Here is a 144179-nt window from a genome sequence, read left to right on the forward strand (position 1 = left end):
CCTGCAAAGACCGAGGGTTAGAATATGGCTGACTTCTCAGCATCAAAAGGCATCAAACTACCGTGTGAGTGGTGAAGTTGCAGAACGTGAAGGATTGCTGATTTATAGAAACCCACTAATAGAGAAAATGGTCTTCAAAAGCCATGGCAATGTAGAGACATTTTCAGACAAGTAAGAACAGATTTCACCATCAGTCTACCCATGCTGAAGAAAATTCGGGGAAGTATTCTTCAGAAAGAAGAGTGTAGTTAGTGCAGAAAATTTCATATTGAATGCTGCCTCAGAATCCATTTTTAATTACAAGTTTAACTTTCCATGCCCAAAGCAGGCTCAGCCACCCTTGACAGAGCCTTGAGTCCCACGTTTCACCAGAATGGCTCCAGCTGGTGCTCTGAGAAAGTAAACCTACTGGTGTCTCTCGGGTCCAGCAGGCCAGGCTCCCTGCTTTCAGCCTCCTTCCTTTAAATGGACCACACAGACAAACTTAAAGTGGCGTGTCAGCCTCAGCATGATCTCCAGGAAGCAGTCTGGCTGCTTTCAGCCCACCAATTACTTTCCTCTCCTCCCTTGCCTGAGGGGCTGGAGAGACGGTCTGTTAAGAGGTCCTGCTGCTTTTCCAGAGGATCTGAGTTTAGGTCTCGGCACCCACATTGCGCAGCTTGAAACCACTGGTAACTGCAGGTCCAGGGGATCTGGTGCTCTCTTCTGTCCTCTGTGAGCACACGTGTGCACGCACACACGTACACACAAACACATACATTAATTTGAAAAAAAAAATTTCTTAAAATCTACCCCTGTGAAAGTTGTTTGGAGAACACCGTGTGTTCAGGAAAGGTATTGGTCCATGGAGCTTCTCTCTTTCTCTCTGTCTGTCTGTCTGTCTGTCTGTCTCTCTCTCTTCTTCCTTCTTTTATTTCTCTCCTCTACCCCTGACACCTGGGTTTGTGTGTAGCCTCTAGGAATGCCATATATTCCCCAGTCCCCAGCATCTATATGTACTAAAACGGAAATTCTCATAGGTCCCCTGCACTCTGACCCCTATAGTGAGATCTCTTTCTCCCAGGAGGTCTGCATAGGTACTGACCTCTAAGACTCTGGTGAAGTCCTTGTGGCTGGCTTAGTTGTTAATTCTGCAAAGCTTAGGAAGGAGCAGAAGGAAATTTTTCTTCAATTTACCTGTTTAAGCAGAAAATTGTTAATAGTTTAAGTTAATACTTTAATAAAAACCCAGTTTCTTTTGAAGCCAAGTCTCTTAAATTGCCGAATGGTCTCAAACTCACTATATAGCCTAAGACGACCTTGAACTTGTGATCCTCCTGCCTCTGTCTCCAGAGTGCTACCATGCCTGGTTTATGAGATGCTGGGGACTGTCCTTGTGCACGGTGGGCAAGCACTCTTGAGACACGACCCCAGCTGTGCTTTAGGACATTGGCAAAGGAGTTGGCCATAGAGTAGGTTCACCGTCTAGGAAGTAGGTGTCCAGGTTTACTTCTGGCAGTGATGGTGGATTCTCTCTGTGGAGTGGCTCACCAGGACTAAGCTCATTTGTGCCTGTCTTCAGGTGAGAGTTCATAGCAACTAGGTGTGCAGGGGCTTATGAGGCTGTCATTTTATATCCTGGCAAAGGAAAAGGATCAGACAGGTGGAGATTCAGAAAAAAAAATCCCATGGATGGCGGCAGGCATACTGTCGGTCTCACTCTCTGATAGTTTCAGCCGGTGAGGCAGGAGACTTAGGCTCAGTGTAAAGCGGAGCTTCCCAGCACAAGAGAAACTTTCAGAGAGACTCAACTCTTCCCAGAATGTTGTAGAGAAGCAGAAATAGACGCCAGTTGTTACCTGTCAGGACCATGCTTTAACCTGAAACGTGTCTGACTGGCATCACCCCAACTCCACGGTGCTTGTTATTTTCATAAACATTATTTCACTACATGCTAGTACTTACACCATGAAGGAAAATAATTTTTATTTTGTGGATAGTAAACTTAGTAAAATAAGAGTTGATAATGGGCTGGAGAGATGGTTCAGAGGTTAAGAGTACATGCTGCTCTTGAAGAGGATCAGAGTTCGCTTCCCAACACCCACAATGATTATGGCACTCACTGAGCCATGGAGTCCACTCCATGAGTCTGATGTCAGTTAGGTTATTTCACTGGATATGTTATTGGCTTGGAATTTTTTTTGCCTCGTATTTTATTCTGTTGCATCTCTTTACTGTGTTACAATTATATTGAAATTAAAATAGTTTTTCTGAGAATAGATGACAAATATCTTACTGCTCAAGATAAATAAAAACTTCTAACCTATTTCATTGTTGGCTGTGGTTTTTATTTTTTCAATTTGTTTTACATCTGTCTGTCTGTCTGTCCATCCATCTATCATCTGTCATCTATCTATCTATGTGCTCAAGGCACTCATGTGGAGCTCAGAGGACAACTTGTAGAACTTGATTCTTATCTTCTACCGTGGAGGATTGAACTCGGTCGGTCCTCAGGCTTGGTGATTATCATTACCCCATGTATTTTGTCTATTTTATACCATCCACACTACAGTGAATCAAATCTTATCACTCAGTATCTTCCATTAACATGGGGGAAATTGAATAACTTCATGTGACTAGTTAATTTTTTAATACAATATACCAGGTAGGGAATGGACTTCTTTAATAAATAAGGTGTTATGTATGATTTCCCCGGTGTTAGGGATCAAAGCCAGGACTTCAAACACGTTAGGCAAGTGCTCTACTACTGAGCTACAACACCAGACCTTTGTAATCAAGAAAAACACACAAGTTCTATCTTTTCTTGGCTTTAGGAAAGTCCAATCTCCTCAGCAAACTTGAAACACCAGTGACACGCCCATGTGGATGGGGGAAATCTCACCAGACCCCACCCCCAGGGGAAGAGCTACAGGCAGGTAATGGCTGCCAGGAGAGGGAGAACCCATTCCTTAGGGATGAACTCCTTAATAGGTCATCCAGCTCCAGTGGTCAGCCCTAAACACACGTGCATCTGAGCAGCACTGAACGGGCACAGTAGGGTGTGTGTGTGTGTGTGTGTGTGTGTGTGTGTGTGTGTGTGTGTAAAATAAAACAATGTTTAAAGAAGAAGAAGGCAATGGGAGGGTTTGGAGAGGGAAGGAAAGGGAGGTGGAAATGATGTAAATACACCATTCACGGATGGAATTCTAAAAAAATTTTAGATTAAATATTTCCTCCAAATTAAAAAAAATTCCCATCTGTTTTCTGTTTTTATTACACATATATAGAATGTTTCTCTATGACAAGGTCTTCCTTACATACATTTAGATGCCGTTGAAAGTTGTGTTTTTCTTATAAATGTGTGAAAAGGGAGGAAGTACAACACATAGTGATGGATTTGCCTGTGCCCAGAGATAAGAAATGAGCATGCACCTACAGCACACTTCCATCAGAGCAGTGGACTGTGTCTAGACTCCCATGTGATTTCTAAATTACAAATCTCTTGACTTGTAACTACAGAGAGCAGATCAGGGCCAGCGGTAACCTTGACCGTGTGCAGATTCGCAAATTCAACTTCTTAAACGTGAAAAGGTCCTCCGTGTTATGAAAGTGACTGAACTGAAAGAGTGTGAGGTTGGCGGACTTTGCAGGTCTGCTGAAGTCTGTAGAAGCCCTTTGAAAGGATGCTTATGACACAAAAGACTGAGCCACCTTTGACAGTCTCCAGACTATTGAGTTCAGGCTGACATCTCAGATAGCAAGAGCCAAAAGGCAGGTGTGTTTCGTGAGGGCCTGAGTGGAATTTTAAAAAAGAGAGAGACAATACAGGCTCAGAAGAGAAATGGCAAATGGGAAACTCCAGTGACCTCTAAGACACTTGGAGCAGTGCGTGGAATGCCATTAAGTCCCTGTGTGTGCTTGAAATAGAAAAACAACCCACAAAGCTAGATGATAGTAATACAAAAAGGAGTGCATTTCCATGACAAAGACTAGCTCGGTCACAGGAGAGCACATCTTAATGTGTTTCATTCTGAGCTGGATGTGTGCTGACACAAAGATCACAAAGACACAGTCCAGCTTCCCTGGAGCGAAGATGACCGTTGTCATCTGCAGATACACAATGTGCACCACTTCTCTTAAGGTGCACGGTGATGGAAGGAAGGCCTCGTAAGAGTCGAAGGTGCACAGATAAAGGAGAGGTGGCAACAGGTTATGTTAAAGCAGATGCCCAGAAAATTGGAAACTACAAAAGGAACCTTCTATCCTACCCATGTGCCTTAAGATAAGACAAGGAGGGACTGGAGAGATGGCTCAGAGGTTAAGAGCACTGACTGTTCTTCCAGAGGTCCTGAGTTCAATTCCCAGCACCCACATGGTGGCTCACAACCATTTGTAATGGGATCTGGTGCCCTCTTCTGGCATGCAGGAATACATGCAAACAGAACACTGTAAACATAGTAAATAAAGATGTCTTTAAAAAAAGAATTAAAAAAAGATAAGACGGGAGAATGGGTGGATGGGGGTTCTAGTATTTTCTGCTTGCTGTCGTGTGTCATTATGGTATCTCTGACAATTAACCTCTGTAATTGTAGTACATGGAGACAACAACTGAAAAGTTAAGTACAGAGACGATGGCCAAAGATGACTGACTCAAAGCAAGAGAAGGGAGAGATTTGAGGAGAGTGTTTAGAAGTTGGTGCTCGTAAGAGGTGCATGCTGAGAAGAAAGGGTCATGATTCAGATGGGAACAAAGAGAGTACCTCAGACAGGAAATAGAAGAGAGAGTGCATTATGGGGGCGGCTTGTGATGGGTGGGAGCTATTTAGCTGTTTAATACAGTACTATTGAATGTGACAGCAGGAAGCTTCCAGCAAAGTGGCATCTGATGCCTTCCTGGTAGTCCTCTCCAGCTTGAGTGGGTCACGCAACCTCTCTTCTGTTTGCCATTGATCTACTCTGAAGTATTTAACCGTTCCTCTGCCTCCACCTGCAGCCTAGTCACTGACCGCAATCTTTCTGTGTAGATTTGTTTGTTCATGCCTTTGAGACAGCCTTACTACATACTCCGGCTGGCTTCCAGTTCATGGTGATCTTCTGTCTCAGTCTTTGGAGTACTGGGGTTACAAGTGTGCACCACCAAGCTTGGCTTTTGCGTGAATCTTAGTAATATATTACACTTGTACTCGGGAAGTGGCGGCAGACAGCTCTCTGAGGCTTCTTTGCAAGCCAGTCTATGTTAATCAGCAAGTCCCAGGTCCCAGTGAGAGACTCTGGCTCCAAAAACATGGTAGATAGCATCAGTAGAAGAATGATGCCTGAGGTTGACTGTTGGCTTCTAAACACACACACACACACACACACACACACACACACACACACACACACACACACACTACATTTTTATGATATGACTTTTTTTAAAAAATGATTTATTTATTTATGTTATATGTATGAGTGTTTACCTGCATAAATAGCTATATGCCATGTGTATGCAGTACCTGCGGATGTCAGAAGAGGGCATTGGATCACCTGGAATTGGATGGTTATGAGTTGTCATGTGGGTACTGGAAATTGAATCCAGATCCTATGGAAGAGCAGCTAGTGCTCTTAACTGCTGAGCCATCTCTTCAACCTCAAATAAATACATCTTTAAAAAGGAAAAATGCTACAGCACAGAGCTGCTCATCTCCATTGACTCCAAGTGCCACTTGAGATTTCCTGTGGGTTGCTAGTGAAATCTAAACACTGTTCTAGTTGTCTCTCATGCAAACCTCCTAACAGTTGTTCCAGGAAGACATGACTTTGTGTGAAGATGAACAACAGTAAAAATGAGTATTGGGACCTTATACAGTTATAAAATAGTTGAAGGGGCTGGAGAGTTAACTCCGTGAGTAAAGTCATTTCTGTACAAACACAAAAAGCTGAGTTCAAACCCTCAGAATCCAACTAAAGATGGGGTGTGACAGTATTTGTCTTTACACCTAGCGCTTGGCAGAAGATTAGAGAAGAAGCAGGTGGCTCCCTGGAGATCACTGGCCAACTGGCCTAGCTATGCTGAAATAGCGAGTCTCAGCTTCAGTGAGAGACCCTGTCTTAAAAATAAGGTGGAGAGCAATTGAGGAAGACATCCAAAGTGGACCTCTAGCCCTGCACATGTGTGTGCCTATAGACAGACAGACAGACACACACACATGCACACACACACACACACACACACACACACACACACACACACACAAAATAAGTGAATAAATAAATAGTTAGAGAATGAGACACTGGTAGATGAAGAACACACATGAATAAATTCCTCATGTTGCCAATGGAATTATGGACAAAAACACCAATAATATTATCTTCCCAAAACAAGAGCTCAAAGCAGAGATTAAAAACTCAAGGAAGAAGACAACCAAATGGTATTAAAATGAGAGCAGACTTAATACCAACATGTAAATGTAATTCCTGCCCTTCATCAAGGAAAATTCTCTTTGCAAAAAAATGGAGATCATTACAGAAAACTACAAACAATCAAAATGCAGAGTTCTGCAGCCCAGTCCCAATGGATCCATCTACAAAATAACTCTGGCATCTAAGGCTCAGGGAGCATTGTGAGAGAGGGAAGAAGAAAGATTGTAAGAGCCAGAGGATCCCTGAGTTTGATGTGAGGCTGTGTCTTCTAGTAGCATCAGAAGTTGTACCCATAAAGTCTCACCTTACATAACTGCCTAAACGTGAGCTGACCAAGGACAAGAACAATGGATATGACAAAGTGGATGGGGACGAGACCACAAAGCCTCAGCCTTGTGTAAAGAACCACAGCAACTAAGGACTCCTGACAGTGGGAGGAAAAGTCTTCCCTTGGGAAAAAAGAGCACACCAAACAGTCATCCTTGAAAACACACATATGAGCAACATATAGACTGGGCAGGTTGTATTTAGTAATATAGATGTATATACATATCTATATACATGAAGCAACAATTAATAAAAAGGAGGCTATGAATGGGAAAGAGAGTAAGGAGGAGTGTATGAGAGGGTTTGCAGGGAGAAATGTTGTGGGATATTTGTACACTGTGTGAAGATACATTGCTGTGATTGGTGTAATAAAAGGCTGATCAGCCAATAGCTAGGGTGGAGGTATAGGTGGGATTTCCTGGGGTGAGAGAAAGGGAGAAGGAGGAGGAATCTAGATGTGTGAGGGAGATACCAGGAGACATGGAGAGGAAACAGAAGGTGCAAGATGAAAGAGAGGTAACACTGTGTGATAGAATGCGGATTAATGTAAATAGGTTAATTTAAGTTATAAGAGCTAGTTAAGAACAAGCCTAAGCTAAAGGCCAAGCTTTTATAATTAATAAGAAGTGTCCTTGTCGTTATTTGGGAGCTGGCTGGTGGGACAGAAAAAGACTCATTACAGAGAAATAATGCAATTATATTATAATCTCAAAAATAAAAAATAAGGACAGCGCCTGATGCTGGGGAGAGAGTAAAGGAGAAAAAAGTGAAACTATTACAGGCATAAGGACCAAACTGGAAGCAGCAGAAAGAACAAAACTAAAAACACTGGTTTATATTAATTTACCAAAGTCCTAACCACCACCATTTCCTGTTTGGAAGTAAGGTTGTTGTAGAGGTAAATAATAATGGTAGCATGAGGTCAGAGTAGTGTGACCCCCTCATGGCATGTCAAGTGTGCTTGAAACAAGAATGTCATACAGAGGCAAGTGTACTCACAGGAAGAGCTCAATATAAACAAAAAGACAGAGACTAAGGGGATGTGTCTATTTGCCAAGGAATATCAAAGATCACCAGCAGACCATCAGAAGCTAGGAGAGAGATTAACAAATTATCTATACAGTCTCCAGGAGGGCCAGCCCTGCTGACACTTTGACCTTGAACCTGTAGCTATGGGAACTCTCAGCCATCTATTTGGTTGTGGCAGTCCTAGGAAATGAGTATACACACTAAGGGACAAACAGAGCAGGATTTAGGAAAATGAACAAAATGAAGCGGAAATATATTTTCTATGCCACTACTTACAAAAAATCAATTTAAGAAAAGAGATAATTGGTGTGCTGGGAAACACTTCCATTTTAAGTTTCCAATTTGTTGCCATTAATTAATTCTAAACATTTCCGCTCATTTTTCAAGATGATTTTATTTTTATTTCCAGTCATCTGTATATGTATGTTGGTCTGTGAAGGTGCCCTAGGAGGCCAGAAGAGAGCATTGGGTCTCCCGAAGCCGCAGTTATAGGTTGTAATCCTCTGGCCCAACATGGATGCTGGGAACTAAAGTCTTCCACAACAGCAACAAATGCTCTTAGCTACTCGTTTTTAAATCAGTCATAAATGCTTGTCCAGTTTTATTGTTTCCTATTACTTTACAGAGTTCTGAAAATTTATCCCAAATCTTCATAAAGTTAATCAGCATAAAAGCTGGGAGGGGATAAACTAATCCCTTGTAACCATCATAAATGGAAATCTACAAATCTGATGGAGAACAATAAGGGTGGCTAAGGTGGCTGGATAAAAAAAATTAATGTATCAAAATTAATGGCATCCCTATATTCATTAATGACTGAATGAGGAACTTTGCAGTACAATAGTTTTAACCCTTTGAAGAATCCTGTGACCTAAAATGGATGGTCCTTAAGTTCTCCTAATTCTAGTTTTTGGTTCAGTTTTTTGTTATGGGATATTTTGATCTCACTCTGATACTCCCAAGACTGCCAATAAAGTTTACTTTGAATCAGAGGATGGAGCTATCTACTAGCTAACCAAAACTAGCCATAGAGGTTTTGGAGAACCAAGGACATACAGAGAGACAGGAAGTAGTAGGGAGGAGTTTAGAAAGATTCTCTGGCCTTTTGGATTGAGGAAGGAGAGAGAGAGGAGGTCACTGGTCACTTCTCCATCACGTCTTTGATCATTCAGGTTCTCACCCCGACATCTGACTCCTGAGTTTTTATTGATAAAGAATAATTAGATAAATGCTTCAGTTTTCTGAGTATTTTCCTGTATTACTAGTTTTCCAGCATCCAAAAATTTATATCCCATTCATTCTTCCTGCCTCTGAGGGTGGAATGGACTCCATTCTCAACTAATCAAGCACTCAGGTTTAAGGATGATATGGAATAAATTAACGTAGGGATGTCCCCTCAATCCACCACCTTCTAGTTGGAAGTTTTCAAAATTGATTTCTAAAAAGAAGGGAGGGGTGAGGATGGTTCCTCAAAGTATTTGTCTCTACACATCAACTTTCATTTGAGACAAAATGACTCTTTGAACAGCCACGGTCTGTGTAGCTCATGGCTTAGCCGACTGGTTCTTCTGACGTGGTTTGCTCTCTTATAGATGACGTGTAAATTTTCACATCCTTCCAGTTTTCCCGCTTCCTGATTGAAGAGGATATTTAAAGATGTGGCAGTGTATTCTGACCATCAAGGCAGTCCTAGGGAGCCACCTTGGCTTTTGAGATAGTCCCACTGCTTAGAACTCTGTGTAGGATAGGCAGGCCAGCCAGAGGATCCCTTAAGTGCACACTGTCTTGCTTGGCTTTTTTACATGGGCTCCAGCAATCAAGCTCAGGTCTTCATCCTCGCACAGCAAGATTTACTGACTGAGCCATCTTTTCAGACCCTTCCCTGACTTTTCAAAGGAGCATTAGTGCATCTACCTGTTAAGTGAGGCTGTTGTTGGGATCATGTCCTCAGCCCATAAGGCTTTGGGTTGGTTTGGCTTTACCCTTTATTGAGAGAACCATTTGGTACGGGTGTGGCTCTGTAATGGTGAGCCAGTTTTCCACATATTTGCTTGTGTTGTTTAATTTGCCACAATGAGTTGAATGACATCGTACCAGTTCATTATACCTCCATCAATATGAAGTCCATTTGCCCAGCTAACACCCAGATGTGTCTGTTTAGATAATTGCAGGACATTTACAACTGAGTGCATCATAGACACTCAGTCACAACAGGATTCAAAAGAGGATTATCCTCTTTTCGAAGTGGAACTCTGCTCCGATACATTCTAATTTAGTTAATATTACCCATAGTAAACTTGAAATTTCTCCATATCCCCTATTTCTTACATAGTAGATACCTTTAAAATGTTTTTTAATTTTATTTTATGTGTATGGATATTTGCTTGCATGTATGCCTGTACATTACATGTGTGCCTAGTGCCTAAAGAGGCCAGAAGAAGGAATTAGATCCCCTGGAACTGCAGTTACAGGTGGCTGTGAGCCACCACGTGTGTGCTTGAAATAGAAGTCTAGTCCTCTGTAAGAACAGCCAGGGCTCTTAACCACTGAGTCATTGCTCCAGCCCCTAGACACCTGTTTTTCATTATTTGCTCCTTAGGATCTTCGGTTTGCATCCTTGGTCCTCTCTAGATGAACATTGCTCCATTTGGACCCCTCATCATCTCTCACATGAATGATGAGAATGTGCTAAGAGCTCTAGCTGTTTTCAGTTAAATCCTAGACAAGCCCATTCTCCACAAAGCTCCCTGTGTGATCTATTTAAGATGCAAATGAGACCAGGCCACCCCCTGCTGAAAACTATTTTAAATGACATTCCATCATCTACCATATAAAGTTCAAGTTCCTTAATATAACGTGTAGGATCCACATTATCCGGCTCCTACCAGGTCTTCCAGGCTAAACTCTGCAGGCTTTGATTGTCTGCTTTGAAATTCGTGTTCCTTCCACCTTCCAGTATTTGTCATGGTTCTTTCCAGCATCCTTTACCCGTTTTCTTTGTAAATTGAATGGTTCTGGAGGCTCCACATGTAACATCTTCTTCAGGACATTTCCCCAACTCTCTCTGCAAGCCAGAATTCTAGATATATTCAAGGAAAATTATATGAAATTTATTTTTAAATAGATGTAAAGAATGTTTAGTATCTTATGGAGTCTTCCAAATTCTGAATAAATCAGATTATGGATCACATAGTCTGGAGAAACACACACACACACACACACACACACGTTGTGGGATATTTGTACACTATGTGAAGATGTATTGCTGTTATTGGTTTAATAAATGGCTGAACGGCCAATAGCTAGGCAAGAGGTACAGGCAGGATTTCTGGGGAGAGAAAGGAAGAGGAGGAGGAATAGAGGGGCAGGAGAAGCCAGGAGACACAGAAAGGAAAACAGGAGGTGTAAGATGGAAGAGAGGTAACACCATGTGATAGAACGTAAATTAATATAAGTGGGTTAATTTAAGATATAAGAGCTAGTTAGGAACAAGCCTAAGCTATATTTTGTAATATTTCATAATTAATACAAAGTCTCTATGTCGTTATTTGGGAGCTGGCTGGCAGAACAGAGAAAGACTCATTTTACACACACACACACACACACACACACACACACACACACTTTTTTTCTTTTTGAGACAGAGTCTCTCTATGAATCTCTTACTGGCCCAGAACTCACTATGTAGACCAGGTTGGCCTCATTCTCACACAGCTCTGGCTGCCTCTGTCTCCTGAGTGCTGGCATTAAAAGTGTGTACCGCTACACTGGCCACTGAATTTCAATTATTTGGATTTCTAACATACATACATACATACATACATATATAAACACACACACACACACACACACATATATATCCCATTCATCTTTAAGATTTATTTTATTTATTTTTATAAATTTATTTCTTTCATTATTTTGTGATAGTGTCCTGATATATGATTAATTTTACTTGTTCTAGAACGTCATATACATTATGTCATGCTGCATACTCTCTCTGGTGCTTGTTTTCATTGGATCAGTGTGGTTTTGATTCATTATGTTTCTGTTAGTTTTGCATTCTTACTGGTGGATGAGAAGCATTCTATTGTGCCAACACACTGTGATTTGCTTATCCATTCACCAGTTAATGGACTTTTGGGTTCTTTACTATTATGAATAAACCTAGGATATGGTAGATAACTTTTGCATACACACAGAATTTTTTAACTTGAGTATTGACCTAGCAGTGGAGTTGTCAGATCACATGGTAAGTATATCTTCTTTTAAAGATATTCTATTACATGTATTTATTCCCTGTGTGTGCTTGTGTCCACTTGTGTGAGTGTGCCATGGCACACACGTGAATGCCAGGACAGACAACTTGTGGGAATCAGTTCTGTCTCCCACCGTGTGAGTAATGGGGACTGCAGTCACATCATCAGGTGTGGCAGTAAGTGCCTTTACCCACTGAGCCGTCTTGATGGCCTGGTAAGTACATAGGAAACTGAATATTTCCCAAGGTGCTAGCCTCTTCAAAGGTGGTGTGTTCTCAAACTCCAGCCAATTTCCCACACATGTAGTGGTATCATTTGGTAATATTAGTTTAGATAGCTTGATTAAAAATGTAGAATGAGCCAGCCAGGGTGTTGCCTACTTTTAATACAGGCCTTGAGAGGCCATGGAAAGCAGAGCCTTGTAAGATCAAGACCAGTCTAGTCTATATAGTGAGGTCCAGGCTAGCCAGGGCTACATTATGAGACTCTGTTTCAAAAGTAGACTAAAAAAAATAAAAAAAAAAAAACATAGAATACCCCTTTATCTATCATTTTACAAAAGTCTTCTTTTGTAAAGATTTTTCAAATCTTTTGACTATTTTGAATATAATAATCTTAAGGAGGATTCTAAGGGCCCCAGGTGTATTCTCTCTAGCTCCTTTTGTGACAGGATTGCTTATCTTTTTCTTGTGCCTTTTTGCTTAATGACATGAAAAACTCAGAAAAGCCTGAAGGCGTATTGGCTGGATAGACTTAGCTTCCTTCCTTCAAAATGAAGACCTCTGGAACTGAGAATGCAACAGGAGTGTCCTAAATAATTTTTGTCAATTTGACAGAAACCAGAGTCACCCAGGGAAGTGAGTCTCTATTGAAGAACTGGCCTCATCAGACTGGCCTGTGGACAAGTCTGATGGACATTTCTTTAAATTAAGGATTAATATGGGAGGGCTCAACCCACTGTGGGTGGTACCACACCTGAGCGGGGGGGGGGGGGGGTCTTGAATGGTGTAAGAAAGCAGACTGAGCAAACCAGTGACTAGCACTCCCCCATAGCCTCTGCTTCCATTTTTGCCTCCAGGTTCCTGCTTGAGTACCTGAGCCGAATTCCTCCCTCAACAATGGATTACAATGTGGAAGTATAAGCCAAATAAATCGTGTCCTCTCTGGGTTGTTTCTGATCAGTGTTTTTTCAGAGCAATAGAAAGACAAGTCAAGGCGTGAAACAAAAGACTTGGGAAGACCTTCACGAGTAATGAGATAGGCAGCTTCAATCTCACTTCCTCTTTGGTGTTCCTGGAACCATGTGTTCTGACCCAGGAAGTATAAACACCACGTGAACAGATTGACGACCTCACTGAGTACGGCTTCTACCAACCCTCCAAGTTTTCGAGAGGCCATTCTACCATTTGCGAAGACCACTAAATCAGAAATATGGGGTAACTGGTACACCTAGCCGAGTCTGTGGGCAGCAGTCCACTGATGTCCCCAGAACAATGTTAGTGTCTTGTTAGAAGCAATGCTGCATGGAATCTCACAGTGGTGAACGAGATGCCCATTAAATCATGTGGTGTTGCTGACAGATGGTGTTGAAGCAAGGAAAGAGTGAGGGAAATAAATGTTTATTCCAGCCAGGGAAAGTCACTTACCACCCCACCAAGCAAGGAGCCCAAGGCAATCAACTCCCTGCTGGCTGGACCGGCTGATTTCCCCAATGTGTATGGCAACTTATCAAAGTGTGAGTGATGGACCTTGTGTTGGCATTCTGAAAACTCAGCTGTGGCAACGGGCAGGAGATGAAGTCTTTGTAGCTGAACCAGTGCCTAGCCTCCTGCATGCCTGTCACCATGTTTGCTGGTGAGGACAAGCATTAGGGAACCTTGGGCAGTGAAGCTGCCTGGGATCTTGAAGCCAGTGATTTCGCCTACCTGAGTCCTAATCATCTTCAGCACAGTTGGGATGTTTTGATGTACTTCCAATGTTGGATTTGTCGTGGTCCAATTCTGAGGGTTGTGTTCACACTTGTCATTAATCTCTCATGTTTCCTACTTAATGTCTCTGATGCGCAAGCCAAGCCATTAGTCAGTTCCCATGAATCACCACAGACATGCATTGCAGGACTGTTCAGAATATTGGTAAGCCAGGCTTGAGAGTTTTTCTGCCATAAGAAATATTCTGGAGGACCATTGGTTTGTGGTAGAAAGACATGGCTGTGTGGTGTGAGATAGCACATGGGACAGTGAGTCCAATAGACAGCAACTTAGTTGGGTCTTTTATGTTCTCTTGGGAGTTTCTTTATACATACCTCAACTTGCCATGGAGCACGTACTATGAAGACGAGCCAGCCTGTGACTTGATAAATCACACATACACCTGACACATTATGAGCAGGTCAGACTTTATGATCACCAAGTATCTCTTGGTCAGGCATTCAATCTCCAACCCAGTAGCTCGGTTCTCAGAATTATTGGTCTTTTTTTTTTTTTTTTTTTTTTTTTTTTTTTTTTGAGACTGAGTTTCACTGTGTAGCCCTGGCCATCCTGGAACTCATTCTGTAGAACAGGCTGGCCTTGAACAAACAAAGACCCGCCTGCCTCTGCCTCCCAAGTGCTGGGATCAAAGGTGTGCTCCACCACTGCCCACCTAGAATTATTGGTCTTTGAAGGCACTTCCTAACCCATCAGAAACTGTGGCTTGACACTTCCATTTGAGACAGAACAGGAAGAGCCTTGGTTCCTCCACCAAAGTTTCCCACCTAACACAGCTGTTTCCACTCCCAGAAAAACGTTCCCATGAGTCATCGGGCCCATGAGCTCTGACTCCTCCACCAAGGCCTTATGCCTGGGCTTAACTGATATAGGACCTTGCTAAGATGGCAGTAGTGGTCATCTCTATCTCTATCAGCCCTAGCTGAGCTCAGCGAAACCCAAGACATGTGCATAGATCACTATGTCAGGCACAAACCTCAGCACTGAGGGCAAAGATGTGACAGGGCGTGTGCGGAAATCCCACGCTCCTTGCTGCAGCTGGTGATGACAAGCCTGCTTGAAGCTTCCCCTCTTGTCTACAGAAGCTTCGTTCTCATGTTCCTGGAGACCCCATCCAGGAACTCTGTTCTGAGCCTTCTCTCTCGGTGTTAGAACGTGCGCTCCAATAGCACCTTGTTCAGATGATACTGCCTTCCCTTTCTTAATTTCTATCCAGAATCCAGTGAAAGAATCCCGGGCTGATTGGCCACACATTCTCACTTAGCACAGACACCTTTTAACACAGGATCTGTCACAGGACACCTGCACAGTGCCTGGTGTCAAATATCCACCTTTCATGTGAGTTTGAATAAACGTTTTCAGACTTGCAATTCTCTTGGTAAATAGGATGGGACAGAGCACACAGCTGTGTGGTTAGCTTTAAAGCTCAGAGCTCACCAGGCTGGAGTGATGACTCGGTGGTTAAGGGGACTGACTGCTCCTTCAGAGGACCAAGGTTTGAGTCCCAGCATCCGTATGGTGGCTTGAAACTGTTAACTACAGTTCCCGGGGATCTAATGCCCTCTTCTGGCTGCTGTAGATTCTGCACACACATGGTGCACAGACATACATAAAGACAAAACACCCATGCACATAAAATAAAATAAATAAAATTTTAAAAAGTTGTTGAGACCCAGAGATCTACTTATAACACATCTTTAACTTTGGGACTTAGGTGGGGCAATAATAAAGGGTGCAATAAGTTGTTTTCAAATTTTGCATGGATGTCTCAAAATATCCCAGACTACTGATTGCTAAAAACAGCAGAAAATTGTATGTGTGTCTCAGTCCTCCGTGTCTCTCATGAAATGACTGACTACTACATCTTGCTATGATTCCTATAAAGTAGCTAACACAGTAAAGTATCTGTGGACTAACATGGACATAGAGGTGAAGAGCTAATGTAGCCAGTGGGCTTAGTAGCCCAAGAAATGTCTCCTTTCCAGGTTAAGGGAATGTGCTTCTGCTGTTCTCTGCCTTGGGGAGCAACAAGTGTCTGTGTCTGTTGTGCTAGGCAGCTCTGTCACCAGTGACCAAATCACTCTACAAAGAATCAGATGGGAGACTTATTTTGCTCATGGTTTCAGAGGTTTCAGCCCACAGAGGTGGAGGGAACATGGTGAAGCAGAACTGACAGCTGATGGCAGCCAGAAGGAGCACTGGAGCAGCAGCAGGAAGGGTCCAGATAAGACATACCCTCAAGGGCATATGCCCAGAGGCCTACTCCCCCTAACCAGGTCCTAGCTTCCACTGTTCCATCATCTCTCAAGTCTGCCCCAATTTTTAAATCTATTAATGGATTAAACTACTCCTTAGATCAGAAACTCCCATATTTGATCACTGCGGGAACACCCTCACACACCCAAGGATGTCCTTTACTAATGTCCTACGTGGCTCTCAAGCCAACCAAGTGGGTAATGGAAATTAATCATCACATATGTTTTCTTCAACTTTACACACACATTGGTAGGCACTCATGACATTGTGGGATGCTAGACAGCACCCCCATAATTTCTAAATCAGTAGGTCACTGTTATCTAGATCTGTTTGACACATTTGGAAGAGGGAACATTCATTGAGGAATTGCCTCCATTGATTATATATGCTTGAAGAGGGAGGGGCTTAGTGAATGTGGTCAGTTTCAGTGACTTCCTTAGCTTAATGAGCTTTCCTGCAGGGTGGAATGCTTCACCTCCCCTTAGAACATGCATGTCTTAGTCATTATTCTGCTGCTGTGAGAGACACCATGACCACAGCAACTCTTAAAAAGGAAAGCATTTAATTGAGGTTAGCTTACAGTTTCAGAGGTTTAGTCCATTATCATCATGGTAGGACGTGGCAGCACACAGGCAGACATGGCGCTGAGTACGTAGTTGAGAGTTCTACATCCAGAGCCATAGGCAGCAGGGAGAGAGAGACTCTGGGCCTGTCATGGGCTGTGAAACCTCAAAGCCTACCCCCAGTGACACACTTCCTCCAACGAGGCCACACCTCTTCTAACAAGGCCACACCATCTAATCCTTCTCAAGTAGTGCCACTCCCTGATGACTAAACAATCAAATATATTAACCTATTGGGGGCAGTACTTATTCAAACCACCACAGAACATGGTGCTGTTTCACCTCTCTTTAACACCCTATGTTTTAACAAGCTTTTATGCAAGATGGAAGTTTCAATCCTAGAAGAAACTTCTACACAGCAGGACCATGAGAGAGGAAAAAGAAGTCTTAAGGAAGGGTTGAGGAGGGTGAAAACAAGGGTTATGGGACGAATCAGATATCAAAGCAGGAGAGCTGCTGGGGGAAGGAAGGGACCAGCAGGCTCATGGGAGAGGGCAGGGGAAGAAAATCAACAACGAATAAATGAGTATGAAAATGCCATAAAACCCATCACAGTGTAAAAACAGTTAAAACCTAGCAACATTTACAAGAGCTCCGAACTACTTATATAAAAAGGGAGGCGAAGGCAGTGGTTCCATTTAAGCAGTTGATGAGGGAGCAGATGTTTTCCTTTATTTTGGGCTGTGAACACCCTGCCTCTCAAGGGACTCACAGCTAAGGTGGGCACCAAAACTCCACCTCCCATCAAAGGAGCTGAAGAGACCTGCAGTCTTCCTGCCCTACTCTCCAGCTGTAAGGACGTTTAAGGATGTCTCTGAGTTGTCCTACCTGAACTAAGACCTTCAGAGTATGAAACGACCAGAGACTTTCCATGTCGGTGGAAGCCAAGCCAGGTGTTCTCTGTGAAGCTTGCTTCTGGGCCTCACTTTTTGTGTCTGGTGTTTCCATCATTTTTGTTGTTTTGTTTTGTTTTTCTAACCTAGGGTCTCAAGTAACCGAAGCTGGGCTTAAAACTATTATCTGGCCAAAGCTGGACTTGAACTTCAGGTCCTGTTGCTTCTACCTCAGGAGAGCTGGAATTAACTGGTTTGTGCCACTAAGCCCAGCGTGGTGCTTCAGTCTTCCTTCGAATTCCACGACGCCTCAGGCACTCCATTAATAAGCGTTGTGAATACAAAATCACAAATTCCGAGGATGCTATGATGTAGCCTCACTGTATTTTTTCTAGAATAAACAATGACTAGATGTTACCTTCAAGAAACCCAGTTCCCAGAGTGATTAGAAGGAGGAGCTGCAATCTGGTGCTCCATCATAGTTCAGATGTGGAAAGGAACTACAGAAGCAGTACAGAAAGATCTCCAGCAGAAGATGGACTTCCACTAAATCACCACTTTATGAGTTCTTGATTGCTCTGGTCTTAAGGTTGTTTCAAGCCAGTGCCAGCCACCCACAAATAGAAGCCACCTTAAACTCCTGACTTTGGAACTATTGCTTCAAAATATTCCAAATGCTCACAAATTTCCATTAGCAAAAGCAATGTCCTCTTCGGAATCTGGGAGTCAGGACCAAGAGCATACCCACAGTCTCTGGAAATAACTGTTTCATTTGTCACTCTAAGCTCCAAGAGGAGGAAATGCAGCTCGGCAGGTCTTTCAGTGGAGAGAAGAGGAAAGACAAATGGCTGGGGAAAGAGTGAGAGAGGCCCATTTCTTCTGAGCTGCCCTTGGTGCATGCCTGGAATTCCAGCAATGGGATCCTGACCTGGAAATGTAAGGATGGAAATTAACCCTTCCCTCCCGTAAGCTGCTTTTTTGGTCAAGGTTTGATCACTGCCACAGAAGGAAGGTGAACACCTCTTTAACGGTGAGCCAAAATCATCCCTTTCCCCCGGGGGTTGCTTCTTGTAAGCTATTTGGTCACATCAATGAGAAAAGTAATGAATACACGGGAGTTTGCGATAGAAAGAAAGCGACAAATGTCTGAGGGAGGGACACACGAATGGACAAATGAATGAATTAATGCATGAATGAACAAATGAATGAATGAATGCACATACGAACAAATGAGTGAATGAATGAACACACGAACGAATGAATGAACGAATGAATGAATGAATGAAATCCAAAGCAGCAATTTTACTTGGAGATGGACTTAGCCACAAGAAGTCTGCTAAGGAGAAGGCCCTGGGGGAATTTCGCAAAGAGGCTTTATAGAAGCTGAACTTGGATGGATGATGAATAGGATTCTGGGAAAGAGTTGGGAGAAGAGGGTTTCAGGCAGAAGGAGACCCATTTTTCTATTCATGCAACTCAAAACAGTGTGTCCAGCAGGCTTGGCATTCGGCTACCTGCCTAACACACACAGGAAATAGACATTCATCTGCAGCTTTGCTCCAGACCTTGACGCTGTTCTGTTTAGATCTGATTTCAGAATCTCTGCTGCGAAAGCCATGCTGGTTCATTTAAGAGCACGGGTGTTTTGCCAAAGGAAGAGAAAACATAAAACCCGCTGGAAGTCTGCTAAATGGCTGGAAAGAGGATTAATGTTATGTAAATGTAAGTAATTAATCAGCAAGCACCTTGCAGCCAAGTACCTGATGTGAAGAACCCTCCCTTGAGAGGAGAAAATTGCTCTCTTTTGATTAAAAAAAAAAATGGACTATCAGATGGCATTCTTCAGAGCCGTCTATTCCTCTGACATTTCCTAAGCTGTCTGGATGGAGTCCAGTGGAATTTCCGCTTGATCCCTGACATAAAGAGACAAAGAGAGGTTACATGAATTGAGTGGAAAAGTAGCCGAAGTTCACGGCTAAAGAAAACATAATAGAGTTGAAGTCTCAGGGAGCTGTCCCAGGGCTCCGCAGTGTAGGCTGATGCCAGGTGACTATGTCCTAACTGAAATTAGATGACAATAAAAAACCAGGAAAGCTGGCCAGAGAGACGGCTCAGTCCCAGTAAAAGTCCCAGTTCAATGTCCAGAAACCACCTAAAAAAGCCCAGTCCTGCAACAGGCACCTTAACCCCAGCACTCCAACAGCAAGACGGTAGGTGAGACAGGAACTTCACCTAGAAAGTGGGGGAATCAGCTAGCCCGAGGCACACTGCAGAAACAAGGCCTCCTCAACAGGGTGGAAGGTGAAAACCAGCTCCTCAGAATTGTCCACTGACCTCCCACCAATGCACCATGGCACATGCCTACCCACAATCACACCCATATGAAAATAATCAAAAAGAAAATAAAAGCAGAATGAAAATAAAAAGTGAGGGAAACTGTTTCACCAATATCTCACTTTTTGCCTTCCGCTGTCTCCTGGTGGCTGTTGGGTAGTGACCCATGTGGTGGCAGACAGCTGCCCCATCTTCATCCTTTCACAGCAGTGTGGACAGGATCCAAGACTGGAATCTCAGAGCTTCTCACCCTCCAGCTTCAGGAATCTGTGACTGAACATGAGCCCTGGGGAGGAGGTGGGCTTTACTAGTGATCCATGTCTTTATTTTCTGACATGTTAGCTGGTAAGTCACAGGACACGGCAGAGCTCGCTGAGGACACAAGACCAGCGAACACAAAATGAGATTGGAAAGATGGAGAGAAAACCAAAAAAGGTGGGCGTGGGTGGCACACATCTGTGATCTCAGTACTCAAGAGGCTGAGGGAGAAGATGCCGGCGAGTTGGAGGCCAACAGGGCAAGAGTCTGGCTAAGAACAAAACAAACAAAAACCCAGGCCGCTGATAACAAGGTCTGGACATGATGTTCTACTACCCTTCAGCCCTCCGACTAGAGAAAAAAAGTCCCCTCTATTTTCTCGAAATCGTTTGAGCTTTTGCTGCCTGTGATAACTGTTCTAACAGGACACGCAGAGATGACCAGAGGTCACTCAAAATCTTGGTTCGTTTTTTGTTTGTTTTAGTTATTTTTCTTGCTGTTGTGACTTAGAAAAAAGACTTAGGAAGGGAAGTTTATCTGGGTTCTGGCTAAAGAAGGGTCTTCTGTGTGGTGGGGAAGGGTGACGGCTTGAGTGGCATTAGCTGGAGCAGTAGGGGTGCAAGACACTGGTCAGCAAGCAGAGAGATGAAGGCAGCCGCTCAGCTCACTAGCTCCTTTCTAGTTGGTCTGAACTCCAGCCTGTGTGATGGCGCTGCCCCTATTCAGGGTGAGTCTTCCCTCCTTAAATTTCCCTGGAAAGGTCCTCGTAGACACATCCAGAAGAGTGTTTCCATGGCGGTTCTAAGTCTTGTCAACTAACAGTCAAGGTTAACTGTCCCATTGTTGATTGTCCTCTCAAGGATCTTGTCTAGAGACTGCCTTCACATTTAATATTTATCTGGACCTTTTATGTGCCTGCAGCTGTACAAAGCACAGAGGAAACAAAAAGATGAATGAGACTTAGCCTTTGACCTCACTGAGCACAGATGGACCAAAAAAGTCAATCTAAGAGGTTAAGGATTATTAAAGAAAAGGTTAGCTTGGATGTATTCTTTAATATACATCTCTTCACTTTGACTTTGATCAGATACATTTAAAATAGGTTTAGGACCTAAAGTGTGTGTGTGTGTGTGTGTGTGTGTGTGTGTGTGTGTGTGTGTGTGTGTGTACATATGTCATGGTGCACATTTGGATGACAGAAGACGACTTTCAGGAGTCAGTTTTCTCCTTCCTCCTTTCTATGAGTTCTGGAAGTTGAACACAGATGTCACGAGTCTATGACAAGTGTTTTTACCCTCAGAGCTATCTCACTAGCCCAAGGTTTATTTTTATAAAGTTGACAAGTCTTCCCAATTAATTTATATTTCTAAGGGCTTTTTCATTTTGTTTTGTTTTTCTTTTTTCTTTTTCTTGTCTTTCTTTTTTGAAAAACAAAAAAGTTCTTGATACATAGCCATGGCTGGCCCAAAACTAGCTGTGTAGACCAGGCTGGCCTCCAACTCACAAAATCTGCCTCCCCAGGGCTGTGAATAGAGGTGTACACCACTACATCCAGCTCCCCAGAATTCCAAAGAGGAAACTCACTGACCTTAGTCCAGAGGGAGACTAGGCAAGCACTCTGCTGCTGACCTAAAGCAGAGCCCTAGGGAGAAAAGAAAGGCCATGAAATGATTTCTTACAAGATAATCAAAGCCCTTCTGATGATAATTTTTATTTTGAAAATGTGTTTTAAATTGTTTATCTTATCAGTAGTCTGCATTCCAATCTCATATTTAAAAACCAAATTGTTCACTTTCTTTATAAAAACTGTTTTCAGTCAACATACAAAGTAACAGGTTTCATCATGGCATCCTCATATATCTGTGTTATTATACCCTGTTCTCATTCATTGCCCCCAATTGTGAATTTTATTTTTAGATCAATATAGACTTTTTAAATGACAAAATCTTGTTTCACTACAGAAAAGAGACAAGGTTATTTGGAAAGTTTTGAAAATGTGTTTAATGTTCCACATTTGTTCTAATTTCCTTTCTGGTGCTGAGATAAAACACTTACAGATCACAGTCTATCACCTAGGGAAGTCAAGCAGGAACCTGAAGAAGAAACCAGGAGCAACAGTGCCTGCTGGGCAGGTGGTGCTGGGCTGTATAAGAAAGCCAGCTGACTAGGGCATGGTGCCACCCACAGTGGGCTAGGTCCTCCCACATCAGCTAATAATCAAGACAGTCCCCCACAGACATGCCACAGGCCAATCTTATTTGTAGTCTCTTGTGACTCCCTTCTTGAGTGACTCTTGGCTGTGTCAAGTTGGCAGTTAAAGCTAACTAGGACATCTTATATTGCAAGATAAATATTTTAAGATTTTTTTCACACTCAAAGTGATTTTTAAAAAACATGAAACAAAATATTTATTTATAGAATGTTTTTCCCCCAAATAAAGTGCAAACCAAAGCCATAGCCACAATTTTGTTCTTTTTCTGCTAACCAAACTATTCACTTCCTCTCAGTAATTTAAAGAAAGGTTGTCAACTCCCTTGCTGCAGGAGCTTGAAGAAGGGGATAAGATTTTCAGATAAATCTAGATTCTCGGTTTCTCTCTCTGGGTGACCTTGAGCTTGGTTTTGTCTGCTGGTGAGGGCTGCACTTTCATTTGACTGTGCTAAAGTTCACTCAGAAAACTTTAGAAAACTCTTCTTCATGCCCCAAGATGCCATCCTAATGGCTGCCCCTTTGGAGTTGATGGGGGGAAAATTACCACTTCTTTTTAAGTACCAGGAAGGATTTATCCAAGCAAGGCAATAAAGTGTGTTCAGAAGTAACTAAACTCAGCATGCCCCATAGCTGCTGCTTGGCTCTGTGATTTCAAACCTATAATTAGATATGTTGCTACGTTTTGCCAAGACTTAATGACCTCTATTCTGTTTATGACAAATACCAGAGAGCCACCCCCTGGGGGGATTGTTTGGGGAAAGATGTATTGATGAGACCTCAATTTATTTATCTGATTCTGGGAATGCAATTTCCTCATTTTCAGATTATTAAACATTCCAGCGTGTTCCACCGATATCTCTACACACTATGTGGGTAAGTGTGGTGGGTATCGTGGGTGAGAAATGGATGGCAGCTTGGGGAGCTGTGGAAATGGAATGCATGAGGTGGGCCAAGGCTTGGTTGGAAGTCATAACTTCCATAGACTCTGCCCTTCGGGAAATGCTCTGCAATGCTCTGCTTTGATTTTTTTTTTTTCCAGATTTGGCCAATGAAAACCTGGGCAATGTGATTTTTAGTTATGGTTGTTCAAGACACTGACACTCACAGAGTGTCTTATGCTCCGGGGATGACAGGAGACAAATGACAATGTAGAGTTAACTGGAGATGACAGCATTGACATAAACAGAGAAGGCTGACACAAGAGAAAGCTCCTTGGAGCTGGGTATTGTAGTTCAAAGTTTTCTCTGGTCCTGCCCAGCCCTGAGGTCCCACAGCTGCTTATAAAATGATCGCTCAGAGGCTTAATATTATTTAAAAACTGTATGGTCTATGGCAGGCCTCTTGCTAGCTAGTTCTTATATCTTGAATTAACCCATTTCTATTAATCTGTGTTAATCATGTGTTCCGTGGCTTTACTAGTCTGCTAGCGTGTTGTTCCTTGGGTGGCAGGCTGGTGTCTCTCCAGACTCGGCCTTTCTCTCTCCTGTCTCTCTCCTTGGATTTCTCATCTGCCTCTAAGCTACCTTGCCATAGACCAAAGCAGCTTATTTATTAGTCAATAGGAACAACATATATTCACAGTGAACAGAAAGACATCCCTTAACAGGGTATGGTGCTTCATATCTGTAATTCTAGCACCGCAGAGACTGAAGCAGGAGGATTAATACAAGTTTAAGGCTACCCTGTACTGTATAGTGAGTTTGAGGGCAGCCAGGACCACTATGTGATAATGTGATTCAAACTCAAAGAGAAAAGAAACCTGAAGGGTGGCTATATGGAAGGAAAAGAATATTTTTCTAACCTCTCCAGGTAGAATCAAACTGTTGTCCAAAATGTATTGTGGTGGTCAGTGTTTTGCAGTGGTTATTTGTTTACATCTTTACCTGCTTTGCTGGCAGGGGAAGGTTGCTGGGAACAAGAACAACTCTCATTGGCGTTCCATGCCTAGCGTGTCTCCATGGTCCTGACACTAGGTGGGCTCTCTCAGAATATGGGTGCAAGTACATTAATTAACAAACACGACACAGGGTAACCTCCATATTGGAGGAAAGACCACTGATTTTTGGTATAGTGAATCAGAAAATAAGCTTCCAAGGGTGGCCTGGGATGCATAAGGAGGGCTCAGAACCTTCTGTGGATGTGAGAACCCAGGCTAAAGGACCAGCATAAGCAGACCACACTTGAATTGCAGGGGCTTTTGCTTTGCTGAAGAAAATACTTCCTCAGTTGGTCTTGAACTCCTTTCAAGTAAGGACACCTTGGTGAGAATTCCATGGATGGGCTGGAATGTCATTCATTTCTCCGTCAGCCAGGTAGGAAGCTGCTGTGGAGGGCATTTACTAGCATGGCTTCCAGTACTTTGGATAAACCTCCTGTGTGGGGTCTGGCCAAGCATCTGTGGATTCATACTTTTAGATAATTTATCGTCTCTCTGTAAGTAGCAACATCCTGTAGTTTGGCTGCGGCTGCATCAAGAAAGGCAGAATATGCCGATTCCAGGTTATGGTTTCAAGAAAGATTTTGAGGAGGTGAAGGAGGGTGGTGCCCTTTAGAGCACAAAGTGACAGTGGAATGCAGAGAATTTCTTCGGATTGAGTCCCATAGAAGCTTGTCAGTGACCTGTGTCCTTGAACTATTCAGTGTGAATGTGTGGGCTAGGGGATAGTTTGGTCAATATATAAACAATGAGCAATCACAAAAAAGAAAAGAGAAGTGAGAACACCTTTGCACTCATTCAGGCATGAACCCCTTGTAGTCCCTGTATTGGCTGGCATTCTTTTTGGAGCCCTCTCCTGCCCCAGCATGGGAGAAAAAGAACAAGGACTGACCCATGGGATCATGAAGAAGCAGGGCAGAATCCTCATCACAAGCAACTGTGGCATAAGAATGCCACCCACTAGGACCTTTCCAAGGATAACACAAAAGAAGAGCGCAGAGATGAGATGGAACCTAAAAACTAAACAAGAGGAATTTAAGCAGTTTTTTTGTTTTTGTTGTTGTTTGACAACTGCTTCCTACTGAACAAAAGAGCACACGAGAGCACATTGCTTTTTATACCATTCCAAGGCATCCTGGAGTTACCGCGTACAGAACTGGGACTTCAAATGAGGCAAAGTGAGGTTTGGGGAAAATGATACTCTCCCCCCCCCATGTTTATAACCCAGAGAAAAGGACTAAAGTATACATTTCAAGTTCATTGTCAAATTCCTGAGAAAAAGTCTACAGGCTGGAATCTTATTACCATCAATGGTCCATAATGGTTAATTTGATTGGCAACTTGGTGAGATTTAGAATTACATAGAAAACATAAAACACACACACACACACATATATATATATATATATATATACATATACATATATACATACATACATATATACATATATAAATATTCATACACATATGCATTTACCCCATTAAGTAAGGGACTTGGGTATCCACATATGCTCACAGGGAGTTATTCCCTGTGAAGACTAAGAGACCCCCCTCTCTGTCTTTTGCTCTCTCTTTACATACACACATACACATACACACACACACACACACACACACACACAAGCATACATTTCATTGTATAGCCAATAGCTATGTGTTTTTCAGTTAAAGCTCTGAAGTTGGGCTGGGATTATAGTTTAGCTGACAAAATGTTTACCTAGCACCCACAAAGCCCAGGGTTCAGTCTCCACCACCACATAATCTGGGCACGTGTAACCTCAGCACTCAGGAGACAGGAACAGGAGGCTCGGTGTTACAAGTTTAAGGCTAGCCTATGATCCATGAGAACTATAAAAAAATTACAGACTCTGGCCATTGTTATTGGCTGACCACCAACACTAGATGATAAGACCCTCTTGCCAACAGCACTACACACTTTGGTACAGGACACAGAGAGATCAAGCTGGAACTCACCTAAAATTCTTCTCCCTGTTCCCCTTGGGCCATGGCTAGCTTTCCTTGGGCCAAAAGGTGTGTGTAAGCTACTAGGGGGAAAAAGACATCTTTTTTCTTATCTAGGCCTGAACCTTGTGTGCTACAACACTGACCTGCGAGGTAAGATATGTCCACTAGTGTGATAGTGGCATAACTGTTTGGGGGTAACCAACCATTTTCTGATTGGATTTGAGGCCTCCATGGGAGGGAGGAAATGCCAGCTATATATGCCAGAAAATATTGTAAGCATGAAGAACCAAGTTCAGTCCCAAGCACCTGTGTAAAATGCCTCGAACATGGTGGCATGAGCTTGTTATGACAGCACTGAGCAAGTGGAGACAGGATGATCCCTGGGCTTCTGGCTAGCCAGTTTACCCTCATTACTGAGTTCCAAGCCAATGAGAGAGCTGAACAGTCCCTGAGGAAAACACCCAAGGTTGTCCTCTGGCTCTACACTCACAAACACACACATGCAACAGCACTCACTTGAATGCACAAACACGTGCACACACAAGGACCTGTAAGAAATAAGCTCCCTAGATTTGGAGAACGCTCCATATATCTTGGAGAAAGATTTTATAACAATATGTTGAAATATCTCCACCTTTACTTTTTGAGTCTCAAATGGATCCTCTCTCCTAATTCTGACCCAAATGGGAGTTAGCTGATTATACATAAAGCTGAAAACTTTTGGAAAACTAAAAATGCAAGTGATTTTTTTCCCCTTTTAACCCAGAAAGGAACTAGGCAATGCTGATTCTGTATCCATTCAGAGTTACACGTAGGAAATAAATTACTCAGCTTATTCAAAGGACAGTCTCCTCCCTCCCCTATACTTTCCCTGCTTAGCTGGCCAAACACAGGGTTTTATGAATTAAAAAAGAGGGGAGAAAAGAAAGACTGAGTTCATCATCATTGAAAAGCTACAGGTGTATCTGGCCCATGTCTCTCCCTCTCGTCCCCCCTCCCCTTCTCCCTTCTGTCTAACTTGTAAGATCCCCCAATGTCTGTGCCCTGCAAAGCACTGGGATTAAAAGCACTCATGTGGCCACACCCGACTTTTTACATCACTGCTGGGATCCAAATGTGGACCCTTGCAATCATGCAGTGAGTCCTCTTACTGATTGGGCCATCTCCCCAGCCCTACATGTCTTTTCTTTTAGATGACATACTACATAAGGTCCAGTTCAGTCAAGAAAATGGTGGGCTATGGATTGGAAATGGGGGTTGAGTGGGTGGATGTAATCCTGCTGTCACAGTGTGAGGTGTGTGCATGTGTGTGTGTGTTTGAAAACATTCTGGTGCTTTTAGCAGTGACTGAATTCTAGGTGCACTTTTTTTTTTTTTTTTTTTTTTTTTTTTTTTTACAGGAGATGCTGTAATCCCAGTATGGTTGCTTGAGGTCTTGAGGTCTGTGTGTAACCCATCATACTATTGGATCTTCATATAAACAAACAAACAAAAAAAACCCCAAAACTTAAAGATTTAAAGCTCAAGTAATTCCTAAATTTTTGAAAAGGAAGGATAGAAATATCAGTTAGGACCTCAAGCTCCAACAGCCTGGAGCTGAGGGCCACTTGCTCACTCTTCACCCTGACATAGGCTCATTGTTCACAGACCTTCTCTTGACATCAAGTGCCATTTCTCACTTGGCACCACACTCGGGATGCTGATCTTTGGCACCAGTGAAATACCTCTTCCCCAAAGAAGAAGGAATGATAATTTGGTAACTTTGTTTTTACTCCATGATAAATGTGAGACTATGCTTGAATGTGAAAGTGAAAACCACATCCATGTGTTTAACGTGCTAGCTAACTTGGGTCTTTGTTGAAAGAAGACAGCTTGAGGTACCCAGCCACCTGCTAATTTATGTTACCTTCATAGGCCTACGTAGGCGTTGGAGTTTACAGCCCCTGAATTCTAGCATTGTTTACATCAATGACTCTCAACAAAGAGGTACATAAGAATAGCTCATTCTGGTGGCTTTTTAAAACTACACATCCTTCCACATGGACTATTCTGGGATGCCTGCTTCTTGGGAGGGCCTATCCAACTGCAGATGTCATGTAGGAAACTCTGGCATCTGGAAAGGAACTTGTCCACCATATTCTGGCCTTTCCACAAGATCACCAAATTGCATGGTATATGTATTTCAATGCTTTTCCCTTGTCTCATCCTGGAGTAAACTTTCTGACACATTGGCCTTTGGGTTCAGCTAATGATAGAGCTAATGGTGTGTGGACATTGTAAGAAACCACATAGAAGCCCCCATGACTATAATGTTCTTGCTTCAAATAGTGTATGAGCATCAGGATTGGGGTTAAGCTTCTGAATTCCTATGAAAATGAGTTAAGACAGATAGAAGTAGCATGTTTTGGAATGGGTGACTCACAACATTGAGAACGTGGAGGCATTATTATAATATTGATACATAGGTTTCATGATTCTATTTAGCAATTCTTGAGTGGGCATTGACAAACAAAATATAAAAATGAGCAGTGGCCAAGCCTTACATAAAAAGTAGAAGTTGTGAGCCAACAGAGGATTCAACAGGCAAAAGTGCTGCCTTCACCAGTCAGAGGAACTGAGTCTGATTCCCAGAGCCACAGAGATAGCCTGATGCTGTGGTGTGCATCTGTAACCCCAACACTCCTGCAGTGAAATAGGGAGCAAACGAGGATCATCATGGAGCTCGTGGGCCAGCACCATGGAGTACACAGGACAGAGACAGACACAAAGGAGACCCTGCCTCAACAAGCTGCGAGGAGAAAACCCATTCCTCTTATATTTTTGGTTGTGAGCCTAGCCTTTAACGACTGAGCCATCTCTCCAGCCCGAAAACCCATTCCTGAAAGCTGTTCTTTGACCTCCACACCCATGCTGCGGCATGTATGCGCCTGGCACACATGTATGTGACCACACACACACACACACACACACACACGAGAGAGAGAGAGAGAGAGAGAGAGAGAGAGAGAGAGAGAGAGAGAGAGAGAGAGAGAGATCAGAGAGAGAGCCCAACCTAGAGTTCCAATCTTTACAGCAATCAGCCCCAAATGTCCTGGACTTGATTAAATAATGTTCTTCCTATCTTCCCAACTTAGGAGCAATTGGAGAAAGGCAGGTGGGCAATTGCATTCCCTTAGATAATGACAAATGATGCTCTGTGCCTAGTTACAGCATCTGCAGCATCCCCAAGATAGCAGCCTCCGATCAAGGCATCTGTGAGCCCTTCCCTTACTCCTCGTAAAGCTTTTGCAACCCCACAGGCTGCCTTTGGGTCTCTGCCCAGCACGAGCAACTGTGGCTGGCATCCTTGCTGCAGGAAGCTGGGACTCAAAGCTTCCACCTGCTCCCATCTGAGTGATCACCCCTCAGATTCTCAGAGTCCAGGGATCGACCCTTCTAGCAAGTTATCCAGACATGTCTGTTGCTGAACACTTGAGATCCATTGCTATAGCTCTCTTCTATGACCCCTAAATTTCCCAGTGAACACTGGTGCCTGTGTAGGGGTCAAGAAGGTACTTATCCTCACATCTCACCCCAGTCTCTGGAAGGCGGTCTGGGAATTCTCTTAACATTCTGTCCCTAGGGCTTGCTTGTTATCATGAGAACATCTGGAAACCCCTGGACTAGGCTGCCTGGCTGGCAGAACATAAAGCACCTGAAAAGCTTCCTGTAAATAGAGATGTGAAGGTTAGTGTTGGGTGTCAATTTGACAGAGTCTAGAATCACCTGGGGATGGGTCACTTTTGGGAGATTATCTTGATAGCCCTAATTGATGCAGGAAGATGAGCCCACTGTGGGTGGTGCCATTCCCTGGCTGGTGTGCTAGATTGTACCAATGAAGAAAATGAACCGAGCAGGGTGTACACAAACACTGCTCTCTCCTTCCAATTGTGAATGTAATGTGTCCAGGGGCCTCAGGCTCCTGCTGTCAGAATTCTCCTGCCATGGTGGATGGAATATACCTTCAGTGAACCCAAACAAACATGTCCTCCATGTCCTCCCATAATTTTTTTTCTCAGGGAGTTTTATTGGAGGAATGGGAAAGAAACAAAGGCAAGAGATTTCCAGATTTCCAGGCTCATCCTTGGAGAGTCTAGCGTTGTTAGTCTGGGTGCTCCTGGGGATTAGAGATCAGTGAAGCAGCAGTTGCCTTATGGGATTCCAACAGAGCGACATGCACACAAACCACTAAAGGTCATTTAAAATGACAGATTCTCTGCCATATGTTCACTAAGAGTCCTTCCGGTAAATACCCAGGAGTAGTAAGATACATCAAAGCATGTACAAGACTTGACTTTCAGCTACTTTTCCTGTTGCTGTAATTAAACATCCTGGCCAGATTCTGATTTGGTAGGCGGGGAAAGGCTGATATGCTGCATCTCTTCAGGCTCCCACGAGGGGCTTCTGGTACAGCTCCCCTAGCTGAGCATGGGGCAGTCAGCATCTTCTGTGGAGTGAGCCCACATGTGGAAGCAGCACCAGCCATAAGACTCAACGCACAGCCCACACTCTATGCTAGGCATCTGGGTGCTAACTGGCAACTCAATGGGAGCAGAGTTTTTACAGGAATGGGGGCACATCTGGATGCATGGCTGCAAGGGATACCTATCATGCTGCCCTGTCTTCAGGCAAGGGAAAGTCTCTCCTTGGGAGGCAGGAGCAGACACAATGGTGGTCCAGAAATCCCCCATGTGCCCGGTGGCTGAGAAACATGACCTGAGAGTGACTGGCTTCCAATGGCCAACTTCCATAAGGTAAGTCTGAACTGAACTCAGAGGACAGAGAGATTGGGGGCTTCCAATTCAAAAGGAAGGGGGGCAACCAAGAAGACATAGAAGACCCAGTTGCCCGACTTGTTCATTTGTTTTCTTGCTGGGGATATCCTTCTGTATGCTGTGAATATGTTGCTCTGATTGATTGACAAATAAAATGCTGATTGGCCAGTAACCAGGTAGGAAGTATAGTGTAGGCGGGATAAGCAGAGAGGAGAATGCTGGGAGGTGGAAAGGCTGAGTCAGGAGACGCTGCCAGCTGCTGCAGCCATGAGAAGCAAGATGTAAAGTACTGGTAAGCTGCAAGCCATGTGGCAGCTTATAGGTTAATATAAATGGGTTAATTTAAGATATAAGAACTTGATAGCAAGAAGCCTGCCATGGCCATTCAGTTTATAAGCAATATAAGTCTCTGTGTGTTTACTTGGGTCTGAGCGGCTGCGGGCCTGAGCAGGACTGGAGAAAACTCCAACTACATTTTCTGCTATATTTTTCTTAAGGTTCTGGGGACTGATTACAGACACTCCCAGCATACACAGTCCAACCTTACCAGATGGCTCTTTCTTGCAGAGGCTTCTCAGGAAGACTGGTGAGGTTGGGCTAGAGCCTGCGGGTGTGAATGGATCAACAGGCAGACACTCAACAGATCCTTGGATGCCGGGCTCATTTTTGCCTAGAGAATAAATAAGTTGGTAAAGAAGAGATTTGAAGAGAGCTTTTCAAGAAGAAAACCCAGAATTATGTGGCTTTCAAACAAGCCTGTTCAACCACAGAATGAAGCAAATGTGTGCACTGTTTTACCATGCATTCATGGGCAATGGATTTTAAAAATCATCTATCCCAACTGTGTCCCATCCATAACACTTCCACTATGAAGGGCTCCTGGGTGCTAAACATCAATCTGCCCTGTGCTCTACAATTATCTGGAGAAAAACATGCTTTGTGTGGTGAATGGCCTTCATTTTCAACCATGTGTTTCTGTGTAAACAGAAAGTCTCACAGCTGATGTTCAGACCTCTGGAGCCTGGGTTGTATTGGAGGGGACCATGGGCTGCCAGAGGCTGTTTGCAATTTTATGATGTGCTATGAAATTATCAGGCAGGGGCCAGGAGGTCAACAGAGAGCCTATATGGAGAAAGAAAAAAACAAAACATTTTATTCAACCATTGAAAACATTGAGACCCCACAGTCAGTCTGTGGGCATACATCAATAGGCATGAGGCACAGACACACACAGTGAGAGAGGGAGAGAGGGAGAGAGGGAGGGAGAGGAACAGAAGGAGGAAGAGGGGAGAGCAAGAGGCACTTTAAAAAGAGTCTTGTTTGGGTGATCATATTGAGATTTCCCAACTGTAGCCTCCCTCTTACACCTAGAAGACACTATCTCATATCAGGCATTCTGGCCCTTACAACCTTTCTGCTCCCTCTTCCTCACTGTTTTTTGAGCCCTGGGTGCAGGAGCTGGGTTGTAGATGTATCAGTTGGGGCTGTCAATCAAAACAGAGAACTATCCTCAGTACACAACTTAGCAACCAAACTCCTCCTTCACTTGAACTCCATGAAAGGAAGCCCTGAACAATAATCCTGGCCTTGAGTTCCTTCCCTCATGTGGCTAGCTGTCGATCTCAACAATATATTCCTTCTTCTCTCCATTGTTTGCTCTGAATAAAGTTCTCCTGTTATTTCTGCAGTATGTGGGAGTCCTTATTTCAGTTCTATTTAAGAGACCAAGGGTGGTGATATATTGTGTACCCTAATAAACTTAGGTGAGGATCAGAGGGCAGAGCCAGCTACTAGATTAGACATAGAGGTCAGGCAGTGGTGGCACACACCCTTAATTCTATTACTCAGGAGGCAGAGATCTGTCTGGGTCTCTGTGAGTTTAAGGCCACACTGGAAACAGAGCCAGGCAGTGGTGGCACACACCTTTAATCCCAGTACTGGGAAGCACATGTGTCTTTAATCTTAGGAAGTGATGTCTGGGCAGAGAAAGGTATATAAGGCGTGAGGAAACAGGAACTCACTCTCCTTAAGCTGAGGATTTCCTAGAGGTAAGAACTAGTGGCTGGCTACTTTGCTTCTCTGGTCTTTCAGCTTTCACCCTGATATCTGGCTCTGTTTTTTGTTTGTTTGTTTGTTTTTCATTTTTGTTTTAATTAAAAGCCCATCTAAGATTTGAACAATAGCCAAGAACTGGGGGACATTCCAGCTAGACTCCAACTACCAGTAACAGATACATGCTGAAACTCTATACCAACATAAGTAAACAAAATATTTTTAAAGATTTATTTTTAAAGATTAATTTTATTTCTATTGTGTGTGGGGGGAGTGTTGTGTATATGAGAGAGAGAGAGAGAGAGAGAGAGAGAGAGAGAGAGAGAGAGAGAGAGAGAGGAGCAGGTGCCACAAGAGACCAGAAGAAGACATCTGATCCCTTGGAACTAGAGTTACAGATGGTGGTGAACTGCTGGCTGTAAGTGCTGGGAACAGAACTCAGGTCTTCTGTAAGAACAGCAATTGTTCTTAACCACTAAGCTCTCAGTTTCCCAGGAGACAAATTTTATACCAAAAATTACACTATAAAATGGAAGCAAACAGCTAATACTTTGCTTGCCTTTTTTTTTTTTTAATCATTTCATTTTCATTCCCAGGAAGGAGGAGGAGGGGGAGGAAGAGGAGAGGAAAAAGAAGGAGGAGGATGAAGAGAAAGAAGAGGAGGACAAAGAGGAAGAGGAAGAGGAGGGAAGAAGAAGGAGGAGAAAGAAGAGAAGGGAGAGGAGGAGGAGGAGGAGGAGGAGGAGGAGGAGGAGAAGAAGAAGAAGAAGAAGAAGAAGAAGAAGAAGAAGAAGAAGAAGAAGAAGAAGAAGAGGTGGAAAAGAAGAAGAAGAAAAAGAAAAGAAGAAGAAAGCTTAGCTAAGGTAACTGTTAGAGTTAGCTTCAGCTATCAGCTTGACAGAAACACAGTCAACCCTGAAGAGGGAACTTCAGTTGAAGAATTGCTCAAATCAGATTGACCTGTGGCCATATCCATGAGGCATTTTCTTAATCTCCAGTTGGTGTAGAAGGGCCCAGCCCACTGTGGGCAGTGTCATTCCTAGGCAGGCATTCCAGAGCTGTATAAGAAAGCTAGCTGGGCAAGCCAGGGGAAGCAAGCCAGTAAGCAGCACTCTTCCATGGCCTCTGCCTCAGTTCCTGCTTCCAGGTTCCTGCCCTGAGTTCCTGCCTTGGTTTCCCTCGGTGATGGAGTGTAATCTGTAAGTGAAGCCATCTCTTTCTTCTCCAAGTTATTTTTTGGCCTTGGTGTTCATCACATCAACTGAAAGCAAACTAAGCTGTAGAGTCTAGAGAAGAGAAACCTGCTGGACAGAGCCTGGAAATTTTCCTATTACTACTTTACCAGTAGGTATAACAACACTGTCCTCACATGCCCTGCCTGTGCCCACTACCTGCCATGTGGACAAGGAGCCCCTGTGAAGCACCACCACCACCACCACCACCACCACCACCATCACCACCACCTCCACCACCACCACCACCACCGTACATGCGCTCTAAGGTCAGGCCCCACAGTACCTTCACTCTTCCTGCAGCAGATTCTCCATTTCCAGTCTGACCCCTTCAACAAAAGGTGCAGCAGGGAGAGCTGACCGTGACACAGTGTGTTCTGGTGTCCCACTACTTTCGTGTCTGTCATCTTGATAATTACCCTGACCAAAAGCAGCTCAGCAGAGAGAAGGGTTTATTCTGCTTACAAGTCCTGGTTACTGGCCTTCACTTTGGGAAAGACGAGGCAGGAACTCAAGAAGCTAGTCACATCCCTCCGTGGACAAGAGCAGAGTGAGTAACATGTGTCCAGGTGCAGGCTGCTTGCTCATGCGCAGCTTTCTTCACTCTTGTACACTTCAGGATGCAGCCCATGAAATGGCACCACCCCCACACATGGTAGTTCTTCCTACCTCAGTCAAGACAACCCCTCTCACATGCCCATGGGCCACCCTGGTCTAGACAATTCTTCAAGTTAGACTCTCTTCCCAGATGGTTGTAGGTTGTGTCAAGTAAAACTAACCAGCACACTTAGCAATTGGAAAGGCTCATCCCACAAACATAGAAAAGAAGAAAGGATTCATTTCCATTACCAACTTGAGAGATATAAAGGCCGAAGGGCCATTCTGGCCCAAGAGGGTTCACCTAGAGCGCTTCTTAGCAGACCCAAGGGTTTGGACCAGGGTCAGTTCCCATCAGTGCTGCTTCTGGCATCTGTTGGAAGGGAGCAGCTGCAAAGCTGGCGTCTAGAGGTATGGGAAAGGAAGATGCTGCCCGAAGGTCTATAGGTAGATCTCAGGATTATTCCTGTCTAAAAGTATCAGCTAATTAGAATTTGTGTGTCCTGTGGTTTGACTGTGAGGTATCCCCCACCGGCACATGTGCTTGAACTATTTGTGATGCTCTTCGGGGAAGTTATGAAAATTTTAGGAGGTAAACTAGAACCTCGCTAGAGAGTGCTGTGGGCAGGACATTGTGGCTTCATAATTAGGCCCTACTTCCTCTACTCTCTCCTTCCTGACGACAGATACAGCATGGTTAGCTACCTCATGTTTCTGTGGACATGTCTTCCTGGCCATGATGAACTGTACCCTCTCAAACTGTAAGCCAAAATAAGTGCTTCCTCCTTTAAGTTGTTTCTTGTCAAGTCTTGGGCTACAGCAATGAGGAGAGTCGCTAAAGCAATGTGCACACAAACTGGGGACTCTAAAGGAGAGTGATGTGATGTTGAAAATGAGTTGCCATAGCAAAGTTAAGAATAATGCACATCTGCTTAAGTCTTCATTGAGAGCCAGAAGGCCCCAGCGGGAAGAGATTAACACTATTGGTCTTTTGACATCCTGTTAGCTTGAACAAGCTGTAGGCAGCGGGGGCCCTGCTGGGTCCTGTGAGTCAGACCTGCCTACCTTGGAGACTGAAGCATTAACACCACAGCCTGGTAGCAGGGGTGGGCATCAGGGAACTCAGCAATAGGAGCTGGGCGGGGGAGGGGGGGTGCCAGAGAATAAGGAAGCCAAAGAAAGACTGCAGAGGCATTTGTACAGGAAGCAATTTCTTTCCTTGTCGCCTCCACTTGTCATGTCAGACATATTTTTATTGACTGAGACTGCATAGTATTTTAGGCTTCCTGCATTTGTTTGCATGTGGCTTTTTGTGCAGGTCATCTGCTGCTATGGGTGTATGAAGCAGAGCATTTCCTAAACTCTTTGTCTTGCTAAAGCATGGACTGCACAGCCAATTAACATACTCACTCATTTCCGAAGACAGTATTACTACCTATTATTATACATTAAGCATTTTCTTAAGTCCTAACATAAGGAAATGGGTCATTGACACAACACCCCACAAGGGAGATGTGATCATCTCCATTTTGTGCATTGGTTAGCTGGCTCCAGAAACATCATGTAACTCATGTAGGGGCTCATGGAAAAGCCAGAACCCGAACACAAGTTCAATGTTATTTCAAAGTCCTGTCTGCCATCACCAAATTCCCAAAATATCCCATTCCCAGGATGCATTGTTTTCTTTATAACTTCTTCAGCTTATGGTTAAGTTGGTCTCTTTTAGTCCAGTGAGGTAGAGCCCACTTGTGATCCCAGCACCCAAGAGGTGGGGGTGGGAGGAGCAAGAGCTGGAGGCCAGCCTGGGTCTTGAAAATAGACAGACAGACAGACGGATGGACAGATGGACAGACAGACAGATGATTGATAGATAAATAGATTGATAGATACAGATAGATGATAAATAGGTAGATAGATAGATAGATAGATAGATAGATAGATAGATAGATAGATGATAGATAGATGATAGATAGAGATAGATAGAGACAGATAGACAGACAGACAGACATTCTTTTTAATGAATTTAAATCTGCAGCAATCTTCCTTGATTACTGCCTTGTCTAGCAGCCATGGGCCCATTTCTATGGACCCCAATTAACCCCAAAATTTAGTCTATCTCTGGAGGGCTAGTCACTACAGGCTAAAAATTTTCTACTAATCCCTAACCAATTATCATCTACTCTTTAGCAATTCACCAGGCAAAGACAAGAAGAGCCTCTCAAGTAATAGTAAAGAGAGACTCTTCTGCTGAAGAATTGTGGGCAGCTGATGGCTACCGGGGGCCTAGAAGGTGCCCCATGGCCATGTGCACATGGGCAGCACTAACTAGACTCTGTGGGTTATTAGCAAATAATAAGTTGTTCCAGCTCCTACATTCCTGTCTCTGCCACGAAAGAAACTTTAACAAAAAAATCATTACTGAAGAATGTATTTCTCAACTTGATAAAGTCATCTCATTCACTAGACATGATTGCAAATGATTTTCTAAGAAAATCAAATCCATGTTCAAAAGGCCAAAATTCAGCATATTCAGGTAGTTGAAAGAAAGCAGTGTAGTTCTGAAAGAAATTCAAAGTCAGACAAGACAAAAAAAGGTCCAAGCAATAGTGGTTGGAGTAGCTAACATCATTCAAACTGACTGCTTACAATGCAGCCTGCTTTGAATTAAAATATTCTGCATGTTTAATAAAATCTAAGTCCTTTTCTTTCTCTCATTGTCTGAAATCTATTGGAATGCTTCCCAAAAATGCTGTTATATGCCAAAATTAGCCAGAGTTGGCTAAAACAAAAGCTCATTAATACAAAAGTGGAAACCTGGTATGAGGTGGTATTACTTTGAATGCCAGCCCTGCCTGGCTGGGGATGGAGAAGCCTGGACACGGTTCTATTCTGGCTCAGGTCTATCTTGCTAACTCCAGGGAAGATTAGTTAAACTCCACCTGTTTGTTGGGGTTTGGCTAATGTGCCTCATGAGGAACTGCAAGGACTTATCAGAAAATGTCAGAACATTAAAGGGTATCAGCTACTTCATGTGGCTTCCAGCAGGGGTGACAATTCACAGTATATTTAATAACTGTACAGCTCTGGGTCCACCAGTCAGAATGGACAGGGGTGTGTATTAGGGCTGGGGCCTGCTGGGCCCAAGGCCCTCCTGTTAACTGTTGGCTGTGGTACCCTCTAGTGGCCACAGGGGTGGTGGGGGTGGGCCAATGGGGAAGGGTGGATGGTAGTGTTGGGGACTGCAGAGAGATTTTTACATTTTTTATCAAGTTTTGACTGCATAAGTAAATCAGTAAACTCTCCCCTCTGGCCTTCAGGAAGATCTTGAGAGAAAAACCAGCTCTTGTCCTGGTTGATCCCTCCGACATAAGCAGAAAGACAAGAGAACACAGCAGGGCTTCCTCTGTGGCCTGTGATCTGGGATGGAGAATTGATTTATGCTGTTGTGTCTGCTGATGGTTCCTTTGCTGATTTTAGGAGCAGTATTTCCAGGCTTCCAACACTGAGGATCACAGTGGCTCTCCCAGAACCATGTGTGCGCAGTCTTCAGCCCCGTATTGGGACTGCTGAGGTATCCAGTCTTGTGGCCTGAGCAATGATAGGGTTCTGTGCCTCTACTGTGTAAGAAGCCGTAGTGGGACTTCTCCAGCAGCTGAGGCAACAGCCACAAAGGCCCCTGAAACTATTGGTTCTCAGCCTCTCTGGTGTGGGACAGTTATTGTTATTGTTTTGAAGTAATCTAGTTTGATGAATTCCTCTCTCTCTCTCTCTCTCTCTCTCTCTCACACACACACACACACACACACACTATTGATTCTGTTCCTCTAGAAAACCCAGCACATAAGACAAAGTAATGAAATCGGGTCAGTGACAATGCCAGGTTCTAAGTTTCCAAGCTTTTCCATCATTTTTGTGCTCTACCTATGTGTTTATATTTATACTGTATACATTACACACAAATATATATTCCATATGTGCTTACATAAAATTTTATGTACAATTTTATGTACAATATATAGTCATATATTTACCCACATATTATGTATATAACCTGATTTTTGGTTCCTTCACTTGGAATTTAAAAAGGGCCAGGTTATGTAACCTAGGCTTGTATAAATAGCAATGAAATGTTCAAAATGGTCCACGTGCAGCCCTGTTTGAGATGAGTTGTTTAAGTAAACACCCTACTGCTGTGGGATGTTTTGTATGGCAAATGTGTTGCTAATTAGTCAATAAATAAAACACTGATTGGCCATTGGCTAGGCAGGAAGTGTAGGCGGGACAAGGAGGAGAATAAAGCTGGGAAGTGGAAGGCTGAGTCAGAGAGACACTGCCAGCCGCCACGATGACAAACAGCATGTGAAGATACCGGTAAGCCACGAGCCACGTGGCAAGGTATAGATTAATAGAAATGGATTAATTTAAGCTGTAAGAACAGTTAGCAAGAAGCCTGCCACGGCCATACAGTTTGTAACCAATGTAAGTCTCTGTGTTTACTTGATCGGGTCTGAGCGCCTGTGGGACTGGCAGATGAGAGAGATTTGTCCTGACTGTGGGCCAGGCAGGAAAACTCAAGCTACACCCTACTGCTTTGAAGAGTCTGTGGACAAGACATCAGGGGCATCAAAGCTGGGATATAACATATGACACTGCTGTCCGTACAGAGTAGGAAACCGTGCTGACTCTAATTTAGCAGTTTATTCCAGATTCCTTCTCATCTCACTTTTCACCAGGAAAACGGATATAATTCAAAGCACTGGGCAATGATAATGGCACTAGCATGCAGGACCTACTGAGTACGGGTGTTCACAAGCCCACGTACGTGTGATCAGTAAGATAATGGCAGAACTGGCAGCATGTGGGCCCCAGTTTACAAACACAGAAAGCGCTGAGGTCCAGAAAGATCCACTAGTTATCACGTCCCCAGTGAGTCCTGGCAGGGGTGGGTCTGAAGCCCCCATGTGCTTCCAAAAGGCGTATCAATGGCTGCATTCTTCATCCATCCCGTCTCTGCAGTGGCAGCCCATCTAACAAATGAGCAATGATGGCAACTACCTGACATCCCAGCTGGCAGATCTTGGAACAAAGGATGATAGCTCGTGTCGGGGTAACTTAGATCCCAACAGCCAAAGCCTTTCTACTTTGTGTCAGTAAAGGTACCGGAGGAAGAATGGAGGACAGCAGAATGCCTTTTACCTCGAGCCCAGGGAGAAGTAACTGTATAAAGCTCCAGGGCTGTCCACGAGGAGACATGTCAATGGCAGGGCAGGATGACATGGCCACCCGGCCTGGGCAGTCCAATCGGAGCAGATGCCTGCTGTCACTGGGGCAGAGTGCGAGCCCAGCCTGGAGGCTGCCGGGCCGGGGGCTGCCTGCTATTGATTATCTCCTCCGTGATCTCCCCTGCTGGGGAGGAACAGGGAAGGCTGCCAGGAGGCCAGGAAGGATGGCAGCATCCCCTCCTGCTCACAGCAGGCACACAGCCACTGCCAACCACAAATGCCAACGCCAGCTTCCACAGTGGAAATTCTTTCCTCGCTGTTTTCTTCTCTGGCACCTGCTTCGCTCTGCTCCTGCTCAAGGCGATGGTAGGAGGCAATACTTTTAAATGTTTACCTCCGTTTACAGTCCTAGACCAGGGTCCCCACACATCAAGAGCTCCAGCTTTCTTCTGGACTGGGTCCAGAGTGTTATTCTGGCTCCTGGCATCTCCCTCAAGTTTCGCCTGCACAGAAGAGCAGGACTGGAGCTAATTATTTTTACCTAACAGAAACTGTTGGCCAGAACTGGCTTCATTTATTTCCCTCAGGGGTTCTGATCTTTCCAGGAACTAAAGGCAAACCTTGACATTTGTCTCCTTTCAAAGGTGGGATCCATATTTGTTCTGGGGTTCACACAGAGGGATCCTTTCTGGCTCTTTCCTGATGACATGTTTACAGCTCCAGGGTGGTCATTAGGAAAATTCCTAGGAGCATCAGTAACATATACCAGAGGCCAGCAGTGAAAACAGATTCAGTAGAGTGAACTCTAAAATCTGGGTAAGTCAGAAATAAAGTGTGTGAGGAGCTGAGCTCCTGACAAGCTGTAAACACAAGGTACAAGTAAACAGGAGGACAGCCATACTGTCAGACTTCCCAGCACAGCCTCTGGGTGTCAAGACTGAGCCCAAGAAAGCAAAAGCTTTGACGAATATTGGGGAACTCATTATGTTAAAAAAAACATCCAGTGGGGGCTGTTGAAATAGCTTAGCAGGTAAACGTGCTTGCTGCCAAACCAGAGGACCTGATTTCAGTCCCTAGAAGCACATGGTAGAAGGAGAGGACAGACTTCTCCAGGCTGTTCTTCACATGGCACCATACCACGGGTATCTTTCCCCAAGGTGGATAGAGAGACAGACAGATAGACAGGGGGACAGAAGAAAGATAGATGAAATTAAAGCATAATCCAGTGGCCTCAACTTTCACTTTCAAGTGGCTTTTGGACAGCAGTTCCTCTGTGTTTTTAAATTGTGTGTTAAAAGAACCCAGAAGGAAATTTTAAAGAAATGTGTAACATACTAACAAATATAAAACAGGAGGCAGACTCATGCCAGGATCTGGGAAGTGTGAGAACACCCAGGAAAGATCTGCTCAAATTGCACAAAATCAATGGTTAAAATCAAACCCCAAACAAAAAGACTTCACTTCATTTTATAGACCCGTCACAAAAACCATTGAGTAGATTCCGTATGCCTGCTATCTGCCCAGGTCTTGGAACCAGGGTCTGTACTCTGTGGGGTGGATTTTGAGGGGACCTGAGCCCGTCTGCCCCCTTGTCCCTCTGACTCCCCTCTCCTGTGTCTCTCACATCTTGGTAAACCTCTCATAGCTGATGTCTTTCCAAAAATGACTAAGTAGAATTAGAGTATAGATGGGGTTGCCCCGGAGAATTCCGAGTCCAGCCCCATTCATAAAGGAGTATGTAACTGTCTGGTGCATTCTTTTTTGTCTATTTTGGGAGACAGGGTCTTGGTTGTAACAATGGCCATCTTGGTACTTGCTGTGCAGACCAGGCTGGTCTTGAACTTGCAAACTTTCCACCCGTGCCTCTTAAATGCTGGGATTGGAGGTGTGTATCACTGCTCCTGACCTTCTACTGTGGTCTTTGATGTAACTGGTGGCTCTGGGGTCCTGGGGACCCAAAGGGTGAGCTTTTGCAAAGACATCATTATGGTCTGGTGAAGGCTGCTGTATTCTCACCAGACTATCCTTTTATTGTGATTTTAAAAATGTATTATCATGGGGGATATGGCTTGTGCTTTATTTCCTGTGCATTCATTATATTTATCAAGTTTTAGTACAAATTTTTCTATCTTAAAACATATGTTTTTTTAAATTTTTGTGTATGTTTGTGTGGGGGCATGCACGTCTATGCCCGTGCATATGGATGCCCAAGGTATCCCAAAGAGGACACGGGATCCATTGAAGCTGAGTTACAGGGAATTTTGAGCCACTTAACATGGGTCTTGGGAACCAAACTTGGGTCCTCTGGAAGAGCAGCAAAGGCACTCAACCACTGAGGCATCTTTCCAGTCTCAAGATTTTCCATCTCACTATAATGAACTAAGTAACTTCCACCTTAGCGTACGTGCCCAGACATTTTGTATATGACATGGCAATTGTTTGTTCTTTAAAGGTTTAAAAGGGTGAACGCATGTGCCTAAGCTTCTAGCATTGTTTAGTCATGATTCTTGGGCCATTTCTTCTATCATTACTACTCAGTGCAATTCAAGGTTTTACTGTTTCCTTGCTAATTATAATCATTTAGATCTTAAACACTCATCAAGATATAAAATGTATTAGCATCACATTGATATAATGTATGCCGTGCTTCTCTAAATTGTTTGGGAATGGTCTTTTGATTAGCAGGCCCCTTCATCAATAAATATTTGTCTCCAATAAACATCTACTTGGAATATGGAATATGGAATTCTCCAGGTGAGGTCCATATTCTCAAAGATGGATGGTCTTGAAATCCAAGGAAAGGTTGCTATTACCTTCATTTCAACAGACAGCTGGGGAATGCCACATACTCTGAGGAAAGCTAACCCTTCATGGTTTCCCGCTCCCCGTACTTCTGGCTGTTGTCCTTTGGAACTCGGCTCATGCAGACATTCATGTGTGAAGTGGTCTGTCATTTCACAATCCAGCAGCCACACTAGACAGACAGTAAGTTCTGAGGATGCCTTTGGGAGGTAGCGGAGGCTGTGCTCTCTGAGGAACACAAACAAATTATCTGTGCCTGTCTCATCCTCGAGCCCTATGTCAGTGGACTGGGCACTCCATTTGGAATATGGCTTGCCATCAGAGATGGCAAGATGAATAAGTCAATGCCTTAGGGAGGAGTTAGAATGGACTCAAGAAGGCGGGGTAGGCAGGGACTGAAAATGGGAGACAGCTAAGTCAGGTGTCCAACCCAAACAGGAAGGAGGGAGAGCAAGCTGGGTAGAGCAACTTCTCTGGACAGCTCATTCTTTAGTTCCAGAGCACTGCAGGCCTTAGACTATGTCAGGTGAAAAGAACAGACACCCCACAAAGCAGCTGCACCCCAGTTCCTGATCAGTACTCTGAGAAATGTCAGGACTTCCAGACAGTAAAAAGAAAGAAAACATTCCAGTCCAGGGAATCCTGACAGCCTTCGGCCCGGGCTTCAGGTGGGAAGGGAGCACCTAATGAGGGAATGCCTATCTGGACAGATAATCCTCAGCTCCCTCCATAGCCTCTCTCATCCTCCCCCTCACCCCGTCTCTCCAGATTCAGTGCCCCAAACCTCTCTTCAGTGCACTCTCTCTCTGTCTCTGAAACAGAAACTGGAAAGGACATAGGGGAGAAATTGAGTTTATCCTTTGTTAATTTCTGAAAAACATCATAATATTAGGAACATGTGGCCATCTTACTTACACAATAAATGGTTATTTTGAAAAGTGAAAACAAGCAAAGACCCACTGCGTTCTCCCTAGGGAAAACTTGGCCAGGCCAAAGCTGTTCCTATACTTTCACATTTAAAGCAACTTAAGAGGTTTTATTTGTTAATCTTTGTCCTTTGGGGCAGAATGGGAGTGGGGAGACCTAGTTATTACCCATCACAGAGGAGGGAGTCTGCTCTGCATCTGTCCTCTCTCCAGGTTGGCTCATGACTGTCTCTATCATGTGGCCTCTCTTGTCTGTGTCTGTGTCCAGGGTGGGGCCTCTGTTGACAAGCACCACACATCTTTCTATGATCCCTGAACATAGATCTGGTGCACCACCCTGTCACAATGTGTGTGGCCCCTTTGAGGGGTTGACAAACTCCATGCTGTAAACCAGGGGTCACTTCTGACTTTATGACCTGCATTGGAAAAATACAAAAAGTGAATGATTCTCTAAAAAAGAAATTACAACAAATTATGCATTAAAAAACTAACCACAAACCAGGACAGGCTCCAAAGCTACATAGAGAAACCCTGTCTCGAAAAACCAAAAAAAAAAAAAAAAAAAAAAAAAAAAAAAAACCAAAAAAACAACACATTAAAAATCTAGGAAAATATTTGCTGATTTACAATTTCTGTTCAGTTATATTTTGTCCTTTATTTCAACTGTCTTGTATATGATAAAATTTTCAGAATATCTTTCAACCATATAGACTAGGGAGAGAAGTCAGGCTTTCCTTTAACAGAGTTGATAAAATGTTGGACTTCACACACAAACACACTTTCTAGGATGCTATTCAGAAAGTGTATACCTTGTCAATAAATTTTCCTTTGTATTGTTACATATAGTAGCGAACAAATAAGGAGATGGGGAGGCTTCTGTGTTAGTCAGTTTTCCGTTGCTGTAACAATGCCTGAGATAAGCAACCTTAAAAAAGGAAAGAGTTACGACAGTTCCTAGTTTCAGTTCATGGTCTCTTAGAATCTTTGTTTCTATGTTGAGGCAAAATATCATGCTGGGGAGTGTTTGGTAGTGCATAGCTGCTCACCTCATGGTGTCCAGGAAGGAAGAGAGGGATGAGAGAGGGGGAGGATGCAGAAGCAGGAGGAGGAGAAGATGAAGAGGAGGAGAGTCACCACCACCACAATCATCATCTAGGGTCCCCATCCCTGTCTTTCAGGAACACACTCCTACTGACCTACTTCCTCCAATTGGACCCTACCTCCTGAGGTTTCTACCACCCCCCAATAACACCATCAGCTGAGGATCAAGTCCTTAAAACATGAGCCTTTTGGGGGAGGTGCATTCCACACCCAAAATAATGTTTTCCAATGGGAAGAACATCCAGTGTTTCTGATACAGCAAAGATCCAATTTTTCTATTTACAATGTGACACATCTGTTATGGAAACAATTTCCACACATTAGTTTCTGGTGCCATGTATTTCCAAATTGTTTCTTCCCCTATTGATGTATTTCCAGTAGTTCTAGGCATCAGAGGACATGTCCATGTTAAATTTGACCTTTAACTCTTTATTTAAGGCGGCAGATGTCGTCTAAAAAGTTAAGCCTTCACCAGCATGACTATTCAAGTAAGTGTGTGCAAGCTATGGAAACATGTCCCAGCATTCCTGTGATGGTTAACAATGTCAAATGGGTGGTATCTAAAGCCCCAGGGAGACAAAGGTCTGAGCATGTCTGTGAGGGAGTTTCTAGACTGGACTCATGGAAGTAGGAAGACCCATCTTAATAATGGGAAAGATTTAGTCCCAGGCTGCATAAAAAGAGGACTTTGTCCAAGCTCCAGCACCCCTTGCTGCCTGCTCTCTGACCGCAGCTGTAGTGTGACCAGTGACCCCAGGCTCCCACTTCTATGGCTTTCCAGCAGGGATGGACTGTGCCCTTGAACTTCAAGCCAAAATTAATTCTTCTTGCTTTGAGTTGCTTTCATTGGGGCTTACTCAGCCCTTGTAAGTCAATAGTGCATTGGCTTTCAAAGCTGTGTGTCACAGCAACAGGACAAATGACAAACACAATACCTCACTGACATCAATCCTCAACGTAGTTTTCTTTTACACCGATCCCAAGCCATTGGTACCCACTCATTGCCACTTCACAAGAGGAAGTACGACATGGGGACCTGTCTAAGAGAACCAGACTCATCTGCGACGGGTAGTCTGATTGAAGACAACATGGTGTCTTCTTTCCCACCTCTCACATTGCAAGTGAGAGGCTCTGAACTTCACGGTAAATTCTTCTTTGCTAAAAAGAGCTGAGATGCAGTCCATCTGCCCCAGCTATCCAAAGCACTGCTACTCTGCCACCAGGGGCCACAGAGGAGAGGCTTGCACATTCCTGGGCTATTCTCTGATGTGTGAACCACAGTCACACATCTGCCCTAATGATGGCTCTCAAATATGCCTGGGGTTCCTGTCCTACACACAGCGCCTGGCACTTGATTTGGGGGGTGAACCCACTTTTGGAGATCTAGGCTGTGTTAACAATCCCATCAAATTCCTTCTAGTTTTTCTTCCTGCTGTTTAGACCCTTACCTTATTTAGAAAAGAAAAACTCCATGAAATCCTATATTTTAAGTCTGTGTACTTTATGGTATAAACTCTGTGCACCTTGTCCTTTCTGAACCAAAACTTTTTTTTTTAATTCAAAACAAGACCTATTTTCCTGCTACACCCTCAGCCCTTGTAAGTCAATAGCTCGCTGGCTTTCAACGCTGTGCACTTGATGCTCAACTTGTAATGCTGTTGAGCCAAGCCAAAGTCAAGAGTGTGACTCATTTTCTACATGCTCACTTCTCAGTCAAGTGATTACCATGCAGGTTTGAGAACCAGAGTTCAAATTCCCAGAACTCTTACATTCTAGTTTGCTTTTCTGTTGCTGTGATAAAAAACAAAACAAAACAAAACAAACTAAAAACACCCTGACAAAACACAACTTGGGGAGGAAAGGATTTACCCACACTTCTAGGTAACAGAGGAGAATCAGGGCAGGAGCTCAAGCAGAGACTAAGGAAAAAAGCTGCCTACTGGCTTGATCACTCATTTCTTGACTCATGCTCAACTATCTTTCCTATGAATCCCAGGCTCATCTGCCTCCACCTCGAGATAATGCCACCCACATTAAACATTATGTCCCACCCTCCTACACCGACCATCAATCAAGACAACAGCCCTTGGACATTGTCCACAGGCCAATCCCATCTAGGCAATTCTTCAATTGAAATTCCATCCTCCCAGGTGACTCTGTTGTTGCATCAGACTGACATCAAGACTAACCAGCCTGCCATATAAAAATCTGGAGGAGTATGTCAGCTGATCTATAATCCCAGCCAAGAAGGCAAAGACAGGGGAAGCCTCCAGGAAAGCTGCTTAGCTAAGCAAGCTCTACTCAGTAAATCAAGTGGAGAGCGAATGCAGGAAGACATGTTCCTCTCTGAATATGCATATACACAAATACATACATGCTGAGGGGTGCAGAGGGAGGGAGGGCAAAAGAGAAGAGGGAGGGAGAAAGGAAGGAAGGAAGGAAGGGAGGGAGGAAGGAAGGAAGGAAGGAAGGAAAGAGGAAAATGAAGCTAGTTTTGAACACTGCAAGAGAAGGGGAATGAGAAGCAAGACAGAAGAAATCAATCTATTACTATTTCAATATTTCTTCTCTAAGGTATTGGTTTGGGCTCCCAGGCATGAGAGAGATCAGAATAACTGGTCCTATGGAAGGCTGTGGTCCCAGGGTCCAATTGCTCACTAATAGACAGGGGCTGGAAGGCAGGAAGTGGGTGATTCCAAACATTTGGAAGGATCATAACCACAAACACTAGTCTGGGTCTTTAGGACCAAGTTGTTCAAAAGCAAAACAAAACAAAATGAAATGAAACAAAACAAAAAACAAACAAACAAACAAAAAAACCCCAGAAAACCCTTGCAACTTATGCCTTAATTAGAAAGTCTGTGGGCCATGAAGCCACTATATCCCATGATGGATTCAGGATCAGGCACCTTTCAAGCCTCACTGGGACAGGGGAGTCAAGATGAGTTAATACCAGAGAGTTCTGTGTGGTTCTAAATTTCAGTTATGCAAAGTTGCACCTGATTATCTCAGTGTGGGGAAGTCTGGGATGCATGGTCTCCAGCTTTCTTGTCTCTAGAGTAGAGAGAAAACCACATCAGGAGTGGCGGGAGCAAGGACAGTGTTGTAGATTGCCACCTATCTACTGGAGGTGTGGACTTTCACTGAGTCCTGGTACCTAAGCCCCTCTTCAGACCAGATGCCCCAGGCCACACACAAAAGGAACAGCTTCCACATGCCCAGCATCTTTGGGTTTATCTCCACAGCTGCCCAGCATGGCCATGGAATCTCCCAGCCACCCCATCTACGGCTCATCCCATCTGCTTTTTATGTAATTCGCTCATCTTGGCCCTTCTCCCATGTAGGCCTATGCCAGTTTGGGCCTGATGGAACTTTCACAGATGGCCTGCAAAGCACTAGGACTATCTCTTCACCCAAGATGTCCTAAAGGTAAGCATCCTCTTCCCCTTCCATCCAGTTTATCTCAGCTTCAGGGTTGAACTTAATTACAACCAAATCCTAATGGTGAAAGCAAGTTAGTTTTGACTAATACCAAGCTGGGAAAACAGCGTTGTTTTGACATGATTTCATAAAATTCTATGCTTCTAGAAAGAATCTAGTGTGGATGATCAAAAATCTGATTTTCTCTCTTTAAATGTGTGTGTGTGTGTGTGTGTGTGTGTGTGTGTGTGTGTGTGTGTGTGTGTAGAAGGGTGGTCAGGAGATAACCTGAGATGTACTTCCTCAGGCTCCATCTACTTTAAAAAGTTTTTTTAATTCATTTTACATGCAAACCACAGTCCCCCTCCTACCCCTCCTCTCCCTCCCTCTCTCCGCCCCCACCTTCCCTCTGCTCCTCAGAGAGGGTAAGGCTTCCAGTGGAGAGTGAACAAAGCCTGGTACATTAAGTTGAGGCAGGAGCAAGCCCCTCCCCCTGCATCAAGGCTGAGCAACGCATCCGACCACAGGTAATGGGCTCCAAAATGCCAGCTCATGCACCAGGGACAGATCCTGATCCCACTGCCAGGGGCCCCTCAAACAGACCCAGCTACACAACTGTGTCGCACATGCAGAGGGCCCAGTTCAGTCCCATGCAGGCTCCACAGCTGTCAGTCTAGAGTTCCTGAGTTCCCACAAGCTTGGTTCGATTGTCTCTTTAGATTTCCCATCATGATCTTGACCGCCGCCCCCCCCACCCCCACCCCCGCCAGCTCATATAAAACTCCCCCTCTTTGACTGGACTCCTGGAGCTCGGCCTGGTGCTTAGCTGTGGATCTCTGCATCTATTTCCATCAGTTACCGGATGAAGGCTTTATGATGACAGGGTATTCACCCTGCTCAGCTATGTTCATAGCAGCGTTATTCGTAATAGTCAGAACCTGGAAACAAATTAGATGCCCCTCAACCGAAGAATGGATAAAGAATATGTGGTATATTTACACATTTATGGAGTATTACTCAGCTGAAAAAAATAATGACACCATGAAATTTGCAGGCAAATGGATGGAACTAAAAAAAAAAAAAAAAAAAAAAAACATCCTGAGTGAGGTAACTCAGACCCAGAAAGACAAACATGGTATGTACTTACTCATAAGTGGATACTAGATATAAAGCAAAGGATAACCAGACTACAACCCGCAGCTCCAGAGAAGCTATGTAACAAAGAAGATCCATCCACTTTTGAGTCAGGGTCTCTCACTGGCCTGGATCTCACCAAGTAGACTAGGCTAGCTGGCTGGCAAGTCCCAGGAATCCTCTCATCTAGACCTTCCCACCACTTTTTTTTTTAATGTAGGTTCTGGGGGTCAAATTCAGGTCAAATGAAGGACAAGCATTCTCCTGTCCCCAAACTCTGATTTCCTGAAGGCACATGCAGAGAGACTCAGATCCTATTAGTAAATCCCACTGAGAGAATCTTGCTTTTCCTCAACAAACTTGCATCTTGGCTGCAAGACGTTATGGTGAGGTCATGACCCCATTAATTTTCATAAATGAAATTTCAATTCAGTTTATTATATTACACTAAATGATGTCAGACCTATATTAAATGAGCCCTTGGAAACAATCATCCTTCAATCATGGAGAAATTGAAAGCTGTGTGCTCATGACTGAGCACGATTGGTGTAGTTCATCTTCATTGTTTTGTAAAAATGATGTATAAATCACCCTTTATCCTAATTGTGGCTCCGTTCAGGCATGCCATTTTAATTCCTCTTAATTCACTCCTTCATGGAGTTAATACAGGAAGGTATGAAAGACATTAATCTTCGCCTCACAATCATTTTAGCAAAGGTCCCTTTGAATCTACGTATATAGGTGCTATTTTCTTTCCTTCCCACATGGACATTAAGTGAAACTCAGTATGCTGATCAGGAGGTGACCCTGGTGGCTACGGCTAGGCATGCTGCTGCCTCCAACATGCTTGCTGTTAGCTGACGTACCCTGCTCATAGCCCTCTGCCCTGACGCTCGGCAGTGTCCGTGGGTGGGATCCACCAGAGAAGCTGTAGCCGGGCCCTTGTTGGAGAAGGGCATCCCCCTTCAGCAGAGGGCTCCTTTTACCCCCTCAGTCAGAGCAAAGAGACTGAGTGCCCAGTTTACCACTATGTTTCTCCCACTTGGTTGTCCTGGGAAAAAAAAAGACTTAAAAAGGCAGCATGAAGCATAGGGGTTCTAAAAGCATCAGTCTTCTGTATCAAAAGTGAAAGGTGGCACTCAGACATTGGTCATTTATCTGCCTGCTTACTGTGGAGGCGCTGAACTTATCTAGATTCCCTCTAGCTCCCTCAACACACACACACACACACACACACACACACATACACACACACACACAGCGCCTGCAGAATGGCAGGACACAGTGCACAGGGCTCTGGGGCGAATATTTCTGAGACCTCATACAACAATACCTTAGAACTGGGTTCCTGGGTGACAGTAGAGACCACTGTCTCCGCAGCCTCATGACAGAAAACAGCCCGTTGCCTGCTTCCGGCCAGTGTTTACAGATGACCCAGCATCACTTATCTCCCTGTTGCTGCAGGACTTCAGTTTAGTTAACATTTAAACTTTTGTTTTCATTTCATATGGGAAAAAAAAACACAAAAAAATTAGCCTCTTCATAGTTCTCACGTATATCACTTGAGGCCGATATACCACGGTCCCACACAGCTTATCTCTCTAGCACAGCAGGATAGCACATGCCTTTTTAAATGTATTGTAGAACCATCTAGACAGAGAAGAATGAAAAGTAATATAGCAAGTAGGTGCCATCTAACTTACAATGGGAAATAGCACTGATTTTTTGAGACCTCTATCTGCCCCTCAGTTAAATAAATCCCTCCTCGCCCAGAGTTAAGCACTGTCTTTCAGTGACTCATTTTCCAACTCTTCCCATCTCCCTGATCTTTCAGACAAACTCAGTCAACATACATCAGTTTCCACATCTTCCTCTACCCCAGTGATGTCCGGTTTCCGCTTAGCTTTGACTAACTCTGGGAATGGAGGGAGGCATGTGGTGCCAATTCATAACAACCCCTGCCCAGTTCTCACCTGCTTCTCCACTCAGCCACCCTCTGGGCTGGAGGAAAGCAACGTGTCCACATCTCCAACCAGTTCCTGCTGGTTTTCTGTCCACCCCCTGGATGTTGTGAGCTTTTGCAGCTGGGGGCTTCTGCTTCCTATCTCATCAAAAAGAAACCCATCTTCTAGTGTGCCAGGCTCTTGGAAGTGGCTATTCTGGGTTTAAGAAGTATCTTGAGTGTTTTGTCTTTTCATCTGGAGATGTACTTGCTTTGATAAGCATAGAGCAACAGTAATGGCTGATCGTCAACTGATGGTTGATTGTCTACCTGATGGGATTTGGAATTAAGAGGCACACCTGTGTGTGAGTCTGTGCGGACATTTCCAGAAAGAATTAGCTGAGGGGAGAAGACCCTCCCTCAGAGGGGGCAACACTTCCAGGTGACCCAAATACAAACGAGATCTGAGAAAAAGGCAATGCTGATTGTCTGACTCTTCGTTTCCTTAAAAAAACTTTTAAATTTCGTGTGTGTGTATGAGAGTGTGTGAGTGTGTGTGAGAGTGTATGTGAGTGTGTTTGAGTGTGTGTGTGAGAGTGTGAGTGTATGTGTGTGAGTGTGTTTGTGTGTGAGTGTGAGAGTGTGAACATTTGTGAGTGTGTTTGAGTGTGTGAACATGTTTGAGTGTGTGAGCATGTAAGTGAGTGTGTGTGCATTTGTAGATCAGAGGGCAACTTGAGGTCTACTGTGTAAGACCCAGGGATTGAACTCAGGTCATCAGGTTTCATGGTTGATGGCTTTACCCACCGAGCCATCACGCCAGCCCTGGATTGTTTTACATTGGTTCCAAGTATTGGATTTAAGTCATCAGGTTTGTGCAACAAGTGGTCCTACTGATTGAGCCATCTCACCAGCCCTAGCTTTGCCTCTTACTGGTGAGGAAGTATCTCCCTGTTGCTGCTGAAGCCATCCTCCTCCTCTATCAGCAGACTTTTTCAGCCTACCGACATGGACTGAAGACCAGTAACTCTCCAGGAATCCTCCAGACCATCAGCACCGGACTGGAATTGCTGAGACATCTAGCTAGCTTCACAGCCTGAGTAGCTACCAGATTCTCAGTGAGCAGATGGCCACTGTTGAGCTACCCATTAGCAAGCCAATCCATTGACTCTCCCTTTACACTACACATTCATCCTATCAGTTCTGTTTGTCTAGAGAACACTGGCTGACAGAGACACTGACTTATTTAACTAGTATTAATTAGCTAGTACTGGACACATGTGGACACATGGTACATGCTTTACTCACTCTCTGTGTGAACAACTCAGTCAACAATATAAACCTCCAAGAATAAAAATATCTCAGTATCCAAGAATATGAACATTAGGTACACATTTGCAAACTGCCCTCTGGAAAGCTGTGTCTATTTAAACCATGTCGTACAGTTGTGTCCGCCCAGTAAAACAGCTGCCATTTTCATCAGAACAGCTGTGTTTACTTGTGACCGAATTCCCCACAGCTGGGCCTGTGGAGTATGGTAATTCCCTCACAGATGGAGGAGGCTATGAGTGTCCAAAGACTCACACCTGAGTATTTAGCCATTCCTCTAGCCAATTGGATGCAATTCTGCTCTAATTGCACATGGCCTCAGGCTGGAAGAGGTTAATTGAGAGGGCTCCACCTATGTGGCTAAGGGAACCCGTTGTTCATACTGGTTGAAGACTTCCCAGTATAACTGCTTTGAGGTCACCCACACTCCCATGCTCTTTAGGTAGGCCCAATAAATGCATTGGTTCCCTGCAGTGAACTTGTGGAATCAAACTTTGATTTGTCACTGAGACCTTAGAATGAGAGGGTAGATGTTGTTCATGTCTTTCCCAGGGAGAAAATTCTAACAACGAACCACCATCATTTGAGGGTTAACATGGATATGTTATATCCATGGGGGTTATATGTTCTATCAATCATCCTTAAAGCCTTCCCCGCTTAGGTTCTACCACTTTGCTAACTGATTGGTGGCATGCCAAGATCCCCTGCCATTGTCTTCCTACGTAGGATGATGATTCACAGAAGATATAACAGATGTTGGACTCCAGGTGGCCCATACACATTATCAATACTACCCAGCCCTGTGCATCCTAGCCAATGTTTTAGCTTGAAATCTTCGTGCAGGAAGGCCTTAAAGAAATTACATGTTAAAGAAACCAGTGGCAGCGGGCTGGCCAAGTCCCTGGCCTGAGGTATGTTCAGAATCAGTGGGCCTGCCTCTCAGGAGCCCTTACCATTGTGAGGTGGGGCTGCCTCCCTTCACAGCGAGCTCTTTGAACATGTCCTTGTTGCAAATGTGATTTTTCTCATCTTCCCATGAGTGGTTCCTCCTCCCTCATATGCTTTTATCCTATTTATCCAGCTCTTTTATCTGATCAAAGGGTGAGACAAGGTTAACCTCTACCCCGATTTCCTGGCCTCGTTCTGAAGCCTTGGTGGCTGCTTAGAAACCAGGACAAAAGGCTCTTGGGAGGGGGTTTTCATAATTCACAGTGCGAAAGAATTGCCCAGGGAGCTTGTTAAGGTGTAGAAGCCTGCCTTCCTGTTACAGAATCAGATCAGTAGATTGAAGGGTGATAATATGTTAGCTACTTTTCTCACTGTGTGACAAAATTCCTGTCAAAAGAACTTAAGGAAGGAAGGGTTTATCTGGCTCCTGGTATGAGGGCTCAGTCCATCATGGGGGGATATCAAGATGGCGGGAACTTGAGGCAGCTGGTCACACTGCAGCAGCAGTCAGTCAGGTGGTCACACTGCAGCCTTGGTCAGCTGGTCACACTGCAGCAGCTGGTCACACTGCAGCCTCAGGCAGCTGGTCACATTGCAGCTGCAGTCAAGAAGCAGGGAAGTGAATCTGACACTCAGTTCCCTTCTCTTTTCTAGTCAGGACCCCAGCCCGTGGAATGCTGGTGCCCACACTTAGGATGGGTTCTCCCACTTCAATGAATCCAATCTAGACACTACCAACATACCCAGAGGTTTTTCTCCTAGGTAGTTAGTTCTAAACCCTGTCAAGTTGACAATCAGTATCAAGCACCACAGTGTATTAGTTACTTTAACACTGATGCGGACGTAAGACCTGGTAGAAACAGGTTAAGGGAGGGATTACTGATTTTGGCTCACGGTTTCTGGGGAGTTCAGTTCCTCATGGTGGGAAGGTGTGGGAGGGCAGCTCAGATCACGGCCTCAGGGGCATGTGGTGGAGGCTGCTTCCTTCAGAAAACAGAGAGTGTCATAGAAATGAGGACCTAGTGACACTTTCCATGGCCCACCCCCAGGGACCTGCCACCATTAGCCAGTCACCACTTCCTAAATGTCCCCATCTCACAAATTCACAGCAGCCAGGATGGAGCATTCAAAACACAAGCCTTAAGGGACATTTCAGCCTCAAACCACAATTGTTGGACCTGGGAATCTGTATTAAAACCATCTCCAGGTGATTTTGCTGGAGGCAGCTTTGCAGGACACTTGAAGAGCGTGGCCCTCAGAAAGCTCTGTGGTTCCCCTGCTACTTGGGGATTTCAGTTTCCAAATCTCTGTAGCACAAGATGGTCAAGTCTCCCTCTTTTGTGACATGTTAAGAGGCCTCCCTGTTAATTTATGTGAGCAACTTCATTCCGCATAAAAGGAAATTACCACTGATTGTGGTGTTCAGCTCTGTGTCCCCGAGACAGCATGCCTGAGGAAACTCACTCACAGGAAGAAACGGCTGGTTCACGGTCTAAGGTTTCAATCCACGGCTGCCTAGCTCCGTTGCTGTTCAGCTACGGTGAGGCTGGACATCAGGACTGAAGAGTGAAAAAAAGCTGCATGCCTCATGGCTGCCAGGAAGCGGTGGGAGCGAAAGATGTATGAGACGCACTTCAGAACCGCGGGCTGGAAAGATGGCTCAGCAGGTAAAGGTGCTTACCACTGACCCTGGTGACCTGAGCTCAGGATTTGGGGCTCACACAATAGGAGAGAAACTGATCTGTCAAAGTCAGCTTTGTTTGTCAATTGGACACAACCAGGAAAGGTGAGCCTCCCTGCAGACTATTCTCAGCACAGCAGCCGTCTTGAGACCTTATCTAACCACATCACTCCTCTTCAGAGTTTTCAATTCTTCCCACATCTTACGATAAAAACCCGAGTCTCTGCTGGGACTTTACATGTCCGGCTTCCGCCTCCACAGCTGTCTTTAGTGCACTTAGCACTGAACTTCCCTCATCTTCCCACAGGTTAGTCACACTGTGTGCTTGCACATTCTGTTCCTTTTGTCTGAATGTGTTGTTGTTGTTGTTGTTTTTTTTTCAAGTAGGGATTTTCATGACTAACTCCTTTGCTGCTTTAAACATTTTATCCAAATATTTGGCAGTGGTTTGTACATAACGGGAAATCATTTCATGTTTGTCGAGTTTCTCAATACCAGTGTTCTCTGCCCTTCTGTGGGAAGGATAGACGCATTTGCTGAGGACAGTCCCCTCTGTTTACTTCTCTCCAAGGTAGTGATTGTGGAGTACGGTAGGAAAGTTTAAAATCGATTCCTAAGAAAACACCTTGTCTCGCACTCAGAGATCCATGTCTTAAGTGTGAGCCCTAATTTTTTTTCTCTTATGACAGCTGTTTTCTGACAGCCATCTCCTGGTGTGACTGTCCTCCACTTCCAGTCACACTCCTGTGTCACCAACGCCAGCTCTGGATTACATTCCCACAGTCCGCTGCCAACCGTTTCCTGACAGTGTGTTGAGCTTTGAGAGCAGAAAGCAGTGCAGCCGGGACGAACACACTATCTAAAGGTGCTTCCCTCCGCTAGGTTCTGTAATCTTAAGTAGCTGAGGCAGGAGGATCATGAGTTTGGGGCAAGCCTGGGCTACATGGCAAGAACCTGTAGCACAAACAAAACAAGACAAAAATGCTGTTCCCAACCAGGACAAATATCACATGAAATGTGTCCTATATTCCTGACAGACTACAAGGAGCGACCGAGTGGAAGACTTGGTTAGAAACGTGAGAATTTTTCTAGCTTAAGCACACTGCTGCAAGTCTGCACTGTCCCTTTGAACAGGACATGCACCCCGAGCTTTCTCTGGGACAGAGGGCTAAGAACATCTCCATGCTGTAGCCTAACAGCACCCCTTGATCTACGGTCCTAACCAGCACATGGCTCCTCCACGCCTTGTCATATACACTACATTGAACTAAATCATGTGTTGTGAAATTTCCTACCAGCCCCCCCAAACTTATGAGTCTGATATTTCCTTTGTTCTTGGGGTTTCCTTGGGTAGGGGGAAGTTCTGTGAAGGCTGTTCTCTGAAAAGGCTCCTCTGCCCCTGCCATCCTGGCTAGGGTATCTGTCTGTCTGTCATCTGCCTGTCTTTCTCTCTCTCCCTCTCTCCTATTCTCACGCTGATGAAGCTCCTCTACAGTTCTAGAGCAGTGGTTCTCAACCTTCCTAATGCTGTGACCCTTTAATATAGTCCCTCGTGTGGTGATGGCCCCCAACCATAAAATTATTTTGTTTGACTTTATAGCCCTAATTTTGCGATTGTTGTGAATCCTAATGCAAATATCTGTGTATTCTGATGATCTTAGGCAAACCCCATGAAAGGGTCATTAGACCCCCCCAAATGGGTTGTAATCCACAGGTTGAGAACTGCTGCTTGAAAGGAAAGCCCCTGCTTCACTTTTTGAAAATGAAATGCTGCCGGGCGTTGGTGGCACACGCCTTTAATCCCAGCACTCGGGAGGCAGAGTCAGGCGGATCTCTGTGAGTTCAAGGCCAGCCTGGTCTCCAAAGCGAGTTCCAGGAAAGGCGCAAAGCTACACAGAGAAACCCTGTCTCGGAAAACCAAAAAAAAGAAAAAAGAAAAAAAAAAAGAAAATGAAATGCTGCTAAATGGTTTGCTATAAGCTATCATTTTTATTATTCCTGCTATTTAATTCCGTATTTTCATTATTTGTGTATATGTGCGTTTATCTACATTTACCTCTCTCTCTATGTACATATACATCATGTGCAAGAGAAGGAAGTTAAATACGTAAATGTAAACAAGCACCACGAATACACATATACACTCACATGTGTTTAGGTATTTATTGATTTTCTGTTATTTCGGGTCAATTTCTTTTTTTTTAAAAAAAGATTTACTTATATTTTGTATTTGTAAGTGTTTTGTCTGCATGTGTGTCTGTGTGGGCAGTGCCTGTGGAGGCCAGGAGAGGGCGTCAGAGCTGAAGCTACACACTGTTGTGAGCTGCCATGTTGGTCCTGGGAACTGAACTCAGGTCCTCTGGAAAAGCAGCCAGTGCTCTTAACCATGGAGCCATCTCTCCAGCCCCCACAGATTAAGTTCTTATCTGCTCTTCTGTCACCTTGACCTCTGATCCTCCTTGCTCTTAACATCATGCTTATACAGCACTCTGAGCTCGGTCTGTATTTCCTGGTTTCAGCATTTTGACTGGGCAGTTATTGTTCCCGGCTGAGCAGAACAACGGCCATTTTTAACTTTCTTTTCCTAGAGGGGTGGTTCAGAGCTGGACCGGCTGTTTGAATCCAGGTTGGTATGACTTCATATCCCCTCTCTATTCTTTTCTTCCTATATAATGGAGGCATCAATCATAAGGAAATGGTAAATATTGAATGAGCTAATATGCATAAAAGGAATTAGAACTTAAGTGACATATCTTTTACTGAGAAGTGTTCCATAAAATGCAAACAAATGGCTCTGATTGTTACCTGCTTTCTCATTTCCTTGGTGTCCGTGTTGCCTAATTGCTTCATTGACTTTGAATCTTTGTTCTTTATCAGTTGCATGAAACATTTCTCATAGCATCTCCCTTATGTTCCACTTGCCACACAGCCAGTATGGCTTGGGGTTTGTATCAGGTGTTGGTAGTTATGACAAACAGGGCGACACCCCCCCCCCCCCAGAGATCCTCTCTCTACCCAACTTTACCAACAGAGGTTTCCTGTCAGATGTTGCTCTAACTGGGATGTGGTCTGGCCCCCAGTGGTATGTATGTGTTTTTGAAACACGGCCCTCCGTGGGCCCACATTGAGGTAGTGAACCTGGTTAAGTCCTTGCCTACAGTTATGGAGGTCCTGTATCCAGCCCTCTCAGTGTAACGGCTCACTAAGAGGTGATTGGATCACTGGGGACTCAGAAGGGATTAACTCATTCTCATGGGACTCTTTATTCCCAGTAGAATGAGTTATTGCAAAAGAACAAAACTTACCCCATAGTGAGTCAAGTGCTTGTCTTGCAAGCACGAAGACCTGAATTTAATCCCCCAGAATCCACATTACAAAGCCACTAGACATAGTGGCTCATGCTTGTAATTCCAGCATAGGGGAGGGAGGTCAAGACAGGCTTCCCTGGGGCTCTCCAGTCAGTCAGTGTAGCCTCATTAGTGAGCTATTATTTCAAATGGGGTAGGCAGTGTTCCTGAGGAGGACACCTGAGCTTTTACTCTGGTCTCCATACACACATGTGCATGCACACCCCTGTGCCTACACGTACACACACACACACACACACACACATATGTACATAAAATTTAGAAACGTAGAAGGCCAATTCTGACCTCTCCCATTCTTTCTAGCTTCCTGCCTTTCTCTCTGGTCTCCTCTGCATCCCTCTTCATAATTTCACTGCCCATGATGCCACATAGCTCAAGAGATCCTTGACAGACTGGGTAATCGCTGGCACCATGTTCTTGGCCCTCTCAAACCACAGACCTTCCTTCTTTATATCTCACCTAACAATGGGTGTTTTTGTTACAGCAGTGAGAACACGATGTATAAATGTGCTGCAAAGCTCTCTGCTCGGGTGCTGTCCTCCTCAGCACCCCGGGTTCCCCTCGTCACTGTCTGGGTTAATATCCTTTCTTCCTAAAGCCTACATTTCCCAGTTCTTACTATGACTCCTTGCCTGAAAACCAAACGTTTTCCTGTGGTTTCTAGAAAAGATTTGAACAATGATAAATGTAGGTATATTTTGAGATTCTGTTAGGAGGAGGAAGGAGGAGGAGGAAGGGAAGATGAAGAAATCCCTTTATTCTATTCTACCTGATTGATAGTTTGGTTGGACATAGAATTTCAGGTTGAAAAGTAATTATTCCAAGGATCAGATTTTAAAAATTTATTTCAGTTTTATTTTTTTGAGACTTTCACACATAGGTATGTTATTTACATCATTTCTGCCTCTACCTCTCCTCCTTACAACTTCCATGTCCCCTCTCAAATTCATGACCTGTTCATTAATTATCATTGTTATACACAACACACACACACACACACACACACACACACACACACACACACCCTACCAAATTCATTGAGTGTTTCTCACATGTATATGTGTTCAGGGCCAACCACGGGGATTGGATAGCCTACCAGGAGGCTCATTGCTGGAGAAAACCGATTCCCCATCTCTCAGTAGCCATTGACCTCTTAATCTAAGTGTGGAGCCTGGGGAAATTTCTCCTATCACATCAGCATGTGTTGTTCTTGTGCAGATCTCTTTAGGCAACCACATTGTTGGGATTTCATGGGTGCTGCATCCCCACCATGTCTAGATGACACTGTCTATCAGCAGACGTCCTGGTCCTGTTTTTAAAACACATTGGTTCTTTAGCTTCCAATGCTACTGTTAAGAAAGCCAGCTGCCACTTTAGTTCCAGTTTTTCATCTGACATCCGATCTATTTTTTTTCCTCCAATCTGGAACCATCTAGAAACTTCTCTGAGTCAGTCAAGGTTAACTGTTTCAAATGAAGTCTCCAATTTCCTTATTTTCCTCATCTTTCTCTTTGTTACCTAATTTCTAGAAATGTCCTTGATTTTGCCTTAGAAATTTTGTATTAAAAGTTTTCTTAGCTGTCATATTTTTTATTCCAAAATGATGCCATTGCTCACAGCAGCACATTTAGTTTGTGATGAGTACACACCTGACCTAAATCATCTCCTTAGAATTGACGCTGAGTCTGCCAACAGACTGTTTATAGCTAACGGTGCAGTAAAAGTGCTTGTACATTCGTCTGTCACAACACCTCTAACAGTACAGTGTAATGTCCCAAACTAGATTTACTAAGATAAGAAATATAGATATCTTATAGTTCTTGATCCATAGCATATTAACAAGTTGTTTGCTAGCATTTTGTTCATTTGTCAATCACCAGACAGTCTTACAATTTATTTTATTGCTAGTACAAACTATTCCCTGAGTTTATTGTTTATTTATCCAATTTGCATCTATTTATTGAATTTTAATATTTTAGTAGATTTGTTGAGATATAAATGTTAAACATTTTAATATCATGTTGGAAATATCTGGTGAAAACATTTATTATTTTATATACTTTTATATTACATTGTAAAAATTATTTTATTATGTGTATGGATGCTTTGCCTGCACATATGCCTGTGTACTACATGTATGTAGTGAGTGCCCATGGTGGCCAGAAGAGGTCATAAGATCCCCTGGAACTGGAGTTACAGAGGGTTGTGAGCTGCTATTTGGATGCTGGGAATTGAACCCAGGTTCTCTAGAAGAGCAACCAGTGCTTTTAACTGCTAAGTCATCTCTCCAGTCCTAAACATTTTATTTTCATATTATTTTATAACATGAAGAGAATTAAAATTTATAACATTAAGTTTGTCAGCACTGTTCCTGGTATGTGAAAAAAGATCAACAACAAAATCGAAGAGCAGAGGCAATGAGGAAAAGACTCTCCCACAGTGGCTCAAGAAAGCCAAACAAGTCTCATTCTTACTGTGTAGAAGAGAATAGGTTCAAATTAACAACAACAACAACAAATCCTGAAAAGCACAAGTGAGGAATTAAGAAGCACCTGAAACTTTGTTACCCCCCAATCGGAAGCTAAGGAAATAAATAAAAGGCAACACCAGTTTTTGTCCATGAAATTAAAATGACTGAGGATTATATTGTTAGCTCAGAGTGCAGTAAGATTGAATTCAGATGAGATTGGGCGTGTTCAGGGTGGTAAACATTTCATGAAATATGTGCCTTTTCTCAGTGATAATGTCTGAAGTTGTCCTCAGTATGAATTGAGTTTCAATATTCATCTCTAATATCAGAAAATTTGTAAATACTTCAGATCATGAACTCATGTAGAAAAGTCATATTGGGAAATAAAAGAGGCAGGAAAGAATTGAAATCAGGATGTAGAACAGAAATGATGTGATAATAAAATATTTATTTAAAAAAAAAGATTGGATTCAAGTGAGTTTGACCATTCCTGAAATTGATTTTTAATATGCATCCCAAATTATGAAATCTCCCTCAATTCAGCATAGCGATTAGACTTAGAAAATTCCACCCCAAGTAAATGTCAGGTGAGAAGAATCCACCACAGTCCATTCTTCACAGAGTCCTTCACAACTGAAGAGACACTCAACAAACACCAGGGACATGCCCCAGCAGAAGACTTTGTAAGTTTGAGACACTTGCACTAATAATGTTCCACTAGCCAATGATACTGCAAATAATTTTAAATAATGTGGGAGCATTTAATACGTTAGGTAAAAGGGGAAATAAAGTTGTATGACAGCAAGACTTTGTTTTTAATATTTATTTTTATTATTTATTTGTGTGTAAGTATATGTGCATGTAAGTGCAGTCGCCCATAGAGGCCACAAGAGAGCATAGGATCTCCTGGAGTTGGAGTTATGGGCAGTTGTCAGTCACATGATATGGGTACTGGAAACTGAACTCATGTCCTCTGCAAGAACAGCAGGATTTCAATAACTAATATGAAAATAGCATTAGTGATACTGATGATATATATTTAAGAAAATTATGGGTAATCTCTTTCTCATTTGACTTAATTTTCTTCCTTATTTGACTTCTAATTTTCTAAAGTCTTACTATGTGTATGTAAAATGCCTTTAAAAGCATTGAGGAAAGGCTTGGGATGTATCTCAGTTGATAGAGTTTGCCTAGCATGTGTGAAGCCCTGGTTTTGATTCATGGTGCCACATAAACTGGGTGAGGTGGCATATCTCTCTAATCTCAGCACTTGGGATGTAGAGGGAAGAAGATCACAAGTTCAGGGTACTCCTCTTGAGGTCAGCCTGGGCTACATGAGACCCGGTTAAAGAGAGAGGAACTGAGGATGGAGGTGGTGTAGAGTGGTACAATTGCAGAGGGCTTGCCTTGCATGCATAAATCCTGGGGTTTGCACCTCAGTACTGAAGGACATAAAAACAGAATATGGATTCCTATGTTAACAATTCTAGCAAAAGAGAACCTGTTAATGTCCAGACGATTCCCTCTTCACAGACAACTGACTGTTGAGAATTTTACTTGGTCCTTAAGCACCGAAGAAAAGGAGGCTACTGGGGGCTCCTAATCTTTATACCTTCTTCCTTGGGGGCTATCAGTGTACGTCTCACAGCTCTTCTAAATAATACTGGCCAGCTATTGCAACTTTCTGGAATCTTCTCTTCCCAGAATGGAGCATTTGTCTCAGACTGTATCACAGTAGCAATGACAACCCTTGGTATTAACCAACCACATAACAAATTTTTATTGAATAAATTAAACATAACTCTGGTCTTCTAAATCTTAAATATGGTTTTCAGTCTTTCTCTTAGCTAAACCCCTTAATTTCTATTTGTCAATATTCTTGAGTTGTGACTCCAAAGAGATCAAATGTGGTCTCACTAATATTTCTCCCTGGGTAATAGATCACTAATATCACCCAGGCTTGCATTAATTTCCCTCGGCAGTCACGTCAGCCTGTGGGCTAGTATTGATCTCTGAATGCTGAAGGCTCCAAGGCCTTTGCTTAGATATGTCTGCCCGCTCCTAACCCTCTGCACTTGGATTTGATCAGCTGTCCTTTTGGGATCCATGTGGAAGTCTGTGTGTGAAACATTACTATATTAAGCTCAGTCGGCACAAATGCAATAGCTTTGCACCCTGGTTCTGTCTTTTATGTAGGCATGCCTCTTTGCAGCCTCATGGTATATGTTAACTTCATCAGCAAGCCTTCTATATCTTCAAGCTATGGGCAGGTTTCTGGGTTCACAAAACCTCCCTCAAAGCTGCAGTTGGAAATTTTTGGTAGTCAGGATAAATTTTCTCAAAAAGTTTTGAATCTCTTTATTATCTACCCTGTAGGGTTTTTTGGTTTTGTCTTAATTTTAAAGGTATCAACAGGAATAATTTTATTTTTTAAAGGTATCAACAGAATAACAATCTTAAAAGGATAAATGGAATAATACTGGCTGGCTACCTGGCTCGCATTTAAATGTGCCTCTGCTGCTGCTTAGCCATGGAGGACAGAATACAAAAGTCAATACCCTTGCTTTAAGAACCAAAAAATACAAGCCAGGTGTCGTGATTCATGCCTCTCTCTAATCCCAGCACTGTGGAGGCAGAAACAGGTGGATCTCTGTGAGTTCAAAGCCATCCTGGTCTACGTAGTGAGACACTATCTCAAAAACAAGTGTACTAGAAAAATCACATACCGAGGAAGAAAATTATTCCTGGTCTTCATTGGAGGTGATAGTCCAGTTGTCTCCCAAACTGCTGGGTTCTCTATACCCATTTCTACAACTACATTATCTTTTTTACAGCCCAAATATAACTTACTAATCATTTCCATCAGGGCCATTTCTAAATTGCACATAATATGGAGATAGGGAGGTGGCTCAGTGGTTAAGAGCATTTGCTGCTCTTGCAGAGGACCTGAGTTTGGTTTCTAGTACCTACTTGACAGTTCTCAACCACCTGTTTAAATACATATACCTAATTAAAATAATAAAAAATAGTGAAACAATAACAAAACCCAAACATACAAAGTTGGTCAGGTCATGAGAAATAAAGTCTGATGATGATTCTTAGCCTCCACATACACCTCTGTGCACATGTGCCTGTGCACACACACATACATGTACACATGCAAATTACCTCCTCTCCCTCTTGACCTGATTTCCTAGTTGGTTAGATCTTCTTTTTGCTTCTCAACTTCACCAAGCACCTTCCAGGACCTTGGCACAGGCTGCCCTCTCTGCTTAAGTCACCCTTAAAGATCTTTAAAGAGTATGTCTGTGCCCCCCCAAACCTCCCCCCATTCCCACTTCCTCCAAGGCAAGGTCTCCCATGGGGAGTCAGTAGAGCCTGGTACATTCAGTTGAGGCAGGTCTAAACCCCTCCTCCCTGCACCAAGGCTTCGCAGTGTCTCAGCATAGGCACTAGGCTCCAAAAAGCCGGCTCATGCACTAGGGACAGGTCCCAAGATGGGGAAGGCTGGGGGGGGTGCGAGAGGAGGGAGGACAGGGTGATCTGTGGTTGGTATGTAAAATGAATAGAAAATCTCTTAATAAAAAATAAAATAAAATAAAATACCAGCAGTATCAATCTAAATAAAAAAATAGATAAGATAAAACTCTTGACCCAGTGTCTAACAGTTGTAGCTGTTTCACAAATGTTAGTCCTCCTGTTCCAGAGTTAACAAGTCCACAAACTAGGACAAATCTTCAATAAATCATATAAAAAGCAGAAAAAAAAGAACAATATGTCTGTGTGAGCTATTACTTGGCAGCTGCATCTGAGTTACACCGAGGCTGAGCTTTCAGATCACTGTCTTTCTTCTCTGCTAAATTAAATTCCTGAAAACGTAACGTCTCCTCACTGTATTTATCAGCAGAAAGATGGCAATGTGGCGATTTTGATTTTCTAGTTCGCATGGCATCTGTCCCACCTCAGGGAGGTATGGGGGTTGCTCTTTCAGTTTACATATCCCCTCAACCCATTAGCCACAGGGGACACCTTGAGGCCTGCAGGTGGTGTCCAAGACACAGAAGAGAGCATCAAGCTCTACGTTTACGTGTTCCTTGTTCTATGCGACCATCACCTACTTGCAGTGTCCCATGCCAGTTACCTCAGGGCATCTGCTGAGTCTTTTTTGAGGCTTTTCCTTTCCTACTCAATGCATTGTTGTTAGGAAGACATTTCCTGTTCATGTCTTCTACCCACAAATTTGAAGTGTTTTCCACTTAAGGAAGCATTTATCCTACAACTGTGGCTAAACCTATCACAACCTGAGGTATGACAACGTAACTAGGCTTGAATTTTTTTATGCTTCATAATTTCATGAATAGAAGATTCATTTTTTATCGTACAGCTTAGCAATTTCCGTATATAATTTTTTCTTTATTAAGTCAAGAAATTCTGTCTTTTTCCCACTCAGATAAAGGGTTCTTTTGGTATATCTTAGCTGCCAGCATCACTACTTTTGGTCTTGGGGTCATTAGTAAGTAAAATAAAGCTTAACTGGACACAGTCTTATAGTTCCAAGACAAGTCAATCCAAAAAAACAAGATGGGTACTAAATAGTTAGTCATTGGGGAGCATAAATGGCCTGGATACCCTGAACCCAGTCAGAGTCACATCCCAAGGATGGGACAAAATTCCGCCATCCTCCCACAATGCAGCATAATTTAAATTTGTGCTTGTGGATCATTTATTTCTAGAAATTTCCATTTAACTCCAGCAAGGGCAAATCAATGAGAAGGTAGGGTCAGTGAAATAAATTACTAGGAGAAAATATTGAGGATAGAAAATTCTAGTCAAACTATGACGTCATGAAGGCTGATAAAATACCCATGGTGGTGATATGGGGTGGAATGGGTAGGAGCATATACTAAAATGAGTTAGCACAGTTCTTTCTAAACATGGATTCTACAAGGACAGAAGGGAAGTTAAAAGTTATAGCTGATTAGACAATAGTGTGAATAGTGTCAGTAACCAAGACCATGAGTAGGAGTCAACTTATACTGCTTTGATAAAATTTCTGAGACAGACAACTTACGGAGGAATTGTTTACTTGGCTCATGGTCTTTAAGGTTTCAGTCCATGGTCTTTTGACTCCAGTGCTTCCAGGTCTGTGGTGAGGAAGGACACGGTGGCAGGGGACACATGATGAAACAGAGCTGCTCACTGTGGAGGAGGAGCAGAAACACAGAGCGCTTTTAAAACAGAGTCCCTCCCTCAAATATCTGTGAGCTATACATTCATAAGTGAATTAATCCACTTGATGAAGTCAGGGAGCTCATAGACCAGTTACTTCCCCAATGCCTCACTGCTGCATTGTGTACACACCTTGAACAAATAAGATTGGGGGGATATTTAATATCAAAGCCCTAATAACATGATAAGTAAAAATAAAAAACCAAAAAACCAAAACGTAGGCATCAATCAACTTATTGATGTATCTATCAATCATCTAGAACATATCACACCTATCATCTATCTGTCATATATTTTATCATCTGTGTATGTATGTATGTATGCATGTATGTATGTATGTATGTATGTATGTATCTATCTATCTATCTATCTATCTATCTATCTATCATCTATCTACCTATTTAACTACCTACCTATCTACCTATCCAAAGATTTCCTCTTTCCATTGTAAATTTATTCACACTATTGTCTAATCAGCTATAACTTTTAACTTCCCTTCTGTCCTTGTAGAATCCATGTTTAGAAAGAACTGTGCTAACTCATTTTAGTATATGCTCCTACCCATCCCACCCCATATCACCACCATGGGTATTTTATCAGCCTTCATGACGTCATAGTTTGACTAGAATTTTCTATCCTCAATATTTTCTCCTAGTAATTTATTTCACTGACCCTACCTTCTCATTGATTTGCCCTTGCTGGAGTTTGTGTTGAGTCTAGACTCTTCTTTCTCATGTAAGACCCCATTGCAGTGGCCTCTGCTCCAAGCCCCATGGCCCTTCTTGAGTCAAGCCTGTCCTCCCAATTTTAAAATACTAACTTTCTTTTACTTATTTTATGTGTATGGGTGTTCTGCCTGCATGAATTTTGTGTTCAGTGCCTGTAGAGTCCAGAAGAGGATCCCCTGGGACTAGAGTTACAGACAGTGTGGGTGCTAAGAATTGAATCCAGACATTCTAGGAGAGCAGCCAGTGCTCTTAACCATTGATCAATCTTTCCAGCCCGTCTCCCCAGCTACAGCAAGCTTTACAATTTTGGCCCCAGAGTTAACGTTTCCTACTGCATCTTTCACATACTTATGTGTCTCTGGGGCTCCTCCTTTAGCACTTGCAAAGGAGATCTCTTCATAATACTTACATGCATATGCCACCTGGATTTTCAAACATTAAACTTAACTATGCTTATATAAATATAAGTAGGAGTCATAAAATGAAGTCTGTCTCTTCCCAGGGAAAGGAGACATTGAATATAGCTTGTTCTACCATCTGTGAAATTGTGAATGACCCAAGTCCAAATCAATTAAACCCTGGTACACAAAGCCAAAGCCAATAAGACAAAATACGCATCCTGGACCATACAGGGCTTCTGTCCCCTTTTGTTGCCTTTAGGCTGTCATTTAGGGGGGTGTTCAGCTGTCAGGCTAGAAGAGAGATGTAGACTGAGTAGAATTAGAGCTCTTTCCTCCATAGTATAGTATCTGTACATCCTGGGGTCTTCATTGTGTCAAACTCTTATTTACTAAGATACTGTGAATATTTGGTGCAGTCCTGGGATATTGTCCTATCCAGACCATCCTGGTAATCCATAGTTGTGGACAGAGCTGTGCTACCCACCCCCATACACTAACTTATAGACTGGAACTCTAACCTCCAATGCGACTGTATTAGGGCCAAGGCCTTGCCAGAGGTTATCAGAACAGAATGAGATCATAATATGGCCCTAACTCAATAAGACTGATGTCCTTATAAGAAGAGGAAGAGACAGCAGGCAATAGGCCATGTAAGGACACAGCAAGAAGGCTGCTGTGAGCCTAGGAGAGAGATCTCAGGAGATAGCAAGTCTGCTGTACCTTGATTTGGACTGCTAGTCTCTTGTGAGATATGACTTCCTCCTGCTTAGATTAACTTGTCTATGGCTTACTATGACATTTCTAGCCGCCTAATCTCCCCCACTCCCATCCTGCTCCCTCCCATTCTCTCTTTCTGCCCTCATCAACAGGGTCTTGCAATCCACACTGGGCTGGAACTCACTGTGTAGCTCAAGCTAGCTTTGAACTCATCTCCTGCCTCTGTCTCTTGAGTACTGGGACTACAGGCATGTGGGGTTCTTAGGGTCTAAGCCTTTCTGTGGTGTTTTGGCTAGCCTCTAAAGCCTTAGTGGGTGAAGATGAAGTTTTTTCCTGTGAAGCTGCTAGCTGCCGTGAATGGCTTCCTCTGGGTCAGAGGCTTTGGACAGCTTCCTTCACTTGTTTGTACTGTCTGGGTGATCCTCTGGTCCCCTATTCACCAGCTGCCTCCCTCTGTTTCTCCTTTCTTATTTTTTTCCCCTCACTTCCTAGACAGACAGGCTGAATAATGGTCCCCCACAGGCATTCACAGTCTAATACCCAGAACCAATGGAATGCTTCCCTACCAACAAAGTAGGCTTTATAGGCATGATTAAGCAAACATTTCGAGTCAAATCCAAGATTATCTGACTGGGCCCAGTGCCATCACCCTTGTCTTAGTTTCATTCCTGTTGCCGCGAGAAAACACCATGACAAAAAACAGCTGAGGGGCAGAAGGGTTTATTTGGCTCCCAGTGCCAGGTTCAAGTTCATCATTGTAGGGAAGTCAAGGTAGGGACCCCAAATAACCAGCCACATCACATTCACAGCCAAGAAGAGAGAAAAATTAACATGCTTATATGTACTTGCTGTGGGCATGCAGCTTATTTCTCCACTCTGAAACAGCTCAGGGCACTCTGCCTAGGGAATAGTACTGCCTACAGTGAGCTGGGTCTTACCAAATCAGTTAGCGTAGTTGAGACAATCTTTCATAGATGAGCCCAACCTAATGTAGACAATCTCTCACTGAGACTCTCTTCCTAGGTGACTCTAAGGTGTTTCATGCTGACAAATGAATGGTAACCATCATGAGCACCAGCCACCTAAAAGGGAGACAGGAACACCAAACACACAGGCAGCAAAGTGGTGGCTGAAGCATGAAAGAAAGAGGGAGAGAAAAAGACAGATTACACATGTTGGTTTAAAAAAAAAAAAAAAAAAAAAACAAGAGCCAAAGGATACATGAGGCATTGGGTAACAGACACAGACTTAGCCTAGAACCTCCCTGAAGAGCCCAATCCAATCATCTAAAACTTCAGACGTGCAGAATTGCAAGATAATAAATGTGAAGCTATTAAGCTCGGTTCAGAGCGGTAAGAAACACACAGCAGGTGTCTGAGAAAGAGAGTGAAGTATATTAATGTTTTTCAGTTATTGTTTGGGAAACACAAGGACACAAATAGGTTTTCATTTTAGCAAGAGTTCTGCTGATGATTATTAGAAATCAGCTACATGAAAATTTTTAACGTCCTGCCGGGTCTGGGGAGAAGAAAGGTGACATGACTGGCATGTCTCTAGGGAGAGTTTAATGTGCGACGTAACCCATATTGTGAGACTGTAATTCACAATAAACAGACGTTTCTTTGGCCCACAGTCCTATGGATTGGGAAGTTCAAGCTCAATATCAAGTTCAAGCTAATATCTGGCTGGGGCCTTCTTGTTGTGTTATCACACGGCAGAAGGGATCTGGGGAGAGACCTCCAAAGATGTTGAAGTCTCTCCTACAATACACCTACCCTAATTTTAGCCAGCCCACTCTGGACATGATGGTGTGGATCCAGGCATGTGGTGGAGCCCTCAAGCCCCAAACCACCAAGAAAGGCCCTATATCCCAACACTGCTGCATTGACACCGAAGTTTCCAATAGGTAACTTCCCTTCACTCCCCTCTACATGGTCCTTTGATTCTAATCTAGTCACTTTATAGAATGTTTTTGTCTTAGGGTCTTTGCATTGGCTGTTCTCCTGTCCTATAAACTCTTTCTGAGAAAGCCACAGGACTAGTCTCCATTAAAGACTTTGATCAAGAAGCAGGAAAGATGGCTTAGTGGTTAGGAGCATTTGCTGCTCTTGCTGAGGACCCAGGTTTGGTTACCACACAACATCAGGTAGCTCACATTCTACCTCTTGCTCCAGAGGGTGTGATGCCTTCTGGCCTCTGTAGGTACTGCATGCATGTGTTGCACATATAGACAAGCAGGCACACACACATACATGAAAATAATTTTTAAAAGACTGGTCAAGTGTCACTTTCTTAGTTAGAGATTTTGTTGCTGTGAAGAGACACCATGACCACAGCAACTCTTCTAAAGAGAAAACATCTGATTGGGGTGGATCATTTGCAGTTTCAGATGTTCAGTCCATTATGATGGTGGGAGCACGGCAGTGCACAGGCAGACAGGAGTTGAGAGTCCTACATTTTGCAGGCAACAGGAAGTTGACTGAAACACTAGGCAGTATCCTGTGCTTAGGAAACCTCAAAGTCTGCCCCCACAGAGACACACTTCCTCCAAAAAGGCCATACCCATTCCATTAGTGACCACCTAATAGTGTCACTCCTATGAGATTATGGAAGTCAATTACATTCAAACTACCACAGTCACCTTCAAAGTAAAGTGAGCTATGCTGACTATCTCATTTAAAATCAAATTTCCAAGTAGCCAAGATGGCTTAGCAAGTAAAGGAATGTGCCTCCATCCTGCTTGATGATTTGAGTTCAATTCCTGAGACCTACATGGTGGAAGGAGAGAATGGAGTCACCCAAATTGTCCTCTGATCTCCACACAGGCATGGTGGCACTTGTGTATACACACACACACACACACATACACACACACACACACACACACATACACACACTCAAACTAGGAGTTACCCCCACAGCATACACAAGCTCTGATTTCTAGTTCTATTATTATCAGAACATGAATTTTACTCATCATCATTATTTTCTCTTTTCACTGGAATATAAAGCACACATGGGCAGTACTGTTTTCTTTCTTACTTGCTGATGAATCCTGACAGGGAGAATCACATGACAGAATAAAGTTATATTCAACATAAATGTTTATAGAATAGACTATTCAACTCCATAATTATTGGAAGTTGGAAGGAATCCGTAAATCAGAGCAATTCTTGTTCTTGTGACTACTGAGCCTCAGCCCAGAGGTTACAGTCTTAATTGTCCATTTCCATCCTCAAAACCAGGTCCTGAATTCAATGTGGCCACCTGAGCCCTGCTGGAGATCTGAGGTGCCAACAGGTCTGTTGTAAACTGCAAATGTTGCATTTTTTAGTCTAACACTTGCAGTCCTCACAACACCATTTATCCTCATCTCTGGTTCCAAAGCTGACATTGATGCAGAAAGCTTAGGGCCATGGTGTTTTTGGTCAGTTCCCCAATTCCTCCCATGTCCTGTTTGATATCTTGCCTGAACATATCTGCTCCATGTTAATCAATATGATCTCCATTCCATAAACAAATGTCTGATTTCTTTTATGTGACTGTTGATTCCACTGGTTATTCTATTGCCCGCCCCCATCCTTCTGATGTTTGACCCATTGATCTCCTAAAATCAAAGCAAAGCCAGCCCTAGCTTCATAATCATGGAGTGCCTTGTGAGATACTCCCATGAAGAACCTGGATGACACCCATTCTCTTGGACTATTCTTAGTGAGACTGCCCCACCTCATCATATCCCAAGTACACTGGTGATCAGCAAAGGAGCCCTGCCTGACGTCTGCATCTTCTTTCTCCTTCCAGCCCTGCCTCAAGGTTGGGCCAGCCACTGTCCCTCTTCTGCATTATCTTTGAATGGACAGCTGGGATGCCTGGCTCTGCTGTGGATTTGGGAGTTACACAGGTCTGGAGTTTACCCTTGCCTTTGAAGTTTGTTGGTTGTAGGATTATCTTATCTCCAGTCTCCTCACTTTTGAAGCTGTAATAACAGTAACTACTGAATTGTCAAGAAACTTAATGAGACAGCATATGGAATGTCTTGGATATGCATCTGTTAGTGCTGACAATTTAATGATGGCCTTTGTAATATAAATTTTAAAAACATTAAGAACTGGCCACAATTTGAGCCTCTTGGCAGTGGTTCTCAAATGCAAATGAGATCTATTCAACAGCATAATGCTACTTAAGTCATGACTGTGTGCTGGTTGCTGTTTGTCAATTTGACGCAAAATAGAGTCACCTCCAATGAAGGAACCTCGGTTATGGAATCGCCTTCATCATATTGCCCTGTGGAGCATTGTCTTGATTAATTATTAACATGGAAGGGTCCAGCAGGCTGTGGGTGATTCCATTCCTGGGTAAGTGAGCCTGGGTTGTATAAGAATGCAGGCTAGGAGAGCCAAGGGGAGTAAGCCAGTAAGCAATGTTCCTTCATGGTTTCTGCTTCAGTTCCTGCCCCCAGGTTTCTGGTTGAGTTGCTGCCATCAATGATGTACTGTGATATGGAAGTGTAAGACAAATAAACCCTTTCCTCCCTCACATTGGGTGTTTTACCACAGCAACAGAAGGCAAACTAAGACACCTTCCAAGAATCTATAATTTGAACCGTATCATAAGGAAACAATCAGGCAAATTCATTAGAAGAACATTCTATAAAACAAATGTCTCATACTCTTCAGAAGAAAGGGTGTCATAAAAGGCAGAAGTATTAGTTTAGATTAAAGGAGACTAATATATGATAATCAAATATAATGCAAACCATACTGTATCCTAGATATTTTAAAAACAGCATAGAGGACTGTAAGAACAACTGAGAAAGTTAGAACATGTGGATCTCTCTCTCTCTCTCTCTCTCTCTCTCTCTCTCTCTCACACACACACACACACACACACACACACACACACACACAGGGGGTGGTTTATGAGACAGAGTCTCATTTTATCTCAGGCTGGCCTGGGATTCACTATGTAGCCCAGGCTGGCCTCAAACTCACAGCACTTCTCCTGCCTCCATAGTATTGGGATCACAGGCCTAAAGCACCATGTCTGGCTTAGAATATATTGAACACTATATTGACTTTTCTGAGCTCCACAATGGCATTGTCACTATTTCTGAAATTGTCTTAATCGGAGTGGTATATGTTGAAATACTTAGAATAAAATGTACTGACACCAAGAAATTTACTCTCATAAAATTCACAAAAGTGTGTATGTCACAGAGAGAGAGAGAGAGAGAGAGAGAGAGAGAGAGAGAGAGAGAGAGAGAGAGAGTATTGATTGAGACAAAACAATGCAAATAGCAAAGCTAGAAACATTATGATTATTTGTTGTTCATTTTTACAGATTTTATATGGACTATGACATCTTAGTTTTATTGTTTATTTTTATTTTTTTCCTGTGTAGTGCTTGGACTGAGCCTAAAGCCCCACGCATGCTGGGCAAGTAGTCTACCATTGCTCTATCTCCACAGCTCTGGACCTTTTCTTTTAAAAGTGAAAATTTGTAAACAGGCCTCTGAGAGGTTTATTGAAAATGGAAGAAACAGATTTACTTAAGATAACAGAGAATCAATTCTCAACAAACTAGTCCAACTGTGTGTCAAGTCACGTTCCCAGAAACTCATCTGTCAATCTCATTGAGGAAGGCTTTTCTCACAGTTAGGAACTTTCTTAGAGAAATCTACCAAGCAAACTGTTTTCCCCAGTGTTTCTGAGCCAAGTGGTCCTTCCAGAACTCCCATTTGTCCCTCCTGAGGAATGGGGGAGCTGACATCTGAGACATTCTGAAGGTCCCCCTTGCTGTCTATCTTCTAGGCTCAGGAAATGGAGATGAGGGAAAGGAGGGAGAATGGAGTGGTTTTGCCCTGGTCCCCTGCCCCGAGATGCTGCTTTGCTTGGGGATGACTTGGGGCCTCTCTCCTCTTCAGCAAGCATCATTCACATGAGTCTTGTTCTTGCTTGGAGTACCCGCTCTTGCTCTTTCGGAATGGTGAGTGGCAATAGTTTGTACTGTGTGTGATGGTTGATCTTGATTACCAGCTTGGCAGGATTTAGAATCACCATAGAAATGAGTCTGATTAGCTTTATTGAGGTGGGAAGACCCGCCCTGAATGTAGGTGGTATCATTCTACCTGCTGGGGTCTCACACTAAATCAGAAGAAGGCAAGCTGACAATCATCATCATCTCTTTCTGTTTCTTGACTGGACACAAAGTCCCATATGTTGTCCCCATGACTCCCTGACACAGTTGGACAGTACCCTCAAACTGTGAGCCAAAACAGGCCCACCCTCCTCAGGTTGCTTTGGTCAGGTATTTCTTTGCAGCAGCAAAAAAAGTAACAGATATACTCCGAGTTACCCTTGAAAAGAAATAAAGCAAAGACTTAAGTCATTCCATATTATAAATTAATAGGAATTTGGGGTCTAACCCTCAGATCTAAGCAGAGCAAGGAGGGAAGCCAGGGAAAAGGAAAGAATCAATAGAAAGACTCCACAGCTCCCTGTAGCCCAAACAACACAGAAGAATCAGAAGCTTAAGAAAGAACAGAGTCAGTGGGAAATCCCTTGGTCAATTAGATTGACTAATAACTTCTAGGAACGCTGTCTGACATGTAGCCTCGCCACGCTGTATAGAATTTATTCTCTATTTTCTTGGGTACATTTCTCTCTTACAGTAACCTTGAGTTAGTAGCACTTCAGGGAATGGATTGAAAGTAATTGGTTCTACTCCTGGAGTGGAGAAAAAGAGAGAGAGAGAGACGAGACAGCAACTGTCAGAGATAAGGTGGCAAATTAATACCAATAAGTAGAGTGAGCGTATATACACACAGAGAAAGAGAGAGAGAGAGAGAGAGACAGAGAGAGACAGAGAGAGACAGAGAGAGACAGACAGACAGACAGACAGACAGAGAAGAGACCATGTAGTCATGTGTTTGGGCTTGAAATGCATCAAGGACTTAAGCAATTTTATTTGAATATTAAAGGAAAGTTGACACCAGAGGGCTGGGTGGCTTGGGAAAACAGGGTTATACATGGCCATCATTGTCTAACTTTTCCTCTGTCGCTAACATTGCTGAGCTGATTCTCCCACCTACCATCTCCTAGACAACATCCTCATTAGATTTGCCTGCACAGAAATGGACTGAGTCACTACGTCCCTTGCCAAGCCTGGCATCTTATTGTCCACTTTTAAGAGGCTGCCCATTGCCTGTGTAATAGCGTAATGAGTAAGAGGCTTGCTCTTAATCTCTGTCATTACAGTCTGTGGGGTGTAATTAAGGCAGATTTCTAACTATTAGCTATAGAGTATTCTGTGACTGAGCCGTGACTCACAGCTGGCTGCATGGAAGGTACTGTTTCTCTCCTCTGTTGCTCTAGTAAGAAGTCAGATGTGGCTGGCATCATTTCTCTCTATCTATAATACATCATTTTTCTCTGCCTACTTTCACATCTTCCTTTGGGCTTTTAGAACTTGTCAGCTTGATTGTGATGTGTGATGATGTGATTTTTTTCTTTTTCATTTTCTGCTAGCGTATGTTACATTTTGGATCTCTACAATACCATTCATAAAATTCATTCATTATCTCTATAAACACATTTTTACTCCATTCTTTTTTTCTCCAGTAGTATTTATATTATTATTATTATTATTCATAAAATTGCTTAATAAATGGTTCCAGTGCTCTATAAGTGATTTAACCTTTTTGGAAATTATTTATTTATTTTATTTTATGTGTATGAGTGTTTTGCCTGTATGTAAGTGCACCATGAATGTTTGTGTCTAGAGGACACAAAAGGGTGCCAGATCCTCTGGAATTGGAGTTATGGACATTTGTAAGCCACCATGTGGGTGCTGGGAGCCAAACTTGGGTTCTCTGCAAGGGCAGCAAGAGCTTTTAACCACTGAACCAAGAGCGAGTGTGCGAGCGTGTGTGTGTGTGTGTGTGTGTGTGTGTGTGTGTGTGTGTGTGTGTCTGTGTGTCTGTGTGTCTGTGTATGTGTCAATGCAGTTCCCCTCAGAAACCTTCACACATAGATGTCCACCAAAATTGGCATGAGGAGGACAAATGTCCCCCTCCAGTGTAAGAAAGGGCACAGCACTTTCTTCAGGTCGAGGTTGGAAGAATAAGTTTAGAATTTTGACCTGAAGCTACCTTCCCAACAGAGGCTTTTGATTCGGCACAATTTACATTTCTAAAACAGGGATTAGGTCAGAAGACTCAGATTCCAGACTTCTTACTTGCATCACTAGTAAGTCTGAAATGTCCCCTCAGAGTTTTCCATCTTCCGACATTGTTTTTTGACTAAGTGCTCTTGGCTCTCACCCTTCAGTGTACGGCTTGACAGCTAGTCAAAGCTTTGAGCACATTTTAAGAGTGTATTTTCAGCCTTGGTCTCTCTGAACAATCCTTCCTTCTGGATTTTCCTTGGATATCAGACTGGCTGATACTCTCCTGTCGTAGTCGGGGTTACTCTTCCTGTGATGAAACACCGTGATCCAAAGCAGCTTGAGGAGGAAAGGGTTTATTTGGCTTCCAACTTCCACATCACTGAAGGAAGTCAGGACAGGAACTCAAATAGGACCAGAACCTGGCGGCCATGGAGGAGTGTTGCTTATTGGCTTGCTCTCATGGCTTGCCTACAACCCAATCTTGTGAAGGCATTTTCTCAATCAAGATTTGCTCTTGTGGAGGCATTTTCTCAAACAAGATTTGCTCTTGTGGAGGCATTTTCTCAATCAAGATTTGCTCTTGTGGAGGCATTTTCTCAATCAAGATTTGCTCTTGTGGAGGCATTTTCTCAATCAAGATTTGCTCTTGTGGAGGCATTTTCTCAATCAAGATTTGCTCCTGTCTGTTGACTATAATTTGTATCAAGCTGACAAAAAAACTAGATAGCACATCTCCCAAAAGACATGTCTGTGTTTTAATCCTTGGAGCCTGTGAATGTTATTTTATGTGACCCAAGATGTGATTAAGCTAAGTAAGTATCTTTTGTAAATATTTGTTTTTTTGTGTGTGTAGATGTGTGTCTCTGCATATATGCAGGTGAGTGCAGGTGCCTAAGGAAGCCAGAAGCATTGGATCCCCTGGAGCTGAAGTTACAGATGGTTCTGAGCTTCCTATATGGGTGCTGGAAACTGAACTTAGGTCCTCTGGAAGAGCAGCAAGTGCTGTTAACTGATGAGCCATCTCACGAGCCCCTAAGGTAAATATCTTAAAAATTTTAATAATTTTTATTTATGTATTACTTTTATGTGGGGAGGGGTTGTATAGGGGGTGCACAGAGGGCAGTTTGCAGGGGTCAGCTATCATCTTCCACCACGTAGGTCCTGGGGATGGAACGCAGGTGATCAGACTTGGTGGCAAGCACCTTTAGCAGATCCAGATGACACTGCTATGTCATCTCACTGACCAAGTTAAGGATCTCAAGAGGGGAAGGCTATCTTTGATTATCTGGTTAAACCTAAGTTCAATCACATGCCACTTAATATGAGAGAGGCGGCGGGGGGGGGGGATTTGGGGAGGGCCATGAGAGGAGAAGCCAGGCAGGAGAGGAGTAGGTGATGTGACCCTGGGTTATAGGAATAAGATGAGAGAAGGGAAGAGCAAGGAATGGATTTTCTCTAGAGCCTCTAGAGGGAGCACGGCCCTGCTGATGCCTGGACTTCAGACTTCCAGACTCTAGAAAGCAAGAAAATACATTTCTGATATTTCAGTCCACCTATTTATGGTCATTTGTGACTTCAGGTGAAAGGAGACCAGTTCACCTTGAGCTCTGTGGTTGTTCCCAGACACAAGACAGCCAGGCTGTAGCTGCATCAAGGAAGATCCTCAAACAAAAAGCCTGAAACTACATCCCTGTGCCCTCTGGAACCAGGTACTAGCACTCAGGTTGTGTGGGCAGCTCCGGGGTGAGGAGCTGATATCACAAACTATACATACATTTTCCAGCACTGTTTCCCCACCCTGGAAAGAGTACTTCAGTCACAGGGCATGGGACAGTATGCCTAATATGTGCAGTGTTGCTAGCTGGTCAAGTGCACTACTGTGCAAATTGCTACACACCAATTGGTGTGCTTCCCCTAGACATAAGCAGAAAATCAAGTGTGCATCCTAGCAGCGCCTCTGACTCACTTTTTCTTCCTCAAGAACCCACCTAGGTTATCTGCAAACTTTCCACCAATGGCAACTGTGGGGGTTGCATTAGTTTCTTTTCTCAATGGGGTGACCAAACGCCTGACAAGAAGAAATGTAAAGGAGAAAGGTTTATCTGGGCTCATGATTCAGGGGATACAGTCATCCACAGTGGGGCGGTGGGGCAGAGCAGTCTGTGGCTAGACTGAGAACTCGCTCATGTCTCTGCAGACCAGGGATGCTGGCTCTGTTGACTTCCCCCTTTCTTCCTTTGATTAAGTCTGGGACCCCAGTCCCAGGGAAGGGACCCCTCACATTCAATTTGTGTCTTCCCTCCTCCATTAAATCTCTCTGGGAGTATCTTCATAGACGCTCCCAAGAAGTGTGTCTCCTAGGCGATTCCAAACCAGTCAGGCCGCCACAAAACTGAAGCACCATGGGGACCATCGGGCAGCTTATTGAGCTTTTCTCTTTGATGAGCAACAAACAGTGCCCTTCTTTCCTTTCTGCTGGGTACTGCCTCCTTGCTGTCGAAATGGGCAAGTTCATGAAACCCAGGAAAGTGGTGCTGGTCCTGGCTGGACACTACTCCGGACGCAAAGCCGTCATCGTGAAGAACATTGATGATGGTACCTCAGACCGCTATCCCCAAAAAGTGACAGCTGCCATGGGCAAGAAGAAAATCGCCAAGAGGTCAAAGATCAAGTCCTTTGTGAAAGTTTATAACTACAATCACCTCATGCCCACAAGGTACTCTGTGGACATCCCCTTGGACAAAACAGTTGTCAACAAGGATGTCTTTAGAGGCCCAGCCCTGAAACGCAAGGCCAGGCGGGAAGCCAAGGTCAAGTTTGAGGAAAGATACAAGACAGGGAAGAACAAATGGTTTTTCCAGAAGCTTTGCTTTTAGGTATATTTTTGTTCCCATCATTAAAAAAAAAATGCATCATTCCTTGGCTAGTCACACACATTCAGCCTCCCACTCTCCAGGAACATGGAAGAGAGACTGTTCCCCCTCCCTACTTGAAGTCAGATGTGACATATGACTTACAAGTTGAGTCCAGGTGCTGTTTTCAGAGCCAGGACATTTTTCTGTGTTTGCTTGCTTTATTTTTCCTACTTGTCTCCCTGTACAGCCAGGGCAGTCTTTGAGCTTGTGATCCTCCTGCCTCAGCCTCCCAAGTACTTGGATTAGAGGCAGGCAGCACCATGCCCTGAGTCGTGTTTACTTTTGTTGTTGTTTCTGCTATCAGCAGACAAACAGCATTCCTGCATGACCACGAGGAAGAGGGTGCCGGCAAACAGGGAAGGGTCACAGAGTGTGGGCCCAACTGAAGTTTGTCATTTTCAGCTACGACTGTTTGTTGGCTGCTTGCTATAGAAACATTGCTAGTGTCCCTTTACTCTTAGTAGGTCTGGAAGCATTCTAGTCTTCCAGCATCCCATGCCTGGGGAAAGTGGCCCCTCTGTGAAACCGCATCTCACTTCACCTCCTCTTCTGTACACCTGTGGTTAACGTTTTCCCAATATGCACAATTAACTGGTAGTTTCAGTTTTAACCCAGTGTTCTAAACGTGAAAGCGACTGGTGCCTTTTGTGTATTTGCTTTACAGCGAGAAAATGCTCTCTGTCTTGTTTTGTTTTTCTTTACGGTACAGAGCCCTAGTTCAGTCAGTCGTATCTTCCCTGACGCGTTTTCCTCCTGTCCCAGGAACTGGAGCGTTGCTAAGATGCCCAAGGTTACCCTGAGGCTTGAGGCTTGCTTCCAGCTCTAAAGCTAGCCCCATTGCTCTCTGTCACAACACTAGGCTGCCTCTGTGCCTTTTCCAAACATGATGCTTTAGCTGTTTTTCTCATTCCTATGACCAAATGCCTGACAACAAGCAACTTGAGAACGTGTTCATGAATGAACTTGCCCATGCTGCTTCGCCCAGCCTGGAAGCAGTGCTCCTGTCCCTCCCAGCCTGGAAGCAGTGCTCCTGTCCCTCCCAGCCTGGAAGCAGTGCTCCTGTCCCTCCCAGCCTGGAAGCAGTGCTCCTGTCCCTCCCAGCCTGGAAGCAGTGCTCCTGTCCCTCCCAGCCTGGAAGCAGTGCTCCTGTTCCTTCCAGCCTGGAAGCAGTGCTCCTATTCCTCCCAGCCTGGAAGCAGTGCTCCTGTTCCTCCCAGCCTGGAAGCAGTGCTCCTGTTCCTCCCAGCCTGGAAGCAGTGCTCCTGTTCCTCCCAGCCTGGAAGCAGTGCTCCTGTTCCTCCCAGCCAGGAAGCAGTGCTCCTGTTCCTTCCAGCCTGGAAGCAGTGCTCCTGTTCCTCCCAGCCTGGAAGCAGTGCTCCTGTTCCTCCCAGCCTGGAAGCAGTGCTCCTGTTCCTCCCAGCCTGGAAGCAGTACTCCTGTTCCTCCCAGCCTGGAAGCAGTGCTCCTGTTCCTCCCAGCCTGGAAGCAGTGCTCCTGTTCCTCCCAGCCTGGAAGCAGTGCTCCTGTTCCTCCCAGCCTGGAAGCAGTGCTCCTGTTCCTCCCAGCCTGGAAGCAGTACTCCTGTTCCTCCCAGCTAGGAAGCAGTGCTCCTGTTCCTCCCAGCCTGGAAGCAGTGCTCCTGTTCCTGGACACGCTCTGGCACTTGGAAGGCATACAGCCTGTCCTGGCAGTGCAGGCATGGGAACAGGAGTGAGACGTTACTGCTCACCCCGTCCCTCCAGTCAGAAAACAGAGTGTGGGTAGGAAGTGGAGCTAAGCTCTCACATCCCAAGGCCCACAACTAGTGATTTCTATCTCCAAGCTCCATTTCTTAAGGGTTCCACAACCTTTCAAAACAGAGCCATATGCTAAGGACCAATTTACAAACACTGGAGCCTACAAAGGGTGTGTCCCACCCCAACCATTAACACATGCTAAAAGAGAAGCTGCCATAGCAATAAAGACCATCAGAACCTTAGAAGACCTGCTGTTCCTCTGGGGTTTCACTCGTCCTGTGTGGAACTGGCTCTCAGCTCTACCATGACCAAAAGGAAGTTACGGAAGGAGTTTCCTTCAGTTTCCGTTCCTGACAGATAAGGAGCCATCATGCTGGGAAGCATTGCAGCAAGTGGCTGGCACAGTGAAAGCAGCTGGAAGCTGAGAGATCACATCTTAACTGCAAGCTCAAGGCAGAGGGGGTGAGCTAAAATGGGGATCCAGTGTTCAAATACCTCAACCTATGCGGACATTTCTCAATCACACCACCACAGAGGCTTTCTCTATTCCTACCACTAAGGAATAATTTGCTTTGGATTGTGAAGTTCAGGTTTCTTTGCTATGTGTAGGCACCTTGGGAGGAGATAACAACTTCCCCCACTCACTAATGGCAGTTTTGAAAATGAGCAGAAATCGGAGCTCTATAGGAAAAGCATAAGGCTAGGCATTAATGGAGAAGTTGGGATGCAGCCCACGCCCCTTCTTCATACTTCAGTGTCTGATTTGCAAAGTATTTGGTTTCGATATTTAGCTGCCAGAGCCAGATCTGAGCATGCAGAGGGGGAAGAAATAACCCCGGAAGGGAAGAAGCATCAGCTAGATATGTAAAATAGCTGATTTGAAATTAGCCTCTGATTCAAATTAAGGTGCATTAATTTCTCCAGAGGCTGGTGGGGTGCTCTGTCTATGTGGGGTGAGCTAAATGAAGCTGTTCTGTGATTCATCACCGAAGTGGCTGCCTAGCACCGTCATTCCTCATGGGGGCCCAGCCATCGGTAAGCTGGTTACACTGCTTGCGCCACACAGGGTCGGAGTGTGCTTGCTTTACTTCTATTTAGATTCTGAGTTGAGTCCAAGTCCAGCGGTGGTGTAATTGCTTGTGTCCTCGATGGGAGATTGTTCCTCAATAAGTTGGAACGGGTCCAAGTTGTCCTGGCCATGCTGAGCCTAGATGGATGTGAATGACATGGCCAATTAAGAACATCATCCATCAGTTAGTCAATTAATATGCACTAATTGAAGAACTATAGCACAGTGGGTTACACATTATGGGGGATATAAATATGCATGAGACTGTTCTCTATCCTCAGGTTACATAGGCATTACTGGAGAGTCATTTTCAGTTATGTTGACCCTCGCTCTCGGCCAACAGTAACCATGGGAGGCAGACTCAGATAGGCACTCCTTTCTCTGAATGGGCTCTGGAGTCATCTGCTATGGCCAAGTTACTGGAACTAACAGATGTATGGAAGACGTTAAGCACGAAGACACAACCTCCCTTTCTGCCAATGTTTGTAGTGGGTGCATCCAATTGGCCCTCAGCTTTTGTTTCCAGGGTTTGGTTTGGTTTGTTCTTCTTCCTATTGTTACTGGATCTTCGCCCTGAACTCCTGCTCAGTCAGCAAGAAGCTTGTTGTCTTCAGTCTCTTTATTGTCTCATTAACCAGGATTTTTCAAACTCAGCACACGTGACATCTGGGGCCAGAGACCTCCAGTGCGGTCTTTACCCTCTCCACTGTAGAGTGTTTAGCAGCCTCCTTTGTCTATTAGATGCCATCAGTAGCTCTTTAGCCCCATCTTGACAATAAAAAATGTTTCCAGACATTACCAAATGTCCCTGGGGTGGGGACAAAATCACCCCATCTCTCCATTGATTCAAAAAGACCTCCTTAGATCCCTGGGGCTTTCTGGTCAGTCAATCTAGCCGAATCAATGAGATCCAGATTCATTAAGAGTTTCTGTCTCAAAAAATAAGGTTGAAGAAGACTGAAGAAAACACCCAAAATTAATCTCAGGCCTACATACACACATGTACACTCAACACACACACACACACACACACACACACACACACACACACACCGCCTTGTTCTAGGAGTCCATGATTGAAGTCATAAAGCCTGTTCCTTTGCTTTTCTTTCTCCTCCCACTTATGAGCACCATGGGTCAACAGGGCTAGCCTTTTCTCATTTCTAAGAAGAAGACATCTGACATCGAATAGGCACCTAATCTCATCTTTCTAAATTCCAGAGAGCCTTTGCACTTCTCTCTTCAAAGGGAGAAGCCCTAGAGACGCTGCCGGCTGGAATCAAACCCAGTGGGGGAGTCCTCTCCGTCAGTCCGAGAGCACTCTTTACTGCTGTTCTTTGGCAGAGAGCAGGCTAGTCATGCCTGCAGACAAGCTGGTGTGCCCATCCTGCTCTCTGATCTGTCTCTCCAGCCCCACACCCTATTTTTGAACAAGAGAGAATTTAATGCTTGGTTTTTTTTTTTTCAAGTCCGAACTCTAAGATCAAAGTTAAGAAAAGAGAAAGTCTCCTGATACATCCTTGTAAGTGTATCCTTAACACCCCAGGTTGAGATACCAACAAATGCTGATAATGAAGTGGGAACGTGAGTGAAGTGGGAAATGACAGATTAGTTCTTGTCTGTTGTTCCTTTGAAAGCAACACAATATTAACCGATCACCAAATCCTCCCAACAGCACAAGGGTCCATTGGTGGGTAGGGAATAAAGAAAACGTAGGGGTTGGGAATGATGGAGTGAGGGGGAGGGTCATCTGCTATAACAATAAGCACTGGGAACATTATTCAAAGTCAGACAAAGCAGCAATAAAACAAAAACAAAAGATAAACCTTCCCCAGTCCCACTCCTGTGAAGTGTCTAGAGTAGTCGGCTTAGAGAGACTTCAGGAAAGAGAACTGAAGTCCCCAGTTCCACTCCTGTGAAGTGTCTGGAGCAGTCGGCTTACAGAGACTTCAGGAATGAGAACTGAAGGGCGGAGGGAAGGCAGCCTCCATTTCAGCTGGGGAACATCAAGAGTTCTGGGTACAAAGGGTAGTGATGGTCATGTGACGGGAATGTATGTAGTTACACATTCTGTAAACTTCAAAGGGGAGCAAATGGCAAGTTTTATTTTATGTCTACTTTACTTCAATTTTAAAAATTCTAAAGAAAAAACAGAAGTGGCCACAGAAGAATGACTTCTTACGCACCCCTGAGGAGGTGGACAGCCTGGAACTTCAGGTTGCTGGACCTAGAAACACCCAGACACATGACTTTTGGAGTAAACCTTGGGCTAAAAGCCAAAAACACTAATAATAATTAAAATCAAGTTTTTCATACCTACCCCATTAACAGACTTTCTCATATTCCAGATTTGGTTTATAAATTGTTTGTTTCATTTAGCAAGGTCTTGCTGAATAATCCGGGCGGTGCTGGAATTTCAGGTCTTCATGCCTCAGTCTCCAGAAGGCTGGGGTCACTGGCCTGTTACCTCCACATCCAGCCACAGATGTCTTTTTAAAAAGGTTCCCTGGAGGGACAGCTCTGCTGGTTTCTCCTGAGGTGTGCCTCCTTCAGTGCTGAGCTGGGAGACATTAAGCATGGTCCCCTGAGCTCCGCATCCTCACTACAGGAGCCAGCAGGGAAAGCATCAGGACTAGGCTCATGGCTGCTGCGGGGCTCCTCACCAGAAGAAACACTGTGACTTCTTGGGTCTTTTCCGGAACACTTTCAGCCGCTGTTGCATACCTACGTTCCTTACCGTATTGTTGTCCTGAAATCCTACAGTTCTGTCTTCACTTATTCCTGTCATACTTCCACAGAGAGGAACTCCTTCCGTCAGTCACTGGATTCTGTTTATCATTTTTCAAACTAATAGGTCCAGCCCCCAATGTTCTCTGGGGTTGATCAATTCAATTTCTTTGATTTGCTTATGAGCTCACGATTTTAAACATGTCTAATGTGTCTCAATCCATTGCACGTACTTCCCTCTGTGATACTCAGCTGTCTGAGCTCCAGCTATAAGGGCTTTTTAAAGTCAGCTTCTGAGTCCCTTGGACAGGCTGTCATTAATCGTTCGTGGTTTTTTTTTTTTGTTTTTTTTTTTGTTTTTTTTTTTTTTTTGCTTGCTGTCTGTCTGACAGTTTGTTATGGGCCAGGAATCAGCCAAATCTCTAAAGGTTATTGGCTGCTTTTACTGGGAAATGTTAGCCTAAGATTGTCTACCTGGCAGCTAGAAATAGTTATCAACACTGGGTTGGTGACTGTTTCTGGGTGTTTTCAGTAGATAGTACTTGGATTTTTAAAACATAAAATACATGATCAATGCAAAACATGTGCTTTCAATTCAGATCTCAAGCACAGCCTTTGTTCCCTCCCCTCCGTCTTCTTTCTCACGTGCAGGGACTGTTTTCAACAACGCTGAAGACGAAATCTGAATTTTACGTGATTAATTATTTATTTTACATCACAGTTCATACCCTATTGTCTTAGCATATTAAAATCAGTCTCTACAAGTAATATTGCTAGGAAGAGTTTAAATATATTTTGAGTAGTTTTCTCCTGATGTGTAAAACACATTAGAATTACATAGTCATATTACTGGGTTTTGAAAATACCTGGCATAGTCTCCTAAGTAGTCTGGGGGTTTGTTTGTTTGTGGCTTGTTTTTTTTTTTTTTTTACAGCTGGGGATCTATCCTGGTCCTAGTGTGCTAAGCAAATGCCCTCCCACTGAGCTGTGCCCAATCTCACAATTAGTAGTTTTTAAAATGTTCTCTTTAAAAATACAAGCAGACGGGTTAAGATCAGAACCTGTTTTGTTTTGTTTTTTAAAGAAACACTCAAAGTGGAAATTAAAAACAAAAACAAAACCTTATCCAATCAAGTTGACATGAAGAAGAACAGCCATATTTTTCTAGAAGTAGCTTCAGTATTAACCCTGATTGTCCGTGTGGCTAGACTAAGAGACACTTAAGAGACCAGAAGCTCAACCACTGGGTGTGTTGGGGGCAGGGGGGTGTGTTTCCAGAGACCTTAGATCCAGAGAGCTCTGTCCTAACAAATTGTCTAAAATCCGATAGAGTATTAGGTGCAATGGAACTATAGGGAGTATGGCCTGGTTGGAGGAAGTGTGTCTTTGAAGGGTATATATTGCCCTTGCCCCTTCCTGAGTCTTTCTCTGCTTCCTGTCCATAACACAGTGAGAAATCTTCGCTACACACTTCTGCCACCATGATGTTTCTTACTGTGGACCCAGAATCTACTGAGCCAACAACCATAGACGGATATTGGTGAAATTATTAAGGCCACTCCACGTAGTTAAAAGGGAGATTTATTTAATAGCGTAACTTATAAATGAAGGGATAGATAGGTTGAGGGTTCTGGGAAAGACGCAGCGCAGTCCGGCGGTGTTCTCTGGAGAACTCTTCTCGGTCCACCTCTAGCATCTGGGCTCCCAGCAGGAAGAGAGTGTGGCGCATTCTGCATTCTGATCTCAGGTCTTCAGGGCCCTCTCTTGGCCCCGCCTTGTAGGCATGATAGTTACCGAAGCCTCAATAGGGGTTGGAACTTCCAGACCAAAGCTGGAATGGCTACCCACTACATCTCCCCCTTTTGTCTAAATAAGAAGGTTCTAACTTGATACAAGATTATATACAAAGGAATGGTTATCAAATATTGTCCAGGAGTAATGAGGGATAATGACCTAGATAAGATGGAACTACAATCAATGCAAACAACATCAAGCAAGAAACACATACTAAAATCCAGAGAAGTCTAGAGCGTAGGTAAATGGTATATTACAAAGATCATTCCAAAAGGTGTCCTATCCTAAAGAACCTGAATCTAATACTTAATATGTTCTAAGATGTTATATATATATATATATATATATATATATATATATATATATATATATATATATACTAAGTTGTAACTATAACTGCTAGTCTTCAATCCCATCAAAGACCTGAGAAGGAATATAATGGTACCTGAGAAATGCCCTCCCACAACAATTAACAGTTGTTTTAACCCCCAATGTACCTATTTGTGCACAAGCCAATCTGACCCAGGCAATCTTGGAAGCTTCCTCTCAAATGACTCTAGGCTGTGTCAAGTTGACAATTAAAGCTAACTGGGGCAGCCAGGAATCCAGGAAAAGACAAAAACAACATGGAGGGGAGGGAATTCTGGATAAACAAAGTCAAGTTAGAACAATAGAACTAAAGTCTTAAGGAAGGGGATGCCAGAGCAAACATATTTAGCTTGAAGATATCAAATGTACATGGACTGTAGGATTGATAGACAGGTGTCATATTTGTTAAGCAGATTCCCTGGAGGATTTGGAAAACAATTAAATAAATTTAAAATGAGGCACATATTAACTCAAAAAATTTAAATTACAAAGGAAATAATTCTAGTATACTTAATAGTGTGTGTGTGCGTGCATGTTTGTGTATGTCTCCTAGTTAGGACTACCATTGCTATGATGAAATACCATGACCAAAGAAACTTAGAAAGGAAAGGGTTTATTTGGCTTATGCTTCCACATCAACAGAACTTAGCATGATCTCACGAAGGCACTTTCTTAATTGGTATTCCCTCCTCTCAGATGACTCCAGCTTGTGTCAAGTTGACATCCAGCACAGTGTGTGTATACTAAAAAGGGGGCCAGCTGCCCTCTGACCTCCCACACGCTCATACACATACACTGTGCTATGTACATAAACCTCCAATAACTGAATAAATAAAATTTTATTTTAAAAGTTTTAATATGATACATGGATTTCAATAAGCCAAAAAGACCAAAGGTTATGAACAAACTGCCTTCATTAAAAATTTAAAATGAATGTTTTGTGCCTCTCCCCAGGCCCAGAGAAGTGAATCAATCCGGCTGACCTAAGACTGAAATGGCTAGCCTCAAACTTACAAGGATGCTCCTGCCTCAGCCCTCAGCAAACCAGTGATACACATGGATCAAATGTTAGAAAGAGAGTCAATGCATTAATAAACAACAAAAATAAATGCTCAGACTGTCTCCTTATGCTATATTGGAAACACTAATGGCATAATCTTAATTCTAGACAATGAATGTAAGTTTGTGTGTATGCATAGGATGGCTCAAAATGTGAAAGAAATTCAACAGATGAAAGCTTAAACATATTTGCTCATATTGAAATCGATGACTATTGTCACAAGGTAGACTCTCATTTTGTTTTTTTTTATATGTACTCTAATTTATGCATTACTTTATGTTTAGAAAATGTGGTAATTAACCTTCAGTGCTTCAAGAACTTGGGGTACATGCAGCTGGCAAAAAGCAGAAGTTTTGGCAGTGTGCCTTTGTTTCCTCTTTTGCTCTGATGTCTGAACCCCACATCCTGTCCACCCCTCCCCTAACACTCTGTCTCCAGCCTCTGGGGCCTTGGTTGGAGAAAACCTAACTTTTTCAAGCATCAGCTATTCAATGCCTACATCCAGCTCCTCCAGGATGTCATAGTCTGGGTAGATCCAGGCAGAAGAAAGCCATTTTTTGTTTGTTTGTTTTGTTTTGTTTTGTTTTGTTTTTCGAGACAGGGTTTCTCTGTATAGCTTTGGGCCTTTCCTGGAACTCGCTTTGTAGACCAGGCTAGCCTCGAACTCACAGAGATCCGCCTGCCTCTGACTCCCAAGTGCTGGGATTAAAGGCGTGTGCCACCACTGCCCAGCAAAAAAAAAGCCATTTTCTAAAGTAATAGTTTGAGTTTCATGGTGATACACAAATCTATCAAGAATTACAAGGTTATAAATGCTAGTAAAGTGAGTCAGATGAAGCCCAAACATTTGTAGGCCAAGGACAGCCAATTAATGGCAAATGACACTTTTATAAATACTGTGGGAACAGAGAGGTAGGGCAAGGGCTGGGTGCCTGACAGTAGTGGTATTTTTGTGGTGGATGATAAGCACCAGGGAGGTTGCTAGGTGATGTGAAATGATATGATGCTGTGAAGGGCCTTTGATTCTCCTGGGCTTGTTATCTGTAGAGGACAAACCACTGAGTTGGGGTGCTGGAGAGTAGAGTGAGCTGAAGAGCCAGTTAAGAGCCCTGCAGAGAGGCTGTAATGGAAACCAGGAGAGAGGGAGTACTCACTCAGAAGGGACAATGTCAAGACGTGGCATCTTGTGATGGGAAGCCAGGAAGGGAGACAGAATCAAATCGGGAAAGAGCTCCATCAGGCACCCAGCCATGTCTCAGAGTGGGGAGAGGTGCTGGCAGCTGATGAAATTGAACAGGTCTATTTACAGACAGGTACTGACTAACAGGGAAGACCGTGCAGACTAGGGAGGTGGGAGGAGAAATCAGATTCCAAAGGGTTAAAGTGGCAGCTAGGCAATGCACATTAAACCAGACTTCTTAAACATTTCCCACTCTTGACCCCTTTACACCCAGGAAAGTTCTACATGACCCTAGAAATATAGGTATGTAAAACAGTTTTTCAAACATTTACTGTTAAGTCATAAAGAAGTCCACCTTAAAATAATTCTTTGGTATACACATTGTTTTATGATGTATTAAAGACGGAAGCAAAGCTGCATACTACTAAGATAAATGTGGTTATTTTTACATTGAAGAATTAAATCTTAACGTAATGCTTGATACTGAAGAACACAGAGTATCTTCAATGCTGCTGTTTAGCAGAACGACGTAGTACAAGATGGCAGAAGAATTGTCTGGGGCTCTTTCAGAAACTATTAGAAATTTTGTTCTAATCCTAAGCTCAAGTTCAATGTAACAGTTTTTAAATGTCACATCCTATTTATTTGGGTGTATATATATGGACTCTCAGGTGCCATCGCTTGGGTGTGGAGGTCAGAGGACAACTTACTGGAGTGGGTTCTCTCTATCGTGTTGGTCCTTGGGATCGAATTCAGGTTGTTGCACTTGGTAGCAAGTGCCTTCACCTGCTGAGCCGTATCACCAGGGCCCTCACCCTCATTTTTACCTAAAAGAAGCAAAATATTGCTTCATCCAGGTAATATTTGATTCCAGTGTCATTTCCGGGCCACAGCGAGTCAGAATATCATGGTAGAGGGGCATGGCAGAGATGTGCTCATACATAGCAGTTGGGAAGCAGAAAGAGGAGGTCAGGACAGGGCCAAAAGGAAGCTGTGCCCTTCAAAGACAGGTCCTCTAGGACCCACTTCCTCCATAAAGGCCTGTCTTCTAATTTCTACTACCTCCCAAGAAAGCCAATAAATGGCAAACTGTACAAGGCACAAACAGCTGATGAAGTCAGAGCCGCCATGATCCAGTCTCCTCTTGAGCAAATTTTCCAGCTGAGAGATCAAGCCTTCAACACAGGGGAAGCTTCCTATCCTACCTGCAAGAGATCGTTTGGGGTTGTCTGAATTTCTTTTCAGCTGCTGTGATAAAACACCCTGGCAAAAGCAACTTAGTGGAGAGAGGTCTATTTTGGCTCAAGAATCCAGGGCATAGTCCATCCTTGTGGGGAAGCTGCAGCAGCAGGTGCCAGGGGAAAATGACCACATGGTAACTACAGTGAGGAAGCAGAGCAACAAATCTCTGTGCTCAGCCAACCTTCTCCTGTGTACAGAGCCCAGAATCCCAACACAGGGAGTGGGGCCACCCACAATAGGTGGGTTTTCCCACTTCAGTTAGGCTAATCAATATAATCACCCATATAAATGCCCAGAGGCCTTTTTTTCTGGTGATTCTAGATACCATCAAGCTGACAAATCAGAGTAACCACCACAGAATTAAATGTGTACAGATACTTAGAATGGGACCAAACACACAAGAACTGTCGAGACAAGTATACATGGTGTCTTAGGGTAACAATTGCTGTGATGAAACACCATGACCAAAAGCAACTTGGGGAGGAAAGGGTTTATTCACTTACAGTTCCAAATAACAGTTTGTCATCAAAAGCAGTGAGGGCAGGAACTCAAGCAGGGCAGGAACTTGGAGGAAGGAGTTGATGCAGAGGCCATGGGGAAGCGCTGCTTACTAGCTTGCTCATCGTAGCTTGCTCAGCCTGCTTTCTCACAGAACCCAAGGCCACCAGCCCAGGGATGGCACCACATACAATGGGTTGGTCCTTTCCCCATCAATTACTAATTTAAAAAATACCCTACAGGCCTGCCTGCAGACCAGACTTACGGAGGTATTTTCTTTTTCTTTTGTTTTTTTTTCCCCTATTCTTACTCATTTTTATTTATTCTTTTCTTATACAGAGATATCCTGACCACAGTTTCCCCTCCCTCCTCTCTACCCAGTTCCCTTCCCCACCTTCCCTCTCCCCAAGATCCACACTTCTTCTGTTTCTCTTCAGAAAAGAGCAGCCCCCTCCCAGGGATTTCAACCAAACTCCACATAACAAGATGCAATAAGATTAGGCACAAACCCTCATATCAAAGCTGAATGAGGCAACCCAGTAGGAGGAAAAGGGTTCCAAGAACAGGTAAAAGAATTAGAGATACCCCACTTCCACTGTTAGGAGTCCCACAAAAACACGAAGCTAACAACCACAACATATATGCAGAGGACCTAGCACAGACCCATGCAGGTTCCATAATTGCTGCTTCAGTCTCTGTGAGCCCCTATGAGCCCTGCTTAGTTGATTCTGTGGGCCCTGTTCTCCTAGTGTTCTTGACTCCTCAGGCTCCTACATTTCTTCCTCCCCACTCTTCTGCAGGGTTCCCTAAGCTTCAAGGGAAGGCACCAGATGGAGATCTCCAATTTGGGCTCTCTCTCTCTCTCTGTCTAATGGTTGACGGTGGGTCTCTGCATCTGCTCCCATCAGCTGCCAGAGGAAGCTTCTCTGATGACTGGACTAGACACTGATCTATGAGTACAGAAGAATATCATTAGGAATTATTTCATTGTGAGGCATTTTTCTTAATTGAGGTTCCCTTGTCTCAGACGACTTTAGTTTGTCAAGTTGACATCAAACTATCCAGCACAATTGACTCCTTGTCAACTTGACACACAAACACATCACTGTAAAGCCAAAACCTTTCCTTTCTTGCTCATCCCCAAGATCACACATTAGTATAAACTCCACAATATAAAATATTTTCCAAATGTAGAAAAATCTCAGTCTTACAAGTTCAAAAACTTTAAAAATTCAATTTTTTCAAAAAAATTCAAAGTCTCTCTTAAAATTGAAAGTCTCTCAACTGTAGGTTCCTAGGAAATAAAAAAAAATAAGTTAAATACTGTTATTTGAACAGGGAAGAACCAGGGCACAGTCACACTCAGATCAAAGTAAAAACAAACTCTAATAGGTTAAATCACTCAATGTCCAGTATCTGGGATTCACTCATGATCTTCTGGGCTCCTCCAAAGAGCTGGGGTCACTTCTCTAGCTTCACCCTCTGCAACACACATAGTTTGTCTTCTAGGCTCAGGCTGGCTCCACTCCATGCCCGCGTCTGTTCTTGGGGATCATCCCTGGTACTGGCATCTCCAAAACGCTGGGGTCTTCTGCTGCAACTGGGCTTCACTCTCAACAATAGCCTCTTCCAGGCTCTCTTCATGGTACAAAGCCTCAACTTTCTCCATGACCCCTTAAATCCTGAGGCTTCCACTGCTACCCTGGCTGCACTTTCACCTCTCCTGACCTCTCACAGTGCCAAGCCTCGGCTGCTCTCCATGACCTCTTCATGCCTTCAGAACCAGTGCCACTGAGAGGCGCTTACACATGACCAAGTTTGGCTACCAGCACAAGGTACAACCTTGGCCACCTCTGGAACACAGCTTGTATGTGCTGACTCTGAGGAAACACTTCCAAGCCTCAATGATGCTGGTCCCTTATTAATCACTGCCAGTTTCTCTGCTCCAGCTGACCAGTATCAATTGTTCCAATAAAGCAAAGGTTTTGTCAGGTGGTGGTGGCGCACACCTTTAATCCCAGCACTCGGGAGGCAGAGCCAGGCGGATCTCTGTGAGTTTGAAGCCAGCCTGGGCTACCAAGTGAGTTCCAGGAAAGGCGCAAAGCTACACAGAGAAACCTGTCTCGAAAAACCAATAAAAAAATAAAAAATAAAAAAGCAAAGGTTTCACTTCAATGGTTCTGGTATCTTGCTAGTCACAGCTGATTCTTCAGCCCCAGCTAACCAGAACCACAGACTCTTAACACAAATGACCCTGATAGAGTCATCAAAGGACTCTCAAACTTCCCTCTGAAACTTCATAAGTCAGCTCTTCATCATCTGCATTACTCTCAACAATCTTATCTTCAAAATTCCCATGGAACAGCTCACCAAGCTTTGAAGACTCAATGGCTTTTCTTGCCCAAAGTTCCAGAGTCCTTCCATAATCCTCTCAAACACACATGGCCAGGTCTTTCACATCAATACCCAACTCCTGGTACCAACTTGTCTTAGGGTTTCTATTGCTACAATAGAACACTATTACCAAAATCAACTTGGGGAGGAACAGGTATATTTAGCTTACAATTCCACATTGTAGTACATCACTCAAGGAAGTCAGGGCAGGAACTGAAGCAGGGTAGGAACCTGGAGTCAGGAGCTGGCATAGAGGTCATGAGGGTGCTGCTTACTATCTTACTCCCTCTGGCTTGCTCAGCCTGCTTTTTCATAGAACCCAGGACACCAATACAGAGATGGGCACCACCCACAATGCACTGGACCTTCCCCCATCAACCACTAATTAAGAAAATACCCTACAGGCTTGCCTAAAGCCTGATCTTATGAAGATATTTTCGCAGTTCAGGTTCCATCATCTCAGATAACTCTAGCTTGTTTTAAGGGTACTTACAACTACCCAGCACACATGGTTACCATCATTACAGAGAAGGGTGGTTCCCCTGGAGCCACACAGGAGCCTTTCGAGGTACAAGGCTAGCCTTCCAGCCTCTCCAAACTGGTATTGTTTTTTCTTTCTGTCTCGTTTATTCAGCCATCAAGGAAGACAGCTGAACTTCTTTGGAGAATTAATTGTAGACAAAACTGATTGAGTTATTGGGCCAGTTCCGTTCAAGGGAGCAGAAATATAAACTAGAAACAGACAATAATAAAATAGTCAACACAACTCTGCAATTCCATTTCTTCTCCAGGGTTCCTTTGTAGTGTCCAGACAAAAGAATTTCTTGGGCAATGTATTGAAGGACATAAAACTCAGAGGAAGAAATAAGTCTCCGGTTTCCAGTAAATAACACCCAACCATGTATTATTCAGCTCTGGAAATCCGGCTGAGTGAGTCTTCTGACTCCGAGCCGTCTGATTCCACATTGAGTCATAAACATACTTGACAGAAATAGGATGTGCTCAGCAGGACACCTTTTCCTCCTTCATTTTATTCTTTCCATGAAACCAAAGTCTAGCTTTGCAGAAGCAAAGCATAGCTCCTCCTCGGTTTATTGCTATAAAGGTTTAGTATCCCTTAATTAAACAAAAGTGTTGGATACATTTACAACAAAGCCCATTGGTCTCCTGGCCTTTGGGTCATGTTTCTATGGGAGAAATGTATAATCTAGAGCACTTTTTGCAGCTTGTCCTAAAGATGCTGGTGGAGAATTCAAGTGAGGTGATATGGTATGTGAAGCCAGCATCTTTCTATCCAGTGGTTTAAGGTGATCTGGCATGGAATAGAACATTAAACAACACTGTCAGACCAAAGAGTAAGAGTCCTCTGAAATCCAACCCTGCTTTTTCAATGGGATTTTATTTTATTTTCAATTATGTATATATGTGTATGTTTGTGAGTGGCATGTGCATGTGAGTGCAACACCCACAAAAGCTAGAAGAGCGTGTAGGATTTCTGGACCTAATGTTACAGTTGTTTGTGAGTCATTCCACATGGGTGTGGGAACAGAACTCCAGTCCTCTGCAAAAACACAGCAAATGCGTTTAACTGTGGAGCCACCTCTCCAGCCCCCACCCCTTGTTCTTTTGACCTTGCCTTTCTTTCTAGTCCTAGTGGAAGAAATGCACAATGTGACTATGAACTGTTCTCAGAGGAAGAAAGGGTAACCATAAATGGCCAACTACAGCTTGGGAATTTGTATGGCAAACAAGGTCAGGGTAACTATTCAAGAAGCGTTTCTCCCTTTGACCTTCCTCATAAGGGTCAAGGAACTAGAGTCAGGACTCCTGGGAGCTGAGCTGAGTTAGAAGGAGTGTCTCTACTGTAAGTCTCTCACTGGCCCACAGATTTCAAATCTCAGTTCTATGAGGAGATGGTCTGCAGAATGGAAAAACCAGTTCTTCAAAACTGTACATCAGATAAAAGATTAATGTCTGGAATCTCTAAAAAACACCCCAAGAACTAAACACCAAAACCCAAATACTAAGTGGGTTAATGAGCTGCAAATGTTCTCAAAAGAATGATAAATGGCCAGTAAATATTTGAAAAAGTGTTCAATGTCCTTAACCATCAGGGAAATGTAAATCAAGAAGACAATTCTGGTGAGGATGTGGAGAAAGGGGATCCCTGTACACTGTTGATGGGAATGAAAATTGATGCAGCCACTGTGGAAGTCAGTATGGTGGTGTCTTGTAAAACATCATATGACCCAGCTATTCCATTCCAGGTGTGTACACCCAAAGAGCTCAAGTCCATCACAGGATTACTTACTGTCATACTACTAACCACAGCCAGGAAACTGAGACAGCCTAGACGTCCATCAACAAATGAGTGGATAAAGAAAACAAAATTGAGCTTTTCTACATTTATTTATTTATTTAATGTGTGTGTGTGTGTGTGTGTGTGTGTGTGTGTGTGTGACAGAGACAGAGACAGAGACAGACAGAGAGACAGAGAGAGAGACAGAGAGAACTAGAAAGAGGATTGTGAGAAGGGAGGAAAAGATCTTAGTGTAAAGGGGAGGAAAGGAAAAGAGTGTAATGGAATACATGTGACAGGGAGGCAAAAGCAGGGCTTATTTGGAGGGAGAAAGGGCAAGAGCAAGAGGACTGCAGAAAGGGAAGGGAGGAAGGGGAAGAGGGGGAGGAGTCACAATCAACTAGAGTGACATGTGTACTAGAACGCCATGATAAAACCTAGGACTTGGTATGCCAACTTAAATATTGGCCATGTGACCCTGGATACATTGTTTTCTCCCTGGGCTTCTGTTTGCTCAGTCGAGGTTTCCTCGTCTCAGATGATTTAAGCTTGTGCCAGGGGGCCATAAACTACCCAGCGCACATGGTTATCGTCAGTGCAGAGAAGGGTGGTTTCCCCATGGCCACACAGGGGCCCACTGAGGCACAAGGCTAATCCTCAGAGCCTCTCCAGCTGGTATTTTTCTCTCTTTCTCATTGTTTATTCCACCATCAAGGAAGAAAGACATTGAATTTCTTTGGAGAACTAACTGTAGACAAAACTGACTGACTTACTGGGCTAGTTCCATTTAAGGAAGCAGAGATATATTCTGGAAAAAGAACAACAGTGACATAGCTGGCATAGCTCTGTAATTCCATTTCTTTTCCCAGATTCTTTCGTGGTGTCCAGATAAAAGAATCTCTTGGGCAACATATTGAAGCGCTTCTGTTTTCTCATTTCTACCAAGATTATGATGATGATGATGATGATGATGATGATGATGATTGTGGTGATGCTGATGATGATTGTGATGATGGTGATGATGATTGTGATGATGGTGATAATGATGATGGTGATGATGATGATAGTGATGGTGATGATGGTGATGGTGATGATGGTGGTGGTGATGATGGTGATGGTGATGATGGTGATGGTGATGATGGTGGTGGTGGTGATGATGATGGTGATGATGATGACAGACATTTCTTTCAAGAGAAGTCTGAGAAGATTCAACTCTGATCATCTTAAAGCAGTTAGAGTCATGCCTAATACCTAGTCCATGTTCATGCAGATATTCAGGAAATATTGAGCAAAATGGGTACCAGGTACTGTCCTAGGTACTCAGCAAAACAGGCCAAGAATATCATGGATCTGCAATCTAGGAAAAGACAAACAACCATGAATAGACCACACATGTCAATGTTACAAATGAGTGATGTGAGTGACAAGGAAGAACGGACAAAAAATGAGGAGAGCAGTGCCAATCAGGGCCTGGGAAGGGCCGAAGTATTGGAAATGGTGGAGAGGATTAGAGAAGCTTCCTTATGGTAGAATCTGGAGTAAAAACCCCAGGCTTAAGGGAGTGAGCCAAATTAGTACGCAGAGGAAGTTACCCTAGGATCCGTTCAAGCATTGAAGGCAAGAATCTAGCATCGTAAGGGAAGCCGGGGAGACAACGACCCGACAGTAACAAAACTGCTTCATTTACGGCTTGAAGGCCACTTAGAGCTCCAGTTTTAACTCTGCGTGACATGATGACAGACATCCCTGCAAGTTTTCTAGCAGAGGAGCACCCTGGTCTGACTCGTCTCAAAGGAGCCACTCTGGCTCTCTACCAAGGACGGATTGCAGGGGAGAAAGTCAAGTCCGGGACCTGCTGCTGAGACAGAGTGGGGAGACCCAGCTCTCCCTAGGGCTCTGGGACAGGAACTAGGACTGCTGTACCCTGCTAAGTACTGTTGAGAATGTTAGCTTTGTGTTGTTTTCTTGAAGTCTTTTTTTGTAAGCACCCCATCTTTTTGTTGTTCTGTTTGTCTGCCTTTGAATACAAAATCACCATGAATTGGGCATTCAGGTCGTTGAGTGGTGGAACACAGTCCTTCGGTCCTTCTCTTGTCCCTGGCAGCTGGAGAGCGAGAAGCTGCTATCCCAGCAGCCCTTTCTCTGGCAACAGCTCAGACTGCCCTCATAGCAGTCTGGCTATTTGGGTGTTTTCTAATCACTCTGGCAGCACTTCGGCTGTAAGACCATGAAAACAGAAACATTCCAGGAGGCCTTGCTACAGTTAGGGCTGCTTCTGACACCCTGGAGCAGCCTGAGAAGGTGGCATCCCAGCCAGGCAGCATCCAAGCCAGCCCTGGTAAATTTCAAATGATGTCAAGGCTATCTTCACCCAAGATGGCGGGACAAAGACTTACTTCCTCATTACCTCAGCAAGAAGCCAGTGCTTGGTGAATCTGGAAGCTAGGCTGTGATTGGTGGAAACACAACCCTTTGTTTGCATAGCATATCCAAGCCGCAGCACACTAATTACATAGTTTATCTCGCCATTTAAGTCAGCAGAGAAAGATCTTCCTGTGTTTTTCCTACATTAATCCCCATAGAATGCTCCTGCTAAATGGTGTTTTATCATGAGTAGAGTGGACTAAGCCGGTAACAAAGAAGAAGCGGCAGCCCAGATGGCAGCAGCTACCACCTTGGTGGTGGCAGTATTACCAGCAATGACAGGAGTGTGGGAAGCGCAGTTGAAGAGTTCCAAAGAGCAGACCAGGGCAGACTCAGGAGGGAGCAAATGAAGTGGAGAACATGAAGAGCACTAGAATTAAGAAGAAGATGAGTGAGGCTGTTGTGTTCGTGTCGCAAGACCACCACAGAGCCGATATCTGATGCAAGACACACAGGGGTTTATTGATAACAAGCAAGCCAGGGCTTGGTCCGTGTCCAACACTCAACACAGCGGGTGGAGGAGGACGGCCCTGAGCTCTCAGGGTGAGGAGTTTTTAAAGGGAAAAACCACAAGCAGGGTGGTACAAGCCCTTGTGTCATATGATTGGGTGAGGGTGTGTAACCTTTGAATTTACTGGTTGGGGGTTACAGTTATCATTTGGGGGCAAGCCTGAACAAGTCCCAAGCTTTGTCCTTGAGCTGCCATGGGGGCTGGCTGGCCTAGCACATACTGACTGTGGGGGCTGACTCAGTGGCCCAGGTTCTGTCCTTGAGCTGCCATGGAGGCTGGCTGGCCTCACACATTCACATTGACCCATACACATAGCTCTAATTTGGTGAGGGCTCCCAGACAGTAAACAACTGGCTGAACCTTGAGCAGTCAGAGTACGTGCAGAAAGGGAGCTACTGCAAGGACTATGTCATAGCCCTCCCAGAAACTGCTTATGAAAGTCTCAGGAAACTGAAATTGAGGCCTGATCTCTGAGAGAAGACTGACAGCCTGTTATGACATCTGCTTGGTCCTTTTAAGGCAGAGCCAAGCCTGCAGAAAGCAGAAGGGGGTAGGGGAAAGACTACATGCATGGTCACTGGAAGAGCTCCTGGAAGCTGCCAAGCTTTGAAGGCCAAGGATCCCATCCTCCAAGTCTTGAGGGCAGTAACTGGTTGGTGCTGACTGCTGCCAGCTGCTGCTGGCTGCTGCTGAAGGTTAAGGATTACACTAGCTACTGAGCACCAGGCTGCTGGCAATCAGAACACTGCAAAGTACCTTCCAACTTAAGAACCTGTACATCTCTGAATACTAAGACCTGGACGCATAAAACTCTAGTTCTCAGAGTTTTGAGCTGTAAGCCTCTGGTACTGCCTACCTAGCCAGTAAACCTTCAACACTCAAAGATCCACAACTATTGGGGTCGTCAGTCTTGTCAACTTGATTGGATCTAGAGTGAACTAAGAGATATACATCTTGTCTGAGAGAAGGTGTCCCAGAAAATTTAACTGGAAGAGGAAGACTCTCCCCCAGAGTGGACAGCACTGTCCAGTCCAGATGTCAAGAGGTCTGAGGAAAAGAAGCATTGCTGTTCTCGGCCTCCAAGTCACTCTCTGTGGATGAGTGAATCTCCTCTGTTGGTGCTGCTCTTCTCAGCCTCCTGTCACTCTCTATGGGTGAGCAAATCTCCTCTGTTGATGGTGCCACTCTTTGTCACATCAGAACCCAGCTTCTCTGCCTCCCAGAGTGAGCTGAAGATCAGTGGTTCTTCAGGAATCCTCCATCACCAGATGCAGACTGCTGATGCACCCAGCTTTATGGATCAAGGAGATACCAGGTTCTCAGCCTGTCCAGAATGCTGATGGTTACTGCTTGTCTACCCAGCCCGATCTAACATAATCAATATTCCTTGTCATGTACATTCATTATCGGTTGTTTCTCTGGAGAGCCTTGGCTGGTATAACCACCAAACACCAGATTCTCTCATTTTAGTGGTTTCCATCTCAGTTGAGCAAAGCCATGCCAGTCAGCTCATTGGCAGCATTGCCACTTCTGTGGGCACAGTGAAGGATGGATGGCAGATGCACAGATGGGAGTGGAGTGAAGAACAAAGGAGGATAGCCCTGAGAACGGAAGAGGTGGTTGAATTTGGGATGCTCCTTAAAGGTAGAGCTAGCTACATTCCCTGAGACACTAGACTGGGGGATGTGAGAGAGTCAAGGAATCCAGCCCGAGCAGCTGGCAAGAAGGAATTGCTGTCCACTGAAAACCAGAACAAGCAACAGTTGAGTCCAGCCTCTGTGGAAACCTTGACTACTTAAGCTATTATCCAATGCTGCTTTGTGTTGTCAGCAAGACACATTCTTGTCTTATTTCTGTCCGGAGAGCAGGCTACTTCAGACTAGGAACTCTAAGTTCTTCCTTTAAACAGGCCCCAGTGTCCCTGCAGTTTAGCTGAGACACTGCACTGCAGACTCATGGCACGTGCCAGCCACACTTCCGGGCCTTGGAAGCCTAAGCAGCCAAAGCGACAATTATGCATCCTTCAATCTAAAATAAAATATAAAAATGGGCTTGTGGGGGAGGGATAGTTCAGTTGTTGAGAGCACGTGTTGCTTTTGCAGAGGACCCAGGTTCAGTTCCCAGAACCTATGTCAGGCACCTCACGACCGTCTGTAACTCTAGCTCCAGGAAATATAATATCCTCTTCTGGCCTTTAGAGGTATCCACATTCATGTGTGTGTGTATGTGCGCGTACCTTTAAAAGATAAAAATGAAAGTAAAAAGGAGAAAAGGGCTGGGGAAATGGCTCAGTGATCAAGAAGAGCATGTGCTGCTCTTGCAGAAAACTTTGGTTCAGTTCCCAGCACCCACACTAGGTGGCCTTTCATTCCAGTTCCATAAATTTGATGCTCTCTTCTGGCCACTACAGGAACTGCACTCATGTGGTGCACATACAAATAAGCAGGTGCATGCACATACACATAACTAAGAATAAATTGCAAAATTTTTGAAAGAGAAGTGAAAAATTGGAAGACAGTGCCATTACTTCTTGGATCTACAAATACCAACTCTATATTAAAACAATAATCTAAAAAACAGAACCTTGGGTTACAACCCAGAGATGCACTTAAAATACATTGCTAACAGTGCCTTAAGGTGATACTTAGGGCCAGCGTGCAGAATTGCTATGAGGAACAGCCTTTCAGTGTTGAGTTTTTTTAGATACAAACATATTAAGATCCCATTTAATACATGGCAATCTCTCTCCAGGGAACTTTCTCTTTCTGGACCTCACTTCTTCTCCCAAATGCAGTCAAATTCTTCTGCTTTTAAGATAAATCTCGAGTGTTCTCTATATCATGAGTCAGTGTTTTCTGTCTGCCTCTTCTGGTTTGCAGCTTCTGCTGGAATTACTTGATTCTTCCACAGACAACACAAAGTTAAATTGTCACAGGCTGCTAAGACTGGATTTATGAAAGCTGGATTTAGCTGGTAAGAATAGTTTGCTGGACCCTGATCATCTGTCTTAAAACTGTTCACCTCTCCATTGCCCAAGAACTGTCCTTGTTAAGATGACAGTGACCTCCATGGGCTATGGCTAACTCTCAGTCCTGTACCCTGACCACCAGCAGTGTTTGCTAGCTGCTCTCTTCTTGGGAATATTTCTTCCTGGGCCCCTGTCAGGTTCAACTCAATGTCTTCCTACCACACCCACTCTGTCCTCTAAAAGGAAATCTTTTAAAATAGATTTCCCATCGTCTCCACAATTCTTTACACAAGAGAGCCCTGAGGCTTTAGTCAGCTTCTCCTTTATTTTTACATTCATTTCCATGTACTTACTGAGTCTTGTAACCTTAAAAATAATTTATAAGCTGATCATTCTCCAATCTCCATTTCCAGCCTCAAACCTCTCCCTGGAATCATACTTCTAAGGGCTTATTAAATCCCCCTAGCTGTAATCTAATGCCTTAAACTTATATTATCCAGAATTGAACTTCTGTTCTTAACCCACAGACCTGAACTCTGCAGTTAATGGTTGTTCTGTCTTCTAAGCTTTTCAATACTTTGGAGTCCTCCCTGTGCCCTCCTTTTCTCTCTCACCCTGTATCTAAGCCAACAAATTCTTATAGAACTTACCACGATGCTGTATTGACCGGGCATGTTCTCATTAACCCTACCGCTACACCATGGGCTTAAACACACTCCCTTCTCCCTAGAAAACTGATGTAACCTCTCACCGAATTTCTCTGGTTTCTCTTTTCTTCTTAAAGTCAGCTTCAGCACACTGACTAGAAATCATTTCAAAATATGAGATGCCGTGGCACTCATTTGCCAAAGTCTTGACTTCACTCACAGTAAACACTGAAGTCTGCACCAGACACCATTTCACGTTTTGTCCATTAAGATGTAACGTTGTCCCAGGTCTGTGTTCACTCATTTTCTCATCACTGAGACCAAATTAGTGGCAAGACATGACTAAAGGGAGGAACAGTTTATTTCGGCTTATGATTGGGGAGACAGAGCCACCATGGTGTAGAAGGCAAAAACCACAAAGGGTATCTTCTTCACGACAGCAGAAGCATGAGGCTTCTTGCTCACATCCTGGTGGATGAGAAAACAGAGCAAAGGGAATTCCTTATTAAGCTGGCTTTCTCTTCCTCCCCCACCCCCTTTTACAAATTTGAGGTCCCAACCTGTGTGATAGTTCCTTCCACATGCAGGATGGAGCTCTCTTCTCTAGTTAACTCTCTCTGGAACACCCTCCTATATAAACCCAAAAGTGTGATTCACTAATACCCTTCATCCAATAAAGTTTGCAGCTCAAACCAGCCATCAGAACGTCTGTCCTCCTGCTGCTCTTAGTGTTTTCCTTGCACTCATTTGATTTGCTGCGCCCCAGTCTCACCACGCCCCCCCCAAAGTCTTCCCAATAACACCCATCCTCTTGCCACTTTCTTCCTGTAACACAGATTTGCTTCCGGTGCACGTTTCCCTGGCATGCCAGGTCTGCAGGGCAGCCGGTCCACCTGTCCTAAACATTGCCAATACCCTAGCACCCAGAATAATGCCTATGTAGAGGAAGCCATGCGAACATGTTTGAAAGGCTGATACTCAAAAGGAAATGGTTCAGTTAATGTACAGGACACATGATATAAATGACCATATTTCTTTCTTTCTTTCTTTCTTTCTTTCTTTCTTTCTTTCTTTCTTTCTTTCTTTCTTTTGAATTTTTTCTTTCTTTCTCTTTTTTCTTTCATTTTTTTATTAAGAAAATTTCTACTCACTCCACATACTATCCATAGATCCCCCCTCCTCCCTCCTCCCACCCCCAGCTCTCTTTCCCAAGCCACCTCACATCCCCACATTCCCCAAATGGAGGTCTCCCATGGGGAGTCAGCAGAGCCCAGCACACTGAGCCTAGGCAGGTCCAAGCCCCTTCCCACTGCACCAAGGCTGTGCAAGGCATCACACCACAGGCACCGGTTCCAGAAGCCTGTCCATAGACCAGGGACAGATCCCGATCTCCCTGCCTGGGTGCCCTGTGCCGCCAAACAGTTTGAGCCAAACAACCGTCTTCCGTATCCAGAGGGCCTAGTCCAGTCCCATGGGGGCTCCACAGCCACCAGTCCACAGTTCATGGGCTTCCACTAGTGTGGCCGGTCATCTCTGTACATCCTCCCATCATGATCTCGATGTCCCTCGCCTGCAGTATCTCTCCTCTCTCTCATCAATTGGATTCCCGGAGCTCAGCCTGGTGCCTGGCCATGGATCTCTGTATCTGCCTCCATCTGTCACTGGACAAAGGCTCTATGATGACAGCTAGGTTATTTGCTAGGCTGGTCTCTAGAGTAGACCAGTCCAGGCACCCTCTGGACTACTGAACGGCCATATTTCTTTTGCTACTAGGAATTGCAAAATCTGGTTAATAGCACATATGTGGGAATGCACATGTATTTGGGGGCTTCTGTTGAAGGACTCAGTTCTGGGCTTGGGGGTCTTTTGAGTCCAAGTATCATCAAATGACCACTTCAGACCAATTAACTGGGCAAGTTAATTGAGGCTATTGTACTTCAGTCTTGTTTTATAATATGATTGATTAAAAAAAATCATAGTAAATTAGCAAATAGGGCTGTTATGAGAATAGAATACTTAGAACTGGCTTGGCATATTGGAAGAAGCCAGCAATGACTTGCTGGTGTTCTGAGGGTGTTTGTGTAGGACTGAGGAATTTCCCTGAAATACGGCTTTCTGCGGTGTAACCAGAAGTCCCAGGTGTCCCATTTTACTTTTCAACACTGACATTCCTCTTTGTCCCTTTCTTATTTTTATTTATTTTCTCTTGATGAATGGATTTTTCAAAATGTACCTTATATTCTTTTTGAAACAAAGTACAATGTGAATAAATAATACATACTCCATTGTGCATATTATATACCCTTAATAGATGTGAATAACCAAAGGCTTTATGAAGGGAAAATAAATGAGTGGATTAAAGCCTAAACATTTCTCCTCTGGCAGGGTTTAAATTCACTTCCCTACACTCTTTATGCAAAGCAGAGGCAGAAAGGAAAGATGAGGCAGAGTTGACAAGACCCGAGTCCCTCCATCATGAACAAGTTTATCACCATCCAACTACTATAAGATTATGCAAATGAAAAACTAACAGTGTTAAGTGCCACACAAATGTTGGTTGATGTTATTATAACAATCTGGTCTAATGATACCCCAAGGTTCCTGGAATAACAGAGATATGCTAATGAAATGAGGCTACATATTTTTAGAAACACAATATGAAGTGTGTGTCCATAAGTCTCCTCAAATCCCCCCATGTAATTAGCTCTTCTAGTGATTGCTTCATTGGTATTTTTCCTGCTCTATGGCCCTCGCGAATATCTGAAATATGAAACAGGTCTCATCTCGTTCTTAACAAAAGGTTTTCAAGACTTTCCAAATTGCAATGTCAACAGCCCCACAGATTCTGCTCTGGAGAAACAACAGTCATTGTTGAAAACTACCTAAAATTTTTTAAGTCTCTGGAAGCTGTCTTAGGGGCCTATAAAAATGGAGGAACGCTTATTCAAGGAAATCTAATATCTTGGTAAAGAAAATGGAAGTCTGGGGCATTCCTCTGCCTTTCAGCTCAGCATGACGGAAGCTCAGTTTGATGGATGAGAACAATCCACAAACCCATCAACAGATCGAGTGTGGCTCCCACCCAAACCCCAACCTCTCTTTTCTTCTTTCCTTCTTTTCACTTATTTAATTTTGGATGAGGGAGGATAAATTGACAAACTCTTCCTAACAATCATAAGAAGCTGTGAAGGATCCAAGCAAGCCAGATCAATCTTAAGAAAGTAGGAAGAAATATGATCCCCAATTAAAAGGCTCAGCGGAGAGCCACAAGTAGCAAGGACAGTGTAACAGCAGAGCAAGGACAGACAGACCAACACCATAAAGAAGAGAGTCTGGGCCAGGGTTAGAGCTCAGTGGCTGAGGCACTCGCCGGGCAAGTTTGGAGATCAGAGGTCAGGCCCCTGGAACCCACAGAAATGCCAAGCAGACAAGGAAGCAGGTGCACTTGCAGCCTAGGAAGGCAGAGACAGGCCGGAGCAAGCTGGCAAGGGGAATCTATTGGCCAGCTCTGGGTTTCATTGAGAAGCCCTGCCAATGGATAAGGTAGATGAGGGATCAAGGATGATTCTCACTGTCAACCCCAGGCCTCCACATGCACACATATGTGTACATACATGCAAATGTGTATATACACAGATGTAGACCATACAAACATGTGGTGGTATTGTGTTCCCCAAAATATTGTGTACCTTAATAAACTTACCTGGGGTCAGAGAACAGAAAAGCCACAAGATACTTAGGCTAGAAAATGTTAGCACACGCCTTTAATCCTAGCATTCCAGAGACAGAAATCCCTCTGGATCTCTGCGAGTTCAAGGCTCATTGGAAACAACCAGGCATGGTGACTCACTCCTTTAATTCCAGAAAGCAGCCTTTAATCCCAGGGAGTGGTGGTAGAAAGCAGAAAGGTTTATAAGGCGTGAGGACCAGAAACTAGAAGCATTTGGCTGGTTAAAGCTTTTGGCTGGTTAAGCATTTGGCTGGTTAAGCATTCAGGCTTTCGACCAGCAATTCAGCTGAGACCCATTCTGGATGAGGACTTAGAGGCCTCCAGTCTGAGGAGACAAGACCAGCTGAGGATCCGGCAAGGTGAGATAGCTGTGGCTTGTTCTATCTCTCTGACCTTCCAGTGTTCACCCCATTACCTGGCTCAGGTTTGATTTTATTAATAAGACTCTTTAACATTCATGCTACACAAACACGTAAGTGGAAAAAAAAAACCCTGAGAGCCCAGCAATAAACCATTGTATACACATAGCAATTGATGTCCAAAAATGCCCAAACAATTTTAGTGGGGAAAGTATTTTTTTCTCAATCAATGGTGTTGGGACAGCTGGCTGTCTACATGTGAAGGAATAAAGCTGAACCCTAAATAAGACCCAAGTAAAATGTTTAGAAGAAACTTGGCTTGGATTAGTCAAGAACTTGGATTCATCCTCTTTTCTTTTCTTTTCTTTTTTTTTTTTTTTTGAGTTATGGCCTAGGAAACCAAACATAAAATTAAAGTTTTATTATTATTAAGCCTTATTAAAATTAAACATGTGTATACTCTCTTGAGATCTCTTAAGGATGCTCTGAAGAAAGTGAAAATATGGCCCACAGAAAGAGAGAAAGGTACAAAATATTTGAAAGTGTGCTATAGAATGGCTTTCTGTATGCTGTGAATATGTGTTGCTACCATTGGTTAATAAAGAAGCTACTCTGGCCTATGGAAGACAGGTTATAGTCAAGCAGGAAATCCAAACAAAAAGACAGGGAGAAGAAAGGCAGAGTTGGGGAGACTGACTCTACAAGCTTCCAGAGGCGCAAGATGTAATAGAACCCAGGTAAGGCCACAAAACACATAGTGATACATAGATTAGTAAAAGTGGGTTAATTTAAGATGTAATAGCTAGCTAGCAATAAGCCTGAGCCATAGACCAAACAGTTTGTAATTAATATAAGCTTCTGTGTGTTTATTTGGGATTGAGAGGCTGTGGCTGCAGGACACAGGAAAACTTCCAGCTACAATTGGTGCCCAGACATTTGGCAAGAATTTCCACATAAAATCTGAGAGCTAAATAAAAGGTTCTAAACGGAGCCAAGAGCAGCTTCCTAGTTCATGTCGCTCATTATGGCCTGCAGTACAAACACATGTCCCTGGCCATGGCAGGCTTCAGCTGCAAAAAAGCTTCTCCTCGCCACTGCCTCCCGGCTTAAAAACACACACATGCTACTTAATACTGCTTCCCAGAATTAGGATTCATTGGTACCTGTGCCATGTTGAAAAGCTGAGTGGGGCAGAGCCAGCAACCAGCTCTGCCACTTCAGTCCTAGCCATGCAGCTTAGAAATTTAAAAACTCTCCTGGTCAGAAAAGGATTAAAGATACACAATAAAACAGATTCAGATGGGGAAAACCTCTAAACGGGTTACAGTGTGTTTAAAAATATATGTAGGCTTGGGAGAAAAAAGAAAAAGGAGAAAGTCCTTAAAAAAGAAATAGAGTTTAAAAAAAAAGCTACATAAAGATGGAAAAAAAACACAGAGAGTCTGGATATTGTATATTATTGTGTTGTCTTTGGGAATTTTTTTTTTTTTAACTGAAGAGAGAGATTTGATTGTAGGGGCTGCTAAGTTAAACCAACATGTATATCTTAAAGGTATCTTGACTTCAAAATTTGGGTCTAAGGATGTGTTGCTTTGGAAAAGAAGTTCTGCTTTTGTTTCCACAGAAGATGAGAAGCTGTGGATTCCTTCCAGGTTATTATGGTTCCATCAAGGAAGACCCCCTGAGAGGTCTCCAATGGGATCTATGGCCCAGATGATCCAACATCCAGAACAGCTTCAAGCAACTGGCTGAGATGATGCAGCTTCACAGACTACTCCAGTCAGGACTTGACCATAATCCTAAATTTGCTCAGAATCCCCATAAGATTGCCAGTACCCCCAGTCAGCAGGAAGTAGTATAGGAAGCTATACCCAAATTCCCAAAATATTGTTTATGAATGTTTATTTTTATTTAAAGGAGGTTGATTATAAATGCAATATCTTTCTAAAGAAAAAAGGGATATGATATAGAAATTATAAAAGGGTAGATTATTAAATCTACTTTAATCCAAAAAACAACTGTTAATCTCAAAATACTTTACATTGGTATGGATTTTGGTTTATTGATACAAATTTAAGGTCAATTTTGTTATACTGTATGTATATTTCTACTCTTGTTTAAGGTATTATGTTTATGCAACTCATTTAAAATTGTAATGTATAATTAAGAAATACAGATTAATAATTAGTCGTCTATGATAATCAAACTTATAGTCATGTTAGTTTTCTAGGTATACAAAGATATATTTCAGTTAAGTAGGTAATCTTCAAACACTTCAAAGACTTACAGAATACAGCATTTAAAATGTTTTAAGAACTTAGACTTTTCTGGACAGTGAGACACATCTGCCCCTGGCAGCACCGATTTACTTCAAAGAAATAATAGGCATAGAAGAAACTTGTTATGGAGTTTCCTTACAATATAGAAAAGGCTAGCCATTTGGGCAAGAAACTGCTCTTGCCTGGACTGCTTGACAGTATACTGTATAAACTGGACATGCAGAACCCATAGGAAGATAACCACTGGACTTTGCCAAAACAAGGTGAGATGGTCCTTCAGCTTCCTGCTTCACAGAAGAAACTGTCAGACATTCTATAGGACACAGAGAAAAGTGACCAATGAACTTTGCCAACAGGTGGAACAGTCTTTCAAATTTCCTGCTTCACTGAGAAGTATACCGGAGAATCTAGGCCTGTAAGCTGAAGATAGATGCCCCAGTGTTACTGAGGAACACTGGATGACTGTTCAGGCAGTCAGCTGTTTCTGTCATACCTTGTATGTTTCAGAAGTTGCTTGTTTGCACTTTCTACTTACTCAAGTAATATTATATTCTTCTGGGGTCTTTGATGGAGTTGAAGACTAAATAGTTATAATTATAGTTTTCCTTAGTTATAAAAAGATAAATTAGATGTAAAACTTTAAACTCATGAAGATAGGATAGATGATAGGATATTTTCTTTAATTTTGCCAAATACAAATAGACTAGATATTGTAACTGTAATTCTTGCTTGATAACTGTTTTGTTATATGTAATTTTACTATGTTAAAATGAAAAATCTTCCTTTTTGATTAGACAGAAAAGGTAAGTGCTGTGGGATGGCTTTCTGTATGCTGTGAATATATGTTGCTATCGTTGGTTAATAAAGAAGCTGCTCTGTCCTATGGCAAGACAGGTTATAGCAGGAAATCCAAAAACAGAGACAGGGAGAAAAAAGGCGGAGTCAGGGAGACAGACACTATGAGCCCCCACGGGAGCAAAATGTAATAGAACACAGGTAAAGCCACGAAACAAGTGGTAACACATAGATTAATAAAGATGGGTTGATTATTTTATAAAAATGGTTCCTGCCAGGGTGGGACCTGTCAGGGTCTTGAAACTTCAGTCTACAAAAGTGGTATAATTAAGAAGAATCTGTCCAGTCTAACCCTCACAGGCCTGCCCAGTGCCCCATGCCCCCGGCAGGCAGGCACCACTACAAGGAACAGGTATGTGGGGGAGAAATGGGAGAGGAGAAGCAGAGAGGTTTATGCACAGTGCAGAGAAGTGGAATTGAAGATATAAAGGTGGTGAGGAACAGGTTGATATGGGTATCCTAAGCTGCCACCTAGGGTCATGTGATGTCTGGGCCTGTGCTGTTGCCAAGGGCCATGTGTGGGTCCATGGCCCTTCCACACCTGGGGTTTTTGTTGATGTCGGTGGCTTGTGTTATTGCCAAAGGCCATAGCGATGCTCAGTGTCTGGGCTGCCACCTGAGGCCATGTTGATGTCTGAGGGCCATGCTGCTGCTGTGGCCATACTAATCTGAGTGTCCTGCACTGCCTCCCAAGGCCATGGTGACACCCGGGCCCAAGCTGAGGTCAAGGGCCCTACTGCAGCCAGGGTCCTGTAATGATGTCCCTGACTTGTGTTACCACAAAAGGCCAAATGGATGCTCAGGGTCTGGGCTGCCACCTGAGGTCATGTTGGTGTCCGAGGGCCATGCTGTCACCAGGGCCATACCAATCTCAGTGGCCTAGGTGGCATCTTCCCCTGAGCTGTTGCTGAGGACCATGTCTGGGTTTGTGGTTCTACTGCAGCTGGCACTGTGGGAGAGTTGGCTCCATTCCTCACCATGCTCTCAGGAGAGCTGGCCGCATGGCATGGGGGTAGGAAAGCTGGCTCTTACCGTTGTCTGAGGGGGAGAGTCCAAGTGAAGGCCCAGACTGACAACTCAGCTACCACCCAGACCCAAATTCAGGTTGGCCCACCCTGACATCTACCCCATTTGTGACCTGCTAGAGAGCATGAAGGGACCAGTCCTGCAGAACCAGAGCCACAGGATCTCTATGACTCAGGGCAACATCAGGATATCTGAGAGGAGATTTGGTGAGGGTCCAGTGTTGATGATGGACCAGAAGCCAGAGGGCCTGAACCAACAACTCACTGCAATGAACATTTGTAAGTAACGATGTTTGGGAAAAGGGTATACTGTGTGACACACCAGAGCTTCCAAGGCCACTATGACAAATGAATATGTGATGGAGAGGTGGGAAAGATGCAGGAGAGAAATGTTTTTCTGGTTTTTTGTTTTGTTTTGTTTTTGTTTATTTGTCTGTTTTATTTTCTTTTGGGGGAGGCTTTAAGGATGGGGGATGACACGGATGGACTGGGAAATGAGTGGGATTAGGGTGCATTATAGGAAATTCTTAAGGAATCAATTTTTAAAAATTAAAAAAGAAGAATCTATTCAGAACATATAGATGAAATTATCAGAGACTAAACAAAAAACTTTTACAACTTACAGCAAAAGGACAGGACAGTATGTTAAGGAAGGTAAAAATTTCTACACTTTTTTTCAAAGATTATACACAGTCAATAAACACATCAAGAAACACTTAGCATTATTACTTGCTAAGAAATGAAAATCACAAGGAGACGCCACTTCACACACGTGGACGCAGCACATGGACTGTAATTTTAAAAAGACAGAATAGCAAACGTTCATGAGAACGTGGGGGGAATGGAGCCGTAGTCCATGGGGAAAACTGTGTCGCCGCTGGAGAATGGGCCAGTGGTTTTGCCCAAGAGTTACATGCAAGGCTGCTGAATGACTCCGTATCTCCACTCCTGTGTACAAACCAGAGGAGGCTGCAAGCAGGTGTCCACACAAACCCATGCACGGCCTTGCTTCCCCAGTGCTCGGGCTTGGTGTTAGTGGTCGAAATGACAGAGGCAGGCTGGGGATGAGATGCACTCAGTTGGTAGAGGGTCTTCCTAGAACTTACAAAGCTCTAGAACAGGTCTCCAGCACTGTATAGCGGAGGTGTGATGGTGCATGCCTGTTGTCCCAGCATCTGGGAGGTAGCAGGAGGAAGATCAGGGGTTCAAGGCTATCCTCCACTACTTAGCCAGTTGGTTACTAAATGTATGAGTGTTGACCTTCCTGGAGGGGGGGTGGGGAGAATTCATTATTGGAATTGATTAGCTCAGCAACATATTAAATCATAAGTCTGTGTGTGTGTGTGTGTGTGTGTGTGTGTGTGTGTGTGTGTGTGCACCAAAAGTGAGATGTTTAAGCAGGCAAGTGTTTCAGGACCCTTTCCACCATTTATGTCTTTCAGTCACTGATAAAGGTGTACATTATCTCCTCCAGTGCTCCAACTGCCCCGAGGAAGCTACCGTTAACGCTATTCACATTTCACACTCGGGAAAATCAAGGTGGTAATAACTCGCCTGAGTTACACAGCACATAGCTGGCAGAGATACAATGACAGCCCAAGTGCTCCTGGCTCGAAAGGCTGAGCCCTCTCTGTACACCTTCTCCCATGTCAACTACTGTGAAGAAAGCAAGACACGGCGGTCCCTACCTTTGAGGGATAGATGTGGCCTTCAAAAGAGAAGGTGCATGCAAATCTCGGCGCTGGAATCAGATTGGGTGTGCTTATTTATCAGGTGTGAAATTGATTTTTAATGCTGGTAAGCACAAGCACGCTCCTCTTTAGAGCCAGATTTTCTCAATCTTAACTTTCATGGCTTCAAGAAGATTGAACACCAGCAGCTGCTGCCTTCCTTGCCTGCTCCTACACAAATGGATGACGCCGCTGATAGTGTTGTGTCAACTTGGCTGCATAACGGCTTTCCCAGGTATCTAGATGGACATTTTCCTGGTTTTATTTGAGTGAATGTCTAGACCAAGGGACTGAATAGAGGAGGAATTCCTTCCCAGTGCAGGCAGACAATCCACCGAGCTCCAGGTTGGGCAAATAAACAGGGCAAGTTTGATTTTGTCCTCCACAGACTATCTTATAGTGTGTGTATGAATGTGTGTGTGTACATGCATGTGCACACACATGCACTGTGTGTGTACACATTGTGTGTGTCGGATGTATTTGCTTTCCCTAGGATATGTACATGTGTACATACATGCATTAGGGCTATGTAGGGGAACAGAACTGACAGGATAAACATTACAGGGGAGTCTGCTAGTCTGGCTCTCATGATGGAATCCGAACAGTCCAACAAGAGCTGCCTCATCAGAGAGAGGCCAGGAGCTCAGTAAGAGCTGGGTCCACAAGCCTGGGTGTTCCACAGTCTTCCTTCAGTGAAGTAATCAGCAGCGACAACAGGGGAGAGCTCACAAGCCAGCGGAAAGCAAAGACTTCCTCCGACCGTGTCCGTTTATCTGGGTTGCTGTCAAGTGGTGCTTCCCACATTTAACATTGATGTACCACATCAATCAAGGCAATCAGGATCCCCCGGCCAACGTGGTATAGGCCATCCCTCACCAGGGCTCTCTTCTCAGGTGGTTCTAGGTAGTGTAACAGTGACAATCAAAATTAACTATCACAATACACTAATAACATGTACTATAGAGATAAATCTATGTATTTATCACACACACACACACACACACACACACACACACACACACACACACAAAATATTTGTGTCTCAGCTCCACTGATGCAGTTACTGCCCTGTTCCAGCATCCCTAAAACTAAGATCAGCACATACTGGCAATCTCAGAGCCATTAGGAACCTCATGTCACTTCACAATTCTAAAACACTAGAGAAAAGGAATGGGCTAAAGTTGGCCCTTTTAGGCCTTGGATTTCAATTCCAAATGGAGCAGTGTCCCTAGACAGTGATTCTCCCAGGTTTTGGTGTATTTTAAAATAACTGCCACTGCAAACATTTGCATAATTTCCTCAGAAGTCAGCTAGGAAAACTTAGGTGACAAGATGCTATATGAATGGACAAAAAATTTCTGATAGTGTGCATTTTCAGAGGGCTGTGCAGTTTAGAATAGCACATAATGAATTTGCAATTCATATCATTCTGTTAGGATAGCTTTGACGGTACCTAGGAAAGGGGAAGGAAGAAGGAAAGGTAAACCAGTTATCCCAACGGTGTAGAGCTGTTGGGGAATGGGGCAGGTGTGTGATGCCTGGAGCAATTGTCTGTCCGGTCCACACAGACACAAACCTGACTAAGGCTGTTCTTTGTTTTCCTTAAACTGAAAACTGAAACAGGAAGTTCTTGATGCTGTGTGAACTGGTCAGGTGTCTATTCCGTCTCCCATGATGAATGATCGACATGACCACAGCTGGGAGAAGAACACTGAGTAGTGGTCCCTGGGTTTACTAATGCAGTGTGACACCCATGCTATTGGCAACTGCCTTTGTCTGGTGCTCTTGTAGATAGAATTAAAAACTCAAGGTTGGGGATTTAGCTCAGTGGTAGAGCGCTTGCCTAGCAAGCGCAAGGCCCTGGGTTCAGTCCTCAGCTCCCGGAAAGAAAAAAAAAAACCCTCCATAATATGTCCCCATCTTACCAACTTACAGGACATTCTCCCTCAGGGAACCTTGAACCATTTAGTCTACCAAACCAACCGACTCTGTAACTCTGCTCCACATTTCATCTTCTGGAACATTCTTTCACTGTGCTTCTTGCCTGGAGTTCTTTGCTTCCTAAATATAATTCTTTATCTTCCTACTCAATCTCTTGTTTTGTTGAAAAATATTCTCTGTGAATTCCCCAAAAGGGCAAAAGGGAAGTAGGCTTTTTTTCAGTCATTGGAATACACAAATGGATTTAATTGTCCACACTACATTAATTACATAGCAGGCAGAGAATCCTAGTCTTGAACTCCTCATATTTGGGAAAGCACTTGATCAACTCTGCTTGGATATTTGAAGTCACTATGATGAAGACATTTATATGAGGATATTTGAAACTGTACTCAAAGTGTCCTTTCTCTGAGACTTTTCACTGAGATTTTCTCCTGAGGAAACATCTCTACTTCCCTGCTTTGAGGTGGGAGTCAGTGTCTCTGTCAATGACACTCTGGAAGTGGGATTAGTGGAGGGTATTAGAGTCTTCCTTGAGAAGATAAAGTTTTACCTTACATGTTCTCTTCCAGTCCGCTGACACGTGAGGGTGTGAGGCCTTGAGACACCTCTGCTCAGTTTTCTCAAACACTCCATGAGGTAGGTGACGATGGCGGATGTTAGTAGAAATAACCAAAAGGCTGAGTGTGTAGCTTGGTTGGCAGAGGGCTTGCCCACCATGCATGAAGCCCTGGGTTTGATCCCAGCTCTGCACACTGGAGGTGTGGAGGTTCACACCTGCAGTCCCAGCACTCGGGAAATAGAGGCAAAAGTTCAAGATCATGCATCAGATATAGACTAGGTTTGATGCTAGCCTTAGCTACATGAGACCTTTCCTCAAAACAAACCAAAGGCTGGGGACAGGAAGAGAACCTAGTTTTCATCTTATTAGTTCCCAGACTTTCAAATTATTCTCAATTCCTGTATGGACCCCCGCATTCCAGAGGCTACTGGGTCTTCCAAGTAGCCAGATTGTCAGCGTTCCGAAGAGAGTTCTAGAGGTTTGTTCATAATGTATACACAGTTAGTACTCCAGTATTGTACATTTTAAAGGGTCGAGATAGTAAATTTTAGTTTATACTTCAAATAGTCAGCAAGAATCTAACTGACACAAAAGAAGACTGCCTGAAGATCAATAAATATGACTTTTGAAAAATTCAGTCAATTTTTCCAAAAGGAAATGGATCAGTTTCACACAACCTTGTTATTTTGCAAGTATGGTACAAATTTTCCATTTGTTTTAGGTAAACAAAATTAAAAAAATAAAATCCGGGCTCTGCCCCCACCCCTTGATGGAACCCCAACTTCTGGTGGCGCAGAGCACGTAGGCCAGAGCAGCTGGAAAAGGGGCTGCAGGCCAGGAGGAGAAGGCAAGGATAGCCTACAGGTAATGGAGTCTAAAGAACAAGGAGTTAAATATCTTGACGTAGAGGGTGGCCACCAGCAAAGAAAACAAGCGGCAAGATGAAGGGAAGGAAGCGAAGGCCCGGCCTTTGAGGGCGGGTGAAACCTGAGAGAAGGCAGCAGGTGGTCCCATGGTGGACCACCCATCCTGTACTACAGACGGGAGCTGACACACAGCACTGGAGAGCACGAGGCAAGGGTGAAAAGGGAGAGCATGGGAATAATGTAGATGTAACCAACCGTCTTATTAAATAAGAAACACAGAGCCGATTCAGAGAAGAAAGCCAAGAGGTCAGAACTAAGAGCCTTACCCTTCCTGCTTCAGCCAAGAAAGCTCTCCGAAAAGGGGGGCCTACTTCCTGTGTGTATGTCTTTATATAGTATAGCTGTTCTGCCTTCTCATTGGTTGTAAACCCAAACACGTGACTGCCTTGTCACTGCCTGTATGTACAGCCCTCCAGGTCCTCTATGGTATTGAGATTAAAGGCGTGTGTCTCCAATGTTGGCTGTATCCTTGAACACACAGAGATCTACCTAGCTCTGTCTACCAAGTGCTGGGATTAAAGGCGTGCGCCACCACCGCCACGCTCTTGCTATGGCTCTAATAGCTCTGACCCCTGGGCAACTTTATTTATTAACATACAATTAAAATCACATTTCAGTACAAATAAAATACCACCATATTTCCCCTTTTCTATTTTAACAAAAAGAAAAAAAGAAAAAGGTTATAACTAACAAAAGAAAAACTATATACAAAAGTACAATAACTATATACAATATATACAAACAATAAATGTCTAAACAATGTCTAGTCCATTTGTATTTGACAAATTCAGAGAAGATAATTTCATTATCTATCCTATTTTGTTAAGTCCAAAATGTATCTAATTCACTTTCTATCCTAATTAATCTTCAACTATAACTAACTAACCTTCAACTATAACTAACTAATCTTCAACTATAACTAATCTTCAACTATAACTAACTAATCTTCAATTCCCTCAGAGACCAAAGAAGGACATAATATTAGCTAACAAAAATAAAAACAGGAAGTACATGCAAGCAACTTCCAAAAAATTTGTGAGTTGACAGAAACAGCCAGCTGATTTGTGAGTTGACAGAAACAGCCAGCTGCCTGGACAGTCCCTGAGGTTTCTCTGCAGTGCTGGGGCATCATCTTCAGCCTATAGGCTTAGCATATCTGACAGACTCATTTGTGAAGTAGGATGTACACAAGGTCAACAGTTCAACCTCACATTGGGTGAGAGCAGTCCATGTACCAGAAACACCTGAATTCCACTAGTGTCATGTCATGATTCAGGATTTTAAATTCTGGAAATTGTTGATGGTTTTTTAATTCAGCTGTCCATTCTTCTTGGCTGTGTATATATGGCTTCATCTCAGCATCCCGTTCTTCTCCACATCCCTCTATCAAATGCCAGTCTACTATTGAGAGGCGTGAGCTTAGTTACTCTTCAAGAATAACTGTTTCAGCTGCTGTTCATCAGAAGCCATCGGCCTTCGAAGAAAAGGGCACTGTATCTTTTCCGAATTGCGAAGGCCAGTTCAGGGATGGTGCCATATTGTCCTGGCCTCAGAAGATGCCTTTTGATAAAGCCATAACCACACTTGTTTTGGCAAGAATCAGTAGTCCTTTGTTTCATGTCCTGTCTGTCCATTTTGTCAGCGGTTGATTCGAGGATACTTTGTTGTCCAGTGGCTAACTTTTGCCACAATGAAAGTTAACTCCATATGCAGTTTCTTCAATGCCCATATTTTCTCTGAAGTAGATTGGTACTGCCAGGAGCCGACATGTCTCATAGTCATAACAAAAAAGAAAAATTTTCTAAGTTATTAAAACATTTTAAATGCCATATTCTGTAGATCTCTGAAGGCTTTGAAGATGACCTGTCTAAAATATATCTGCTCAATTTTTAAAACATATCTAATATAACTACAAGTTCTATTATAATGTCTAACTACTAACTTTCATTTCTTTATATCCTAATAGTTGGTAATAATAACATTCAAGGATCAGAAAATTGCATTGTTAAATGAATGGAAGGTTTGGGAGGATGTGAGGCAGCTGGCGGAGAATGAGGGAAAGGCAGTGAGCAGTTAGCGCTGAGCCCCTTACTGTGACCTTCAGGATGGTTTTTCCTTGTACCTCAAAGTCTGAGGGTCTCTCTAAGGATGATATGGGACCCTGCCTCTGAAGCCTGTACTGTTGTGATTTTTTTTTGGCATTACTTCATTCTTTTGGGTCTCTCCCCACGCCCCACCCACCCCCACTGCCAGCTCCTGATCGAATATTGAGTTTTTGACACAGTCTGTTATTCTTACGTTGCAAGGAAAGATGCACACTACATACAGTGAAGCTAATAAAGCAGCTTGTAAAATAATAATAAAATCTGATGCCCATGAATCTGTTATTGTAGGCTTCCATGTGGGTAATGACTTTCCTGACTTTTGCTTTTCAGGTTTTTGTTGTTGTGGTTGTTGTTAGAGTTTGTTTGTATATTTGTTCTGAGACAAGATCTCATTGGCTGGCCTGCAACTTGCAACGTAAATCATGTTGGCCTTGAACTTACTCAGATCCACTTGCCTCTGTCTTCAGTATGCTGGGATTAAAAGTGTGCACCATCATGCCTGGTGGGATTGTTTTAAATCCATTACAAAGGAAGTATTTCCCTTTTAACTCCCAGGTGGCAGGGCTCCTCTGAAGGATCAACAAAACCCTCAGAACTGGGTGTCTGGGATTCAGTCACTAGAGGCAGTAAAGCTGGGGTCTCTGCTCAGCTGCTGCCCACACTAGTGATCTGTTTGTGTGGGGTCTGTTTGATCCTGGGGCTTGTTTTGTTTTTTTGTTTGGTTGTGTTTTGTTTTGTCCTTTTCATGACAAGGCAGAGTTCAGATGTCACAGATCCTTCCAGCATAAAAGAGCAAGTGATCTTAGAATCTAGGGACACCACCTCTACTCTGCTTGATTTCAGTTTGATGAGATTCGATGTGATTTGTCCCAGGCACTTGCTTTGATTCTCTGTGAAATGAGTTCAAAGGTCAGCCGTGTTCCCACCTTTAGCCTTCTCTCTTCCAAACCACGTTTTCGAACCTGCTTCAGAATTCTCTGCTCACTTTGTGGAAGAAATATTTCATCCATAATACAGGCTTCTCACTTTGTTTCTGCCTGATACAGATGATTATATAGGCTTTTTATAGAGTGAAACTCTAGCAGCATTTATCTGTATGTCCCTTACCCCTCACTGTTAACATCTGTATATCACACTCACTGCGGATGCCCTGGGCAGAAGATAAATACATGGGCAAAATGCCACTAAAAGCTAATCCAAAAATACTCTCAGGGAGAGATGAAGAGTGCTGTGCGGAGGAAGGATTAATCAGTCCAGGAGCACTTGTGTGTGTCTAAGTCAGTGTCCCACTGTGTCCTCTCATACCACCTGGGTTTTCCCTCAGAGCTGTTAGGATGATTCCTAACTAGGAATCTATTTACAGAATCACGTGCTCAATGTCTGTCTGCACCCCAGCTTCCCTGTTCCTTTGCCGAAGTGAGCATCTGCAACATGGTAGGTTCTTGATAAACATTTATTGAGCAAATCAAAGAACACTCTGGCAGCTTCTTTTCCTGTTTAAAAATTTAAGTCAGCTGCTTCTCTTTGGGGCAATAGCTTCTCACACTTACAGGGGATTTAAACTTCCGGGGTGTATCTCAGTAATATTGAGAGTCTTTTTTTTCCCCCCGATGGGAAGAACATGTGTCAAGAACATCAAGACCTGGAAGTGAGAAAGAGAAAGCAAGGGATCCTGGGAAGAACAAGGGGTTCAGAGATGTCCAGGAAAAGGAAAGAGTTGGCTCTCCCTCACTGGAGAATTCCATTTCCTCAACTCATAAAGACAAAGAGGGTCAAAATGGACCAGATCTTCTTGCCTCAAACAGAGACCAGGGAGCAGGGGAAGCTTCCTGCGGATGGCAGTCAGGATGCTTTCTGGAGCAGGCTCCTACCAGCTGTAGGATTACAGCGGTGGAGAGTAGTCTCATCACCAGCCCTTGTGATCCAGCAGAGTGACAACCTGCTTCACAGAACAAAGAGGAACACAGCGAGAAGAAAGACAGCGCTGGTGAGCAGGTGGGCCCTGTGGAGTCTCACTTTCAGCTGTGACAGAGCAATGCCATAGAGCAGTTGACGAACATTTCCAGAAGGATCTGATACTGATATGTTGAAGGCCATACACTGTCTGCTACAAGTATTCAATTATGCAATTTTAGTGTGAAATTGCACAAATTATTAAAAAATAGAACTTTCTCTGATCAATTCTACTCAGGTTAGATTTTACTGATAGGCCATGATTTTCTGATCCTCTATAGAAGGTAAAACTATCTCTGTACCTTCCCTAATGATCTGTTAAATGGGGCCTTAACAAGACCCTCAGGGAAATCAGAATTGGAGAGTTGACTTTCATCCCATAAGGCTAAGAGTTACACCTTAGACATCTCATGGATTTGCCCTAAGCATAAAACCAAGTCCATACAACCATTTAACTGGCAACTAAAAAACATAAACATTCCTCATGAAAAATAAAAACCCAGGATCTCAAGTTCATTGCCCATAAGGTCTAGTGTATAACATAAAAGTGCTAGATGTTTTAAGAAGCAGGGAAATGCCACTCAGTCTAGAAGGCGATATCAATAGAAAGTCTCTCAGGACACTGTTGATGATTGGAGATACAAGTCTGCACAGTGTTGGTGGCCATGTGGCCTGTGCTAACAATTGCAACAAATGAAAATAAAAAGCAATCATGACCACAACTTCCCAGAACTCTGAGACACAGTCAAAAGACCAAACCTTAAATATCTTGGTGTAGAAAAATGGTGAGATACAAACTAAACACACAGAAGACAGTTCGGCAGCACAGGGAAGCCTCCATTTGCTCTGCAGCCCAACCTGGCCTTGATCCTGGAGTCCTCCTGCCCTGATGGCTCAGGGTTTAAAAGGGCTTGCTACACAATCATAAGAGTTTGGATCCTCATACTCATAAAACAAGCTGGCACCCCCAAACATCTATAAGTACAGCTCTAAAGGGCCTCCCTGTGTGCAGAGAGAATGCATTCACACACACACACACACACACACACACACACACACACACGCACACGCACACGCACACGCGCACACACACACGCGTGCGTGAACATTTATACACACATAATTAATTAAAGCTTTAAAAATTAGTACAAAAATAATAAAGACCATCAATTGTATTAGTGAAGTGGAGAATAAAATAAGAATATGATGGATTCATGAAAGAAACAAGTGTTTCTTTGAAAAGATAAACAAGATTTGGCAAACCCTCACACAAACCAACACAAAGAAAAGACCCAAATTAATAAGATTAGAGACCAAACAGGTAGCACCAAAATCCAGTGGAAGAATAGAGAATACCTTGTAAACAAACACCAGTAAACTAGGAGAAATGGACACATGTGGCCTACCCAAAAGATCGCAGGTCTTACACTATGACCAAGTTGGTTTCAGTTTAAGAAGGAGAGAAATGTTCAACATATAGAAGCCATACAAGGAGAATCAATGATAAAAGTCACATGGTCATCTCAAAAGATCCAGAGAAAAGCCTTTGTAAAAACTCAACATCCCTTCATAATAAAAATCCCCAAAGAAACAAAGAGAAGGAACGCATCTTGGACAACACTAAGCACAGCAGTGTCCAACGTTACACCAAGTGGCAAAGCTCTCGAGGCATTTTCTCTAAGATGAAAAGTGAGACCAGTGTGCCCTTTCTTCACTATTATCAATGCTGGGAACCATCCTCAACTGTTCTTCAACCTTATTCTTAGACACAAGGACTCTCAGTCAAACCCAGCACTGAGCCATCTCCTCAACTCTGTCTCAAAAAAGCTAACACCTGATGAATGTAAATTGAAAACACTGTTTATTACACTATTTTTCCATATTTTAATAGGTTTGAAAATTTTTAAATGCAGAATTTTTGAAAAGAATTCTTATTATAATTTTTAAGGAGTTCTAAAACATAAGTTGTACATTTTACATTGTGTTTGATTTTTTTTTTCTTTAATGAGATCCAGAGGACAAATACAGCCCCTTGAACATGTCTCTATTTTGTGCTTCTGGCTTTACCTATTCACTGCAGTCCATCTGCTTTTGTAGGGGCAAAAGATTTTAAAGGCTTGCATTAGCAGCTCTTTCTGTTAGTTAATATCAAATGCAAGTCGCTCTCCTCCTGAGAATTAGAGAGATGAATTAATCAGGTTTGGTAGCTGGGGAAAGATGGAAACTTCTTTTCCAGTTCACAAGTGATAAGTCAGTCTAATCTACCCCTCCCCCATTTCTTCATGTGGCCTTTCCCAACTAGCTGATAATTGACCACCACTGGCAACGGATACCATTCTTCACCATCTAGGACACAAGACAAAAAAGAGATGATTGACTCTGCAGGTCCCCCAGGAGCAGGAAGTTGGAGAGAACGGTTTCCAACAAGATGAGGTGATGTATGGGATGGCTTGAGTGTTGATCACAGTTGGTCAGCTCTCCCCACAGAGACGCCATTTCACCACTCACCAGAGGGTATTATCGACATGGATTTGAGATGACTTAAAGCATGGCAAATTTCATAATCACTGCTCAAGAAAGCCATGACTGGGGCTGGAATGATGGCTGGGAGTTAAGACTACTTGCAGCTCTTTCAGAAGGTCCAGGTTTGGCTCCCGCACCTACATGGACATCTCACACCTGCTTGTAATTCCAGCTCTGGCAGATCCAGTGTCCTCTTCTGGCCTCTGAGGACACCTGCACCCGCATGCACACACTCGAATAGAAAGAGGCATATGCACATATGCATAATTAAAAAGAAAATAGATATTTTTTAAAAGATTGGCCCAGCCCCCATCCCACCCCCATTTCTCTGGTGATCATGACTGCTTTCACTATGCATTGAGAGCTCTAAGAATGACTTCATCATATCATCTCTATAATTGGGTAAGGATTTCTTATGAGAAATAGGGTAGTCAAGAGCCTGTTGGTCTCCATAGATAGCATACGCATTTGAGATCCCAGTCCCTAAGAAACTAACTATAAGCAAAGTTATCCTTCAATCATGAGTTATCATATCCCATCTGCTCATTCTCTTGACTTATTTGGTGTGTATGCACCTCTGTGTTTATATATATGGGGTCTGAGGTCAACCTCTAATGTCCTCCTCAACCAATCTCTACCTTAGTTTTTGAGACAGGGTCTTTCACTGAACCCAGAGCTCATGGGATTACAGGCAATCACTGCCCATTGAGCTTTTCTTCCCCGTGGATTCTGGGAGATCAGGCTAGGGTCCTCATGCTCACTCAGCAAGCACTTTACCAACTGAGCCATCTCTCCCTCAAGCCCTCCCACCTCCTGACTTCTTAATATCAATTATTTTCCCTTTCTGCCCTGCCCACAGGGAAGCTCAACCTCGACAGACTACATCAGTTAGTGTCCTTTGCCAGCTGATTGTACTGAGTTTGGCCCTGAGTATAGGGTAATAGCCTCAGGTCATGAGGAATTGTGTCAGGTTGTATGGAGCAATAGCCCTACCCATAAGGGTCAGCCCCATCCTGACCCTTCGGCTCCACCTGCAGAAACAGTATGCCCAGATATCAAAAACAACCCACCCTGCTTCTAGTCAAAACACACACACACACACACACACACACACACACACACACACACACACACACAGTAGATATAACTTCCTGGTAGCTACCCATGTATGTGTGTATATACATATATCTGTTCCTCGGCCCCTCTAAGTGCATACACCCTTCATCCCAGAAAACAGTTGCAGGTTCTCGCTGTTCAGATAGGGCAGTCTCAGCCTGTTGAGATGGAGTCCATCTGCCTCTATGTTTCATTTTTCTTACATCATTAAACACTGGAAGCTACTGAAGGGCAGAAGGGAGAAGTACCCAAGTTGAATTTTTTTCCCAGCTCCCTATTGTGCTCTGGCTGTAGCAGCCCGCCTGCCTCTCTACAGAGTTCCTAGTAGGTACCCTGCTCCCACCTCCAGGATACCGACCTCCACCATCCTCCTCCACTTGATCTTTCCAGCTTAAGGCTGACATGGATGCATCTATGCCTGGTTTCTGTGTGCACTGGCTTTTTGTTGTTGTTGTTGTTGGTGGTCCCTATAGCCCTCCCCAGATCTCACTGTGTAGTTCCTTGGCTTACAGTTGATTGATCTAAAGGCACAAGGTTTGGTTGCCTTCCTGTTCTTTTCCCAACACTCGGGGGATGGAAACAGCTGTCCTCTCAGTCACAGTAACCTGAGGAGTTAAGGAAGGTCCCTTAACTTTTTAGGAACCTTGAATTGGATAAAAGTAAAGCCTTGGCTTCGATGTGTTGTTCAAGGCAGCAGGATTGAGAGCCACTGAAAGAAAACAGTCGTGAGGGCTGAACAATGCCTTTAAATACACATAAACTTGACCAAATCCCTCTGGCAACCCCCTCTTTGCTCAGTAAACCTTCCCAGTGACCTTGAAGATAGAGCAGAGATTCTGCTGTGTGGTTTAGTCTCTTCCAAAACGCTAGCCTGAGGCCTGCTGCATCCCCAGAGGCCTCCAGCCCATCTTTAGAACCCCACTATAAGGATTTAAAACAACCAATAAAAATATAAATTACCATATATGGAAGACAGCGACGCAAAAATTGTATGAGAAGTCCTGTTTTCCTGTGTTTGTCACTCGGTTTCTTTACAAGCAAGTTCAGCTGAGCTCTTCCCTTCCAGAGGCTTCAGTGCCCGTTTCTTTTTTCAAAATCCCACACTTCCAGAAAAGGATTTCTTGACTATGAAACAGAGTTGGGGTTGATTAAAAGACATTTTTAAAAGGTTTGTTTTAATTGCGTGTAAGTGAGGAGGTATTGCTTATGAAAGCCATTGCCTACAGAGGCTGCAAGCACTGGCTCTCCCTGCAGGTGGAGACTGTGAGTCATTAGGCACAGGTGCTGGGAACCAACCTTGGGTCCTCTGTAAGAGCAATTAGCACTCAACTGATTGCGGAGCCTTCTCCCCAGGCCTCTAAAAGATATTTAATATAGATTTGAAGCATGAAGATTAAGAGGAGGCATTCAGGAGGAAAGTCAGACATGCCCGAGAGCATAAGTGTGGCCTCTGAAGAGCCAACATAGCATCAGGGCGATTTTTGAAGTTACTGTCTTTAATGAATGTGCATTAGCTACCTCTCTGTTGCTGTTGTAATATACCATGACCAAAACACCGTATAGAAGAAAGAGTTTATTTGGGCTTCTGGCTCCAGGGGGACAGGAGTCCATAATGTCAGGGGAGGCATAGCGGCGGCTTGCCAGAGCAGGAAGCTGAAAGATTTCCGGAGAATGTTTGGGAGGGAAATGAGGTCCTACCCAAGGTCATATACACTCACGCCTTCAATTCTGGGTCATTGCTCATTTAGCATAAAATGCCCATATATGAAAGGACTGTTCACTCCATGTCGGCAGTTTTCACAGTAAATGTTAACTGTGCTAAAATCTTCTTCTCGCCTGGCAATGGGCTTCAAGCAGACTCTGACTGAGGCTCCTTTCTTTTCCCCATAATTTTCCTTATCTTTCTGCCTTGCCTCACTCTGACTGGTGCCCTGGGCCTCCTCTCTTCGCTCTTCCCTCACTCCATACTGTAACCATTTTCCTGGACCTTACCCTGCACCATCAGCCGCCTTCTCGTCACTTTGCACTGCGCTGGAGAATCCTGCCATGAGTAACAAAATCTTCTCTACCGTCACACTTACCAAAGAACCCACCTTGTTTCGGAGGTAACGTCCTTCCCCTGCCTCTTTGTAGGAAAGAGCTGCCCACAGCCAACAACCTATCAGTATGAAAGCTAGAGTCCAAATGGTCTCTGCTCCTCACAGCTGTTTGAAAACTACCAGTCCACCATCTTCACAGTAAGCCAGTTTCATTTGGAGATTAATGGGGCAGAACTTTGTGAGCTGAGCTTTTCTTGAGAGCGTTCGCCCACCTCTTTTTCAGTCTTTGAAGATATTGACACTTAGAGCAAAGTCTTTGTTTAAAGTGACCCTGAGGCTAGTCGGCATCATGTATGTTCACTTCTATTTCATTACAGTCAAACATGCCTCTGTTGACAAGGTAAAGGGCAGCTTTAGTTGTATGAATGGACCTGTAGCTTGGAAGTGGCTTAATTAAACCAAATTCAGATTTCCTTTTTTTCTGTCCCATGTTAGTGTCAGCTTCTCTGTTAGATGTTCTATGGAATCTTCTAGAAGAGGCCTGAAAGGGAGGGGGAGGGGATAAAAGACAAGTAGGAAAGAAGAAAAGAGACAATAATTGCATGTTTTCTCTCATATGCAGAATCAATCATCTATCTATATCTATCTGTCCGTCTATCTGTCTATCTACTCGTCTATCTACTGATCTTTTCTAATGAGTGTAGAAAGAACTGTATTAGCAATGAAAGGAGACCATTAGGAAAAAGGGTGGGTGACAAGCAAGAGCAATGGGGAGGCTATCGTGAGCAAAGCACAAGGGTGTATATCTACGACAATGTCAGCAAAATCCACTGTTATTTGCACTATCAAGAAGAAAAAAGTCCTTTGATGCCCCAAAGAAAATCTACCTGTCCTAGCCACTGTTCTATCGCTGTGAAGAGACACCATGACCAAGACAACTCTTATAAAGGAAAGCATTTAACTGGGGGCTTGCTCACAGTTTTAGAGGTTTGGTCCACTATCATCATGGTGGGGGACATGGAGGCATGCAGGCAGTTGCTGTAACAGTAGCTAACGGCTACATCGTGATTCATAGGTGGACAGAAGGAGAGCCAGACATTGCTTTGGTCTGGTGTGGGCTTTTGAAACCTCAAAGCCCACCCCCAGTGACATGCTTCTTTTAACAAAGATACACCTACTCAAACAAGAATACACCTCCTAATCCTTCTAATCCTTCCCAAATAGTGCCACTCCTTAATGACTAAGCAATCAAATGCATGAGCCTATTGGGGCCATTCTTATGCAAACCACCATATAATTAGCAAAAATATAATTCTACCTTTTTTTAAATCAGTGGTTCTCAACCTGAAGGTTGCAATCCCTTTTGGGCTAAATGACCTTTACATAGGGATCATCTAAGACCATAGGAAACACAGAGATTTATATTATAATTCATAACAGTTACAAAATTGCAGTTACAAAGTAGCAATGAAAATAATTTTATGGTGAGGGGTCACCACAATGTGAGGAAGTGTACTAAAGAGTTGCTTTAAACACTTTCTTTAGCATGCTCCAATATATTTTCTGGCTAATCATTATCATGCCTACTACTGAGTTTTACAAATGTCTTTATTTAACTATTGATCTTTGCTTCTCACTTCTTTTCTCTGAGTTCAATTTACATCTTACTGGTTCTCATCCATCAGTGATTATTTGAGGTTGGGGTTGCTGACAATAAGCTCATTATAATAATATTTCTACATGTATGAAATTGTCACTTAACAAATCCAATAAAAGTTAAAAAATAGTTCTATGTAGCCTTCCCTCTTGAATATTTATTTATTTTGAGATAGAATTCTAGAAGTCCCCATTCACAACAGCAGTTTGAAGATGTCATATATCTTTGTCCCTGACACCCCTTATTAGAGAGAAATCTGCTGTCCTCTACTCATTTACAAAGAGAGTCTCATCAGCAGCTTTAAGATCTTTTCAATATTCATGGTATCTGTATTTTTTAAAAATAAATTGTCTATATATTTGTTTTACTTATCCTGCTGAGGTATACCATTTGTCTCTACAGATTTTTGTCTCTCCAATTTTTAATATTGGAAAAAAATCTCAGCACCATTTATTTTTGACATTATTCTCTTTATCTGTCCTTGAACTGCATTCACACAGACTTGGAAGCTTCTCATGAGATTTTTTCCTGTCTCTTAGTTTTTCTTTCCTGTTTCCCTTTCTCATCTTTCTGTGCTACATGCTGGGTAATTTTTCTCAAACGTTTCAGTGAATTAATTCTTTACTTAACTACCAAAAGTTGCTTGACATATACAGTTCATTTCTTTGTCAATCTTCATCAATTAAAAAAAAAATCCCTGTTTGTTTTTGTCCTTCTTCCTTATCGATAATATTCTCTACCAGGCAGATATTTCATTTTACCCTTTATTTCTTTACATCTGTAAATGCACTTATTTTAAAAGCTCTGTCATAAGGCCTTATTACCTGTGAGTTCCTTTATTTCCTGTACCTTATGACTCTTCTGTGAAAAGGGTTTCCCATCCCCTCTCTGCTGTTTTTGGGGCTCTCATGTCCTAGATTATCTTATGTATTTCCTATATATAAATATACATCCACTCTCTCCTCTTTCCTGTCTTGAAAGATGATTCTTCCACTTGTCAAGATGCCTGGTTTGAAACCCTAGAAGATCAAGATGTTTCCTGTGTTTGGCTCTGTGGTGGCATTGATAACACTGTGTTGTAACTATTTAAGTGTTTATCTGTCAGGCCCTAGTACTGTTAAAGGAAATTAGCTTCATTTCTTCTCTGTAATTCCACTTAGATAGTCTAGTGTTTGCTGTTCCATGAAACCAGAAACTTTGAGTCTCAAGGTATGAGAGACAGCCTCTGCTTTCTTATAAAGACCCTTGCTATGCTAGGCCTTTTTTCCTGCATTCCTTTGCCTTTGCCATTCTTCCTCATCCTCATCTCACATGTCATTGGCTCTGAAGAACTTTCCCTGAGCCCTCATGAAGCATAAATATAATTAATCTTATCAATAAAAACCAGGAGTCAGATATCAGAGTAAGAACCTGAAAGATCAGAGAAGCAGGGGAGCGGCCCCAGGCACTTCCTACCTCTCTGGTTTCTCTGACCAAAGGGGACTGAGATTCTCTTTCTGCCCTGACTTATCACTTCCTGACTCCTCTCTGTAAAGACCTCCAGATCTCTAGGGTTAACTATTGGCTAGCTCCACCCTCTGACTCAAAACTAGCTTTATTTATCAGAATACAAATAAAATATCATACATTTCCCCCTTTTTGTCTAAGCAAAAAGTGAAGATTTAACGAACATAGAAAAACTATATACAATAAGTACAATAACTATATATAAATATATACAGGCAATAATTACATTAACAATGTATAGCGCATTAGCATTTGACAAATTCAAAGAAAATACTCCATTATTTATCCTATCTTGGTGAGTCCAAAGTTTTGTACCTAATGCACTTTCTATCCCAACTTCCATTAGCAACCCCAAACTATCTTTTCATGTCTCTCAACCTTATATACTTTCAGCTCTTTTGTGAATTTCTTTTCTGAATTTGTTAACAAAGAAAACTATAACTGTAACTATCTAGTCTTCATCTCCATCAGAGACCTGAGAAGGTTACACTATTACCTGAGTAAACAGGAAATACAGAGCAAACAACTTCCAAAACTAAGAAATGACAGAAACAGCTGACTGCCTGGACAGTCACCCAAGGTTCCTCTGCAATGTTGGGGCATCCATTTTCAGCCTGCAGGCCTAGAATAACTGACAGACTTTTTTGTGAAGCAGGATTTTTAAGGACTGTCACACCTTGTCTTGGCAAAGTATGGCAGTCACTTTCTTTTGTGTCCTGCTTGTCCAGTTTGGACAACATACTGTCAGCAGTCAAGGCAAGGGAAGCTTCTTGATCAGTGGCTAACTTTTATGACAAAGAAAGTAAACTCCATATGGAGTTTCTTCAATGCCCATCATCTTCTCTGAAGTAGGTTGGTGCTGCCAGGAGCAGATATGTCTCATTGTCATTAAAAGAAAAACCTTATGTTATTAAAATATCTTATTCTGCAGGTCTCTGAAGTATTTGAAGACCACCTGTCTATCTAACATATATCTATTTGACCTTGAAAACATATCTAACATGACTACAAGGTTGATAGTAATAGGTGACTAACTACTGACCTGCATCTCTTTATTATCCTAAATAGTTTGTAATAATAACTTTCAAGGACTAGAAATTTACATTACATTGTTAGATGAGCTGTATAGGTACAATATCTTGAATAAAAGTAGAAACGTATGTACAGTATGTTCTAACAAAAATAACCTTAAATTTGTATCAATATCAAAAATCCATATCAGTTTAAAATATTTAAAACTAGTAGTTGCTTTTGCTTTTTTATTTGAAAGTGACTTCAATAATCTACCTTATCTACCTTTTTATTCTATCATTTCTACAACATAGTTACAGTATAACAAAAATAACCTCAAATTTTTATCAATATACAAAAATCCAAACCAATATAAAATATTTAAAACTAGTAGTTGCTTTTTTGGTTTAAAAGTAGATTCAATAATCTACCCTTTTATCCTATTTCTATATCCCCCCCATTTCACTTTAGAACAAGATCCCCGAGTCTAATCTTCTTTGTTTAGCTTTCTCCTGACCATTACCAATAACAACTTGTAATCACCACCCTAAACGATGACAAATATCCATAACCTGAAAGACCAAAATCCACCCACTCTACCTCTTGGGAACATGGGTTTTGTGTTCTTAAAATTACTTCCTGCTGTCTGGGGATGATGACAAGCTTAGGGAACCCTTTAAAAATTGGGTAATTGTCAAGTCCTGGGAGAGGTAACTATATCATTTGTTGTCCAGTCTCTGTGTAATGGGAAAATGCAGGGCTTATGTCAAGTCCTGGCTAAAGTAGTCTGTGAAGCAGGACCATCTCAGCTAACCACCTTGAAACTTTCCTGAGCAGTTTGTACTCCAGAGCCAATCTTTAGGTGGTGTTTGTCAGCTTAGTGGCATTATTATAGTCCAGGTGGAATCGTTGTTGTGGGGCCCCATCCTCCTTTTGGAGACTTCAAATGTTGCTGTTAGGCATGGTCGTGGTTAACTGCTGAAAACTTAAACAAGAATTCCCAATTGTCTCACCAAATCTGCTGCTGATGATAGTGAGGTGTGAGGCTGGCTGCTGCTGCATAGCACGTCTAAGCAGAGAACACAGGTAGTGCACAGCCTGGCTGAGGACAGCTGCCACTGATTTGTGTCAGCAGCCTGTGGAGGGGATCCAGAGAAAGCCTACAACCCACTTGGAAAAGGAGCCAAAGAGCCAGCCATCTGAAAGGTAGACATGGGGGAACTTTCGCATATGTGACTGGCAGGAAGTGAAAGCAGAGAGTTGCCTGAAGGCAGAGCTAGATGGTGGTGAGAGGCTAACTCTGGTGGCATTTGGAGCCCAGGCACCTGTGAAGTTTGGGGCTTATGGAGATTGCTGTAGAGAGGCTGCAACAGGAAAACCCCAGACTTGCTCAGAGGGCTTGGGGAAGAAAGGGAAAGGCAGCAGGCAGTGTGGTGACTCCACTGAGTGCAGTTCCCATGTGTGGCTCCAACGTGTGCCGGTGGCTGCAAAGCCACTGCCAAGCAGCTATTTTGTGAATTCTTGCCCCCAAAAGTTGGACACCGGATGAAGCATAAATCTAATTAACCTTATCAGTAAAAACCAGGAGTCAGATATAGGGGTAAAACCTGAAAGATCAGAGAAGCAGGGGAGCAGCCACAGTCACTTCCTACCTTTCTGGTTTCTCTGACCAAAAGGGCCTGAGAGCCTCTCTTTGCCTTTCCTTATCATTTCCTGTCTCCTCTCTATACAGACTTCTATGGGTAACTAGTGACTAGCTCTGCTCTCTGACTCCAAGCCAGCTTTGTTTATCAGAACACAAACAAAATATCACACAAGGTGAGGTTACCTGTCTCTCTGTTCAAATCCCATAGTACCCAATGCTGCTCTTTTCCTATAAATCTCACCAATGGAAGAGCCATGTCTATTAGTAGCCTCTGTATCTCACCATCTCTCACTCTGCACAGTGAGTGGTACACAGAAGAGGCCAAGAGGTAAGAACTGGATCAATAAACTACGATTGCGGAATACCAAACAGGAGAAGGCAGCTTCTGAGGTTTCTTTAGGCTCTAACCTAAGCAGACAAAGCCTCATATTTCCATGGTGGCTAAAGATATTAAATGATTCTACCTCTGAAAACTGTTAAGAAGGTCATGATTTCAGCTACTATTAAAGAGAACACACAGATTTTGGCTGAAAGTGAGGACAACATGAACTAAAAAGTTACTAGAGAGAAGGGACTTTTCTGTTGCTGTGATAACACCCCATGACCAAGACAATTTGTAGAAGAAAGAGTATACTCAGGTTCCAGAGGGCTAAGAGTCCATAATGGCAGAGTGAAGGCCAACAGGAACAGGAAGCTGATGGCTCCCATCTTAAACTACCTGTAGGAGGCATAGAAAACAAACTCAAAATGGCATGAGACTTTGAACTCTCAAAGCCCACCTCCACAGACATACTTCCTCCAACAAGGCCACACCTCCTAATCCTACCCAGACAGTGCCACCTGGTAACTGAGCATTCAAATGCCCAAGACACTATGTGGGACATCTCATTCAAACCACTAATGGGAATTTAATGCCTTCCATAAGTACAAGGGATTATTCAACTTCACTAGAGTGTCTTCTACCAGTCCACTGCAGGCTAACAGAACAGCATCTCATAGAAGAGAAACCAAGATTTAACAACTCTGCCTATATTAGCCACTCAAACCCACAGATCAGCTCCCTCAGAAAGAGTGAGCCTCTATGTAGGGTGCTCAAGCTCTGCTCCTGTCATAACTGATCTGGAGAAACAGAATCATCCTATCCATTGCATCCTTCCCCCAGCCCCAGCTGATCCTCCCAAACTGTCTGACTTCTGTTCTTCACCTTCCACTTTCCAGAAAGCCCTGTAGCTTGTGCCTACACTGCCTACTTTTCCTCTAACACCACACTGTATATCATCAAATACAGAGAAATTCATTACAATCAGTGTTAGTAACATCTGTTTTCTCCTTCCCCAAAGACATGCTTTCTGTGTCCAATCACCACTGGACTTTCTGTCTGCTACCTTCTAGAATACAGTTCTCTGTCAGGGCAACGTCTATCTAAAAAAATAAAAATAAAATAAAAAACTGCAGCTCATTAAGCCCGTGTTGAGTCATTTTCTTAAATTATTCACCAAGAATTGTTCTCAGGCAAGAATTGAACCCTTTCAAATGGCCAGACAAGACAAGACAAGCACACGTCTTTGGGGAGGATTGCTTGGATCTGAACGCTTTCTTCCCTTCTTTTTATTATTGCCGCCGCCTTTTAATTTCCTCTACTTCTGAAGCAGCATCTTCCTGTAGAGAGAGCTTTAAAGTAAAACACATGTCTCATGCCAAAAGAGCTGAGTTTAGGACTCAAGGGATTTGGTGAATGATGGAAAAGAAGGCTTTGAGGAAGAATGGAAATTGCTTCTGTGGAAGCTCGTATGAGCCAGAGGAAAGAGCAGCTGCAGTCAGGAAGGAAGACACTGTTTTTATTGAAACACTGTGAGATGCTGGGGTGTGGAGAGAGTCATGAGAAGGGAAAGGTATGATGCTCCCAATTTCTTGTGGTCAGTGTGGTATGTTGGAGGCAGTGGCTCCTGAGTGTGGCTGGTTATTAGTAGGCAACCATGATGGAGCACTGTGGGAGTGATTGCAAAAGAAAGCTGCAGCAGGACCAGCAGGGGGCAGCTGACAAGGTTTGTTAATAAGAACCCTTAAGAGAGATACTAAATACGCCTTGAAATTGTTGAGAGAATTTCCAGGAGTCTTTTTTAATATGGATGGGACCCAGAACCAGGGCAAGAAGATATGCGAGCTAGTGTTTATTTCACAAGCTAAAATCAACTGGAAGGAGGGAACCTCAATCGAGAAAAACGCCTTCATAACACTGGACTGTAGGCAAGCCTGTAGGGCATTTTCTTAGTGATGGATGGAGGAGGTCCTAACCCACTGTGGGAGGAGCCAACCCTGGGATGATGGTCCAGGGTGCTATAAGAAAGCAGGTTGAACAAGCTATGAGGAGCAAGCCAGTATGCAGCACCCCTCCATGGCCTCTGCACTCTTTGAAGGGAAGAAAGGGAAGGGAAATGTTGTAATTAAATGATAATTTCAAAAGTAAAATAAAATAAAAAGTTTTTTTAAAAAGAAGAGGAGGAGGAGGAGGAGGAGGAGGAAGGAGAAAGGGGGACCCAAAGAGAAAGGAACCTGGGTTCAACTGAAGCACCAGGTTTCCCACCCAGAGAAGCACATTTTTGTAAGAAGGAGCCTGAGCTATGTGGAGCCTGTTTCTATGACCTCATAGCTTAGTAGGCACCTCTAATGAAATAAAAGATGTAGACTGTAAAAAGAAAAGAAAAGAAAAAAAAATGTATATGTGGAAACCAGATCACTGCTGGTAACAGGAGGCAGGGTCTTCAGGAGATAATTAGGTCACATGGGTTGAGCCTCAGGGATGGACTTGGGGTCCTTAGGAAAGATAGAGCTCTTGTAAAAGAGGCCCCATGGGGCTGCCTCATGTCTCCCACTGTGTGCAAACACAGCAAGTGCCTTGCAATCTAGGAACCAGGGCCTGAGTGCTCACTTGACCTTGGATTTCCCAGACCCTGGAGCTGGGCAAGATGCATTTCTGTTGTCTGAGAGTGCTACTTAGCCAATGAGATTATGTCACAGAAACCCAAACAGACTAAGATGGTGCCATGATGCCAGGTCCCCCTGGCAGGGAAGAGAACCAAAGTCACGGAGTCAGTGTTCACTGCATGAGGAGTCACATATCACCTCGACATTCCTGGACCCTTTGTTGTGACTGTTAAAAATAATATGTGTCCTAAACATATACAAACCACCCCTTATTTGGCTGTGTATCAAAAGCAGTCGATGCAAGAGTGATAAAGAGCTGGTACGTTTGCAGACAGGCTAAAGTGACCCTATTAAAATCCTGTGACAACAGAAACTGTAAACAATGATGTGCTGCTGGGGACACTCACATTCTATTAAGGTCTGGAGGCCTCTTTAGAGCCTTGCTGTCACTGTTAATCAGGAGGAGCATGCAGACAGAAGGAAAAGCATGAGACACAAAAGCCCCGCTTCAGGCTTATGGGGTTAAGTTAAAGGGAATATGACCTTGCGCTTGGAGATGCTGTTAGGCTATTGATCCTTTTAAGGAGCAGAGGCAAGCCCCTATTATCTTGTTCTTAACACAGCACACACATGCACATATACACACATGCACACATACACACACGCACACATGCACACACGTACCTACTCATCCCAAAAAGGGAATCCACAATAGACCAAACTAATGATTATATCAAAGCCTACCCAGGTGAGCCAATGTGTTTTTATTGGGGATCAATAACAGAATATGGGTGACGGATTTTTTACACAAATAAGGCAGATTCAAAAGGAGCTCCATCACTAAAAAGTCCCCCTCAGCATGAGTGAATTCTCACAAAAGCTGCAACCCTGGAGCTCTCTGTACAATTTAAGGGCAGTTCAACAGGTCTGGGAGATCTCTATGTAGCTGAGCTGGTCAGAATGGCCTCCCCAGAAGTTCTTTTCTGTTTCTATAAGTGGGGAGGGGTCTCCATGAATCTTGGGCCATCTTTCCCATCCATTCGAGGATTGTTTACCTGCAGAGTCTGCTGAGCTTCCCACTCTGCTTGGCAGGGAATATTCCCATTCAGAGGAAACCGTTAGACTACAGAGCCCAACCTGGCTTTTCTCATCTCTCTTCTCCAACCTTCTTCCTCACCCCATCCTGCAGCCCATAGGACACTTGACTCAGTTTGCCCAGTGCCTTGCTCTCTAGCCTCTTGCCTCTCATGCCTGAGTCCTCTTCACCTTCCCTGCCCATCCCCGCCCCCCCCCCCATGTCACCAACTCATCAGCTCTCAGATAAGCAGAGAAAATTCTTATCTCTGAACTCTTGTCTGCATTCTCCTTTCCTGAACATTTGGTAAGATGCATTCTCCCCGTGCTGATGTCACAGAGAGCCGTATTGCTTAGCATTTACCAGTGACATGCAGTCAGAAGCGGTGTGTGTCATGCCCAGCCCGAGGCAGTGGAAGCTTGTGGCTTTTATGTCTTGCTTCACCCGCAATGCCAAGCACAGAGACCTCATGGGGAAGGCAGAGCAAGCAGTCAGCATGAAGCAAGGTCTCTGAGAGAAGGCAGGAAAGAGGGGTATCCAAGCCAATGATGACCTGTGTGTAAAGTAAAAAGCAAGAGGTATCTTGTTAAGACTTTATGTTTGGAAACATTCATCACCGTCTGTTGTACAGCAATTTCCTCTGAGACGACAGTCTACCCTGCAGGAACGCCTTAAGACTCAGGGTGTTCTAACGGGAATCCCTTAAGACCCAGGAAGTAAAGAACTCGAAATAGCTTCAGGAGTCCCTTAAACTGACCAGATGCATCAGGACCCACCCAAGCTTATATAAACCATAAGGATTGCTGAGAGGCATAAGTCTTAGTCTAGCAGAATTGCCTGGAAGAGACACTGCACACATACACTACACTACACACATACACACTGCACACATACACTACACACAGCCTCCTGTAGGCTGTCCACCACCTTCGAGGTTTCCAGATTTCGTGATGCGCCACTCAATCTGGACTTGGCTTTTGGTGACACAGTTGCCTTTGAGTCGCTGCTGCTCCAATAAGTAACCCTCCACTCATCCTCCTGTAAAGAATTCCATGGAACTCGTTTGCTCTCTAAAGTGGTTTTCGTTTTGGTCCGTTGTCATCATCGTTGGACCCCTGTATGGAGTGAGTAGCTGTTTGCTCATGTCTCTGCAGGAATAGCGGCAACACAATGTGATCCTCTAGCCTCAATCCTCCTGCACAAAAGTTATGGCTGAATTTGGTGCAACCATAGTAAAAACCTAGTACGGGTGAGTTGGTCTTAGCACTGGTGACAAATGTTAAGAAATTTGACATTCAAGGCCCTAAAAGTGCTACTCCACATTGTAAACCGGTAATGTGTGGATAAATGTTTTCTGTGATTACTTGAAAATAACTTCCAGAGTGAAGCTGTTCAGCTCTGATGGAAATTATTGAAAAGAAGAAACTTAATAATGTTTATTATTTATTTGGCTGAATTGACAAGAAATTACTGCAGGAGATGAAGCAGGGAGTAATTAAACAGAAAAGGAAAAGATAGATCAAAAGCTCCTGGCCACCAAGGACTAGAAAAGCCATTTGTAATTCCCCGAGTAGGAATAGCATGTGTTAATGAAACCAAGGAATGGCAGAGACCCATTGAAATTCAGTTCCATGTCAAAAATCAGATTGGATGTGAAGCTTTTCCATCCAGGATCTTCTCCATGGAGAGAGTTTGGAGGATGATAAAGCAAAGAAAAAGAATTAACTGGAGTCATGCCTTGCAAAGATCTGTATCTGTACGTACAGACCCACAATACTGATCAGAGTCATGAGCTGGAGAGAGAACTCATCTGTTAAAGGGAAGGCTCACAACCAAGGGTCAAGAATCAAACAGATATATTTCAGAAAGAGTTGACCTGTCCAAGAAGCCAGGAAGCAAACTTGACTATTCAAGGCATTAAGATTATTTAGCATGCCTTCCTTCTGCACCCAAGCTTATGGAGTTGACATTTGTGAAGACATACCCTGAGTGTTTGGTTCAGATGCTGCCTACAGGGAAAATAGAAAAGGTTGAAGCTCTGGGAAGGAGGGAACTAGGGGCCATAAGCCATGGTGGATGAGGCAGCTGGTTGTGGGCCTCATCAAAAAACCTCTTTATCCTCAGGTCAGGGTTTCTCAGCCTTTTCATTGTCAATCTTTGAGGTCTGGAAGGGTTTTTTTTGTTTTGTTTTGTTTTTGTTCTTTAATCAGAAAATTGTCCTGTGTGCATAAGTGGTTTGTATAAGTATTCCCAAGGGCCTATGTGTGATCAGCCTCTGGTTCCATAGAGAAATGGTGCTCTCAAGAGAAAAGTGGTGCTTCATGGGAAGAAGTTTGATCATTGCAGGCACGGTCCTGGAGGACACATTGGGAGCCCAACCCCATCTCCTTCTCCTTCACTTCTCAGCTTCCATGAGGTGAGCAGCTGCATCCTACCACATGCCCCCCACTCCCCTAACCCCACTCCCACCCCACCATGATATGTTACCTTATCAACCAAAAGCAATGAGATCACAGGGCCATAGACTGAAGCCATGAAACTGGGAGCCCAAACAAACCCTTCCTCTATTTATGTTGATTTATCTTAGTCGTTTGTTACAGTAATGGAAGACTGATCATCATAATGTGCATTGTGTAAAATCTTCAATGTCCCTCTTGACCTCTACCTATTCCATGGAAGTAGCCTTTCTTCCCCAGTTGTCACAACAACAGCAGAAAATATCTCTATACATCATTAAATGGTCCCTGATGAGGAAAATTCCCCTGAAAGAAACACTTCCTTGAGTTAAGGGACCAGAAGGTTTACCAGCAGGATTTCATCACAGCCATGAACTAGCAGTCTTTCCTTATTCTTCAGCTTGACAAATGAGAATGTTTGTGTTGATTTCTTCTGTGCTATTTCACAGTCACACATTGAAAGCAGGTGTATGTCTGTTTCTAGTTTACATGTCTCCAGATCTAGGGAATCCATATGTATCTATGATTTATACCAAGATTCTGAACACTGAGTTTAATTTTCTACTTGGCTGGGATGTTGAATCAACTCAAAAGAAGGATTGGATTACATTCTATGTGTGAAATAAAGAAGTTATTGAACATCTGGTCATCAGAAGAATGAGTTGTGGCAGAGGTGATGCTATACATTCAATAACTCTCCTTTGTGTTCTTCCTTTCTGGCCATGCAGCAAGTACTCTTTCTAGGCTTCCAGCTGTGTGTGGTAGAATCATGAGACTGGCACCATAAGAAAATGTTATTAAAATACTCCCATAAAGAACCATCAAGACGGCTCAATTGGTGAAGGCACCTGCTGCCATGCCTGACCACAGGGGTTTAATAATCCTGAGGACCCACATGGTAGAAGGAGAGAACCAACTTCTGCAGGTTGTCCTCTAGCTTCCACAAGCACACCATCACATGCACACACAAACGCATGCACGTGTGCAAATAGGTAATTAAAATGTAATTAAAATATAGAAATTTTTTTTAAAAAACAGCCCTTGTGTCAGTTAACCCTATGTCAGTTAAGTGGGATTTGGGGAATGTTTGTTACCACTGCATGGCCTGCAGCTCAAGCGTCATCCATTGTGAAGTCACCCTGACTCTCCAACCTAAGGCCAGCTCCAATTTTCACATGTTCCACGATTCCTCTAACTTGGTACTTGCCAGACTACATTGTATTTTCTGTTTGTATTTCTCTCTTGTTGGAGACAGGGGCTATACTAGCTGGTTTTATGTCAACTTGACACAAGCTGTAGTCATCTGAGATGAGGGAACCCTAATTAAGAAAATGCCTCCATAAGATCAGGTTACACATAAGCTTGTAGGGTACTTTCTTAATTAGTGATTGATGTTGGAGGGCCCAGACCATTGCAGATGGAGCCTCACCAGGGCTGGTGGTCCCAGGTTCTGTAAGCAGGCTAAGTGAGCCATGAGGAATAACCCAGTAAACAGCACCCCACATGGCCTCTGCATCAGCCCCTGCCTCCAGGTCCCCTCCCTATTTGAGGTCCTGTCCTGACATCCTTCAATGATAACAGTGATGGGGACTAAACCCTTTCTTCCACAAATTGTTTTTGGTCATGGTGTTTCCTCACACAGCAATAGTAATCCTAACTAGGACAGGGACCTTGTTTAAATACCCTGGCAGGCCAATATTTGTTGAGTGATCAAATGATAATTACTAATCTTGTTTGGTGACATCAAAAGTCTCAGAACACACCAAAGAGAGAGAGTCAGCTCTGGTGAGTCTTCATGCCCCATTAAAATAGCAGGAGAGGATACACCTTGATTAGGTCAAACTTGAAGCCCCTGAAGGTTGTAGCTGATGATATACACCTACCTAATGCTCCCTTGATTGTAGTAGTTTCTCTATCAGAACATGAAGGGAAGCAGGAAACACAATAACTCCCCCAGTCACTTTCACCCCTAGAATTGTTCTAGCAAAGCCCATGGGCTAAGTCCAGACAAATTTAATTTTGATGACCTTTCTGTTTCTGAGATGTGGAAGGGAGATTGAAAGACAGTGCTTGAGGCCTGCAGCTAAACAATCTTCTCCATGAGAATGTGGTGTGGGAGTGTTTCAAAGCACTCATGCTCCCCAGAAAGCTAAATGACTCAGAGCTCCCATGGAAGGATCTACTAACAGCTAGTGATCTGAGGAATCTTATTAGAGAGCTGACATCTATCTGGATCGTTACCAAAACCCACAGACCATATGCTTTCCCAGTTACGCTTGTAAGGAAAGAAGTCTAGAGACATTCGAATGTGCAGGGTACCACACTCCTAATGACCTGTGATTAATACTGATTACACAGCACCCCAGGACAAGATCTATTGCATTATTTGATGAGAAGCCAGTCATTATTTGGTGTACACCATGTTAGAGGAGATAAGACCTGCTGTGGGTGGCCCTTGAAGATTATGAGGAAAGGAGCCTTATTCACCTTATCTGATCCATTTTGGAACATGCCACAAAAGATTTCTTAAGCCCCTTTTTAATTTTAGTGCTTAATGGAGAACGAGGTGGGTTTTAAACCGTCAATAAAAATGGTCTCATTCACAGACATTAAAGAGCAGAAGTCCCACATCATTTGGTTGAAACTTCTCTGTTCCTGGATAATGCCAGGCTATAAGTAGACTTTAGAAACATCTGCAGTCCACACTATTCCATCTGAAAGGGGAATTCTGGTGCAGAAAAGGCTTCTGATGTAATAACTAAGAATTAAAGACCCATGGGAGGTCCTATGGGAGAATTAAGGAATGTTATGGAATTACAAGCCTAAGGAAAATCATGATGCAGTACCCCCATGCACAGAATTCTTTTTAAATATGACACAAGCGATGGTTAGAAAAGGAAGTTAGAAGTGTTTTCCTTCTTGGAGTTGGCGGCAAGAGGAAACGGAATGAAATGAACAAGCTTTCAATGCCTTGATAATCTGCATGGCTCAGACTTGGAGAAGGCAGGGGTTAGCTCATCCTCCTTTGTGCTCACATGCATGCATGCTTGTGGGTGTGCTGCATGCATGCTTGTGTGTGTGTCTGTGTGTGTAAACCACTGTATTGGAAAGACTAAAGGAATAAAAAGCCCATGGTTTTGCTATAAACTTCCATCAGATAGTATGACTTGATGCTTTTCCTATAAGGATTGAATTTGTTTGTGTGCACACATATATGGAAGCCGATATCAACCTCAGGAGTTCCCCCAGGAGCTGTCCAACTTACATTTGGAGATAGTGTCTCTCCCTGGCCTGGCGCTCATTGGGTCAGCTAACCTGGTTGACCAACAAGCCCTAGGGTTCCTTCTGGCTCCAACCCCCGCCCCGTCACTGGAATTACAATTGCACTCTGCTGCAGTCCGATGTTTTCTTTTCTGTGGGTGCCAGGGCTTGAACTCAGATCCTCATGCTTGCAAGCACTTTATCAACACAGTTCTCTCCCCAGCCTATAAACACTGAATTTTGACTCTGACACTGGTGATGTTTACTGACAAAGTGTTCACTCCCTTTGTACTTACTAGTCTGATTTGTCCCCGTAGACAGCCAGACAGTAGCAAAGCCATCAGAAAGGAGGTGAGGCAGGACCGAGTCTTTAGGCCTCTGTCGTATCTCCTGTGAGATATGGAGACTCATGGGAAATCTGAGCACTCACATATTGGGGGCCATTGCTAAGGCTAATCCAGATGGGGAAACAGGGAGGGATGTTTAACAACCTTACACATTTCCTGTTCGTTTTTTCTATAAACCTACATTCCTCTAAACAACAACAATAAAAATCCCACTCGTTAATAATCTTGAGACTTTTCCATATTTGTTAGCAACGGTACGCAGGCTCGAAACATCTTGTCCTTTCTCCTGCAGGCTCCCAGATTGTCTCGGGCAGTAACTAAGGAGCTGAAGAATCAAGAAGACATTTTAGGAGTTTCTGGTGCTGAAGCAACAAAACGTACGGAGTTCTGTGATCATGAAGAATGAACGAGGCCCAAAGAGATGGCTCAGCAGGTAAAGGCATGTGCTGCCGAGCTTGACGACCGAGTTTGATTTTTGGAACCCACACAGTGCAATGAGAGAACAGACTTCTGCAAGTTATCTTCTGACTTCTACAGGCCACTTGTGACATGCTCTCTCTCTCTCTCTCTCTCTCTCTCTCTCTCTCTCTCTCTCTCTCTCTCTCACACACACACACACACACACACACACACACAACTGTAATATTTTTTTACAAAAAGAGTGAATAATCCTTACAAATGTCCAAGGAGTTGCGTAAGACTCCAAAGAACGTTACCTGAAGAATAATGGTGAACTGGAAATAGACCAGACCTCACACACAGTCCGTTGTCATTCCTAATCAGCTCAAGTCCTGATTGGATTACAGTCTTTCCAACTGTGAGTCAGCAGCAGAAATAATTCCCCTCTGCTGTTAGTAGAATGCAGCATCATTCAATGTCTTGAATAACTCTCTCTCTCTCTCTCTCTCTCTCTCTCTCTCTCTCTCTCTCTGTCAAAAAAAGAAAATTAAAACATACAAAAAATACAAATTGACTAAAAAATCAAGATAAAATAATGTAAATAAACCCATGGGTTATTTAGATATCTGAATAACCAAGCATGAACATTAAAAATGCTATAATTGATGTGTTTAATAAACTAAATAACCAGATGAAAAAACCAAGAACTAGAAAATATATTTAAAAAGCAAGATTCTGAAGCCAAAAACAAAATATAAACTAAAGCTATTAACTAAAGGAAAGATATAGTTTTCCCAATATGAGAGATAGTAAACCCAAAGGCAGAACAATAACTCTTGGGATTAAGAGGTGTATTTCCTAAAGATAAAAAGATGACTTTAACAGAAAAATCTACCCACCTGCCTTAACTAGTTATGAAGGTGATAATGCACCTACATCAAAACATATAGAGCAAGGCTGGAGAGATGGCTCAGTGTTTAAGGATGGGCACTGCTCCTGAAGTGGACCGGAGTTTCCCAGCATCCATCCACACTGAGCAGCTCACATTTGCCTGTAGCTCAAGCTCCTGGGCGTTAATGGCCTTCTGCTGGCCTCCACCGGTATGCACTTACACACACACACACACACACACACACACACTTTAAAATTTTTTTGAATTAAACATAGAAAGCAAAACCCAGCAAAATGAAAACTCCATTATTCCTTCCAGTAATTGTATATCGAGAAATTACAAAGACATCTAAAAATTGAAGTGTGGTTAAAAGTGAATTTACAAAAGTCTGCAATGTAAAGTCAAAGTATAAAGATCAATTATATGTCATGCTTAACAATGATCATAAATTAAAACTTGAAAATTCACTACTTAAAATATCATCAAAATTATTAAATAACTGGTAATATATGGAAAAATATATCTATATAATCTCTGCATGGAAAATTATAAAATTTAGCTCAAAAAGTCATGTGATCTAAATGACAGCTATATGACATTGCAGGGCAAGAATGTCCAGTACCATAAAGGTATCAATCATTTCTAATTCAATATGTGGATTTTACAGCATTATTTTACATTGGGATTAAGAGCAGGTTTTCTTAGCAAAAATAATTATTAGTTCTAAGATTCACATAAAATTAATGTAAAATGCTAAGATTAACCAATAGTGGCTCAAAGGAAAAGATATGAAGGATTCATATTGTTGGGTCATGACACTGGTAATTATAGCACTATTGAGCCCCTGTGGCAGGATGCACAGACACTCCAGTAGGACATGGTGTCGACCCCAGGGACAGAGCCCCAATGCAGAGAGAGACACATGTGATTAATGGTTGCAGCACTATCATCCAAGCATGACAACTGAAAGGAAAATAATTAATTTTGATTCATGGTTTCAGAGGTTTCTGTCAAGAAGGGAATGAATGGAGTGGGCTGGAGGCAGCTTTCTACCTCACCCAGCCAGGAAGACCAAAAAAAAGAACATTAGTTCAAGTTCTAGGACAGTTGATACATAAGTGGATGAAGAGAGATCTTAATCTCTTACGGGATGGTTAATCTTGAGGGTCAACTTGAGTGGATTGAGAGAAACCAGGGGAGAAACGGAAGCGCATCTCTGGCTGTGACCAAGAGGGCATTTGCAGAGACAGTTAGATGATGAGACTTTCAATATAATCGCTGCGTCAATAGATTCAAATTTGAATTGACTTGGGAGGTGTTGGGACTATAGAAAGTGGGGCCCACCTGGAGGAA

General features: G+C 43.4%; 1 protein-coding gene across 1 annotated transcript; it reads left to right on the top strand.

Annotated features, from left to right (window-relative positions):
• Positions 1-79168: 79168 nt before the first annotated feature.
• Positions 79169-79552, top strand: LOC131905946 (large ribosomal subunit protein eL27-like). The gene has a single exon (XM_059256733.1). It carries the CDS (start codon positions 79178-79180, stop codon positions 79550-79552), a length of 375 nt encoding a protein of 124 aa, XP_059112716.1. The 5' UTR covers positions 79169-79177.
• Positions 79553-144179: the final 64627 nt, after the last annotated feature.

This window comes from Peromyscus eremicus, chromosome 3 (genome assembly GCF_949786415.1).
Source record: "Peromyscus eremicus chromosome 3, PerEre_H2_v1, whole genome shotgun sequence".
Taxonomy (NCBI): domain Eukaryota; kingdom Metazoa; phylum Chordata; class Mammalia; order Rodentia; family Cricetidae; genus Peromyscus; species Peromyscus eremicus.

What these genes read in the sequence shown, in the direction of transcription:
- LOC131905946 (XM_059256733.1), top strand. Translation starts at nt 79,178, where the DNA reads ATGGGCAAGTTCATGAAACCCAGGAAAGTGGTGCTGGTCCTGGCTGGA.